The 144179-nt window shown below is 40.7% G+C and overlaps 6 protein-coding genes across 12 annotated transcripts in view; 3 read left to right on the top strand and 3 right to left on the bottom strand.

Moving 5' to 3' along the window:
* Window positions 1-38933: 38933 nt before the first annotated feature.
* LOC139966891 (uncharacterized) lies at window positions 38934-79061 on the top strand. Its single transcript, XM_071970351.1, has 48 exons — window positions 38934-40608; window positions 40977-41099; window positions 41498-41623; window positions 42462-42638; window positions 43369-43539; window positions 44029-44142; window positions 44900-45025; window positions 45588-45742; window positions 46019-46183; window positions 46452-46640; window positions 46960-47452; window positions 47878-48060; window positions 48584-48703; window positions 49177-49379; window positions 50202-50289; window positions 50631-50834; window positions 51126-51239; window positions 51471-51731; window positions 52282-52446; window positions 52720-52901; window positions 53378-53558; window positions 54008-54136; window positions 54338-54472; window positions 54999-55121; window positions 55447-55692; window positions 57352-57480; window positions 57829-57945; window positions 58357-58479; window positions 59088-59219; window positions 59725-59853; window positions 60239-60355; window positions 60551-60712; window positions 61178-61297; window positions 61590-61835; window positions 62895-63029; window positions 63148-63276; window positions 67754-67879; window positions 68370-68482; window positions 69538-69778; window positions 71361-71495; window positions 72152-72274; window positions 72901-73028; window positions 73810-74056; window positions 75601-75682; window positions 76470-76519; window positions 77527-77915; window positions 78541-78693; window positions 78889-79061. The coding sequence occupies exons 1-48, from the start codon at window positions 38949-38951 to the stop codon at window positions 79057-79059; spliced, it is 9330 nt and encodes a 3109-aa protein (XP_071826452.1). The 5' UTR covers window positions 38934-38948; the 3' UTR covers window positions 79060-79061.
* Window positions 79062-79080: 19 nt separating this feature from the next.
* LOC139966893 (D-ribitol-5-phosphate cytidylyltransferase-like) lies at window positions 79081-117429 on the bottom strand. Its single transcript, XM_071970352.1, has 10 exons — window positions 117244-117429; window positions 96974-97143; window positions 95512-95803; window positions 92912-93061; window positions 91467-91571; window positions 90095-90140; window positions 87883-87974; window positions 81998-82081; window positions 80541-80768; window positions 79081-79957 (listed from the first exon to the last, which is right to left on the bottom strand). Exons 2-10 carry the CDS (start codon window positions 97111-97113, stop codon window positions 79856-79858), a joined length of 1239 nt encoding a protein of 412 aa, XP_071826453.1. The 5' UTR covers window positions 97114-97143; window positions 117244-117429; the 3' UTR covers window positions 79081-79855.
* Window positions 103147-107649, top strand: LOC139967115 (uncharacterized). The gene has a single exon (XM_071970834.1). It carries the CDS (start codon window positions 103147-103149, stop codon window positions 107647-107649), a length of 4503 nt encoding a protein of 1500 aa, XP_071826935.1.
* A 4176-nt stretch (window positions 117430-121605) lies between the features above and the next one.
* On the top strand, window positions 121606-128499 carry LOC139966888 (galactosylceramide sulfotransferase-like). Of its 3 annotated transcripts, none has more exons than XM_071970346.1 (2): window positions 121606-121757; window positions 126134-128499. In XM_071970346.1, the coding sequence occupies exons 1-2, from the start codon at window positions 121633-121635 to the stop codon at window positions 127212-127214; spliced, it is 1206 nt and encodes a 401-aa protein (XP_071826447.1). In that variant the 5' UTR covers window positions 121606-121632; the 3' UTR covers window positions 127215-128499. The 3 variants fall into 3 exon arrangements, with proteins under 3 accessions (XP_071826447.1, XP_071826449.1, XP_071826448.1); XM_071970348.1 differs by lacking the exon at window positions 121606-121757 and adding an exon at window positions 122209-122320; XM_071970347.1 differs by lacking the exon at window positions 121606-121757 and adding an exon at window positions 122219-124535.
* Window positions 128500-132434: 3935 nt separating this feature from the next.
* LOC139966887 (monocarboxylate transporter 7-like) lies at window positions 132435-138940 on the bottom strand. Of its 2 annotated transcripts, none has more exons than XM_071970345.1 (5): window positions 137790-138940; window positions 136310-136523; window positions 135810-135956; window positions 134235-135206; window positions 132435-133516 (listed from the first exon to the last, which is right to left on the bottom strand). In XM_071970345.1, exons 2-5 carry the CDS (start codon window positions 136485-136487, stop codon window positions 133368-133370), a joined length of 1446 nt encoding a protein of 481 aa, XP_071826446.1. In that variant the 5' UTR covers window positions 136488-136523; window positions 137790-138940; the 3' UTR covers window positions 132435-133367. The 2 variants fall into 2 exon arrangements, with proteins under 2 accessions (XP_071826446.1, XP_071826445.1); XM_071970344.1 differs by having other exon boundaries at window positions 136310-136507.
* A 735-nt stretch (window positions 138941-139675) lies between these two features.
* LOC139966886 (monocarboxylate transporter 7-like) overlaps window positions 139676-144179 on the bottom strand; it is a 6500-nt gene continuing 1996 nt past the window's right edge. For 2 of the 4 annotated variants that reach the window (XM_071970340.1, XM_071970339.1), the window contains exons 2-5: window positions 142861-143054; window positions 142457-142603; window positions 141120-142091; window positions 139676-140427 (exon numbers count right to left, since the gene is read on the bottom strand). In XM_071970340.1, coding sequence (XP_071826441.1) covers window positions 140285-140427; window positions 141120-142091; window positions 142457-142603; window positions 142861-143038 — 1440 coding nt within the window. In that variant the 5' untranslated portion in view covers window positions 143039-143054 and the 3' untranslated portion in view covers window positions 139676-140284. Of the gene's footprint in view, window positions 140428-141119; window positions 142092-142456; window positions 142604-142860; window positions 143055-143406; window positions 143537-144007 lie in introns of those variants that run through there. The other 2 variants (XM_071970342.1, XM_071970341.1) reach the window with 2 other exon arrangements.

Here is a 144179-nt window from a genome sequence, read left to right as displayed (position 1 = left end):
AAGCCAGCACTACATCTGCTACCTCTGAAAGAGTGACAAGTGAGTCTACATCGACAGAAGGATTGACATCCTCAGCCGAGACGACTAACACAGACTCTTCATCTAGCACTACATCTGCTACCTCTGAAAGAGTGTCAAGTGAGTCCACATCGACAGAAGGATTGACATCCTCTGTTGAGACGACTAACACAGAGTCTTCATCTAGCACTACATCTGCTACCTCTGAAAGAGTGAAAAGTGAGTCTACATCGACAGAAGGATTGACATCCTCAGCCGAGACGACTAACACAGAGTCTACCACCGTATCCACAGAGAGTTCTACTACAGGTTCCGAGACAACAGGACCTTCCTCTAGTACCGTGGAAACAACCTCTTACTCGACAGCTGTGAAGGAGACCAGCTCCGTAGGGGAAACGACCACTCCATATCAGACAACTGTTGAAACAACTGAGCTAACAACATCTCTAGAATCTACTTCTTCTGCCTTGACCACGACAGCTGAAACTAGTTCCGAGACGACAGTTATTTCTTCATCGAAATCGATCAGCACCGAGGAGAGTACCAGCACTACTCCGGAGGCTTCAACCACACTGACAACGGTTTCAGCAAGTAGCAGCCCAGAGGTTACAAGCCAGGCTTCATCTAGTCAAGCCAGCACTACATCTGATACCTCTGAAAGAGTGACAAGTGAGTCTACATCGACAGAAGGATTGACATCCTCAGCCGAGACGACTAACACAGAGTCGACCACCGTATCCACAGAGAGTTCTACTACAGGTTCCGAGACAACAGGACCTTCCTCTAGTACCGTGGAAACAACCTCTTACTCGACAGCTGTGAAGGAGACCAGCTCCGTAGGGGAAACGACCACTCCATATCAGACAACTGTTGAAACAACTGAGCTAACAACATCTCTGGAATCTACTTCTTCTGCCTTGACCACGACAGCTGAAACTAGTTCCGAGACGACAGCTATTTCTTCATCGAAATCGTTCAGCACCGAGGAGAGTACCAGCACTACTCCGGAGGCTTCAACCACACTGACAACGGTTTCAGCAAGTAGCAGCCCAGAGGTTACAAGCCAGGCTTCATCTAGTCAAACCAGCACTACATCTTCTACCTCTGAAAGAGTGACAAGTGAGTCTACATCGACAGAAGGATTGACATCCTCAGCCGAGACGACTAACACAGAGTCTACCACCGTATCCACAGAGAGTTCTACTACAGGTTCCGAGACAACAGGACCTTCCTCTAGTACCGTGGAAACAACCTCTTACTCGACAGCTGTGAAGGAGACCAGCTCCGTAGGGGAAACGACCACTCCATATCAGACAACTGTTGAAACAACTGAGCTAACAACATCTCTGGAATCTACTTCTTCTGCCTTGACAACGACAGCTGAAACTAGTTCCGAGACGACAGCTATTTCATCATCGAAATCGATCAGCACCGAGGAGAGTACCAGCACTACTCCGGAGGCTTCAACCACACTGACAACGGTTTCAGCAAGTAGCAGCCCAGAGGTTACAAGCCAGGCTTCACCTAGTCAAGCCAGCACTGCATCTTCTACCTCTGAAAGAGTGACAAGTGAGTCTACATCGACAGAAGGATTGACATCCTCAGCCGAGACGACTAACACAGAGTCTACCACCGTATCCACAGAGAGTTCTACTACAGGTTCCGAGACAACAACTTCCTCTAGTACCGTGGAAACAACCTCTTCCTCGACAGCTGTGAAGGAGACCAGCTCCGTAGGGAAAACGACCACTCCATATCAGACAACTGTTGAAACAACTGAGCTAACAACATCTCTGGAATCTACTTCTTCCGCCTTGACCACGACAGCTGAAACTAGTTCCGAGACGACAGCTATTTCATCAGCGAAATCGATCAGCACCGAGGAGAGTGCCAGCACTACTCCGGAGGCTTCAACCACACTGACAACGGTTTCAGCAAGTAGCAGCCCAGAGGTTACAAGCCAGGCTTCATCTAGTCAAGCCAGCACTACATCTGCTACCTCTGAAAGAGTGACAAGTGAATCTACATCGACAGAAGGATTGACATCCTCAGCCGAAACGACTAACACAGAGTCTACCACCGTATCCACAGAGAGTTCTACTACAGGTTCCGAGACAACAGGACCTTCCTCTAGTACCGTGGAAACAACCTCTTACTCGACAGCTGTGGAGGAGACCAGCTCCGTAGGGGAAACGACCACTCCATATCAGACAACTGTTGAAACAACTGAGCTAACAACATCTCTGGAATCTACTTCTTCTGCCTTGACCACAACAGCTGAAACTAGTTCCGAGACGACAGCTATTTCTTCATCGAAATCGATCAGCACCGAGAAGAGTACCAGCACTACTCCGGAGGCTTCAACCACACTGACAACGGTTTCAGCAAGTAGCAGCCCAGAGGTTACAAGCCAGGCTTCATCTAGTCAAGCCAGCACTACATCTGCTACCTCTGAAAGAGTGACAAGTGAGTCTACATCGACAGAAGGATTGACATCCTCAGCCGAGACGACTAACACAGATTCTACCACCGTATCCACAGAGAGTTCTTCTACAGGTTCCGAGACAACAGGACCTTCCTCTAGTACCGTGGAAACAACCTCTTACTCGACAGCTGTGAAGGAGACCAGCTCCGTAGGGAAAACGACCACTCCATATCAGACAACTGTTGAAACAACTGAGCTAACAACATCTCTGGAATCTACTTCTTCTGCCTTGACCACGACAGCTGAAACTAGTTCCGAGACGACAGCTATTTCATCAGCGAAATCGATCAGCACCGAGGAGAGTACCAGCACTACTCCGGAGGCTTCCACCACACTGACAACGGTTTCAGCAAGTAGCAGCCCAGAGGTTACAAGCCAGGCTTCATCTAGTCAAGCCAGCATTACATCTTCTACCTCTGAAAGAGTGACAAGTGAGTCTACATCGACAGAAGGATTGACATCCTCAGCCGAGACGACTAACACAGAGTCTACCACCGTATCCACAGAGAGTTCTACTACAGGTTCCGAGACAACAACTTCCTCTAGTACCGTGGAAACAACCTCTTCCTCGACAGCTGTGAAGGAGACCAGCTCCGTAGGGAAAACGACCACTCCATATCAGACAACTGTTGAAACAACTGAGCTAACAACATCTCTGGAATCTACTTCTTCTGCCTTGACCACGACAGCTGAAACTAGTTCCGAGACGACAGCTATTTCTTCATCGAAATCGATCAGCACCGAGGAGAGTGCCAGCACTACTCCGGAGGCTTCAACCACACTGACAACGGTTTCAGCAAGTAGCAGCCCAGAGGTTACAAGCCAGGCTTCATCTAGTCAAGCCAGCACTACATCTGCTACCTCTGAAAGAGTGACAAGTGAGTCTACATCGACAGAAGGATTGACATCCTCAGCCGAAACGACTAACACAGAGTCTACCACCGTATCCACAGAGAGTTCTACTACAGGTTCCGAGACAACAGGACCTTCCTCTAGTACCGTGGAAACAACCTCTTACTCGACAGCTGTGAAGGAGACCAGCTCCGTAGGGGAAACGACCACTCCATATCAGACAACTGTTGAAACAACTGAGCTAACAACATCTCTGGAATCTACTTCTTCTGCCTTGACCACAACAGCTGAAACTAGTTCCGAGACAACAGCTATTTCTTCATCGAAATCGATCAGCACCGAGGAGAGTACCAGCACTACTCCGGAGGCTTCAACCACACTGACAACGGTTTCAGCAAGTAGCAGCCCAGAGGTTACAAGCCAGGCTTCATCTAGTCAAGCCAGCACTACATCTGCTACCTTTGAAAGAGTGACAAGTGAGTCTACATCGACAGAAGGATTGACATCCTCAGCCGAGACGTTTAACACAGAGTCTTCATCTAGCACTACATCTGCTACCTCTGAAAGAGTGTCAAGTGAGTCCACATCGACAGAAGGATTGACATCCTCAGCCGAGACGACTAACACAGAGTCTTCATCAAGCACTACATCTGCTACCTCTGAAAGAGTGACAAGTGAGTCTACATCGACAGAAGGATTGACATCCTCAGCCGAGACGACTAACACAGAGTCTACCACCGTATCCACAGAGAGTTCTACTACAGGTTCTGAGACAACAGGACCTTCCTCTAGTACCGTGGAAACAACCTCTTACTCGACAGCTGTGAAGGAGACCAGCTCCGTAGGGGAAACGACCACTCCATATCAGACAACTGTTGAAACAACTGAGCTAACAACATCTCTGGAATCTACTTCTTCTGCCTTGACAACGACAGCTGAAACTAGTTCCGAGACGACAGCTATTTCATCATCGAAATCGATCAGCACCGAGGAGAGTACCAGCACTACTCCGGAGGCTTCAACCACACTGACAACGGTTTCAGCAAGTAGCAGCCCAGAGGTTACAAGCCAGGCTTCACCTAGTCAAGCCAGCACTACATCTTCTACCTCTGAAAGAGTGACAAGTGAGTCTACATCGACAGAAGGATTGACATCCTCAGCCGAGACGACTAACACAGAGTCTACCACCGTATCCACAGAGAGTTCTACTACAGGTTCCGAGACAACAACTTCCTCTAGTACCGTGGAAACAACCTCTTCCTCGACAGCTGTGAAGGAGACCAGCTCCGTAGGGAAAACGACCACTCCATATCAGACAACTGTTGAAACAACTGAGCTAACAACATCTCTGGAATCTACTTCTTCCGCCTTGACCACGACAGCTGAAACTAGTTCCGAGACGACAGCTATTTCATCAGCGAAATCGATCAGCACCGAGGAGAGTGCCAGCACTACTCCGGAGGCTTCAACCACACTGACAACGGTTTCAGCAAGTAGCAGCCCAGAGGTTACAAGCCAGGCTTCATCTAGTCAAGCCAGCACTACATCTGCTACCTCTGAAAGAGTGACAAGTGAATCTACATCGACAGAAGGATTGACATCCTCAGCCGAAACGACTAACACAGATTCTACCACCGTATCCACAGAGAGTTCTACTACAGGTTCCGAGACAACAGGACCTTCCTCTAGTACCGTGGAAACAACCTCTTACTCGACAGCTGTGAAGGAGACCAGCTCCGTAGGGAAAACGACCACTCCATATCAGACAACTGTTGAAACAACTGAGCTAACAACATCTCTGGAATCTACTTCTTCTGCATTGACCACGACAGCTGAAACTAGTTCCGAGACGACAGCTATTTCATCAGCGAAATCGATCAGCACCGAGGAGAGTACCAGCACTACTCCGGAGGCTTCAACCACACTGACAACGGTTTCAGCAAGTAGCAGCCCAGAGGTTACAAGCCAGGCTTCATCTAGTCAAGCCAGCACTACATCTTCTACCTCTGAAAGAGTGACAAGTGAGTCTACATCGACAGAAGGATTGACATCCTCAGCCGAGACGACTAACACAGAGTCTACCACCGTATCCACAGAGAGTTCTACTACAGGTTCCGAGACAACAACTTCCTCTAGTACCGTGGAAACAACCTCTTCCTCGACAGCTGTGAAGGAGACCAGCTCCGTAGGGAAAACGACCACTCCATATCAGACAACTGTTGAAACAACTGAGCTAACAACATCTCTGGAATCTACTTCTTCTGCCTTGACCACGACAGCTGAAACTAGTTCCGAGACGACAGCTATTTCTTCATCGAAATCGATCAGCACCGAGGAGAGTGCCAGCACTACTCCGGAGGCTTCAACCACACTGACAACGGTTTCAGCAAGTAGCAGCCCAGAGGTTACAAGCCAGGCTTCATCTAGTCAAGCCAGCACTACATCTGCTACCTCTGAAAGAGTGACAAGTGAGTCTACATCGACAGAAGGATTGACATCCTCAGCCGAAACGACTAACACAGAGTCTACCACCGTATCCACAGAGAGTTCTACTACAGGTTCCGAGACAACAGGACCTTCCTCTAGTACCGTGGAAACAACCTCTTACTCGACAGCTGTGAAGGAGACCAGCTCCGTAGGGGAAACGACCACTCCATATCAGACAACTGTTGAAACAACTGAGCTAACAACATCTCTGGAATCTACTTCTTCTGCCTTGACCACAACAGCTGAAACTAGTTCCGAGACGACAGCTATTTCTTCATCGAAATCGATCAGCACCGAGGAGAGTACCAGCACTACTCCGGAGGCTTCAACCACACTGACAACGGTTTCAGCAAGTAGCAGCCCAGAGGTTACAAGCCAGGCTTCATCTAGTCAAGCCAGCACTACATCTGCTACCTCTGAAAGAGTGACAAGTGAGTCTACATCGACAGAAGGATTGACATCTTCAGCCGAGACGACTAACACAGAGTCTTCATCTAGCACTACATCTGCTACCTCTGAAAGAGTGTCAAGTGAGTCCACATCGACAGAAGGATTGACATCCTCTGTTGAGACGACTAACACAGAGTCTTCATCTAGCACTACATCTGCTACCTCTGAAAGAGTGACAAGTGAGTCTACATCGACAGAAGGATTGACATCCTCAGCCGAGACGACTAACACAGAGTCTACCACCGTATCCACAGAGAGTTCTACTACAGGTTCCGAGACAACAGGACCTTCCTCTAGTACCGTGGAAACAACCTCTTACTCGACAGCTGTGAAGGAGACCAGCTCCGTAGGGGAAACGACCACTCCATATCAGGCAACTGTTGAAACAACTGAGCTAACAACATCTCTGGAATCTACTTCTTCTGCCTTGACCACAACAGCTGAAACTAGTTCCGAGACGACAGCTATTTCTTCATCGAAATCGATCAGCACCGAGAAGAGTACCAGCACTACTCCGGAGGCTTCAACCACACTGACAACGGTTTCAGCAAGTAGCAGCCCAGAGGTTACAAGCCAGGCTTCATCTAGTCAAGCCAGCACTACATCTGCTACCTCTGAAAGAGTGACAAGTGAGTCTACATCGACAGAAGGATTGACATCCTCAGCCGAGACGACTAACACAGAGTCTTCATCTAGCACTACATCTGCTACCTCTGAAAGAGTGTCAAGTGAGTCCACATCGACAGAAGGATTGACATCCTCTGTTGAGACGACTAACACAGAGTCTTCATCTAGCACTACATCTGCTACCTCTGAAAGAGTGACAAGTGAGTCTACATCGACAGAAGGATTGACATCCTCAGCCGAGACGACTAACACAGATTCTACCACCGTATCCACAGAGAGTTCTACTACAGGTTCCGAGACAACAGGACCTTCCTCTAGTACCGTGGAAACAACCTCTTACTCGACAGCTGTGAAGGAGACCAGCTCCGTAGGGAAAACGACCACTCCATATCAGACAACTGTTGAAACAACTGAGCTAACAACATCTCTGGAATCTACTTCTTCTGCCTTGACCACGACAGCTGAAACTAGTTCCGAGACGACAGCTATTTCATCAGCGAAATCGATCAGCACCGAGGAGAGTACCAGCACTACTCCGGAGGCTTCAACCACACTGACAACGGTTTCAGCAAGTAGCAGCCCAGAGGTTACAAGCCAGGCTTCATCTAGTCAAGCCAGCACTACATCTTCTACCTCTGAAAGAGTGACAAGTGAGTCTACATCGACAGAAGGATTGACATCCTCAGCCGAGACGACTAACACAGAGTCTACCACCGTATCCACAGAGAGTTCTACTACAGGTTCCGAGACAACAACTTCCTCTAGTACCGTGGAAACAACCTCTTCCTCGACAGCTGTGAAGGAGACCAGCTCCGTAGGGAAAACGACCACTCCATATCAGACAACTGTTGAAACAACTGAGCTAACAACATCTCTGGAATCTACTTCTTCTGCCTTGACCACGACAGCTGAAACTAGTTCCGAGACGACAGCTATTTCTTCATCGAAATCGATCAGCACCGAGGAGAGTGCCAGCACTACTCCGGAGGCTTCAACCACACTGACAACGGTTTCAGCAAGTAGCAGCCCAGAGGTTACAAGCCAGGCTTCATCTAGTCAAGCCAGCACTACATCTGCTACCTCTGAAAGAGTGACAAGTGAGTCTACATCGACAGAAGGATTGACATCCTCAGCCGAAACGACTAACACAGAGTCTACCACCGTATCCACAGAGAGTTCTACTACAGGTTCCGAGACAACAGGACCTTCCTCTAGTACCGTGGAAACAACCTCTTACTCGACAGCTGTGAAGGAGACCAGCTCCGTAGGGGAAACGACCACTCCATATCAGACAACTGTTGAAACAACTGAGCTAACAACATCTCTGGAATCTACTTCTTCTGCCTTGACCACAACAGCTGAAACTAGTTCCGAGACGACAGCTATTTCTTCATCGAAATCGATCAGCACCGAGGAGAGTACCAGCACTACTCCGGAGGCTTCAACCACACTGACAACGGTTTCAGCAAGTAGCAGCCCAGAGGTTACAAGACAGGCTTCATCTAGTCAAGCCAGCACTACATCTTCTACCTCTGAAAGAGTGACAAGTGAGTCTACATCGACAGAAGGATTGACATCCTCAGCCGAGACGACTAACACAGAGTCTACCACCGTATCCACAGAGAGTTCTACTACAGGTTCCGAGACAACAACTTCCTCTAGTACCGTGGAAACAACCTCTTCCTCGACAGCTGTGAAGGAGACCAGCTCCGTAGGGAAAACGACCACTCCATATCAGACAACTGTTGAAACAACTGAGCTAACAACATCTCTGGAATCTACTTCTTCTGCCTTGACCACGACAGCTGAAACTAGTTCCGAGACGACAGCTATTTCTTCATCGAAATCGATCAGCACCGAGGAGAGTGCCAGCACTACTCCGGAGGCTTCAACCACACTGACAACGGTTTCAGCAAGTAGCAGCCCAGAGGTTACAAGCCAGGCTTCATCTAGTCAAGCCAGCACTACATCTGCTACCTCTGAAAGAGTGACAAGTGAGTCTACATCGACAGAAGGATTGACATCCTCAGCCGAAACGACTAACACAGAGTCTACCACCGTATCCACAGAGAGTTCTACTACAGGTTCCGAGACAACAGGACCTTCCTCTAGTACCGTGGAAACAACCTCTTACTCGACAGCTGTGAAGGAGACCAGCTCCGTAGGGGAAACGACCACTCCATATCAGACAACTGTTGAAACAACTGAGCTAACAACATCTCTGGAATCTACTTCTTCTGCCTTGACCACAACAGCTGAAACTAGTTCCGAGACGACAGCTATTTCTTCATCGAAATCGATCAGCACCGAGGAGAGTACCAGCACTACTCCGGAGGCTTCAACCACACTGACAACGGTTTCAGCAAGTAGCAGCCCAGAGGTTACAAGCCAGGCTTCATCTAGTCAAGCCAGCACTACATCTGCTACCTCTGAAAGAGTGACAAGTGAGTCTACATCGACAGAAGGATTGACATCTTCAGCCGAGACGACTAACACAGAGTCTTCATCTAGCACTACATCTGCTACCTCTGAAAGAGTGTCAAGTGAGTCCACATCGACAGAAGGATTGACATCCTCTGTTGAGACGACTAACACAGAGTCTTCATCTAGCACTACATCTGCTACCTCTGAAAGAGTGACAAGTGAGTCTACATCGACAGAAGGATTGACATCCTCAGCCGAGACGACTAACACAGAGTCTACCACCGTATCCACAGAGAGTTCTACTACAGGTTCCGAGACAACAGGACCTTCCTCTAGTACCGTGGAAACAACCTCTTACTCGACAGCTGTGAAGGAGACCAGCTCCGTAGGGGAAACGACCACTCCATATCAGGCAACTGTTGAAACAACTGAGCTAACAACATCTCTGGAATCTACTTCTTCTGCCTTGACCACAACAGCTGAAACTAGTTCCGAGACGACAGCTATTTCTTCATCGAAATCGATCAGCACCGAGAAGAGTACCAGCACTACTCCGGAGGCTTCAACCACACTGACAACGGTTTCAGCAAGTAGCAGCCCAGAGGTTACAAGCCAGGCTTCATCTAGTCAAGCCAGCACTACATCTGCTACCTCTGAAAGAGTGACAAGTGAGTCTACATCGACAGAAGGATTGACATCCTCAGCCGAGACGACTAACACAGAGTCTTCATCTAGCACTACATCTGCTACCTCTGAAAGAGTGTCAAGTGAGTCCACATCGACAGAAGGATTGACATCCTCTGTTGAGACGACTAACACAGAGTCTTCATCTAGCACTACATCTGCTACCTCTGAAAGAGTGACAAGTGAGTCTACATCGACAGAAGGATTGACATCCTCAGCCGAGACGACTAACACAGATTCTACCACCGTATCCACAGAGAGTTCTACTACAGGTTCCGAGACAACAGGACCTTCCTCTAGTACCGTGGAAACAACCTCTTACTCGACAGCTGTGAAGGAGACCAGCTCCGTAGGGAAAACGACCACTCCATATCAGACAACTGTTGAAACAACTGAGCTAACAACATCTCTGGAATCTACTTCTTCTGCCTTGACCACGACAGCTGAAACTAGTTCCGAGACGACAGCTATTTCATCAGCGAAATCGATCAGCACCGAGGAGAGTACCAGCACTACTCCGGAGGCTTCAACCACACTGACAACGGTTTCAGCAAGTAGCAGCCCAGAGGTTACAAGCCAGGCTTCATCTAGTCAAGCCAGCACTACATCTTCTACCTCTGAAAGAGTAACAAGTGAGTCTACATCGACAGAAGGATTGACATCCTCAGCCGAGACGACTAACACAGAGTCTACCACCGTATCCACAGAGAGTTCTACTACAGGTTCCGAGACAACAACTTCCTCTAGTACCGTGGAAACAACCTCTTCCTCGACAGCTGTGAAGGAGACCAGCTCCGTAGGGAAAACGACCACTCCATATCAGACAACTGTTGAAACAACTGAGCTAACAACATCTCTGGAATCTACTTCTTCTGCCTTGACCACGACAGCTGAAACTAGTTCCGAGACGACAGCTATTTCATCGAAATCGATCAGCACCGAGGAGAGTGCCAGCACTACTCCGGAGGCTTCAACCACACTGACAACGGTTTCAGCAAGTAGCAGCCCAGAGGTTACAAGCCAGGCTTCATCTAGTCAAGCCAGCACTACATCTGCTACCTCTGAAAGAGTGACAAGTGAGTCTACATCGACAGAAGGATTGACATCCTCAGCCGAAACGACTAACACAGAGTCTACCACCGTATCCACAGAGAGTTCTACTACAGGTTCCGAGACAACAGGACCTTCCTCTAGTACCGTGGAAACAACCTCTTACTCGACAGCTGTGAAGGAGACCAGCTCCGTAGGGGAAACGACCACTCCGTATCAGACAACTGTTGAAACAACTGAGCTAACAACATCTCTGGAATCTACTTCTTCTGCCTTGACCACAACAGCTGAAACTAGTTCCGAGACGACAGCTATTTCTTCATCGAAATCGATCAGCACCGAGGAGAGTACCAGCACTACTCCGGAGGCTTCAACCACACTGACAACGGTTTCAGCAAGTAGCAGCCCAGAGGTTACAAGCCAGGCTTCATCTAGTCAAGCCAGCACTACATCTGCTACCTCTGAAAGAGTGACAAGTGAGTCTACATCGACAGAAGGATTGACATCCTCAGCCGAGACGACTAACACAGAGTCTTCATCTAGCACTACATCTGCTACCTCTGAAAGAGTGTCAAGTGAGTCCACATCGACAGAAGGATTGACATCCTCTGTTGAGACGACTAACACAGAGTCTTCATCTAGCACTACATCTGCTACCTCTGAAAGAGTGACAAGTGAGTCTACATCGACAGAAGGATTGACATCCTCAGCCGAGACGACTAACACAGAGTCTACCACCGTATCCACAGAGAGTTCTACTACAGGTTCCGAGACAACAGGACCTTCCTCTAGTACCGTGGAAACAACCTCTTACTCGACAGCTGTGAAGGAGACCAGCTCCGTAGGGGAAACGACCACTCCATATCAGGCAACTGTTGAAACAACTGAGCTAACAACATCTCTGGAATCTACTTCTTCTGCCTTGACCACAACAGCTGAAACTAGTTCCGAGACGACAGCTATTTCTTCATCGAAATCGATCAGCACCGAGAAGAGTACCAGCACTACTCCGGAGGCTTCAACCACACTGACAACGGTTTCAGCAAGTAGCAGCCCAGAGGTTACAAGCCAGGCTTCATCTAGTCAAGCCAGCACTACATCTGCTACCTCTGAAAGAGTGACAAGTGAGTCTACATCGACAGAAGGATTGACATCCTCAGCCGAGACGACTAACACAGATTCTACCACCGTATCCACAGAGAGTTCTACTACAGGTTCCGAGACAACAGGACCTTCCTCTAGTACCGTGGAAACAACCTCTTACTCGACAGCTGTGAAGGAGACCAGCTCCGTAGGGAAAACGACCACTCCATATCAGACAACTGTTGAAACAACTGAGCTAACAACATCTCTGGAATCTACTTCTTCTGCCTTGACCACGACAGCTGAAACTAGTTCCGAGACGACAGCTATTTCATCAGCGAAATCGATCAGCACCGAGGAGAGTACCAGCACTACTCCGGAGGCTTCAACCACACTGACAACGGTTTCAGCAAGTAGCAGCCCAGAGGTTACAAGCCAGGCTTCATCTAGTCAAGCCAGCACTACATCTTCTACCTCTGAAAGAGTGACAAGTGAGTCTACATCGACAGAAGGATTGACATCCTCAGCCGAGACGACTAACACAGAGTCTACCACCGTATCCACAGAGAGTTCTACTACAGGTTCCGAGACAACAACTTCCTCTAGTACCGTGGAAACAACCTCTTCCTCGACAGCTGTGAAGGAGACCAGCTCCGTAGGGAAAACGACCACTCCATATCAGACAACTGTTGAAACAACTGAGCTAACAACATCTCTGGAATCTACTTCTTCTGCCTTGACCACGACAGCTGAAACTAATTCCGAGACGACAGCTATTTCTTCATCGAAATCGATCAGCACCGAGGAGAGTGCCAGCACTACTCCGGAGGCTTCAACCACACTGACAACGGTTTCAGCAAGTAGCAGCCCAGAGGTTACAAGCCAGGCTTCATCTAGTCAAGCCAGCACTACATCTGCTACCTCTGAAAGAGTGACAAGTGAGTCTACATCGACAGAAGGATTGACATCCTCAGCCGAAACGACTAACACAGAGTCTACCACCGTATCCACAGAGAGTTCTACTACAGGTTCCGAGACAACAGGACCTTCCTCTAGTACCGTGGAAACAACCTCTTACTCGACAGCTGTGAAGGAGACCAGCTCCGTAGGGAAAACGACCACTCCATATCAGACAACTGTTGAAACAACTGAGCTAACAACATCTCTGGAATCTACTTCTTCTGCCTTGACCACGACAGCTGAAACTAGTTCCGAGACGACAGCTATTTCATCAGCGAAATCGATCAGCACCGAGGAGAGTACCAGCACTACTCCGGAGGCTTCAACCACACTGACAACGGTTTCAGCAAGTAGCAGCCCAGAGGTTACAAGCCAGGCTTCATCTAGTCAAGCCAGCACTACATCTTCTACCTCTGAAAGAGTGACAAGTGAGTCTACATCGACAGAAGGATTGACATCCTCAGCCGAGACGACTAACACAGAGTCTACCACCGTATCCACAGAGAGTTCTACTACAGGTTCCGAGACAACAACTTCCTCTAGTACCGTGGAAACAACCTCTTCCTCGACAGCTGTGAAGGAGACCAGCTCCGTAGGGAAAACGACCACTCCATATCAGACAACTGTTGAAACAACTGAGCTAACAACATCTCTGGAATCTACTTCTTCTGCCTTGACCACGACAGCTGAAACTAGTTCCGAGACGACAGCTATTTCTTCATCGAAATCGATCAGCACCGAGGAGAGTGCCAGCACTACTCCGGAGGCTTCAACCACACTGACAACGGTTTCAGCAAGTAGCAGCCCAGAGGTTACAAGCCAGGCTTCATCTAGTCAAGCCAGCACTACATCTGCTACCTCTGAAAGAGTGACAAGTGAGTCTACATCGACAGAAGGATTGACATCCTCAGCCGAAACGACTAACACAGAGTCTACCACCGTATCCACAGAGAGTTCTACTACAGGTTCCGAGACAACAGGACCTTCCTCTAGTACCGTGGAAACAACCTCTTACTCGACAGCTGTGAAGGAGACCAGCTCCGTATGGGAAACGACCACCCCATATCAGACAACTGTTGAAACAACTGAGCTAACAACATCTCTGGAATCTACTTCTTCTGCCTTGACTACAACAGCTGAAACTAGTTCCGAGACGACAGCTATTTCTTCATCGAAATCGATCAGCACCGAGGAGAGTACCAGCACTACTCCGGAGGCTTCAACCACACTGACAACGGTTTCAGCAAGTAGCAGCCCAGAGGTTACAAGCCAGGCTTCATCTAGTCAAGCCAGCACTACATCTGCTACCTCTGAAAGAGTGACAAGTGAGTCTACATCGACAGAAGGATTGACATCCTCAGCCGAGACGACTAACACAGAGTCTTCATCTAGCACTACATCTGCTACCTCTGAAAGAGTGTCAAGTGAGTCCACATCGACAGAAGGATTGACATCCTCTGTTGAGACGACTAACACAGAGTCTTCATCTAGCACTACATCTGCTACCTCTGAAAGAGTGACAAGTGAGTCTACATCGACAGAAGGATTGACATCCTCAGCCGAGACGACTAACACAGAGTCTACCACCGTATCCACAGAGAGTTCTACTACAGGTTCCGAGACAACAGGACCTTCCTCTAGTACCGTGGAAACAACCTCTTACTCGACAGCTGTGAAGGAGACCAGCTCCGTAGGGGAAACGACCACTCCATATCAGGCAACTGTTGAAACAACTGAGCTAACAACATCTCTGGAATCTACTTCTTCTGCCTTGACCACGACAGCTGAAACTAGTTCCGAGACGACAGCTATTTCTTCATCGAAATCGATCAGCACCGAGGAGAGTACCAGCACTACTCCGGAGGCTTCAACCACTCTGACAACGGTTTCAGCAAGTAGCAGCCCAGAGGTTACAAGCCAGGCTTCATCTAGTCAAACCAGCACTACATCTTCTACCTCTGAAAGAGTGACAAGTGAGTCTACATCGACAGAAGGATTGACATCCTCAGCCGAGACGACTAACACAGAGTCTACCACCGTATCCACAGAGAGTTCTACTACAGGTTCCGAGACAACAGGACCTTCCTCTAGTACCGTGGAAACAACCTCTTACTCGACAGCTGTGAAGAAGACCAGCTCCGTAGGGGAAACGACCACTCCATATCAGACAACTGTTGAAACAACTGAGCTAACAACATCTCTAGAATCTACTTCTTCTGCCTTGACCACGACAGCTGAAACTAGTTCCGAGACGACAGTTATTTCTTCATCGAAATCGTTCAGCACCGAGGAGAGTACCAGCACTACTCCGGAGGCTTCAACCACACTGACAACGGTTTCAGCAAGTAGCAGCCCAGAGGTTACAAGCCAGGCTTCATCTAGTCAAGCCAGCACTACATCTGATACCTCTGAAAGAGTGACAAGTGAGTATACATCGACAGAAGGATTGACATCCTCAGCCGAGACGACTAACACAGAGTCTACCACCGTATCCACAGAGAGTTCTACTACAGGTTCCGAGACAACAGGACCTTCCCCTAGTACCGTGGAAACAACTTCTTACTCGACAGCTGTGAAGGAGACCAGCTCCGTAGGGGAAACGACCACTCCATATCAGACAACTGTTGAAACAACTGAGCTAACAACATCTCTGGAATCTACTTCTTCTGCCTTGACCACGACAGCTGAAACTAGTTCCGAGACGACAGCTATTTCTTCATCGAAATCGTTCAGCACCGAGGAGAGTACCAGCACTACTCCGGAGGCTTCAACCACACTGACAACGGTTTCAGCAAGTAGCAGCCCAGAGGTTAAAAGCCAGGCTTTATCTAGTCAAACCAGCACTACATCTTCTACCTCTGAAAGAGTGACAAGTGAGTCTACATCGACAGAAGGATTGACATCCTCAGCCGAGACGACTAACACAGAGTCTACCACCGTATCCACAGAGAGTTCTACTACAGGTTCCGAGACAACAGGACCTTCCTCTAGTACCGTGGAAACAACCTCTTACTCGACAGCTGTGAAGGAGACCAGCTCCGTAGGGGAAACGACCACTCCATATCAGACAACTGTTAAAACAACTGAGCTAACAACATCTCTGGAATCTACTTCTTCCGCCTTGACCACGACAGCTGAAACTAGTTCCGAGACGACAGCTATTTCATCAGCGAAATCGTTCAGCACCGAGGAGAGTACCAGCACTACTCCGGAGGCTTCAACCACACTGACAACGGTTTCAGCAAGTAGCAGCCCAGAGGTTACAAGCCAGGCTTCATCTAGTCAAGCCAGCACTACATCTGCTACCTCTGAAAGAGTTACAAGTGAGTCTACATCGACAGAAGGATTGACATCCTCAGCCGAAACGACTAACACAGAGTCTACCACCGTATCCACAGAGAATTCTACTACAGGTTCCGAGACAACAGGACCTTCCTCTAGTACCGTGGAAACAACCTCTTACTCGACAGCTGTGAAGGAGACCAGCTCCGTAGGGGAAACGACCACTCCATATCAGACAACTGTTGAAACAACTGAGCTAACAACATCTCTGGAATCTACTTCTTCTGCCTTGACCACAACAGCTGAAACTAGTTCCGAGACGACAGCTATTTCTTCATCGAAATCGATCAGCACCGAGAAGAGTACCAGCACTACTCCGGAGGCTTCAACCATACTGACAACGGTTTCAGCAAGTAGCAGCCCAGAGGTTACAAGCCAGGCTTCATCTAGTCAAGCCAGCACTACATCTGCTACCTCTGAAAAAGTGACAAGTGAGTCTACATCGACAGAAGGATTGACATCCTCAGCCGAGACGACTAAGACAGAGTCTACCACCGTATCCACAGAGAGTTCTACTACAGGTTCCGAGACAACAGGACCTTCCTCTAGTACCGTGGAAACAACCTCTTACTCGACAGCTGTGAAGGAGATTAGCTCCGTAGGGGAAACGACCACTCCATATCAGACAACTGTTGAAACAACTGAGCTAACAACATCTCTGGAATCTACTTCTTCTGCCTTGACCACGACAGCTAAAACTAGTTCCGAGACGACAGCTATTTCTTCATCGAAATCGATCAGCACCGAGGAGAGTACCAGCACTACTCCGGAGGCTTCAACCACACTGACAACGGTTTCAGCAAGTAGCAGCCCAGAGGTTACAAGCCAGGCCTCACCTAGTCAAGCCAGCACTACATCTGCTACCTCTGAAAGAGTGACAAGTGAGTCTACATCGACAGAAGGATTGACATCCTCAGCCGAGACGACTAACACAGAGTCGACCACCGTATCCACAGAGAGTTCTACTACAGGTTCCGAGACAACAGGACCTTCCTCTAGTACCGTGGAAACAACCTCTTACTCGACAGCTGTGAAGGAGACCAGCTCCGTAGGGGAAACGACCACTCCATATCAGACAACTGTTGAAACAACTGAGCTAACAACATCTCTGGAATCTACTTCTTCTGCCTTGACCACGACAGCTGAAACTAGTTCCGAGACGACAGCTATTTCTTCATCGAAATCGTTCAGCACCGAGGAGAGTACCAGCACTACTCCGGAGGCTTCAACCACACTGACAACGGTTTCAGCAAGTAGCAGCCCAGAGGTTACAAGCCAGGCTTCATCTAGTCAAGCCAGCACTACATCTGCTACCTCTGAAAGAGTGACAAGTGAGTCTACATCGACAGAAGGATTGACATCCTCAGCCGAGACGACTAACACAGAGTCTACCACCGTATCCACAGAGAGTTCTACTACAGGTTCCGAGACAACAGGATCTTCCTCTAGTACAGTGGAAACAACCTCTTACTCGACAGCTGTGAAGGAGACCAGCTCCGTAGGGGAAGCGACCACTCCATATCAGACAACTGTTGAAACAACTGAGCTAACAACATCTCTGGAATCTACTTCTTCTGCCTTGACCACGACAGCTGAAACTAGTTCCGAGACGACAGCTATTTCTTCATCGAAATCGTTCAGCACCGAGGAGAGTACCAGCACTACTCCGGAGGCTTCAACCACACTGACAACGGTTTCAGCAAGTAGCAGCCCAGAGGTTACAAGCCAGGCTTCATCTAGTCAAGCCAGCACTACATCTGCTACCTCTGAAAGAGTGACAAGTGAGTCTACATCGACAGAAGGATTGACATCCTCAGCCGAGACGACTAACACAGAGTCTACCACCGTATCCACAGAGAGTTGTACTACAGGTTCCGAGACAACAGGATCTTCCTCTAGTACCGTGGAAACAACCTCTTACTCGACAGCTGTGAAGGAAACCAGCTCCGTAGGAGAAACGACCACTCCGTATCAGACAACTGTTGAAACAACTAAGCTAACAACATCTCTGGAATCTACTTCTTCTGCCTTGACCACGTCAGCTGAAACTAGTTCCGAGACGACAGCTATTTCTTCATCGAAATCGTTCAGTACCGAGGAGAGTACCAGCACTACTCCGGAGGCTTCAACCACACTGACAACGGTTTCAGCAAGTAGCAGCCCAGAGGTTACAAGCCAGGCTTCATCTAGTCAAGCCAGCACTACATCTGCTACCTCTGAAAAAGTGACAAGTGAGTCTACATCGACAGAAGGATTGACATCCTCAGCCGAGACGACTAACACAGAGTCTACCACCGTATCCACAGAGAGTTCTACTACAGGTTCCGAGACAACAGGATCTTCCTCTAGTACCGTGGAAACAACCTCTTACTCGACAGCTGTGAAGGAGACCAGCTCCGTAGGGGAAACGACCACTCCATATCAGACAACTGTTGAAACAACTGAGCTAACAACATCTCTGGAATCTACTTCTTCTGCCTTGACCACGACAGCTGAAACTAGTTCCGAGACGACAGCTATTTCTTCATCGAAATCGTTCAGCACCGAGGAGAGTACCAGCACTACTCCGGAGGCTTCAACCACACTGACAACGGTTTCAGCAAGTAGCAGCCCAGAGGTTACAAGCCAGGCTTCATCTAGTCAAGCCAGCACTACATCTTCTACCTCTGAAAGAGTGACAAGTGAGTCTACATCGACAGAAGGATTGACATCCTCAGCCGAGACGACTAACACAGAGTCTACCACCGTATCCACAGAGAGTTCTACTACAGGTTCCGAGACAACAGGACCTTCCTCTAGTACCGTGGAAACAACCTCTTACTCGACAGCTGTGAAGGAGACCAGCTCCGTAGGGGAAACGACCACTCCATATCAGACAACTGTTGAAACAACTGAGCTAACAACATCTCTGGAATCTACTTCTTCTGCCTTGACCACGACAGCTGAAACTAGTTCCGAGACGACAGCTATTTCTTCATCGAAATCGTTCAGCACCGAGGAGAGTACCAGCACTACTCCGGAGGCTTCAACCACACTGACAACGGTTTCAGCAAGTAGCAGCCCAGAGGTTACAAGCCAGGCCTCATCTAGTCAAGCCAGCACTACATCTGCTACCTCTGAAAAAGTGACAAGTGAGTCTACATCGACAGAAGGATTGACATCCTCAGCCGAGACGACTAACACAGAGTCTACCACCGTATCCACAGAGGGTTCTACTACAGGTTCCGAGACAACAGGATCTTCCTCTAGTACCGTGGAAACAACCTCTTACTCGACAGCTGTGAAGGAAACCAGCTCCGTAGGAGAAACGACCACTCCGTATCAGACAACTGTTGAAACAACTAAGCTAACAACATCTCTGGAATCTACTTCTTCTGCCTTGACCACGTCAGCTGAAACTAGTTCCGAGACGACAGCTATTTCTTCATCGAAATCGTTCAGCACCGAGGAGAGTACCAGCACTACTCCGGAGGCTTCAACCACACTGACAACGGTTTCAGCAAGTAGCAGCCCAGAGGTTACAAGCCAGGCTTCATCTAGTCAAGCCAGCACTACATCTGCTACCTCTGAAAGAGTGACAAGTGAGTCTACATCGACAGAAGGATTGACATCCTCAGCCGAGACGACTAACACAGAGTCTACCACCGTATCCACAGAGGGTTCTACTACAGGTTCCGAAACAACAGGATCTTCCTCTAGTACCGTGGAAACAACCTCTTACTCGACAGCTGTGAAGGAAACCAGCTCCGTAGGAGAAACGACCACTCCGTATCAGACAACTGTTGAAACAACTGAGCTAACAACATCTCTGGAATCTACTTCTTCTGCCTTGACCACGACAGCTGAAACTAGTTCCGAGACGACAGCTATTTCTTCATCGAAATCGATCAGCACCGAGGAGAGTACCAGCACTACTCCGGAGGCTTCAACCACACTGACAACGGTTTCAGCAAGTAGCAGCCCAGATGTTACAAGCCAGGCTTCATCTAGTCAAGCCAGCACTACATCTGCTACCTCTGAAAGAGTGACAAGTGAGTCTACATCGACAGAAGGATTGACATCCTCAGCCGAGACGACTAACACAGAGTCTACCACATTATCCACAGAGAGTTCTACTACAGGTTCCGAGACAACAGGACCTTCCTCTAGTACCGTGGAAACAACCTCTTACTCGACAGCTGTGAAGGAGACCAGCTCCGTAGGGGAAACGACCACTCCATATCAGACAACTGTTGAAACAACTGAGCTAACAACATCTCTGGAATCTACTTCTTCTGCCTTGACCACGTCAGCTGAAACTAGTTCCGAGACGACAGCTATTTCTTCATCGAAATCGTTCAGCACCGAGAAGAGTACCAGCACTACTCCGGAGGCTTCAACCACACTGACAACGGTTTCAGCAAGTAGCAGCCCAGAGGTTACAACCCAGGCCTCATCTAGTCAAGCCAGCACTACATCTGCTACCTCTGAAAGAGTGACAAGTGAGTCTACATCGACAGAAGGATTGACATCCTCAGCCGAGACGACTAACACAGAGTCTACCACCGTATCCACAGAGAGTTCTACTACAGGTTCCGAGACAACAGGACCTTCCTCTAGTACCGTGGAAACAACCTCTTACTCGACAGCTGTGAAGAAGACCAGCTCCGTAGGGGAAACGACCACTCCATATCAGACAACTGTTGAAACAACTGAGCTAACAACATCTCTGGAATCTACTTCTTCTGCCTTGACCACGACAGCTGAAACTAGTTCCGAGACGACAGCTATTTCTTCATCGAAATCGATCAGCACCGAGGAGAGTACCAGCACTACTCCGGAGGCTTCAACCACACTGACAACGGTTTCAGCAAGTAGCAGCCCAGATGTTACAAGCCAGGCTTCATCTAGTCAAGCCAGCACTACATCTGCTACCTCTGAAAGAGTGACAAGTGAGTCTACATCGACAGAAGGATTGACATCCTCAGCCGAGACGACTAACACAGAGTCTACCACCGTATCCACAGAGAGTTCTACTACAGGTTCCGAGACAACAGGACCTTCCTCTAGTACCGTGGAAACAACCTCTTACTCGACAGCTGTGAAGGAGACCAGCTCCGTAGGGGAAACGACCACTCCATATCAGACAACTGTTGAAACAACTGAGCTAACAACATCTCTGGAATCTACTTCTTCTGCCTTGACCACGTCAGCTGAAACTAGTTCCGAGACGACAGCTATTTCTTCATCGAAATCGTTCAGCACCGAGGAGAGTACCAGCACTACTCCGGAGGCTTCAACCACACTGACAACGGTTTCAGCAAGTAGCAGCCCAGAGGTTACAACCCAGGCCTCATCTAGTCAAGCCAGCACTACATCTGCTACCTCTGAAAGAGTGACAAGTGAGTCTACATCGACAGAAGGATTGACATCCTCAGCCGAGACGACTAACACAGAGTCTACCACCGTATCCACAGAGAGTTCTACTACAGGTTCCGAGACAACAGGACCTTCCTCTAGTACCGTGGAAACAACCTCTTACTCGACAGCTGTGAAGAAGACCAGCTCCGTAGGGGAAACGACCACTCCATATCAGACAACTGTTGAAACAACTGAGCTAACAACATCTCTGGAATCTACTTCTTCTGCCTTGACCACGACAGCTGAAACTAGTTCCGAGACGACAGCTATTTCTTCATCGAAATCGATCAGCACCGAGGAGAGTACCAGCACTACTCCGGAGGCTTCAACCACACTGACAACGGTTTCAGCAAGTAGCAGCCCAGAGGTTACAAGCCAGGCTTCATCTAGTCAAGCCAGCACTACATCTGCTACCTCTGAAAGAGTGACAAGTGAGTCTACATCGACAGAAGGATTGACATCCTCAGCCGAGACGACTAACACAGAGTCTACCACCGTATCCACAGAGAGTTCTACTACAGGTTCCGAGACAACAGGACCTTCCTCTAGTACCGTGGAAACAACCTCTTACTCGACAGCTGTGAAGGAGACCAGCTCCGTAGGGGAAACGACCACTCCATATCAGACAACTGTTGAAACAACTGAGCTAACAACATCTCTGGAATCTACTTCTTCTGCCTTGACCACGACAGCTGAAACTAGTTCCGAGACGACAGCTATTTCTTCATCGAAATCGATCAGCACCGAGGAGAGTACCAGCACTACTCCGGAGGCTTCAACCACACTGACAACGGTTTCAGCAAGTAGCAGCCCAGAGGTTACAAGCCAGGCTTCATCTAGTCAAGCCAGCACTACATCTGCTACCTCTGAAAAAGTGACAAGTGAGTCTACATCGACAGAAGGATTGACATCCTCAGCCGAGACGACTAACACAGAGTCTACCACCGTATCCACAGAGGGTTCTACTACAGGTTCCGAGACAACAGGATCTTCCTCTAGTACCGTGGAAACAACCTCTTACTCGACAGCTGTGAAGGAAACCAGCTCCGTAGGAGAAACGACCACTCCGTATCAGACAACTGTTGAAACAACTAAGCTAACAACATCTCTGGAATCTACTTCTTCTGCCTTGACCACGTCAGCTGAAACTAGTTCCGAGACGACAGCTATTTCTTCATCGAAATCGTTCAGCACCGAGGAGAGTACCAGCACTACTCCGGAGGCTTCAACCACACTGACAACGGTTTCAGCAAGTAGCAGCCCAGAGGTTACAAGCCAGGCTTCATCTAGTCAAGCCAGCACTACATCTGCTACCTCTGAAAGAGTGACAAGTGAGTCTACATCGACAGAAGGATTGACATCCTCAGCCGAGACGACTAACACAGAGTCTACCACCGTATCCACAGAGGGTTCTACTACAGGTTCCGAAACAACAGGATCTTCCTCTAGTACCGTGGAAACAACCTCTTACTCGACAGCTGTGAAGGAAACCAGCTCCGTAGGAGAAACGACCACTCCGTATCACACAACTGTTGAAACAACTAAGCTAACAACATCTCTGGAATCTACTTCTTCTGCCTTGACCACGTCAGCTGAAACTAGTTCCGAGACGACAGCTATTTCTTCATCGAAATCGTTCAGCACCGAGGAGAGTACCAGCACTACTCCGGAGGCTCCAGCCACACTGACAACGGTTTCAGCAAGTAGCAGCCCAGAGGTTACAAGCCAGGCTTCATCTAGTCAAGCCAGCACTACATCTGCTACCTCTGAAAGAGTGACAAGTGAGTCTACATCGACAGAAGGATTGACATCCTCAGCCGAGACGACTAACACAGAGTCTACCACCGTATCCACAGAGAGTTCTACTACAGGTTCCGGGACAACAGGACCTTCCTCTATTACCGTGGAAACAACCTCTTACTCGACAGCTGTGAAGGAGACCAGCTCCGTAGGGGAAACGACCACTCCATATCAGACAACTGTTGAAACAACTGAGCTAACAACATCTCTGGAATCTACTTCTTCTGCCTTGACCACGACAGCTGAAACTAGTTCCGAGACGACAGCTATTTCTTCATCGAAATCGATCAGCACCGAGGAGAGTACCAGCACTACTCCGGAGGCTTCAACCACACTGACAACGGTTTCAGCAAGTAGCAGCCCAGATGTTACAAGCCAGGCTTCATCTAGTCAAGCCAGCACTACATCTGCTACCTCTGAAAGAGTGACAAGTGAGTCTACATCGACAGAAGGATTGACATCCTCAGCCGAGACGACTAACACAGAGTCTACCACCGTATCCACAGAGAGTTCTACTACAGGTTCCGAGACAACAGGACCTTCCTCTAGTACCGTGGAAACAACCTCTTACTCGACAGCTGTGAAGGAGACCAGCTCCGTAGGGGAAACGACCACTCCATATCAGACAACTGTTGAAACAACTGAGCTAACAACATCTCTGGAATCTACTTCTTCTGCCTTGACCACGTCAGCTGAAACTAGTTCCGAGACGACAGCTATTTCTTCATCGAAATCGTTCAGCACCGAGAAGAGTACCAGCACTACTCCGGAGGCTTCAACCACACTGACAACGGTTTCAGCAAGTAGCAGCCCAGAGGTTACAACCCAGGCCTCATCTAGTCAAGCCAGCACTACATCTGCTACCTCTGAAAGAGTGACAAGTGAGTCTACATCGACAGAAGGATTGACATCCTCAGCCGAGACGACTAACACAGAGTCTACCACCGTATCCACAGAGAGTTCTACTACAGGTTCCGAGACAACAGGACCTTCCTCTAGTACCGTGGAAACAACCTCTTACTCGACAGCTGTGAAGAAGACCAGCTCCGTAGGGGAAACGACCACTCCATATCAGACAACTGTTGAAACAACTGAGCTAACAACATCTCTGGAATCTACTTCTTCTGCCTTGACCACGACAGCTGAAACTAGTTCCGAGACGACAGCTATTTCTTCATCGAAATCGATCAGCACCGAGGAGAGTACCAGCACTACTCCGGAGGCTTCAACCACACTGACAACGGTTTCAGCAAGTAGCAGCCCAGATGTTACAAGCCAGGCTTCATCTAGTCAAGCCAGCACTACATCTGCTACCTCTGAAAGAGTGACAAGTGAGTCTACATCGACAGAAGGATTGACATCCTCAGCCGAGACGACTAACACAGAGTCTACCACCGTATCCACAGAGAGTTCTACTACAGGTTCCGAGACAACAGGACCTTCCTCTAGTACCGTGGAAACAACCTCTTACTCGACAGCTGTGAAGGAGACAAGCTCCGTAGGGGAAACGACCACTCCATATCAGACAACTGTTGAAACAACTGAGCTAACAACATCTCTGGAATCTACTTCTTCTGCCTTGACCACGACAGCTGAAACTAGTTCCGAGACGACAGCTATTTCTTCATCGAAATCGATCAGCACCGAGGAGAGTACCAGCACTACTCCGGAGGCTTCAACCACACTGACAACGGTTTCAGCAAGTAGCAGCCCAGAGGTTACAAGCCAGGCTTCATCTAGTCAAGCCAGCACTTCATCTGCTACCTCTGAAAGAGTGACAAGTGAGTCTACATCGACAGAAGGATTGACATCCTCAGCCGAGACGACTAACACAGAGTCTACCACCGTATCCACAGAGAGTTCTACTACAGGTTCCGAGACAACAGGACCTTCCTCTAGTACCGTGGAAACAACCTCTTACTCGACAGCTGTGAAGAAGACCAGCTCCGTAGGGGAAACGACCACTCCATATCAGACAACTGTTGAAACAACTGAGCTAACAACATCTCTGGAATCTACTTCTTCTGCCTTGACCACGACAGCTGAAACTAGTTCCGAGACGACAGCTATTTCTTCATCGAAATCGATCAGCACCGAGGAGAGTACCAGCACTACTCCGGAGGCTTCAACCACACTGACAACGGTTTCAGCAAGTAGCAGCCCAGATGTTACAAGCCAGGCTTCATCTAGTCAAGCCAGCACTACATCTGCTACCTCTGAAAGAGTGACAAGTGAGTCTACATCGACAGAAGGATTGACATCCTCAGCCGAGACGACTAACACAGAGTCTACCACCGTATCCACAGAGAGTTCTACTACAGGTTCCGAGACAACAGGACCTTCCTCTAGTACCGTGGAAACAACCTCTTACTCGACAGCTGTGAAGGAGACCAGCTCCGTAGGGGAAACGACCACTCCATATCAGACAACTGTTGAAACAACTGAGCTAACAACATCTCTGGAATCTACTTCTTCTGCCTTGACCACGTCAGCTGAAACTAGTTCCGAGACGACAGCTATTTCTTCATCGAAATCGTTCAGCACCGAGGAGAGTACCAGCACTACTCCGGAGGCTTCAACCACACTGACAACGGTTTCAGCAAGTAGCAGCCCAGAGGTTACAACCCAGGCCTCATCTAGTCAAGCCAGCACTACATCTGCTACCTCTGAAAGAGTGACAAGTGAGTCTACATCGACAGAAGGATTGACATCCTCAGCCGAGACGACTAACACAGAGTCTACCACCGTATCCACAGAGAGTTCTACTACAGGTTCCGAGACAACAGGACCTTCCTCTAGTACCGTGGAAACAACCTCTTACTCGACAGCTGTGAAGAAGACCAGCTCCGTAGGGGAAACGACCACTCCATATCAGACAACTGTTGAAACAACTGAGCTAACAACATCTCTGGAATCTACTTCTTCTGCCTTGACCACGACAGCTGAAACTAGTTCCGAGACGACAGCTATTTCTTCATCGAAATCGATCAGCACCGAGGAGAGTACCAGCACTACTCCGGAGGCTTCAACCACACTGACAACGGTTTCAGCAAGTAGCAGCCCAGAGGTTACAAGCCAGGCTTCATCTAGTCAAGCCAGCACTACATCTGCTACCTCTGAAAGAGTGACAAGTGAGTCTACATCGACAGAAGGATTGACATCCTCAGCCGAGACGACTAACACAGAGTCTACCACCGTATCCACAGAGAGTTCTACTACAGGTTCCGAGACAACAGGACCTTCCTCTAGTACCGTGGAAACAACCTCTTACTCGACAGCTGTGAAGGAGACCAGCTCCGTAGGGGAAACGACCACTCCATATCAGACAACTGTTGAAACAACTGAGCTAACAACATCTCTGGAATCTACTTCTTCTGCCTTGACCACGACAGCTGAAACTAGTTCCGAGACGACAGCTATTTCTTCATCGAAATCGATCAGCACCGAGGAGAGTACCAGCACTACTCCGGAGGCTTCAACCACACTGACAACGGTTTCAGCAAGTAGCAGCCCAGAGGTTACAAGCCAGGCTTCATCTAGTCAAGCCAGCACTACATCTGCTACCTCTGAAAAAGTGACAAGTGAGTCTACATCGACAGAAGGATTGACATCCTCAGCCGAGACGACTAACACAGAGTCTACCACCGTATCCACAGAGGGTTCTACTACAGGTTCCGAGACAACAGGATCTTCCTCTAGTACCGTGGAAACAACCTCTTACTCGACAGCTGTGAAGGAAACCAGCTCCGTAGGAGAAACGACCACTCCGTATCAGACAACTGTTGAAACAACTAAGCTAACAACATCTCTGGAATCTACTTCTTCTGCCTTGACCACGTCAGCTGAAACTAGTTCCGAGACGACAGCTATTTCTTCATCGAAATCGTTCAGCACCGAGGAGAGTACCAGCACTACTCCGGAGGCTTCAACCACACTGACAACGGTTTCAGCAAGTAGCAGCCCAGAGGTTACAAGCCAGGCTTCATCTAGTCAAGCCAGCACTACATCTGCTACCTCTGAAAGAGTGACAAGTGAGTCTACATCGACAGAAGGATTGACATCCTCAGCCGAGACGACTAACACAGAGTCTACCACCGTATCCACAGAGGGTTCTACTACAGGTTCCGAAACAACAGGATCTTCCTCTAGTACCGTGGAAACAACCTCTTACTCGACAGCTGTGAAGGAAACCAGCTCCGTAGGAGAAACGACCACTCCGTATCACACAACTGTTGAAACAACTAAGCTAACAACATCTCTGGAATCTACTTCTTCTGCCTTGACCACGTCAGCTGAAACTAGTTCCGAGACGACAGCTATTTCTTCATCGAAATCGTTCAGCACCGAGGAGAGTACCAGCACTACTCCGGAGGCTCCAGCCACACTGACAACGGTTTCAGCAAGTAGCAGCCCAGAGGTTACAAGCCAGGCTTCATCTAGTCAAGCCAGCACTACATCTGCTACCTCTGAAAGAGTGACAAGTGAGTCTACATCGACAGAAGGATTGACATCCTCAGCCGAGACGACTAACACAGAGTCTACCACCGTATCCACAGAGAGTTCTACTACAGGTTCCGAGACAACAGGACCTTCCTCTAGTACCGTGGAAACAACCTCTTACTCGACAGCTGTGAAGGAGACCAGCTCCGTAGGGGAAACGACCACTCCATATCAGACAACTGTTGAAACAACTGAGCTAACAACATCTCTGGAATCTACTTCTTCTGCCTTGACCACGACAGCTGAAACTAGTTCCGAGACGACAGCTATTTCTTCATCGAAATCGTTCAGCACCGAGGAGAGTACCAGCACTACTCCGGAGGCTTCAACCACACTGACAACGGTTTCAGCAAGTAGCAGCCCAGAGGTTACAAGCCAGGCTTCATCTAGTCAAGCCAGCACTACATCTGCTACCTCTGAAAGAGTGACAAGTGAGTCTACATCGACAGAAGGATTGACATCCTCAGCCGAGACGACTAACACAGAGTCTACCACCGTATCCACAGAGAGTTCTACTACAGGTTCCGAAACAACAGGATCTTCCTCTAGTACCGTGGAAACAACCTCTTACTCGACAGCTGTGAAGGAAACCAGCTCCGTAGGAGAAACGACCACTCCGTATCACACAACTGTTGAAACAACTAAGCTAACAACATCTCTGGAATCTACTTCTTCTGCCTTGACCACGTCAGCTGAAACTAGTTCCGAGACGACAGCTATTTCTTCATCGAAATCGTTCAGCACCGAGGAGAGTACCAGCACTACTCCGGAGGCTCCAGCCACACTGACAACGGTTTCAGCAAGTAGCAGCCCAGAGGTTACAAGCCAGGCTTCATCTAGTCAAGCCAGCACTACATCTGCTACCTCTGAAAGAGTGACAAGTGAGTCTACATCGACAGAAGGATTGACATCCTCAGCCGAGACGACTAACACAGAGTCTACCACCGTATCCACAGAGAGTTCTACTACAGGTTCCGAGACAACAGGACCTTCCTCTAGTACCGTGGAAACAACCTCTTACTCGACAGCTGTGAAGGAGACCAGCTCCGTAGGGGAAACGACCACTCCATATCAGACAACTGTTGAAACAACTGAGCTAACAACATCTCTGGAATCTACTTCTTCTGCCTTGACCACGACAGCTGAAACTAGTTCCGAGACGACAGCTATTTCTTCATCGAAATCGATCAGCACCGAGGAGAGTACCAGCACTACTCCGGAGGCTTCAACCACACTGACAACGATTTCAGCAAGTAGCATCCCAGATGTTACAAGCCAGGCTTCATCTAGTCAAGCCAGCACTACATCTGCTACCTCTGAAAGAGTGACAAGTGAGTCTACATCGACAGAAGGATTGACATCCTCAGCCGAGACGACTAACACAGAGTCTACCACCGTATCCACAGAGAGTTCTACTACAGGTTCCGAGACAACAGGACCTTCCTCTAGTACCGTGGAAACAACCTCTTACTCGACAGCTGTGAAGGAGACCAGCTCCGTAGGGGAAACGACCACTCCATATCAGACAACTGTTGAAACAACTGAGCTAACAACATCTCTGGAATCTACTTCTTCTGCCTTGACCACGTCAGCTGAAACTAGTTCCGAGACGACAGCTATTTCTTCATCGAAATCGTTCAGCACCGAGAAGAGTACCAGCACTACTCCGGAGGCTTCAACCACACTGACAACGGTTTCAGCAAGTAGCAGCCCAGAGGTTACAACCCAGGCCTCATCTAGTCAAGCCAGCACTACATCTGCTACCTCTGAAAGAGTGACAAGTGAGTCTACATCGACAGAAGGATTGACATCCTCAGCCGAGACGACTAACACAGAGTCTACCACCGTATCCACAGAGAGTTCTACTACAGGTTCCGAGACAACAGGACCTTCCTCTAGTACCGTGGAAACAACCTCTTACTCGACAGCTGTGAAGAAGACCAGCTCCGTAGGGGAAACGACCACTCCATATCAGACAACTGTTGAAACAACTGAGCTAACAACATCTCTGGAATCTACTTCTTCTGCCTTGACCACGACAGCTGAAACTAGTTCCGAGACGACAGCTATTTCTTCATCGAAATCGTTCAGCACCGAGGAGAGTACCAGCTCTACTCCGGAGGCTTCAACCACACTGACAACGGTTTCAGCAAGTAGCAGCCCAGAGGTTACAAGCCAGGCCTCATCTAGTCAAGCCAGCACTACATCTGCTACCTCTGAAAGAGGGACAAGTGAGTCTACATCGACAGAAGGATTGACATCCTCAGCCGAGACGACTAACACAGAGTCTACCACCGTATCCACAGAGAGTTCTACTACAGGTTCCGAGACAACAGGACCTTCCTCTAGTACCGTGGAAACAACCTCTTACTCGACAGCTGTGAAGAAGACCAGCTCCGTAGGGGAAACGACCACTCCATATCAGACAACTGTTGAAACAACTGAGCTAACAACATCTCTGGAATCTACTTCTTCTGCCTTGACCACGACAGCTGAAACTAGTTCCGAGACGACAGCTATTTCTTTATCGAAATCGATCAGCACCGAGGAGAGTACCAGCACTACTCCGGAGGCTTCAACCACACTGACAACGGTTTCAGCAAGTAGCAGCCCAGAGGTTACAACCCAGGCCTCATCTAGTCAAGCCAGCACTACATCTGCTACCTCTGAAAGAGTGACAAGTGAGTCTACATCGACAGAAGGATTGACATCCTCAGCCGAGACGACTAACACAGAGTCTACCACCGTATCCACAGAGAGTTCTACTACAGGTTCCGAGACAACAGGACCTTCCTCTAGTACCGTGGAAACAACCTCTTACTCGACAGCTGTGAAGAAGACCAGCTCCGTAGGGGAAACGACCACTCCATATCAGACAACTGTTGAAACAACTCAGCTAACAACATCTCTGGAATCTACTTCTTCTGCCTTGACCACGACAGCTGAAACTAGTTCCGAGACGACAGCTATTTCTTCATCGAAATCGATCAGCACCGAGGAGAGTGTCAGCACTACTCCGGAGGCTTCAACCACACTGACAACGGTTTCAGCAAGTAGCAGCCCAGGGGTCACAAGCCAGGCTTCATCTAGTCAAGCCAGCACTACATCTGCTACCTCTGAAAGAGTGAAAAGTGAGTCTACATCGACAGAAGGATTGACATCCTCAGCCGAGACGACTAACACAGAGTCTACCACCGTATCCACAGAGAGTTCTACTACAGGTTCCGAGACAACAGGACCTTCCTCTAGTACCGTGGAAACAACCTCTTACTCGACAGCTGTGAAGGTGACCAGCTCCGTAGGGGAAACGACCACTCCATATCAGACAACTGTTGAAACAACTGAGCTAACAACATCTCTGGAATCTACTTCTTCTGCCTTGACCACGACAGCTGAAACTAGTTCCGAGACGACAGCTATTTCTTCATCGAAATCGATCAGCACCGAGGAGAGTACCAGCACTACTCCGGAGGCTTCAACCACACTGACAACGGTTTCAGCAAGTAGCAGCCCAGAGGTTACAAGCCAGGCTTCATCTAGTCAAGCCAGCACTACATCTGCTACCTCTGAAAGAGTGACAAGTGAGTCTACATCGACAGAAGGATTGACATCCTCAGCCGAGACGACTAACACAGAGTCTACCACCGTATCCACAGAGAGTTCTACTACAGGTTCCGAGACAACAGGACCTTCCTCTAGTACCGTGGAAACAACCTCTTACTCGACAGCTGTGAAGAAGACCAGCTCCGTAGGGGAAACGACCACTCCATATCAGACAACTGTTGAAACAACTGAGCTAACAACATCTCTGGAATCTACTTCTTCTGCCTTGACCACGACAGCTGAAACTAGTTCCGAGACGACAGCTATTTCTTCATCGAAATCGATCAGCACCGAGGAGAGTACCAGAACTACTCCGGAGGCTTCAACCACACTGACAACGGTTTCAGCAAGTAGCAGCCCAGAGGTTACAAGCCAGGCTTCATCTAGTCAAGCCAGCACTACATCTGCTACCTCTGAAAAAGTGACAAGTGAGTCTACATCGACAGAAGGATTGACATCCTCAGCCGAGACGACTAACACAGAGTCTACCACCGTATCCACAGAGAGTTCTACTACAGGTTCCGAGACAACAGGACCTTCCTCTAGTATCGTGGAAACAACCTCTTACTCGACAGCTGTGAAGGAGACTAGCTCCGGAGGGGAAACGACCACTCCATATCAGACAACTGTTGAAACAACTGAGCTAACAACATCTCTGGAATCTACTTCTTCTGCCTTGACCACGTCAGCTGAAACTAGTTCCGAGACGACAGCTATTTCTTCATCGAAATCGTTCAGCACCGAGGAGAGTACCAGCACTACTCCGGAGGCTTCAACCACACTGACAACGGTTTCAGCAAGTAGCAGCCCAGAGGTTACAAGCCAGGCTTCATCTAGTCAAGCCAGCACTACATCTGCTACCTCTGAAAGAGTGACAAGTGAGTCTACATCGACAGAAGGATTGACATCCTCAGCCGAGACGACTAACACAGAGTCTACCACCGTATCCACAGAGAGTTCTACTACAGGTTCTGAGACAACTGGACCTTCCTCTAGTACCGTGGAAACAGCCTCTTACTCGACAGCTGTGAAGGAGACCAGCTCCGTAGGGGAAACGACCACTCCATATCAGACAACTGTTGAAACAACTGAGCTAACAACATCTCTGGAATCTACTTCTTCTGCCTTGACCACGACAGCTGAAACTAGTTCCGAGACGACAGCTATTTCTTCATCGAAATCGATCAGCACCGAGGAGAGTGTCAGCACTACTCCGGAGGCTTCAACCACACTGACAACGGTTTCAGCAAGTAGCAGCCCAGGGGTCACAAGCCAGGCTTCATCTAGTCAAGCCAGCACTACATCTGCTACCTCTGAAAGAGTGAAAAGTGAGTCTACATCGACAGAAGGATTGACATCCTCAGCCGAGACGACTAACACAGAGTCTAACACCGTATCCACAGAGAGTTCTACTACAGGTTCCGAGACAACAGGACCTTCCTCTAGTACCGTGGAAACAACCTCTTACTCGACAGCTGTGAAGGTGACCAGCTCCGTAGGGGAAACGACCACTCCATATCAGACAACTGTTGAAACAACTGAGCTAACAACATCTCTGGAATCTACTTCTGCCTTGACCACGACAGCTGAAACTAGTTCCGAGACGACAGCTATTTCTTCATCGAAATCGATCAGCACCGAGGAGAGTACCAGCACTACTCCGGAGGCTTCAACCACTCTGACAACGGTTTCAGCAAGTAGCAGCCCAGAGGTTACAAGCCAGGCTTCATCTAGTCAAGCCAGCACTACATCTGCTACCTCTGAAAGAGTGAAAAGTGAGTCTACATCGACAGAAGGATTGACATCCTCAGCCGAGACGACTAACACAGAGTCTACCACCGTATCCACAGAGAGTTCTACTACAGGTTCTGAGACAACTGGACCTTCCTCTAGTACCGTGGAAACAGCCTCTTACTCGACAGCTGTGAAGGAGACCAGCTCCGTAGGGGAAACGACCACTCCATATCAGACAACTGTTGAAACAACTGAGCTAACAACATCTCTGGAATCTACTTCTTCTGCCTTGACCACGACAGCTGAAACTAGTTCCGAGACGACAGCTATTTCTTCATCGAAATCGATCAGCACCGAGGAGAGTGTCAGCACTACTCCGGAGGCTTCAACCACACTGACAACGGTTTCAGCAAGTAGCAGCCCAGGGGTCACAAGCCAGGCTTCATCTAGTCAAGCCAGCACTACATCTGCTACCTCTGAAAGAGTGAAAAGTGAGTCTACATCGACAGAAGGATTGACATCCTCAGCCGAGACGACTAACACAGAGTCTACCACCGTATCCACAGAGAGTTCTACTACAGGTTCCGAGACAACAGGACCTTCCTCTAGTACCGTGGAAACAACCTCTTACTCGACAGCTGTGAAGGTGACCAGCTCCGTAGGGGAAACGACCACTCCATATCAGACAACTGTTGAAACAACTGAGCTAACAACATCTCTGGAATCTACTTCTTCTGCCTTGACCACGACAGCTGAAACTAGTTCCGAGACGACAGCTATTTCTTCATCGAAATCGATCAGCACCGAGGAGAGTACCAGCACTACTCCGGAGGCTTCAACCACACTGACAACGGTTTCAGCAAGTAGCAGCCCAGAGGTTACAAGCCAGGCTTCATCTAGTCAAGCCAGCACTACATCTGCTACCTCTGAAAGAGTGACAAGTGAGTCTACATCGACAGAAGGATTGACATCCTCAGCCGAGACGACTAACACAGAGTCTACCACCGTATCCACAGAGAGTTCTACTACAGGTTCCGAGACAACAGGACCTTCCTCTAGTACCGTGGAAACAACCTCTTACTCGACAGCTGTGAAGGAGACCAGCTCCGTAGGGGAAACGACCACTCCATATCAGACAACTGTTGAAACAACTGAGCTAACAACATCTCTGGAATCTACTTCTTCTGACTTGACCACGACAGCTGAAACTAGTTCCGAGACGACAGCTATTTCTTCATCAATATCGATTAGCACGGAGGAGAGTACCAGCACTACTCCAGAGACATCAACCACCTTGCCAACTGCGCTTGGAAGTAACAGCCCAAAGGCTACAGGAGAGCCTTTGTATAGTCAAACTAGTTCAGATATCCGGGAAGACGACTCGCAAACCACTGATGAAATGGATTTATTTAAATCATTTTCTACAACCGAATTGTCGCTATCCGAAGGTCTCACACCACTGTACAGTACTCATGATATGGCAAATCCTATCACCAATCTTAGTACATTTATTACAGAGCCGTACACAACTACCGAAATGGGAACTTTCGAAGCAACCGTGTCAACTGATGAAAAGACCTCAGATTCTCCTATCAGATCAATTACATCAGTATATCCTCCTACAGTAGAGTCAACAATTGGTACAGACAGTCAGCAAAATGAGCGAACTAGTGGTAAAACTGAATCATTTAGTAGATTTGGAACAACTGAAGTGCATCCATCTGAAGGTCGCACAACACTGTTTAATACCCATGACAAGACAAACGGTTTAACAAATGATCGCACTTTTACGACAGAAGCTGCTTCAACAATGGAAATGGGAACTTTTGAAGCAACCGAGTCAACTCATGACAAGACCTCAGATTCTCCTATCAGATCAATTACATCAGCATATCCTCCTACAGAAGAGTCAACAATTGGTACAGACAGTCAGCAAAATGAGCAAACTAGTGGTAAAACTGAATCATTTAGCAGATTTGGAACAACTGAAGTGCATCCATCTGAAGGTCGCACAATTTACATTACTCATGACAAGACAATCGGTTTAACCAATGATCGTACTTTTACGACAGAAGCTGCTCCAACAAATGAAATGGGAACTTTCGAAGCTACAGAGTCAACTGATGACAAGACCTCAGATTCTCCTATCAGATCAATTACATCAGCATATCCTCCTACAGAAGAGTCAACAATTGGTACAGACAGTCAGCAAAATGAGCGAACTAGTGGTAAAACTGAATCATTTAGCAGATTTGGAACAACTGAAGTGCATCCATCTGAAAGTAACACAACACTGTACATTACTCATGACAAGACAATCGGTTTAACCAATGATCGTACTTTTACGACAGAAGCTGCTCCAACAAATGAAATGGGAACTTTCGAAGCTACAGAGTCAACTGATGACAAGACCTCAGATTCTCCTATCAGATCAATTACATCAGCATATCCTCCTACAGAAGAGTCAACAATTGGTACAGACAGTCAGCAAAATGAGCGAACTAGTGGTAAAACTGAATCATTTAGCAGATTTGGAACAACTGAAGTGCATCCATCTGAAAGTAACACAACACTGTACATTACTCATGACAAGACAATCGGTTTAACCAATGATCACACTTTTACGACAGAAGCTGCTCCAACAATTGAAATGGGAACTTTCGAAGTAACCGTGTCAACTGATGACAAAATCTCAGATTCTCCTATCAGATCAATTACATCAGCATATCCTCCTACAGAAGAGTCAACAATTGGTACAGACAGTCAGCAAAATGAGCGAACTAGTGATAAAACTGAATCATTCAGCAGATTTGGAACAACTGAAGTGCTTCCATCTGAAGGTCGCACAACAACACTGTATATTACCCATGACAAGACAAACGGTTTAACCAATGATCGTACTTTTACGACAGAAGCTTCTCCAACAATTGAAATGGGAACTTTCGAAGTAACCGTGTCAACTGATGACAAAACCTCAGATTCTCCTATCAGATCAATTACATCAGCATATCCTCCTACGGAAGAGTCAACAATTGGTACAGACAGTCAGCAAAATGAGCGAACTAGTGGTAAAACTGAATCATTCAGCAGATTTGGAACAACTGAAGTGCTTCCATCTGAAGGTAGCACAACAACACTGTATATTACCCATGACAAGACAAACGGTTTAACCAATGATCGTACTTTTACGACAGAAGCTTCTCCAACAATTGAAATGGGAACTTTCGAAGTAACCGTGTCACCTGATGACAAAACCTCAGATTCTCCTATCAGATCAATTACATCAGCATATCCTCCTACAGAAGAGTCAACAATTGGTACAGACAGTCAGCAAAATGAGCGAACTAGTGGTAAAACTGAATCATTCAGCAGATTTGGAACAACTGAAGTGCATCCATCTGAAGGTCGCACAACAACACTGTATATTACTCATGACAAGACAAATGGTTTAACCAATGATCACACTTTTACGACAGAAGCTGCTGCAACAATTGAAATGGGAACTTTCGAAGTAACCGTGTCAACTGATGACAAAACCTCAGATTCTCCTATCAGATCAATTACATCAGCATATCCTCCTACAGAAGAGTCAACAATTGGTACAGATAGTCAGCAAAATGAGCGAACTAGTGGTAAAACTGAATCATTTAGTAGATTTGGAACAACTGAAGTGCATCCATCTGAAAGTAACACAACACTGTACATTACTCATGACAAGACAAACGGTTTAACCAATGATCACACTTTTACTACAGAAGCTGCTCCAACAATTGAAATTGGAACTTTCGAAGCAACCAAGTCAACTGATGAAAAGACCTCAGATTCTCCTATCAGATCAATTACATCAGCATATCCTCTTACAGAAGAATCAACAATTGGTACAGACAGTCAGCAAAATGAGCAAACTAGTGGTAAAACTGAATCATTTAGCAGATTTGGAACAACTGAAGTGCATCCATCTGAAGGTCGCACAACACTGTATATTACCCATGAGAAGACAAACGGTTTAACCAATGATCGAACTCTAACGACAGAAGCTGCTCCAACAATTGAAATGGGAACTTTCGAAGCTACAGAGTCAACTAAAGACAAGACCTCAGAAACTCTTATCAGATCAATTACATCAGCATATCCTCCTACAGTAGAGCCAAAAATTGGTACAGACAGTCAGCAAAATGAGCGAACTAGTGGTAAAACTGAATCATTCAGCAGATTTGGAACAACTGAAGTGCATCCATCTGAAGGTCGCACAACACTGTACATAACTCATGACAAGACAATCGGTTTAACCAATGATCACACTTTTACGACAGAAGCTGCTCCAACAATTGAAATGGGAACTTTTGAAGTAACCGTGTCAACTGATGACAAAACCTCAGATTCTCCTATCAGATCAATTACATCAGCATATCCTCCTGCAGAAGAGTCAACAATTGGTACAGACAGTCAGCAAAATGAGCAAACTAGTGGTAAAACTGAATCATTTAGCAGATTTGGAACAACTGAAGTGCATCCATCTGAAGGTCGCACAACACTGTTTATTACCCATGACAAGACAAACGGTTTAACCAATGATCGAACTCTAACGACAGAAGCTGCTCCAACAATTGAAATGGGAACTTTCGGAGTAACCGTGTCACCTGATGACAAAACCTCAGATTCTCCTATCAGATCAATTACATCAGCATATCCTCCTACAGAAGAGTCAACAATTGGTACAGACAGTCAGCAAAATGAGCAAACTAGTGTTAAAACAGAATCATTTAGCAGATTTGGAACAACTGAAGTGCATCCATCTGAAGGTCGCACAACACTGTTTATTACCCATGACAAGACAAACGGTTTAACCAATGATCGAACTCTAACGACAGAAGCTGCTCCAACAATTGAAATTGGAACTTTCGAAGCTACCGAGTCAACTGATGACAAGACCTCAAATTCTCCTATCAGATCAATTACATCAGCATATCCTCCTACAGAAGAGTCAACAATTGGTACAGACAGTCAGCAAAATGAGCAAACTAGTGGTAAAACTGAATCATTTAGCAGATTTGGAACAACTGAAGTGCATCCATCTGAAGGTCGCACAACACTGTTTATTACCCATGACAAGACAAACGGTTTAATCAATGATCGAACTCTAACGACAGAAGCTGCGCCCACAATTGAAATGGGAACTTTCGAAGCTACCGAGTCAACTGATGACAAAACCTCAGATTCTCCTATCAGATCAATTACATCAGCATATCCTCCTACAGAAGAGTCAACAATTGGTACAGACAGTCAGCAAAATGAGCAAACTAGTGGTAAAACTGAATCATTTAGCAGATTTGGAACAACTGAAGTGCATCCATCTGAAGGTCGCACAACACTGTATATTACCCATGAGAAGACAAACGGTTTAACCAATGATCGAACTCTAACGACAGAAGCTGCTCCAACAATTGAAATGGGAACTTTCGAAGCTACAGAGTCAACTAAAGACAAGACCTCAGAAACTCTTATCAGATCAATTACATCAGCATATCCTCCTACAGAAGAGTCAACAATTGGTACAGACAGTCAGCAAAATGAGCAAACTAGTGGTAAAACTGAATCATTCAGCAGATTTGGAACAACTGAAGTGCATCCATCTGAAAGTCGCACAACACTTTACATAACTCATGACAAGACAATCAGTTTAACCTATGATCGTACTTTAACGACAGAAGCTGCTCCAACAATTAAAATGGGAACTTTCAAAGCAACCGAGTCAACTGATGACAAGACCTCAAATTCTCCTATCAGATCAATTACATCAGTATATCCTCCTACAGTAGAGTTAACAATTGGTACAGACAGTCAGCAAAATGAGCAAACTAGTGGTAAAACTGAATCATTTAGCAGATTTGGAACAACTGAAGTGCATCCATCTGAAAGTCGCACAACACTTGACATAACTCATGACAAGACAATCGGTTTAACCTATGATCGAACTTTAACGACAGAAGCTGCTCCAACAATGGAAATGGGAACTTTCGAAGCAACCGAGTCAACTGATGACAAGACCTCAAATTCTCCTATCAGATCAATTACATCAGCATATCCTCCTACAAAAGAGTCAACAATTGGTACAGACAGTCAGCAAAATGAGCAAACTAGTGGTAAAACTGAATCATTCAGCAGATTTGGAACAACTGCAGTGCATCCATCTGAAGGTCGCACAACACTTGACATAACTCATGACAAGACAATCAGTTTAACCAATGATCGTACTTTTACGACAGAAGCTGCTCCAACAATTGAAATGGGAACTTTCGAAGCAACCGTGTCAACTGATGACAAGACCTCAAATTCTCCTATCAGATCAATTACATCAGTATATCCTCCTACATTAGAGTCAACAATTGGTACAGACAGTCAGCAAAATGAGCAAACTAGTGGTAAAACTGAATCATTTAGCAGATTTGGAACAACTGAAGTGCATCCATCTGAAGTTCTCTCGAACCATTTAACTACAGACGGAACCGAAGAATACACGGGCATCTATGGAACATTTGTGTTTACATCAAATGACGAAACAACACTGGAATCAAACACTGAATCTACAACTGTGTCTAATATGAATGATCCACCCTGGGAAGCAACTGGCCGAGGGATGACTGTTCCAGTTACTTCAAGGAATGTTGAGCAGACTTCTGTTAGCCTTAATATCCCCAAAACAACACTCATGTCAGGCAAGAAAACTGTTGAAACCACTGGATTTTATACAAAAAGTACATCTCTGTACCCTGATATTTCAAGTCCATTGGTAGCTACAATAGCTGACGTGTCTCCTAGTCGGCAATATGATATTAGATCTACTCCGCCTGATAATAATTTTGAAACTACGACAAGTAGGGCACACCATACACCTAGTCATACACAGGACAGCAACACTACTGGAGAGAAAAGTACAACTTCGACATACCCGAACAGATCATCGAATAGTCGCGTAACTGAGAACCTCTTTACCACATGGGAGAGAAGTACTCAATTACATTTACAGACTGTATCAGGCACTGTGGTTAACAAGGAATACACCACTCAGGATTATTTCAGTACATCTTATCACAGTACTGCAGAACAAGGTATGGGCACTTGTTGTAGATTCTGTATACTTCAGGATTCCCCCACTCATTCCTTCACATATGGTGTTGAAACCATTATTATATAATTGTATGGAAATCAGAAAGTAACAACCCGCCCACCCAGTAAATTAGAAAATAGCCACTGAGAGGTCAATAAAAAAATTAAAGCTGCCCATAAAATAAATTATTATTTAGGTCACTATTCTAAATTTCTTTATCGGGGTTCTTGAAGCAAGATCTCAAAGTTTTGCTCCAAGATTACTTTTTGGGGCTTGCTGACATCATGGCATAACTTCTTAGCCATAACCTTTAACTTTGTAACGTAAAGTATGTATTCTCGATAAACGTTCTGTTGTCTTTTCGTATAGTGTCTTGTCCAATGGGATTGGGCTCATGTCAAGATGGAAGTTGTATTCCCGAAGAATATTTTTGTGATCTTTGGCCTGGTGATTGTCCTGACTTCTACGATGAAAGCGTTGCTGCAGGATGTCGTGAGTGACTATTTTTATGAAACGGTTCACAATTGTAGCCCCTCCTTCTAAGATTTATGAAGCTAGTAGCCAAACTTCTTATTTTCACGTTCCTAGTTGAATATGCACACAAGGACGAAACATATCGATTTGCGAAGGAGGCTTTGATTTTACAATTATGCTTTCATATGTAGTGGCGTTTAGTGATGGAGGAAATTTCTTTTCAACATTTTTATTTAGTGAATGACTAAGAATTTATAACTATGGTTATCGTTTAACTTTCAAATTGTACTACCCCAATACGCGTCACAGAACGTTTTGCTTTAGCTCACTCACAGGTTGGTCATTCAAAATAATTGATCTGCTCGCATCTGGCGAAGTATTTCAAATTCACATCTTTTCTATCTTTCCTTTAACAGCACCATGTAATGAATCAACAGAATATAGATGTCCCGAGGGTCTATGTATTCCCCAGTCTTACCTCTGCGATGCTTATCCCTATGATTGCGCTAATAACTTTGATGAATCAGATGAAATGTGTGAAGGTATTCTTGCTGGGTTTTTTTAACTACTTGTGATTCACTTATCATTGGATCTTTTGGAGCGATGTGCCAATAACAATATTTTTAGAAGTGCACTTTTTCTCAACATACCCCATCAGTTTGTATGCAGCATCTCACGATAGCAGTCTACTTCAATATTGTAGAGCGAGTTTTGGTTAACGCCCTTGCTTGACAGATCTGGATTTGTACTCGAATTAGAAGGATATCGTAATCATTGGTTTGTATTATTGCCGGCAATTAAAAAACATGTTACACGTTACATGTCATTGGAATTCTTTACTCATGATTCAACATTGCTTTGAGAGAAGAAGTAAACCCACGCAAACTCAACTTTAACTTTAAACCGTGTGTTTTGCTTGATTAGCGAAAATCGATAATTTAAAGGGTTCCTAACGTATACTTTCAAGACCTTACTTTTTTTTTCATTTACTTCACACTAACAGATGGATTGGAAATATTTTACACAACAGTATAGACAAACACATGATAGTCAAAATGTTTTTTGTTCTAAAAATGTAACCATTTGATATGTCTTCGACCAAAGATAATGTTAGATATTGTATTTTCGAGAATATGAATTGACTTTGCTTATTGATTAACTTGTTCTTTTTTATTTGAATGACAAAGTGGGTAGGATGTCAAATATCACTTAATTGTGAAATCTGCCAGAAATCTGCTAGCTAAGCTAACCCATATATGCAAATTAAATGTTCATAAAACTCTGGTTATCTTCATTCACAAAAGTATGTTACAGTATTACCATATCTCTCTACATCCAGAGCTATTGCCATATATTTCTTTTTGTATATTTTTGTTACAGGAACATGCAGAGGTATCGAAGCACCAGTAAATGGTGTGGAAGTTGGTACATTCAAGTATTTTTACAAATCCGGAGAGAATGCAGAGTTTGCATGTTTGTCTGGTTACACTCTTGTTGGAACGGATACTTTATACTGCCAAAATGGCACTTTTAACAGTTCTGTCCCGACATGCCATGGTAAGCAATATTTGTCTGTAATAGTTCCATTATATCAGACGCACTGTTCGAAATCCACGTTTAAACTCTCTCGAATTTGCGCCCAGGAGAACAGGCTGTTGTCGGTTTATTCATAGACATAATCTTGGGATTTCGGGCATTATTTGTATTACAACATTCATATTGACAGACAAGTGAGAAAGTTTGGGATTGAAAAAGATCTGGTTTTATGATAGTTTATGTTAACTATGTAAGTAAATATACAATTAGCAATAACGAGAAATCTTTTAATAGCTATAATTACCTACCAATATGTTCATCAGTGTAATTATTACATTATAAGCTACGTGTACTACTAAATTATATGGAAATACAAAACTGAGCCAAATAAGCCGTTATTTGGCCAACGGTTATCCATTTTTATGCTGTGCGCATTACTTTGATGTTGTCCTGCTGCAGTGCATATAATTTATATTATTTCACGTGCCTTCAATTCATAATAATTATCAGATGAAGCATTTTTTTACTCCTGACCTGATGCAAACACAGGCTGTCTAAAGTCCATTAATGACAGACATTAACTGTTTCTACTTTGCGAGAAACAAACTCGAGCAATATTTTAATGATCGTTAGTCCAACCTGCTATTAAACTTGCTATAAAGTGATTATTCAATGCGTCTGATTTAATCATATCATAGAATGGTACTCACGGACAGTTAAAAGGCAAGTCAGTTTATTATTTCCTCCACAGTCAACTGTCCCCCACCTCAGCCTCCTGTCTACGGCGACTACTCTGGATCCCTTAATCACGGAGAAAGTATCGTATTCACCTGTGACGATGGCTACGTGGTCACTCCATCTTCATCGAAAATCATTTACTGCCAAGATGGATCCCTAAATGATACAATACCAACTTGTGAAGGTATGTGTCAGTTGCATTTAGAAGTCAACTTACAAAAGTTAAATATTTATTAATGAGAAACAGAATAAATAAGTTGAACAAAGGTAACGTCTTTTAATTTCATAGTTCGTGTGGCCTGCTTGGGTCATTCAATGACGTTATAACAATATATATATATATATATATATATATATATATATATATATATATATTTAACTTAACAGATGCCACATCTTTTTAACAAACATGACACTTTTGTAACAAACATAACATAAACATAACATAAACATAGATGTAATGTCATTTAAACAGAAGCAACAACCAAAACCCACATTTTATTATTTTTTTCAATATTAATTAATCATTGATAAAATATAGTAAACAATGGTGATTATTTCTATTCTCGAAAAGTTCTTCATATGTTTAATTAATAGGACAATATTATTTCATATTTTACTTCATGGATTCCTGACTGATATTGTACTTTTTTTTTGCAAACTTAAACAACAGAACTTGATGAGTGCACGTCGTCACCGTGTTTGAATGGAGGAACATGTATTGATTCTATCAATAGCTATCTGTGCGCATGCACGGAACATTGGATGGGTACACTGTGTACACAAGGTAAGTTCTTTCAGTTCGATGCACAACTGTCTAACCTATTTCTGTGTAAAGTGCATTTTATGACACACCCTAGGTACTACTAAATAGCATTACATTGCGTGTTGTTAGATTGCTTGTTGTCCCGTGTTGTTAGATTTACGTGTAGTGATATTTCGAAACGACTAAACCTGTTCAAGTTTTATCGACATGCTGTGACACTTACTCTAACATTCAGCACCATGACCTCCCCATGTGTAGAATAGTAGTGATGGAGTATGAAGCTCTCTGATAATATGATAATAGTTTCCCAGTGCATCCATATTCAGAAGTTTATTATGCTGACAACGTCGGTGAGACTGTTACTCAGTTTAACCCAAAACATAGCTGCAAATCTTGATGACGTTATGATCTTAAATGCAAAGTCACATGATGTGCAGAAAAAAAAACTATTTTGTCACAATTTTAACGTTACTCTGAAGAAGTATGCTCCTCAGTTGTGCATATCTTGTTACATAGTAATTATGCAGTAATTAAGAGTTCCTCGGCATCTAAGAGATTATAATAGATGAAAGATGTATAGAACCTGCGGTAAAAACTTTGGTGCGTAATTGTATAAATATCGTTTTCTTATCCTCCAAAACAAAGCAAATGTGTCAATATATCATCTTGTCACTCCGTTGTCAGTGGTTTAAGCAAGCAATTATTTAACCAAAGTAATAATTCCATATTTTAAGGTTTCATAATGAAAGATTGACAAAATGCCTCTTTTCGTTGCTAGACGTCAATGAATGCTTCAACACATCTCTGAATCTTTGCGATGAGAATGCGGATTGTTACAATACCAATGGATCGTATACTTGCGTATGTAAGGACGGATACAAGGGTTCTGGCTTTGTGTGCAGAGGTAAGTCAACATACAAGATATCAGAGTTACATCAAACCGATTGAAATATGTTACCAATATTACATATTGCAACAAGGAATGGGACTTCCGGGTATTGGCTCGACCAATGAGGGACATGTTGCAGTTAATAACTTGATCTTCCATGAAAGAGATAAAAATGCACGCGAATTATTTCTCATGTATTGTGTAGACAGGACTGACGAGAAGGGGTTACAGCCCAGGTAATGGAGAAATATGGATAAATAATACTTTCATTCTCATAATATACTTTCGACACTCCTGTGTGTACATGTCATTAAAAAGATTAGAATGCTTGAAATTTACAGCCACCCGTCACTGATTTTGATCCAAACCCACTTGTCTTCAACTTTGAAATCCATCTAGTTAATGGATCATGAGATTCTGTACTGAATTCTTACTGTAACTGATAGAACACAACTTGTTAGAAATTGCTAGTCCGGTGTCCATTCTATGACGCAACATTTCAGTACTTTCGTTAACAAAAATCGTGTAACTTTTCAATTTAATATAATTTGGTTAATTTTATTATTTTGTATTTCAGAGGATTTCTTCTTTCCATATGGCGACTCGGTAGGAGATTATCGGTTAAGCCTCAATCACGAGAACAGTGACAACCAATTCATGGAATTCATATCTGAAACTTTTGAACCACCGGCTGGCTTTCCTTTCTGGAATGAGTTCTTTTACAAGCTTTATGTAAATATGAACTTCTTCTTATAATTTCCTTTTCGAAAAGCGACATAGTTTGATTCCATTTTTAGCTGTCATTTTAAGTATGCGTTTTCTATAGACTTTGGTTTGTAAGAGTAGACCTTAATAACAGTAAGGTTTTCCTTATCGCCTCAAGTAGTGTATGTACAGTACAGTGGTTATAAACATAAGTCGAAATATAGATTAGAGAAATATGCATTATATATTACTTTAAAGAAATCAAAATAAATGAATTTATTTTTGTTAATATACATATATTAGTTCACAGAAAATGGTGTAATACTGTTTCTGCGAGAGAACGAAGATAAGTACGGCTTCCCTCACCCCTATGAAGGTGGATTTACGTCTGCTGCCACCGATCGTATCGTTGCTCCTTTCTGGGCAGATGCGGATATGACACAAGGGATCGGGGAAGTGTTTTATCAGGTGTGTATTTCTATAACTCACATATACAATACTTAGAGACCATGTTCATTCTTACATTATCCTTCGACAGCTAATGAAGCACATGCACAGTTCGTGTTTTACCAATTCATATTCATTGTTTATAATATTCATATATATTTTGGCTCGTTTTACGAATCCATTCTGATGCAATAGATATACTGACTGATTTGGGAATTTCACCGTATGAAGAAGATATTGCTTGAAGAAAAATGAGTTTTTATTAAAGTCTATATTCTATCCTTGTCAGGTCTATGACTCGAACTCAACAAACTTCACATCAACTAAAGAAGCAGTGTTAACTGAGGCCAGTACCAGAATCAGAGACTATGATCTAACTCTGCTGAGTGACAGCAACGTGACCTTCGAAGCCAATTGGATGTTATTAGTCACGTGGAGAAATGTATCAGCATACACTTCGGAATACTTAGCAGATTATGTAAGACAAATCAATATTTCCTATTCATGGAGGATTTATCAACGCCATGTTACGTCTTGAATTGATGTATTGATGATTGACTGCAATTAAATGATATATTGGATATTCATGAGTCTGAACAAAATTAAAACATGTTTGTCATAGTCCAGCTTGCCACTGAAAGTCATGATCACCACTAACCTTCAGTTTCGCAATGTGTTCAGATCCTAAAAATGTTCGTACAGTTTGGGTGACAAATGATTATTTCATAGGTATATTCTTTGCTGGAAACTATCGTTAGCAAGCTAATAATTTTGCCTTTAATATTTTCCTTTTACAGCCAAATACTTTCCAGGCAGCTCTGATGACTGATGGCATATTTAGTTTTGTCATCTTCAATTACATGGAAGACGAGATGCTCTGGAATACAGACCTCTTGTATTATAAGGACGCTATAATCGGATATGGTGACGGCAACGGAACCTATGATAATACCCATCTCCAATCACCATTCACCTCAGTAACTTCACGCTATCGCCCAGATCAGCTTATCGGTAACACTAAATTACAAGGACGATGGTACTTCCGTCTTGAAAATAACACAGTGGATACATTAAACCATAAACAGCAATGTCTAGACTGGTATCACAGACAACCAGACCCATCTACTTGGAGTAGGACCCTGGGTACCTGTCCGTGCGGCTTCCAACAAGGTAGAAGCGATAACACTTACTCCAGAAGTAGAAGCGCAGAGCTCAATCAGGTTGATCCGGTGTATACTACAACCAGGCGATTTGATGAAGAACTCCTTGAAGCTATATCTGGAATGGAAGGTTAGTAGATATAACAACAAATATTTAGACTCAAATGTAAAACATAAATTAAACAAATATTGCAAAGAAAATATAGGATTCGAACAGTTCTTGGCATAACCAGATCTACTTTTTTCCTTGTGATATAACAAGACAAGCGACAGAAAATAGAAAGTAGTGTAAGTTACATTTGTTTTTCAAGTAATACAGTTTATATACGTGAAGAAACTAAATTGGAAAACATTTTCAGTAGTAGAACCTGATCGAATTTCTTTTATATCAATAATTGAATATTGCCTTAAAAATGTTTGGAAATGTTCTAATTGTTTGTTACTGCACCATATATATTATTCCGTTCAGCTCATGAGGGAGACCTACTTCACATCGGTTTATTGCTACGTGTTTATGCTAATCAAAAGTCGTTCTAAATTTGTCTGCATTCACAGGTGAACCGTTCTGTATACAGACAACTCTATCTAATGAATTCGGAGCTGGTATGAAGTGCTGTTACCGTGACGACCATTCTCTTATTGAGGGTTATCAGACATTGTGGAGGAGCAGCTTCATTCAAAGACATCAGTTTATTTATGGAACTTATATTGATGAAGTCAAGAGACAAGATTGGATTGGTGAGTGAAGACAAGATTATCTTTAATATGATTCATATGCATTACCTTAAAAAATAGAGTTAATTACAAAATATGAAAGACGCTTGCAACACATTGCAAGATTGTAGTAACATTAATTAACTTTTCCATTCAATCATTTAGTTTTGTATTGATTTACGTGCCATTACTAGTTTTCACCTGGTATTTTGCAGTTGATTCGATTGTAACTCATTTATCAAAGAAACAAAATTTTCTTAAGTTTTGTATGGATTTATGAGGAAATGGTAAAATTAAGAGAGGATTTGCCATATTTCATTATTGCACCAAAACATATCTCATTTCGAAAGAAAACTTGTACAAAATTATAGAACCATGATGAAATTATACATTTCTTGTTGCTAGCTGTTGACCGAAATTTCTCCTTGGAGAGGGGGGGGGGGGTAACATGTGCGTAATGTAAACTTATTTTACAAACAGTGACTCTTAGAATTTGCCTTGTTCAACTTTGGTGGTGCAATTTAGTTTAATGTTTAACTTTATACAGATGAAGACCTGGTTCCTCGATATGATTGTTGTGTAGCATCTCAAGATCCATCATTCTGTGCCTTGTATGAAGAGAAGCGGCCAGCAGGGTCATGTGATGGGTATTTACCCCCTCAAACTGGTGAGATTAATTCATTGTTGTACAATTATTGTATACATGCACCTTTTCCTTTACAAGTTTTGCATCAAGTGATATCCAAATCATTCCATCATGGTCACAAGTTGTGCACAAAACTTCACTTTTGAAATGACCTTAACTTCCTACTCCTTCCAATGGAAGAATATCTATGCAATTACCTAGCCAGAACAAGTGAAAGACATGTGCACAAAAAAACAACACCATTTCATTAAGAAATGACCCTGAATAATGTATCCTCCATTGGTGTAGAATAACCAAAAGATCGAAAGTTACATTTTTGCCATATAGAGGACTGATGTGTTTTTTGTGTGTGTTGAGATATTGCTGGAGAGAAACAATATTATGAGGTAAAATAACACAGCAACCCCTTCATTTATGATGTACAAAACGTTATGAGATTCCATCTGGGAATGGAGGAATATGTTGAAATATCCCATGTGACTTTTTCTTTGTAGGTTGGATGTTTGGTGATCCTCATATGGAAACCCTTGACAAGTACCCTTACACCTTCAATGGACTCGGAGAGTTTACCCTAGTAGATATAAACAACGGCCAGTTTGTACTCCAAGGGAGAATGGAGCGAGCCTTGACTGAGACTGACATTGCAAATGGAACAGTTTTCACTGGATTTGCAGGAAAACTTCAAAACTCAACGCTGGTGAGATGCTGTTTTAAATTTATCATATTACTAGCACGCCCTCATAAGTACGTTTGTTAAGAACCAGACAAATTGTCTGACTGAGAGAGATACGTTGTAGCAAACACAAGATTTACCTCACTCCTCACGTACCTGTCTCCTTTACTTACGCTGGTAACATTCTTGCACTGCGCCCCCCCAATAACCCTATCTAAGGTCACTATCCGCCTCCTTCCGAACCTACCATTCAGAAGTATACACGAGTGTTTCACACAGGATTTTTCAACCTTTGTTTCACGGCCGGGTTTGCATTCTTGGTGCACTATTTGAAGGCAAAGAAGTTTATATACTCTCCCAAACAGTGCATTTGTGTTTGAGGATTGTTGGTACTTCCATGTATTGTAAGCAGCAGCACCTTACCCGAATACAATTATTATGTTGTTTGCGTTAGAGACTATACCTGTTTGAATAAAAAGGAAACATTTCCTGTCTTACAATCAGTAAAATTCATTCGTAACATATATCATAGTTTTCTCTATTCTGTATATTTGATTTAAGAAGCAAATCATATATACATTGAAAAGTATCGTTTCTAGATTTCATTTACGGCTGCACTAGTTGGTAATAGATTAGCGCGCTGTAGATCCATCACTGCATATACATACAGAATTGCACTTGAAGCAAACATTGGGAATAGTTTATTTGGATCATTTTCTATAAATCATAATAATGATATTAATTATAATAACTCATTAATATAATATATTAATATAATATAAAATAATATAATATAATTAATATAATAGCTAATTAATTAATAAGAGTAACTGTTTGCTATTTCAGATCGAGATTTATCTGAATGAAGATCGGACAGATTTTGAAGTTACGGTGAACTCTTCAATTAAGGTCAATAGAACAGATCTAATGAGTGGTATGTGTTAAATTCCTTTCATTTTTGGGGTCTCCCTTTCCCTCCCTTACCGGTCCTCCTTCTCCAAACCCCTACCCTCACCAATGGACGTAGGCGGCGGTTGTTATCCCCGTCCGCAGTTATTTGTTGAGCACCAGCTGTAAAATTCGCCAATGATTTCGGATATACAAAAAGATGCACGGATTTTTGTATCTCTTGGCAAACTCCTCAAGAAAAATCAGTTATCGTTTTCCTTAACCTAATCTTACATTTTTTAATTACAATTCAAACCCTTAATGATACAAAGACATATAATTCCTTCATATTCGCACTACATCTCCTATATCCTTCCCCCTTTACAGTGCCATTCTATTCGGATGCTGATCCTAACTTCTACATGGAAGTGGATCAAGATAACTTTACCAATGCTAATGGATCAGATCGTCTGGTTGTTTACTGGGTCTATGGAGTCTCTATATCGGTTGCCATGTCAACGCCAGGAATGTTAGATGTTTTCTTTGAGGTGCCAAATAAGTTCAAAGGCAATTCTACCAAAGGCCTGTTTGGTGAGTCTTGTCGAACATTCCCTTCGTTATGAAGTTCCTCTAGTCAGTCGGTCTCCGTATAATATAGACTTAATTACAGAAGTATCGTGATTTGTTGCTGACATTGATAAGGTGCAAGAATGAAACTGTTTGCGACTAAAATGAGTCCGTTTTAGGCTTTTTTTGTGTGCATATTCCTATTCCATTATGAAACATATATGAGAACGAGAAGATTGTTAAATGAGGAGTCGTTGACCTATTCATAATCAAACAGGTTGAAATCAAATATTTTTTTGTTGTTTTAAATTTCAGGTGTTTGGAACGATGATATGATGGATGACTTTTTAATGTCCAACGGATCAACTCTCGACACACACGGAAGAAGTAATCTCACTGACAGAGAAGTTTTTACATTTGGCCAGTCATGTGAGTGTGTTTCAGACTATTCATTTTTATTCTGCCCTAGAGAGAGACAGATATATTTTATCTTTGGTGTGATCCATTTTTTTTTTGCTTTACATGTCCATATCATTGCGAATATTACAACTATTACTATTAGAACCAAAAGCAGCGGCGTTTGTTTAATTTCAGAAACGCATGGCACACTTTCATAAATATTAATTATGACGTCATGTCTTCTTTTTTGGGTCTTTATAGGGCGTGTTCCTCCCGAGAAATCTCTATTTTCGTACAAAGATGGCATGACCTGGAATGACTACAATGATGTTGAATTTATTCCGTCATTCTTGGATGAGCTGATTGGAAGTTACGAGAACCAAACTCTCTACAGACTAGCTTCAGAAGTGTGTGGAACTGATATCCAGTGTTTGTTTGATTCGTTGGCTATGAGGGATGTATCTATCGGGTTGAGCACCAAACGAACGGGATTTGTTCTACAAGATGATGCACAGTGGCTCGGTATGTAATTTGACGAACTATGCTTTACTATATGTACTGTATATAACGGTGTCTTGGCACCAGCAAAGATTAGCTCTTTACAAATTAAAAGTAATCAGTTTATTTACATTGCCTCGCAAATAACTGTGGACTCAGACGAATTACCGTTTTCTTCAACCACGTGCACCCACTAAGCGTGTCTGGTATGATGCAATCATTACAACTTAATTACACTGTTTGTGCAGGTTGCAATTCGATACCATTCTCAATTCAGACTGAACAGCCTCCTGAACATTAAAGACTACTTTTGAAACATAAACTCTTTACCGTTTCAACTATTAGCATGTCGTACAAACAATCAATTTCTACCTTAATTTATTCACTTTTTAAACAATTTGTAAACGAGTTAACCAGTCTACCTCAGCCAGAAACGTTTCCTTCCTTTCATATTACAACTAATTTTTCGATAATTTCTAAACATAAAATATCCGTTATAATTTCAAACACACTTTTAACACACTCTTTCCATGAATTACCAGTGTTTTTTTTTTCCTATCTATCTCTCAAACAGCCAACTTTCCTCCAAATATCACTGAAGGAGAGACGTTGCTCTTGGCCGAAGTTGGTGTTGAGAGTCAGATGCGGATAAAGGCGTACGACATTGACGGGGATACTATCTCATTCTCACAACAATATCCTATATCAAACTCTACATTACAACAGATAAGTTCTACTGGTGAGTTTATTCCAAAAAATCCGTATAATTCCTCTCCACAAACATCATTGAAATTCTTATAAAAACATCATCTCCTGTTTCACAGATTTCTTTTTAAGAAGGTTCACTACGATAGCTTTCATATGTATTGAAAACCACTTTATAGACTAACCGTGGAATTTTGTTAAAATATCTGTAATGTAATGTTGTGTAATACTGTTATATGAGATTTTCATCTGGTCACTCTTGATAAAAAAAATTAAACATGTTGTCCCGAATTTTGTTAATTTACAGTCGCCGTATTTACGTGGACGCCAGTTGATAAGGAACCTGTACAAATTGGAATCGTGGCTTCTGATGGGCGAAGTACTTCTCTTCTTGTAACAGATGTCATCATCTGTAGCTGTCTCAATGGTGGAACTTGTGATTATGAAAACTTGGTGGACAGTTCTGCCCTTTTGGAAGATCATTTTGCAGTAAGAGCTCGACTTTTAGCATTCCTAATATTTATATAGGCTGTCGTAACATTTTAAAGTATATGTGATTCAAATTTAAGCAATGACGCCAACAAAAACAAAAAACGTTTGCGAGTAAGTATGTCTTCTAAAGTTTAGGTCAACTTTCTCTATTTACTAACGAAGTTGCAAACTTGTAAGGTTGTATTTTTCCCTCCATCTCTCAAAGGTCAAACTATGCTGGACTTAAATTGACCTTTTTTGGAGGAATTAAACCATTCGAAAAGAATAAAAATAACGATGTTGGAAATGACATTAAATGTTGAGTAAATTGATTTCCTTAAACCTTGATTTCTTGACGATTTTAGAATTCATTTCATACGTATTTAACTTAACGCATTGTAGGTATGTTGGTTTCGTTTCTGCTTCGTTTGTTTCTATGGACTCGCTTTCCACTTTCTTTTCTTTATAATTAACGCTTATATTTGTTCTGTCAGGTTGCCACTTGCTTATGTCCTCCTGCGTGGACCGGTGACGACTGCAGCGAAGACTACGATGCTTGCCTGGATAACCCTTGTTTCCCAGGTGTTACATGTAAAGATGAAATAGCTCCAGAAGCTAACGCAACTTGCGGCCAATGTCCTACCGGACTGGACGGCAATGGATTCAAATGTTATGGTGAGGGGATTCATGCATATTCATTGTTCCTTGTGGTAACCAGATCCGATTTAAGTATAGTGAGTGGAAAGTAACCCGAGTTGTATGGGGCTTGTCTTTATTCAGTGGAGTCAGTATAGGTCACGTGATAGTAACGCCCACATGTAGGGCTAAGAATGGCTTTAACTAGCCTTAACAGATAATGACAATTATCACACCAGTCTCGATTCGTATATGCAAAACATCTTAAGCACATTTGCGCTCAGACAATGTGATAGACCAAGGCTATACGGGAATACTTTGTTCATTTTTACAAAAACAACAGACTTGTTCATTTAATATGAATGCAACAGATGAACCAAACGTATCATGTAGCAAGAGAAATTAAACCATGAACGCAAAAATATCTTTAATATTTCGCAACTTGTTTAGGGTGTTTAATATTTTTTCTCTTACTTCTTTCTTTATAGACACCGATGAATGTCTTGAGGCACAATTCAATACATCATGTGAGCAGCTTTGTGTGAATACAATAGGCAGTTTCAGTTGCGACTGTTACCATGGATACAGGCTACATCCGTCAGGAAGAACATGCATAGGTTTGTTAAATATTAACAACTTTCATTAAGTTTAAAAACAAAAAAGAATTTCACTGTATATATGTTCTAGTGTTAAAAAAAAAAAACTTGAAAATTAATTACACGTGTACGTATTGAACAAGCGTAAAACAGAAGGTTTGGTTTGTTTGCATTTTGTTTATTTTTATGTTTATTTTTGTTTACTGTTCTTGTTTTATGTAGATGAAGATGAGTGTGACAGCGGGGCTAATGACTGTGACCCAGAGTTTGCGATTTGTCTGAACCTACCCGGATCGTATAACTGTACCTGTCTAGACGGATTCGATAACGTGTACAATAACGGTAGTTCATGTGAAGGTTAGTTTTGCCATTTTTCATTAATGATGGTAAAAACAAATGCAAGGATAATGGATGATCTCAAATATATTTAAAATACGGTTTTTAACAATTTATTTACGTATCAAGTAAACCCTCGTTTTGAGGGCTTCATGCATTGATGCATATTTCACTCACCCTTGACAATGAATGATCATAAAGATATAATCTTTTTTGTTTAGTTAAAGAAAGAACGGAGAATAATATGCATATTACATTAGACTAAACATATAATCTGCACAACAGAAACTTATTATGAGAAAGGAAACCGAGATTGTAGTTATAAGTTATAGCATGCAGTTCTCAGAACCGGACGTGTTTGTTGGTCTACATTTCCTAGTTTGTCAATTGCATAAATAAGTATAAGAACAATTGCATATTGCTATCATCTCACGTTATGCCGTACATTTGTCTTATGTAATAACGCTCTCACGACCTTGTTTTAATTTTCTTTGCGGGATCATTATTGTTGCTGTTTTTTCATATGTTTTTTATATATTTTTTTTAGATATTAATGAATGTCGGGAGGATCAAAGTGTTTGTCACCCTCAGTCCATCTGTACAAACATTATTGGATCCTTCAGCTGTCAATGCAGAGATGGATTCGAAGGAAATGGAGTTATCTGTGAAGGTCAGTTCGAGTTACTTCCTCGAATATATTGGAAACAATTCTAAACAATATGACTATGAAATGAACTTTAATGTTTATCTATGTAGTTATTGTGAATGATTGATGATAGCTTTGATTTTTAACTTAAAAATGCTCCCGAAAATGCCGTAATCAGTTGCTTTCAGCTATACATATATTTTACGGCTATATATATTTCTAGAAATTCCACAACCAAATTAGCTATATGACTCTGGAAAGGCCTTTATTAATATTATTACTTGCACATTTTTACATGATGTGTGTCGCGAGAATAATTTCTTAACTTGTTTTCTACTAAACTTTACAGACATCGATGAATGCTCTAGGGGAATTGGCACATGTGATTCCAATGCATACTGTGTTAATACATACGGCTCTTATACGTGCGTATGTAACGATGGGTGGCAGGGTAATGGTACCTTCTGTGAAGACATCAATGAGTGTTTCTATAGGACTATTGGTTGTCATCCTAGAGCAGATTGTACAAACACTCAAGGAAGCTACATATGTAAATGCCCAGAAGGATATGAAGGAAACGGAATCATCTGTCTCGGTAAGAAACCATGCATTAATTAAATATAAGGGATAATGTGTTTAACGCGAGACACTTTTCCTTTAGTAGTACACGGACATTGTAGAATGGCAGCAGCAGTGTGGCTTTCATGTTATATCCATGCACCCGCTATGATAGGCAGTGTCCGATTGGCTTGCTCAGTGTTATTTACGGACCTGACTCGATCAATCAAAACTATAGAAATTAAATTGGTCTGTTTTTTTTCTGTTGCACAATCACATACACATTGCACCAAACGCTGTTTGAAAAGCAAAGGAGGAAATATTATTTGTTATAAATGGAGTAATATAAGGCGGTGGCTAAACTATATGAAGTTAACGCACGATGCACCTTATAATTATAATATTAATAGGGCCTAGTGCAAAACTTGCGAGATGACAGGTAAGCCGCTCACTCGTAAAAGTTTAACTCAGCTACTGTCATAAAGTTTTTTCTATTCTTCCTTTTACCGTCATCATCAATGTAAGGGGGACTGGGGCTTAAAGTGGATCAGTTAAGTTGCTTAGATTTCGTTTCTACGCTCTACATAACTTTGGTGGATTGTCTTAAAATCCTTTTAAGCCATACGTCGGATGAGGCTGGTATCATTGTATGCAATTGTTCGTCATGCAAACCGTCATTGTTCCACTGTAAACCGACAGCGCTTATTATCACTTGAGTTTGGAAGGGGTAATCCTCGAAGCCATCTCAGGAATCCTTATGTAAATTTCCTTTCTTTGTTCTGCTATTATTGTTCAGTAGGACTACAATGAGTGCACAAGTTTGTGCAGTATAACCATTAGGCTATGTGTTGTTGTGCATGTACAGTATGTACGCAGCCAGAAGCTAGGTCTTCTGTGGATATACCGTAATGCAGCACGTTGCATGCAGCAGCCATGTTTTTCAACATCGTGTAACTTGTTCATGATGTAAGTTTGTCATGTTGTAACTTCGTCATGTTGTACTTTCTTATTTTGTTAGTTTGTCACGCTGTACGTTTGCTACTGAGCACATTCTCGTGTGTCATGCAGTAATTCGTCTTTTTGTAACTTCTCTTCATAGTAATTAAGTTCGCCATGTTTTTTAGCCTAATGTTATTACTGTAATGATATGACACACTTACAACTGCGTGTATAGGCCTATGTCATCAGTACTTCGTTTTGACTGTTCCTATAATTGTCCAAATAATTATAATAATAATAATTGACCAAATAGCATTTCAATATGTTTTATGAAATTGTCTAATCCAGGCAGTGATAATTTTGGTTTTCTAATGTCATTCAGTGTACCCTTTCCACACGTTTCCAAAGACAACTTCCCTAGGAATATTCAAGAGGTTCACCAAAGCATAAGTGACGTCAACTTCAGGTCAACTTATGGTGCACAATAGCAACATAATTATTCCTTATACACAGTTTAAAGGCGCCCACATCTTCATAATTTTTATGTGTAGTCTTCGTCATTCGAACTGACTTAAGTGATCATGACCGTTCTAATTTTGAGGCTTGTTCCGTACTCAGTGAACAGAGCCCGAGTTTGCTTACAAAATTCTTCAAGATCTATTAAACAAATATCATCAATGACTTATGTTTTATTAAGCCCATGATTATTCATTTTGCACTTCTTTCATGTCTTTTTATTGATATTTTGATATTTTAGATACTGATGAATGTTCAGATGGGTCTGCAACTTGCTCCGGAGGGTTTTCCTCTGAATGCCTCAATGCCGTCGGCAGTTACACATGCAGGTGCTTAGAAGGCTATGAAGATGTCAACGGGTCCTGTCATGGTAAGCAACACATGGTTCTATTTTACTGAATTAAATTTATTACAAGATTACCTGTGCAGATTTTTAACAGCCAGACTTCAGGGCACTTTACAAGACAAACTTGAAAATAAAATAGGTCATCGAGAGGCAAATATGTTGAAAGTACAGATATGAACAAAATTTTGATTTGGCAGTCATATATATATTTTTAATGTCCCCCACTCTGGGCCACCATGCAAACCAGAGAAAACTTTAATTTTTTTTTTTTTTTTGTATTGCTCAACCCATCTTAATAAAATGTAACTTTGCGCTGATCCTCAATCATGTAAATTTATGTTTTTAATAAAAAGTGTAAATTTTCTGTTTCAGATACAAACGAATGCGAGGATTCACCATGCGCTGAAGAGGCAGTCTGTACCAACTCGAATGGTTCCTTTACTTGTTCTTGTGGTGAAGGATTCATGGGAAACGGATACTCATGTCAAAGTAAGATTTATTTCTTCAAAGTTTAAGACTCTTCTTATATGCATTTTGAAAAACTGTCTCATCTGAGTCATCTCCATCTGTGCACTTTGTTGTGTCATCAATATAGATTTTGTGCTTTTTGTGCTGCAAAATAAGTGATTTTTTTTTAAATAATCCAAATTTGTTCATAACGTCTTTTTGCCTCTGGATGATAGCTCTTTTTTAAGTTCATCTAATTTGCAAATATCTTGATGTCATCAACGATGCCATTCAGGGTATTGTATAGTGCTTTTTGTTATCATTTAATGCCTGTTTTAGTGATTTTTTACTCTTGTATGATATCTAATATAATTGACTGGTCACTTTTGATCGAGGGAGTGCCTCAAAAGCAGACTTGATGATGTAACATTTTCTTTTTTGTTTCGCACACAGATATTGATGAATGCACCCTACAAAGTGACAACTGCACCCAAGTTTGTAAAGATGTATCTCCAGGATTCATTTGCGGTTGCTATGACAACTTTGAGCTCCAACCAGATGGAGTCACCTGTACAGGTACAGAATTAATTATGTTAACATTTGTTCTGCATAATTTCATTTTGATAATAAGACTGGAATTCATAGGTACAGATGTGACTATAAGAATTAAGCTTAGGTGAAAGAAGAATCAGGCAGTTCAAATAAATTGTCCCTAACAAAGACTTTATTGTGAAAACTTTAGATTAAAACAGAAAACTCTGGCAACACCAAATTGCAATTCTTAAAAATACTTTTCTAATGCATCATTAACAGCGTTTGATCCCATGACCTTCTCAGATAAACCGTTCCTGTTCATTCAAAACCCTCTGTGAAAAGCACTTATAGTTTTCAGGGAGAACATCAAAGTACTAGCATAGCAGTCACAACAACTCATTTGGTATCATCTCTTCATTCATACCAAAGAAAATATAAAATATTGAAAAGTATGCCTCATTATATAAATTCAGCTTCATGTGTGAGTATGCATCATCATTTTGTATGCTGCTTAAACTTGATCTCAGAATACAGTAATTGTTCTCTTGAATGCCTAGTATGCCAATTGACAGTGTTATGACATTCTTATTGACATTGTTATAAATAATATTTGATGTTCAATACCTCAATCATATTTACCGATCTCTCAGCTGAGACATCCTGCGCCAATGAGAACCTCTGTGTGAATGGACAGTGTTACTATGACGACAGTACAGAAGAGGACACCTGTGTCTGTTTGGCTGGTTATCAGCTCTCTCCATCTAATGCTACCATTTGCCAAGGTAGGAATAAACAACAATTTACTTTCTTTGGCTTGAGCCTTTGCAAGATATAATAGTTTTGAAAATGGGAAAATAAGTAACAATTATATGAAAGTTTAAGATAAGTAGGTATAATCTAACAGTGAATATTTCATTGAATGTGACAAACTGTTACACACGAGGCATTTTTTACAATCCCTGTTTAATCCATCCATGTGTGCTAGGTATTGTTGGCTTCTCCTAGGTGACAGTATGTTTTAAAGTCTGTTTCCTCATGCAAAATATTCCAAGTCAAAGAATAACTAACAGAAATGCACAAGATCGTCATGGTTTCCATTGAAACAATCCAAGATTTGTTGAAGATTCTACAATGAGAGACAAGAGGGTACAAAATGACGTGATGAATTGATTACGATTACAAAGGGTCATTCAAAATATTACCACGATTAAGAATGCATATTCAGTCTATGGTAATTTATGGTAATTTATTTGTAAGTAATGTATCATTCTAATCCGTATTTCCTAGACATCAATGAATGTGAGCTCGACAACAGCTGTGATGCAGACATTGGTGTCTGCAACAACACCTCACCTGGATATACATGCTCCTGTAAAGCAGGCTACACCCTAGCTGAAGATGAGAGAACGTGTCAAGGTAATTAAATCAATTCTCTTCCCACAAAACCAGTTAACCATCACAATATGAGAGACCCACAAATGGTCAATTTAAAAGGTCTCTTTCCTCCTCCCTGCCTGTGTTTCCACCCTTAGCTTGCCTTCTATTAACTTTGTCATCCACAAGTCTATAACATCTGCCCTTTGAAATCATCTCCCTCCTCAAACCAACCCCCCTCTCCTCTACCTTTACAGAAAGGAAAAGAAACACTGTTGCTATGGGAACAGAATCTAATTCATGTTTAGGTACTTTCCAACAAGGAAAACAAATCTAATACAGTTAATTGCAGTTAATGACAATTTTGAGAAAAATCATCTTTTCCTAGTTTTAATTTGATTTATTTATTTTGATTGTTTTTTCTTAGATATTGATGAATGCGAATCATCTCCCTGCTCTGTGTTTGCCGACTGTACAAACACACCAGGCAGCTATCTCTGTGAATGTCAGCTTGGTTACTATGGCAATGGAAGTAGCTGTGAAGGTAAGAAAAAGTCTATGGCAGGAAAAACTTGATATACAGGCTATTATTCCCCCCGAAATAAAAATCATTTTACCCCTAATGTGTTCACTGTTATTTACCTTAATGATGATTTTGTATTATTGTTACTCTTGGTAATTTTTTAGACTATATACCTATATATATTAAGAACGTCGATTTGAATTTTATTCTTCCCAGATATTAACGAGTGCGAAGTTGGCGAGTCCACATGTTATTCCAATGGAACCTGTGTATTAGAGCCAGTCTCTTGTGATCAAAATGCACATTGTATAAATACTAATGGATCTTTTGAGTGCTCCTGCAATGCCGGGTATCGAGGAACAGGGCTGGAGTGTGTTGGTAAGTTGTCACTCGTTTTACACGTTAATAATTCTAGAAATAGGATTATTTTGCTTTCTTGAAGCCTGATGTTATTGAAATGGCATTTTACATTAACATTCTAGTAGTGAGCCAATTGTGATTTTACAGTCATCTGATGAATAATTTTTAGAGAATGTTAGCAATTGTTAAAGAGGACATGTTTGTACCCCCTTCCCCCCAAGAAGAAAGCAAAGAAAGGAAACCAATAACTACACATTAGTGGCAGTTAATATTATTGTTTAATAACATTTTATAACACATGTAGTCAAAGTGGCTACATATTATGTATCACTAAGGTTTTGTTAATTTTTAAGTAGATGAATAGTTTCATACCAACTTTTCACTACTTTCATCCACCCACTCCCCTCCCCACTGCCTTGAGAGGTGATCCTTGAATCGACCAATTATAACTGATTAAATGAGATTTTATCTTTGAATCCATAGATATCAATGAATGTTTTGAGGAGTATTGTCACAGCAATGCAGACTGTATCAATTTGGAAGGCAGCGTGAACTGCACTTGCTTCGCCGGTTACCATGGAGATGGCATCTCGTCCTGTCTGGGTAGGTCATTAATTATTACAAAAGAATGGAAATTTTTAGATTCAGTCAAAATGTTGAGATTATCATTTAACAATTTGTAGCAACATGATCATTTAATTCAACATTTTGCAACACTGCTGACATCAGAATTGTTTGGCAGCAAGTTGATAAATTGCAGTAAAGTTGCAGAAAAAGCTCTTGCTATTTGGCATTTGACCTTAATGTATTTTTCTGTGCATGGTTTCCCTAAAGATCGTTGCTTTTATAACTTGGCCTATCGATATAACTTAACAAGTACGTCTCTTCGCTGCAGATATCAACGAATGTTTGGACCACACAGTGTGTAATGCTATGGCTGACTGTACCAATACCAATGGATCCTATATATGTATGTGTCCAGACGGGTACCGTGGCAGTGGTGTCAATAACTGCACCAATATTAACGAATGCCAAGAGAACCTAGATGATTGTGATATGAGAGCAAGCTGTGTGGACACGGACGGGAGCTATAACTGTACGTGTGGTGATGGCTACACTGGAAATGGAACCACATGTGAAAGTAAGTTATGTCATTTCACAATTCGTCTTGGTATAATTTCACTTTTGTATGGGAACCCTCATCAACAGGTGTAATCACCAACACAGATGTAGTTGAAATGGCCTGTGGTTTGGGTCAAAGGCCGAATTAACCCATAGTGCAGCATTTGCAGTTATAAGGGTATTCAAGGAGACCTACTGTACCACATCTCTGCCACCCGAACGTCAGATGCAATAGCATAGATCTACACACCCTCTATTAGAATGCTACTGTCCACTACAGTTACTTGTCCCTGTCTCCAACACCCCCTCCCCCCACCACCTCCACACCCATCTCTACTTAAAAGGAATCAATATTAGAGAAGACTTGTACCCAACCATCATCTTTAACGTATATGACAAAAATCTTTGTGAAGAGCAACTCCCTCAAACAGCTCAGAAAAGCCTTGTTCTGTTTGAGAGATAACCTTGTCACGTCTGGAAGCTGTCATTTTGTGAATTTGTGATGTCATAGTGCCACTAGGATCTGAAACTGTTTACATTCTGTTTATTTGTCGTTTCATATTTACAAGGTGAAAATATTACTGTTTTGAAAATGCCCTCATATTAGGTCATATTACCAGCTTCAATACTTCTGATACAGCATCTACAAACCAATCTTCATTATTGAAAGTAAACAGCGTAGTAAATCAATCAAAACATAAACAAAAGCATGTGTCGTATTTAGACTTGATCAAGTCCTCAACCTTGCATGTGAAGAAACATTAAGTACCTCCCAAATGGAACAACAGGTTGTGACAGATGTTCATGGTAGTTTTCACTATTGCACAGATCAACATTTGGGATTGTGTCTCCTTTAAATAAATGTCTGGTGTTTACGGGTTTTGACAAACTAATCGGCTACTGAGGCTGTCACTTGATAATGTACTTTACTTTTTAGTAAGATCGTTTCCAAAACCTACGTAGCTATCACTGTCATTGCAGAAACCTTGCTGTTAAAGTCCTCCAAACTCTTGCCAAATCTTTGACTATGTACATATTGTCTTCTTAACTTATGTTTATCTTTGTAAATTTTTCTTAGATATTGACGAATGTTTGATCGGAACTAACGATTGTGATGAGTTTGCCGAGTGCGAGGATTTGGATGGGTCCTACACTTGTCGGTGCATGGAGGGGTACTTCAGTGACATCATAGCCAGAGAGGGAACATGCTATGGTAAGTAAATTACTGTACAATTTCAGAATAAACTAACCTCACAAATATGGAAGTTAACACTTATGGAAAGTTAATAAATTGATATTATAGCTAATTAATTTTTAATTGATTTTCCTAGATATTGACGAGTGTTCGTACGGTCTGGCAGACTGTGACGATAGTTCAAGAGCCTCGTGCACCAACACCGAAGGATCGTTCATCTGCCAATGTAAAGACGGCTTCATGGGAGATGGCTATAACTGCACAGGTCAGACTTTAACATTTCTCAGAACTTGACTACAGTGGTGTTCCGTCGAGGTTGACATGACCGTCCGGACGCGACGTTTTCAGACGTTTCCAGACACTTTAGGACACTTTAGGACGTTTTCTGACACCTCCGGACGGTCGGACGCTTTTGTACATTTTACTCCAACAATATTCACTTTTAATCCGGACGGAACATGCGGTTTACTGCCTACTTTTTCACACCAGATTAAATCGATCTTCTCAGTTTGTTACAATAGAAGTTACAATGGTGATATGTCCGATTCTGTCCGATAATCCGGACGTTTTTAGCCCGACTCAAAGTAACAAAACAGTAAGGATTACAGAGGAAAGAACCCTTTCATTTCAGAAAAGCGTCATGTGTCCGATATTCCGGACGCTTAAAGCTAAACTATGTTTCTATTCAAAAGCGATTTTAGAGGCAGTTCTATTATCAGCCCGCAAAACGTCTGAAACCGTCCGATAATCTGGACGGAATAAACTTTCAGTACTGGGTAGTATTTCTGCTACAAACAAAGTCAAAGGTGATACAAGTTTGAACACAAAATAACTGTGAAGAAATATATTGAAGTAACGTCATGTTTTGACAAAAGCATGCAATGTACAACAACTATTTACTAACCTTTTGAAACAAAAATTCAAGCAGAATGAGTGGGGAACAGTACCACGAAATAAGATAAATAACGACATATTGATGATAATGGCCATCGGTGTCGGGCGACAACCAACCATTCCCACTATGTCTTATCCTGGTTCTGAGTTGCTTCCGTTCAACAAAAATATCGTTTTACCTAGGCTCAAAACGTCGGCCAAAACATTTTCAAAACAACGGTACACATGAAGTAATCCAATAAATCCCAGACTGAATAGCGAATATAAATACACTACAGCATCGTTACTTTATTGTTTACCTCCTCCTGCCGACACAACCGAAAATGTTTAATGTTTAATATGTAACACGGAGACACGTATTGAACCTTTTTTTAAATAATTTCAATGATGTAACATGTCACCCCCGTAGCTCCTTCAAAGTTGCTTAGCTTTTTATTGATAACGCCGAACGTACCCCCATTACCAGACACACAAGGCGCCACGAAATGTAACACTGTTTAAAAAGTCGGAAACATCTGAAAGTACTAGTAATATGCAAATATTACGAACGTTTTACCCCTATAACGGTGTATTTTTTCTCACCGTTCAATCGTCCGGTTATTTTCCTTTTTTTCTTCAATGGTTATCAAAGTTTGTTGTTTTGACGATTAGGAAATGTTTTTCGCAAAATTTGAACATTTTGAGAAACAAACCCCAGGGCGTAAAATCTCGCGCACATACTATTACTTCCAGGAATCCAGGGTAAAGCACGTTGCAGCAAAGGTTGAGCTCACTCGCGCTAAGCAAGGTACCTGGGAGACTGCTTGGGCCACCCCTCCTCTCTTACGACACGGGTTAATATAGTGTTGCACGTTTTCTTGGCAGTTTGCCAGAGTTTTAACAACTCCTTGTTAGGTCAGAATAGAATGCAAATTAACAGGTGTCAGGCTTGTGAGCAGAAACCAGGACATGACCTAGATTTCCAGGGTAGTCAATACTTTGTGCGCGCACCTGCAGTTGGGATATTTAGTGATCACGTTTTTTGTACGCATGACATGGGAAAAAGAAAACCTCAAATGAAACTAATTGTTGGACTACGTGGATTTTACTCTTCTGTATTCGATTACAACTGGTTCTTACAATGTCAAGTTAAATGGAGCTGGTAAGCATCTTAGCGCCATTTTAAATTGTGCTCGAACACTTTTGTCATGTCAGTCTGTGGATCCTAAATGTTTTTATTTGGCAAACGGACATTCAAGAAAAAAGGTCATGCAATTGGAAACTGTTTTCCTACATTCTAAGAAGTATAAGTTTTTTTACGTAACACCTCTTTTTTTGTTCAAAGTTTTGTTTTAGCAAGGCCTACTCAAATCAACTGAGGGAGAACAGGATGTTCAATGAAGGTTTGAACAGTCGGAAAATGTCAATAAAACATATTTTCATATGAAAGGTTCACCGTTTTGCGCCAAATTCTCTGCCTCTTTCTTACACGCACGGTTATAAAAAATATAAAAAAATAACACGCTATATTAGGGCCTTTGTTTTTTAACATACACTTCCAAAAGAAAAGCATGCACAAACATTGGAAAAGCAACCCACACCTTTCTTCCTTCATACTCGACGTAAGATATTATATTATCACGTTCGCACATGGATTAAACTAGTAATCCGTACACAAAAAGAAATTGGGAGTTCCCCACCATTCCATGATATTGGAATAGAGCAACCCCTTCAAGTTCAAAAGTTCACAATGAAAAGTTTTTAACTATCAACAAGTCACCACGTGTTTGGAACTTCAGGCAATAAGAATGAAACATAGGGGCTACGTAAATACGGGATTATAAACTACATACATAAGAATAGTACAGATTTATTCCTATCGTTAATCGGCTGTTGTTTACTCCAGAAAATAAACTTTCAATACGTACAATATCAATCTTTCGTACAAAAAATCTTAAAAATTAAAAAAGTGGCGAAATATAACTATAAATGACATCGTGGAACCCCCCGCATTAATAAACGAATCCATTTCATTACAGCATCAACTCTCAAGTACCGCAAGCAGTGTGTACCAGTACCCTACCCTAGGCTATTATAATATACAGTCCCGTGCGAAGATGGATTTAAACTGGATATACTCCCTGCGGTTTTGGCTCAAAATTTATTAAATCGTTATAATTATTATAACAGAATGAGGTGAAATGCATAAGGGTAAGATTTTGTACATGGGAACCTTCGCAATCATCGTTTGAAGGAAAAATAAATAACGAAAATTTCAGAATAACTTTGAAGTCCCGTAACATGCTGAGCCCAAGTAACGTTCGATATTTCGTGTAGCCTAGGTCACGTAGTGCACGTAGGCCTATATTGACCCGCAGATATAGTGGCTGGCGGTAAATCGGTAATAATAGAGTTTAATGTGCTAATTTAATGGTTCACATATGATGTTTTATTGTCGGACACGTCATTTCTTTTCATTTTCCCTTTCCATCCTTCATTCTTCCTCCCTCTCCATGTTTGTGCTGTCTGTTGTTTTATTTTATTTTTATCTCTGCTCCAAAATTTCCCGCGAGTGACAAAGATTTTTTTTTATCTCTGCTCCAAAATTTCCAGCGAGTCACTAAAATTTCCCGGGAACGAGGTTCCTGTGTTACCTCTTTTTTCCTGGCCTGACTGTATTTTTCCAAGTAACCTTTAAAATATCAATTTAGGCACAGAGCTTCGTCCGTGTCTCGTGTCAAAATGGACGAGACGGTACTGTACCACCTCGCGGGGGAATCGAACTTTGAACTTAGCACGCTTTTAATAATATTTGTTAACAAAAAGTGCTGTATGTATTTACCGATATTAAATTGTCGTATGACAGGAAAAAATGTTCCTTGGTAGCTGTAAGTCTCAAAATAGTAAATGATAGTGAGTAAATATTTCTGCACAGTGTTTTTTCAGTGAACTTGTAATCCTTACAGGCTATTGTTATCACGCTGAGGAATGGTCGCGGCCGTGTGACCGCAAATGCTCTAGATAAACACTCCACTCTTTTGTTACTATTGGGCTAGTAAACTTTACATTGGACGTTTTCGGACGCTTTTGGCTTTGAATACTGGGTATGACGGTTTTTTTTATAACCGGACGCTTGGACGGAACCAGACACTTTCTGACACTTTCAGACGTTTTCAGACGTTTTCGGACGTTTTCGGACGTTTTGAAATCGGACGACTAGGTCAACCTCGACGGAACACCACTGTAGATAAAAGTACTTTACCTATCGCATTTAAAACAGAATCAGCATTGCAGTTGGGAAATGTAGGAATAGAAAGTTGCTTTATATGTGAGTGTCAGTTAGGATAGCTTGATTGGAGGTGAAACAATATAGAGCAATAAAGGTGCCAGTAGTCAGCTACCACAAACCCACACATTCCAACTGGAATCAGTAAATGGGTCATCTTAACCCTGGGTTATCTTCTTACTACATGCACGTGTACGTAAATGATGAACCAGTTGACAGTCAGAAGATGATCACCATCCCTGCTAGTAAAGTCATGAAATGTGAAATTAAAAATGGCACAATGGATCAACACCTTTCCTCTTTAAAAGGCTCGAATCCAGGATTCTATGTAGGAGGGGGTGTGGCCAAGTGGTTGTTAAAGACTCCTTTTTGATCTGAGGTTGAAAAGTGGGGTGAACACCCACCCAGCCCCCTGCATCCCCACATCAATTACAGCTCTGACTGACATCTATATTACTTTATTCAAATACAAACTGGGCTTGAAACTGCAACAAATAACTACAACTTCTTGCTCTTGCAAACTGTTCTCTTTACGATGATGATGGTGATGCTAATTGGTATCTATATATCTTTTTCATGACAGATATCGATGAGTGTGCCAGCACCATACCATGCCCGACAGAGGAGAACCAGAAATGTAGTAATGTGTATGGATCTTATGACTGTATCTGTATGACCGGTTATTACAAGATTAACAACACGTGCTCTGGTGAGTATCCAATACAGTTCTGTACTTGAATCTGCCGTCTTTGATCCTAGCATAGTTGTGTTAAATGTGCATTGCTTACTGTAGGTTGTTATAATGACATTATATTGATAAAGTATTTTTAGAGTTCTTCAGTTTTAATGCTGAGCATAGATTGTGAAGTACAGCTAATAAACAGTTCACTAATGACAAGCATAATTTTGTGTCTAAAATTTGATTCAGAATTTTTAATGTTTGATCTGGGCCACTGTAAAGAAGCATCTTTAAAATATTTTATTTGTGAATGCCCCAGACCAACATAGCTGGGGGGAGGGGCTCATTGGTACGTAGTTGCCCATAAATTGATACATAGGTAATTGTTAGTAGTAAAACAGTTACGTTTTTTCCAACCAATTAATATGAATATTGAAAACTATTGTTAGCCATTTTAATTTATTTAAGAATTTATTTCAAATTATTATTTTTCTTATCTTTCTTGCTTCCTTTCTTGCAGTTTCCAAGTCGTTCACCATGATGGTCATTTTTACTGATATCAAGGGATGGAATGTCAACTCTCTATTTGACTTGTATAATCTCTCGCAAATCTCCATTGAGCTCGGTCAAGATGTAAGTCACTCTGTTTCTTCAATGTGAGCTTCAATGTACCCCATCCAAGCCAATGTGAGCTTCACTGTACCCCATCCAAGCCAATGTGAGCTTCAATGTACCCCGTCCAAGCCAAATGTGAGCTTCAATGTACCCCATCCATGCCAAATGTGAGATTCAATGTACCCCATCCAAGCCAATATGAGCTTCAATGTAGTCCATCCAAGCCAATGTGAGCTTTAATGTACCCCATCCAAGCCAATGTGAGCTTCATTGTACCCCATCCAAGCCAAATGTGAGGGTGGTGAATCGTTTCTCTTACAAATCTACAAGGCTTAGCATGACTATAATATGCTACTCAGAAAATCAGCAATGACAATTTGTGTAATACAGACAATGTAATACAACAGTTACATTGGTGGTTATGATTTTGTTTCAACATGTATTTTGTGACGTAGTGTTTGTAAAAATACTTGTTTTCATTTCCTAGGTGTACTTGCAACGTTTCACTCATTCGCCCTTATCTTTAAAACACCCAAATTCAGTCAAACTTATGACAAGGCTTCCCATATTAAATACTTGTCCTATTTACAACAATGTCATCAGATATGTATGGTAAATTAAAAATAATTGTTCCACTGCTGACTAGGAAACTATAACCAATCGGGACAATTTTTTATGTACTGTACTTTTATATGTACCAATTCAAATTAATCGTATTGAGCAGTATAGGCAGGTGCAAAACTCCTTTATTTTGCACTGCAGATCGGGGGAGGGGGATGGTAAAATATTAAGTTGTCCAGGGACGGGGTGTAATAGGAGGGATGTTCACTCCCTTTTGAAAAGTTTTAGTAGAATGGAGGCAGCTTAGAAAATTGGTGTATTTTGCAATGTTTGGTGTTGTAACCTACAGTATATTCTGAATCAGTGGTCATGTGACTATCGGGAAGGTCAATAAATCCCAATTTTTCTTTATTTAAATGGGTCGTAATAACTAAGGTCATTAAGAAATGTATGACATCATGAAAAGCGTTGAATGACTGAGCAGTTATTAATATTTTCTGATTTATTTTCAGGTGGATGCTTTGTTCAGGACAACATCTATACTTGGCGATTATCTGGGATGCAGTGTGGAAGGATTTACCAATGTGTCTATGGGGGTCAATGTGGAATTCCGAGTAGACCTGATAGTGAATACGGAGTACGTTCTTGCTGACGTAGAAGAGGCCTTTGATAGAGGTCTCACTGGAAGGAATAAAGACTTTGTTGAGCCAGACAGCAGAGTTCTGAAAGTATCGGTCAACGTTACACTTCCATGTGAGTTCCCTTATCATTTGTCATTATTTGGGGGAGGGGGCACAAAATTTGTTCCAAATTCATATTAAATGTTCTAAATAAAATTAGGCCAAAACTGTGCAAGTTGGACTTCTTTTTATCCTTTATGTTAACAACCTTCATCATTCAGGTGATCAGATCTTTATGATTCTTTATTCTGACAACACTATCCTGTTCTGGGCCTTGGACCCTTTGTCAATTACTGCTACTCCATAACATAACACCATAACATTATCCTACCATACTTATCTTACTGTAATTCTACCTATCCTTCGCGACTGCAAAACTGAGACAGGCAGTGCATTACATTCTTTCTCACATTAATCCTCTTTTCGTCAAACTCAACACCCTCAATGTTTACACATCAACAGTCATAAAACTTCACCTTTAAGTGGAGTGACTGTCTCAAGTCTGCTAGCTTTAAAACTCGTTCCAAAGCTTTTTCGTTATCTAATTATTCCTAACTGTCTTTTATCCAGTTTTTTTTTTCTAATTCAATTTAGCCTGGTTTCGTAGAGATGTTGATACATAGTAGGGTGGACAGGGTGGGGTGTCCTTTGCTTCCTTTGTTTGTGTGACGTGAACAAATTTATATTCCTCACTTGATTCCATTCCAATCAATCAAAGAAAAGAGTTAAAGAGCCTTATGAAAAATTTAAAGTAACTTTGGTTTTGTTTTAAAACAATTACTTAGGTGAATGTTTTTCCTTGCTTTACTAAGGTGAATGTTCGAATGTGAATGTTTTGTGCTTAATAAATAATAAACGTATGAATTGTGTTGATATGGACGGTTCTCTACTTCTGTGTGACCTTCCTTCTGCCCATGGGGTACCGTCGCTTCCGTTCTGCTTCTGAATAAAATGGGTATAGCAAAATCAACAGTGATAACAACTAAACCCAGAGGTACTGGTAGCCTCCTTCACTTGGTCTTTCGACATGGCACAGCTCTCTCGGCCTGAATTATGTTTTAAATTCATACACCAAATAAAGTGTTGCCATTCCAAAATTTGTACTATAGGTACTCCCGGTATTCATTAGGTTTACCCTCTCCAGGAGGAGTGGCCGGGGGAGAGGAGAAGTGGGAGGGGAGAAGTGGGAGGGGAGAGAGGAGAAGTGGGAGGGGAGAGAGGAGAAGTGGGAGGGGAGAAGTGGGAGGGGAGAGAGGGAGGATTGCATGAGGAAGGTGTTTGTATTGGGAAGGGAGAAAGGATGACAAAGGTAGATGGAAAAGGGGAGGATTGCACGAGGAAGGTGTATGTATTGGGAAAGAGAGGGAGAATGAATGACAAAAGGAGAGGGAGGATTGGGGGAATGGGAGGATTACTTGACACTTTCAAGACTACTTAACTACTAATTAATGAACTGCCTTCCCCTGTGGCCTTAGATGAAATGAAGCAACACACCCTGGCTTCTCAAACCTAGTAGTCAATAAAATTCTAACTAAGATAGATTACGGAACTACAGGTGCAAGTACTGCTGATTCTATATTGACCGATAAAACATTGATGTGATAAGTTTGTGTCGATAATCCTAAGTCTTTTTTTTTTTTGTCTTTTTTTTGCAGTAATTGACCCTTGTGCCGAAGGAACTCATCACTGCTTTGAGCGTGGCTTCACTAAGTGCGTTTTCACGAGCAACAACAGCTTTGCTTGTCAGGACTGTAAGAGTGGATACCAGCAATTGAATGGCTCTTGTGAAGGTAGGGGTAGACGTTTTAATTAAACATATCCACCCTCTTTGTCTTAAGTGATTTTTTAGTACCATTCTTTTTCCATTACTTAATATAAACTTGTGGTGAAAAACAAAACCATCATATCTAGTTGTTGAACAATATCCAAATACTGGAATTTGTGATATAAGGTCTCAGATGATTCATTTTGCCTGAAAGTTTTGAAGTGATGTCGTAGTTCTTCCCCCTTAAAAGAATAGTTGAATGCCCCACTGCTCCTCAACTTTGTGCCCCCTCCCCCTGCCCTGATTCAGTCCTCCAGTTTTGTCACCCCTGATAGCAACATTCCCATAATATCACCCCAACCACAACTCAGGTACACTGGTAATCTCTTTCATAGTTTGTAGTTTTTATACATAATGTACCAGAACATGTATTATGTATAGACACGTAATTCTAATTTAATAAGAGAATTCAAATATGTCAGTTAGAAAGACCCCTTCACTCCCCACTAGGAAACACCCTTTCCTCCCCACTAGAAAAGACCCCTTCACTCCCCACTAGGAAAGACCCCTTACCTTGCCTCTACCCTTTCCCCTTCACCATGAGAAAGGTTGTAATTTCATTCATGCAGTATTTACATCATCGTGTCATATATGAAGTTTGTTTCTGTTCTCTTTTGTTAGATATCAATGAATGTCTGCAGAACCCCTGCGATTACTTGGGAGAAGCCATCTGTGTGAATACAGCTGGGTCCTACCGTTGTGAATGCAGTGATGGCTACATGCTTATTGAGGGGATCTGCAGTGGTTAGTATTTCTTTCAGTGTTGTAGTAATCCAAAGTGTATATGTGTACAGTAGGTTGAGATGTAGGCTTACAGTTGGGATATTGTAAAAAAACAGAAATGGTATTCCTATTACCCTCTCTGCCATCTCTCCTGGAGGAAAGAAAACATAGTATATCAATAATCAACAGACAGTCTGTGATTGACAACAACCGAGGTACTTCAAAACAATACTCTGCTTTTTCAAATTTCAAACTTGCTAGAAACATTACTTACCAGCTGCCAACACATCTATTGATAATGTCTGTCAGGGTATATCTTTTCATAATTTATCTGTTGACAATTCAGCACTGACTTGTGTGCAGCAAATTAAACCTTGTGAGAGATATTGGAACTGTTTGTGCCAGATTTTAATATCCTATCAGATATGACAATTATATCATCCCAGTCAGTTTTCTGGTTTTCATTTACTTGTAGAATTATTTTTTTATAGACTGGGTTATGATGCAATCATATAACCTTGTATATAGGTTATACAATATAGATTACTATATTGTATAACCTAGAGTGCAATTCATCTCTACCTAACATGAACTGAATTTGCCTTTGTTATAATTGAAGATTGTTGTCATTTTGTTTTTCTACACAGCTGCCTTAAAGTTCAGAGGTCAACTGTTGATTACAGAGGTCAATGCTACTCAAATATCAGTTCAGACAGTCAATATTGACATAAATGAAGACTCATATGATTCATATGCTACTACTGTTTGTTCTGTGGTAAGTTTGCATTTCTTTCATGCCACCCTCCCCCTCCCCCCCCCCCAACTGTGTAATCTTGTACACAAATATGTTCCCAGCTTCAGGAACCTCTGTTAATTAAATATCTTAATTGCCTCCCTTCTCAACAAGATTCTATCAACTTGGCCGATATACGAGCGAATCTTGTTTGATGAGCGGAAAGGCAGTTGAAGTGCTGCCATGACGAGAATTAGTCCATTAACCATAGGTTGCATTTCTCTCCTGCAAACAGACAGGTTAGTTGAAAAGAGTTGATTTGTTCACACCTTGCCATGTCTGACTTGATCTGATAGTGAATTGGCTACTAGCTGTGTGAAGAGTTGCATAATAGAGGAATAGGCAGCTCAACTAAGGTGCGAAAAGATGGGACTGATCACTCAGCTAACCAACTGGAAAAAACCTGGCATTCAGTACAAACGGCTGGTTTTTGGATGCATCCTATAGCTAGTGGACATTTTTGCCGCATGGCTCAGCATCCTGGAAAGGGGATAGCATGTCTAATTTTCACCAGTCTGCAAAAAATAGCAAGTGGAAATAACTGAACAAATTACAGGTTGAAAGAGGCCCCTCCCCTGATATCCCATGCCCATGGAATATGAAGCTCTCTTGAACAAAAAATAGTGATAACCATTATTGCAATTCAACCAGTTTACCAGAAGCCTCAATAAGGGACAATGTCAAAGGTAGTTGCCTCCTCTTGCCTAAACTTTATTAAGTGCAATCTACATTTCTAAGGGGCGTTTAATTTATTTTTTGTCAGGTCTCATACAATTTACTGACGGCTGCGCACATTGCTCCAAGCTATATGGCATGTGAAGTTCTGGGATTCCGGTCCGTTGATGGCGGTGAAGTTGCCTACTTTTCAATCGGCCTAAATCCAACAACTAACATCACAGAGGATGTCCTGGTTCAGACATTAGCCGATTCGTCAGATGAAGATGGCAGACTTTACTCTGAGCGTGAAGGAGAGAGTATTACCATTAACACCACTTCAATCGTCTTTCAAGGTAAGACATTGTCATTCATATGCGTAACAAATTCTCAAATCTGATTGGCCCGTGGTCAGCTGGCCGTGCATTAACCTATGGATAATACACAATAAACTCACTGGTGGTTGAATATAAATTGAAAACAAGAATAGTATCTCAATTAGCAAGCTTAATATTGATCCCAGCTAGCTGCCTAATGTATACTTCAAAGCAAACGAAGCAGATCAAGTATGGTATGGCAACAAGCCATACACACCACTTGTTCACACCCCTTGTCAAAATGATGACCAAAAAAGCAAACTTTCAGCCTTGAGATTACTAACCATAGTGTAACGGTCGTGGCTAGACGAAAATAAGGACGATTTGTACAGAGGTCGGGTTCACCGCAATTTATACTATTCGCAGACGCATGTAGACTCCATGGCTCCGTAAAACTATCGAAATACAAAAATAGAAAACTTACAGTACTTAGTACAAATTTTATCATTTTACAGTTTGATTTTGGCACATATAAAACTAGTCAAATTTCACTATTGCACAAACGTCAACCAACAAACAAACACAAAGAAAGCATTTAACTTATAATGTATAAGCACCAACATACCTTTTTTAGCCCTTTAACATCAAGAACATCATAAAAACCACTTCAACTGGTCCCTATTCAAAACAGCATTATATTACGAACAGCATTACTTTCTAACCCTTTCGCAAGATACAAGTAATTTCAGATGGCTGAATATCTGGCATATAAAATACTGTATACTAGTAGACCCAACCAACGCCAGTAGTCCTTTTTTTCATGTGTGCCCAATATATGTATATATTCCAAATGGACATTGAAAAGGACTAATTACATAACACAAAATCACAAGGGTTCAACAAGCCAAGTTCAAACGTGGACTGCAAGAATAAGCAGCTGAATCTGAACAGTTTGAAGCATGGTCAAACAAAGTAATACCAAATATTACGTAACAGACAACACTACGGAAACACAACTAGGACCTCATTTAGCTAGGCTGGATGTGAAACCATTTTTGTTATTAGTTTAAAGTGTCCATCGAAACAAAAAAGGCCAAATGTTAGTATCAGAAGTTATTGGAGGCTTCGAATCAAATGTCCTTAGACTAGCGCTCCAAGGAATCGAACCAACGAAAGACAGATGCTTCTTGCTTAACATATTGTTGTTCAATGTACTGCATATATAGACCGTTGATAAACCTCTTATTATAGCCACCATTCCCAATGGATAAGTGAGGCATAATGCCAATTTCACTTTTAATATGAATTAAAGTTATTAACTTTGGTGTAAAACTGGTACTCCATCCTCCATAATAAAAGCATTTTATGCAGCTCTTTGGGAACAAAATGGTCTTTGAAAAAGTCATGGTTATCTAAGCATGCTTTTGTCAGTACCATTCAAAATAAAGTTGCACAAAACAATGTAGGGTAAGGGGGGGGTGGGGGTATATTGTTGCACTGCTACATATAAAACTGCAAAATATTGTACAGGAATTTCTTCAGTAATTAAATTTATTTTCTTTACTCTATTTCAATACACACAGTTCTACCCATCACCTGCCCATCTGATTACTGTACTAATGGAGGTTCATGTCAACTGGATGAGGTCTACAATCTTTATTGTGTGTAAGTGAAATCAATGTTTCCAATCAATTTGGGGTTTTTTTATTTACTGTATTTTAAGGCCAGCCTTATTTTCGATATGAAGTTTTGTAAAAACTTGGACAAATAATGTTTTGGCCCAGGTGACATCGATACACGAATAGAATATTGGAATCCAACATTTCTTCCTGTTAAGTTGGTACCTCTCTTAAAACCTCCTCTACAAGAATATCAATGCTTTAAAGCAGGGGTGCATGAACCCTCAGGGGGTGCGTGAGTCCATCCCAGGGGGTTCGTGAGACGTTTCTGAAAGTCAAAACTAGCGTACTTTTGTTGAGCTAACATCTGATATGTCATATAATTTAGTAATGTACAAAAGTCTTACCTATCAACAAACTCTTTTCGCGTTCCATACGCATATGTTGCCATAGAAGTACCGTACCGTGCATGTGATACTTGATCATGTACAAAGCACTGTTATGCGTATTATAGTATAATAATGACTCAGATCGTGTCTCGAAAATATGGGGGTTCGTGGACAACTCTTACATCCACAGGGGGTTTGTAGGGGATAAAGTAAGGGAAACCCTGCTTTAAAGTTTCTTGTAGTTATATCACTTATGAGTAGGACCTCTTTATCTAGCGCCTCGTACAGATGAACAAATGGTTTACAAAATGGGTAGTCTTTAAATAGAAACTTGTTTTGCCTGTTATTTAGCTAAGTTAAATTCTAATTAGATAAGATCAAAGTGATATATATCTTCTAAACCCTAATCAGTCACTAAAGAAGTTTTGCTTTCTGTTATAACAGATGTCTGGACGGATACCTTGGAGACACATGTGAAACACAACCAACAACAGGTAAATATACCATTTAGTATATGTTCGTATAAAATCACACTCGTCAGGCTTCTGAATGGTACATTTGGAAGAGGGCAGTGACCTTACTGAGGGGCAGCTGCAGGGGGTGGTTGGGTTGTATAGCAAAGCAGTACATATTCTCATTGGTAAATACCAAACCCAGTTAGTTTTGGGGTTGCCATGTTAGTTACGTGTCCTGTGAGAAATAGGCATAGCTGACTGGTTCAAATTAGCATCAGTAAAGGGTATGAGAGCTAATCTAAAATAGTTCATTCAAAAAGGAGTTTCAATGTGATACTTGAAATATAGATGTCCCATGATGAGTAGCTGTGCCCTATTGTTCTTAGTTCTCATCTCATGAATGTTAATGAGTGGGCAGGGCTTAACGTAAAATTTGTTCAAACTGGTATGGTGATATGGACACATTTCCATGACGTCTTCAACTTTATGTCATTAATATTCATCAAATTGCCAGAAATGTCTTTAAAACACAAGTACCAATTGTTCCACGGGTTTTAGCCTTGGCATTTTAGATTTTGTCACACTACATGTGTACAATCAACCTTGTTGTTGTGTGCATATCATGACTATTAATCAGTAAACTTATTAAAAATAGTATGTCTAATTAGCTTTATGCATGTACTTAGATAATACAGTGTAATTATATAGATATATGCTTATGAGATCATAAAATTTGACCTCGTTAATATCCATGCATGTATCTGTTATACTACTATGTCACTAAATAGATATTGTCAACATGATAACTGATTCCTGGTACCTTTAAATGTTGCCACATTAGTCAATAGATAATCCCTCTTCAGTTTGGTGTGCACATGTTCATAAGTATTAACATGTACGGCTTACCACACTATATGTTAAGGTGTCGGACCTCTAAACGTTTTCATTTTCTAGTTTCTTTTGTTTCATGAATTCACTTTCTGTTATATTGTTAATAACTTCTTTGCAAATGATTAACGCCGGTCTCTTTTATTTGGAATTTTCAGAGATGCCGAGTCGAACCACGCCAATTGTTGCGATTATTCTTGGTATACTTGGAGGCATCCTGCTGATATTCCTCATCCTTCTGTGTTGCTTGGTCATCCTCATCTCATACAGCCAGAGGCAGCAACAGATTAAGGAGCTCAAGAACAACTATCTATTTGATAGGATGCCTACTCTGCCCTTCAGTGGCCTGTCCGGTGATAGCTTCACTAGTGAGGATGCCATGAGTGAAACCAGTGATTCAGTTATTAGCGATGAGACAATAAGAACCATCAGCAGCACGCAGAGTAGAGGGAACTCCTGGGAGATTGCCCGGAGAATAGAAGACATCGACGAAGATACAAGGATGCGCTATTTGATGGAAGTTATCAGAAATTCACCCTACATTAATGTAAGTTTAAACTACTGCAGACTTGCGATTGTAGGAAACCTTAGACAGGGTTTGGTGTACTTGATGCGTTTGTTGAACAAATGACCTTTGCTTCATGTATCGCATTTTAGGATTCAATAACCTTGGCTATTGGTTGGGTTTTTTTCACTAAAAGTAATTCACATGGCAAATTTGTCTTCTCTTTAAGTTGGTCTTGAATCGTTCCTCATTCATAGTTCCAAAATTGCAGGTTTTACTCATCTCTTGATTATCAATAGACTCACCGGGTGCTGATTTCTGTTGGAACAGGTACACCTCAGGCACTACATTAAACATTGGGTATGAAATTGTTCTTTCAGAGTTGAAAGGGCGTAGTAATATAACAGTTCTATCCTTGGGTGGTTTCTTTTCAGGCAACTTATTGAATACATGCAGTCCGTTTATGACTATTTCTTAATGTAGAAGCTCGGCCGAGAACGTCTCACCAGCTTGGGAAAACAGTGAAAAAGGGTATTGACACTTTGGTCCACCAGGTGTTTAAGTACCCCTGACTTGCCTCTTGCTGACAGAAATGTAACTATATACCTCTGCAGGATGATTATTTGAAAGGATTTTAATGGTTTTTCCATGATTTTGTTTAATGCAGGAACGTATGAGAGCTCAGGTACCAGCCTCTTTGTCAGAGTACATGCCATCACTTGACTTGGACACAATGTCAGCTGCATCATCAACTTCTTCATTTGTAAGGCCATACATTGCAACTGGTATGGAAGCATCTGAAAGCAGCTCCGAATCGTCTGTAAGTATTCACACTTTCTTAGGGGGGGGGGGGGGCGAAACTGGTCATCTCTTTCTGTTACGTTAACATGGACTAAAAAGGACCAGGAAAGCAACAGTTAATTGGTATCAGACATGTATTAATTGATCACGTACAACATTTTATTAGTAAGCATAACATCTTAAAAACACTCTCACTTTTCATCTTTTCTTGCAGATTAACTATGGAACTAGTAGACGAACCTTTAGGCTTCCAAGACCTAATTTGAGGAGGGTGAACTCTGTTGATCTAGAGCAAGTAACAGAAGAAGACGAAGAAGAAGAAACAGCACAGAGGTTTTCTGGAACTGATAGGAACCAAAACATTCTACCATTTGAATATTTTTGAACACTACTCCAAGGTGTGTGTTGGGGGAGGGGGGGTGATGCCTATGTATGATGTATAAAGTTAATAGTTAATTAAAAAATGTTATTTGTAGTGTAAACTTGTAATGGCAGCAAATAAACGATGTTATTTATAAAAACCAGTAGTGTTATAATTTATGCGTCTGTATCCATACTCAACAATTCGAATCCATACTCAACAATTCGAATCCATACTCAACAATTCGAATCCATACTCAACAATTCGAATCCATACTCAACAATTCGAATCCATACTCAACAATTCGAATCCATACTCAACAATTCGAATCCATACTCAACAATTCGAATCCATACTCAACAATTCGAATCCATACTCAACAATTCGAATCCATACTCAACAATTCGAATCCATACTCAACAATTCGAATCCATACTCAACAATTCGAATCCATACTCAACAATTCGAATCCATACTCAACAATTCGAATCCATACTCAACAATTCGAATCCATACTCAACAATTCGAATCCATACTCAACAATTCGAATCCATACTCCACGCGGAAACCCGTCCGTTTTCTACCCAAGTCCAGTCCGTTCTCTATGCAAGTCCTGTCCGTTCTCTACCAAAGTCCCGTCCGCTCTCTTGCGCAAACAGTAGTAGAAATACACATACTTAATAATAATATGCCTGCAGCCTCCTTAACACTGGCAAGAAATAGGCTGTGTTTATTACTTAAATAGTACTACTTAGAAACACCATGTCGCCTGAAAGATCCAATCTTCTACGTAGCGTATTACACAATCGTCTGGAAGGGCTCATGGTAAGATAAATACTTGTCCATTCATACTGGAATTCTTGTCAAATACTAACTTTGCTGCAAGTCTGCTGACTTTGGAGATACAATTAGTTGCTGATTCCTGTTAATAAATAGAGAATAAATACATGATATTATGTAGAAATATGCAGTGCTTTCTTAGGATACCAATAAACACGTGACACTCTTAAACATGTAACAGGCTATGATGGTGTTGCAACGTTTGGATTTGGGGCTGAAGTAAATCTAGTGAGAAAAAGACGTGTTTTACAATGCATTTTGGAACAAGCCATCATTATCAGCCTAATTATGCATTATGCCTCAGATGAGAAAGCTGTAAAACAGCAAACAGAGAGGTAAATAACAGTACAATGCACTCTTCATACACTGCCAAATGATGAGCATTTGTAAGAATCCTGAAAAATAATCATTTCCATTAAGCCACTAGAAGATAATCAGTCCAAAAGGCAACCTTATTTGCCAGCTTAGCACCTAACGTGATTATGTGTAACCTATACCATATACAATAACCTAGAATGACAAAGTCCACTTCTGCCGTATAAAATGGAAGCATCGGATCACTTTCCTCCCAGAGTTTAGGCATCTAATCATGCTATGTATTAGCCCTGTGTCCTAGTACAATGTACAAACGTGTCCTAGTATAATGTACAAAGTACAAAAATTACCGCCTCGTTTTCTTCCCAGAGGACAAAATGTGTCAATTTTCCCGATTCTTCGTGATCGCTGCTGCGTCTGAGTTTCTTAGCATGATCTCTCAAGTGACGGTAGTCTAAGTCTGTCAGTTCTTGATGACACTGTATGACCACTGTCAATGTTGATTGCACATCTTTAAGAAGACTGAAGGCGGAGTAGACTTCTCGGAAAGACTCGCTGAGAGGAGCTGATACGTTCTCCTGTTTGAGCACAAAGATAGGAAACAATCCAAATAAAAATAATATACTCTCGATTGACATCAAGAAGTACTACTTCTTGAACCAAAATGAACCTTAAAGCATGTCCTTTTGCTGATAAATTGTTAATTTAGTGGTGGTTTCACATGCAGTAAAGGGTTCTTACGTACCACTTATCAAGACAAGTAGGATTTTTATTGAAAACATGTAAAACTTAGAGTACTTTGACCTACAGGGTAGAAATGGGGTCACTTTTACTTATATGGCACATTTCTAAAAGCTAATACGCAATCGATCCCAACAATCTTAATCTTGTTTGGTTCTATTGCATACTTTTTGTCAAAACTTAGACATTTTGCTGGTTTACATGTTTTATGTGATCACTTTGCCTAGCACCATTTTGTCACAGATTTTAGGTCTCTACCCCTCTCTCTCAAATAACATTTCCGTAGCATGGAGAGCCGTTCGAAGGACACAATTAACAAATACCCTTGAGTTCTCAAGAGCAAAAATGGTTCACTGCGTAAAACTACATTGTTTTTCAGTACGGTGTGTTGCAGTTAAGACATTTGCTCGTGCTTGTATCTGCTTTCTATACATGGGACACCGATGCTATCGTTTGAATTTTCATTAGCTCGAGAAATTTTGGAACAATGCTGGAACAGATTGTTTATTAATGCTTAATAGGCCACTGCCCTAATGCACTTTAAGCAATAATCAATTTTAATCTGTATAAAACCGACAGGATATGAATGTTACAGGTAAAATAAAATCAGCATAATGTAAGGCACTATTGTGTCTGAAGCAATATCTAATGGACATAGACAAAATGTTTGCAACAAAAGTACAGGACTCTGTAAATATGGTAAACACCTAACACACAATGTATATTCTTGTAACTATAGCCGAGGCAAAGACTGCACAATATTAAATTAATCCTGATTGAGGTTGGTCATTGGATAAGTTACCTAATTTATATATTGAACTTGCTTCACTTCACCAATCAAAGAGCCTATATCATCTGTTGATCATCTGTATTATCTGATGATGAAACAGCTAATGCTGAGGACATTCACATGTTTGTTATGTGTGTAAAGGTACTACAGCTTGCACAGGCTCTGACTGGTTGGCAACATGTAGAGCAAATTCAAGCTTTGGATAATAGCAGTGTTGCCAAGGCCCCCCTGACTGAATGAAAGTTTACAGTCAAAGAAGATCTACAGTGAACTTACCTCTATTGAATGATTTAAAATAAGGACCACAGAGTTGATTTCCGCATCTATGGAGATGTTGCCAATACTCTCACCTTGTTTTACCTACCGAACAAGAAAATATGAGCTTAAACTTCACAAATGCAAAATTTGAAAAGGAAAGAATCCAAAGTTTATAAATAACTGTTAAGTATTACATCTGAACAGTTCTGTTAACAAAGATGGTGTTGTCACTGTATGGAACGGTATCAGAGCTTAGAAGTTCATCAGCGATCACCAATCTTTAAGTCTTACTCAAAGTATAAACCAGACTGACAAAATCTGCAGTGATCGAGACTGACTGACTGACTGTGACTGACTGTCTGTACCTTGGGCTAGGGTTAGGGTGCAGTGACTGACTGTAACCGCAGAGGTGATGACACTGCTCATTAAAGGAGAAACAAACCCGACTGTTATTGAATTTATGAAAGGTTCTGATGAACAACTAAGACATAACCTAAAGAGCTAAAAAAGAATTACTACCATAAGAGAGATGCCATAGTTTTGACATGATCCTGCCATACAAATTATAGTACAGTCTGGAATTATGAGTGAGTATGCTTCCCTCTGTTCTAGGTCGTGCAGAGCCAATCCTAGCTTGTTAATGAAACGTGTTCCAACAATAGCGTTGAATTGGACTTCCCAAACGACTAACCACACAGCAGAATAACGGGCTATCTTTTCTGTTATGTTGAAAATCCCCTATGTACAATGGCACAGATTCTTAATTGGCCAACTATTGAACTACCAATAAATACCAGTCTGTGATCTATTAAAACACACTACCTGTATCGTCGATGACCACAATCCCGGGAAGAGTTTTTCCCTATCATACGTCAACATTTTGATTCACTGCTCACACAAAAGTCTTGTGGGTACATGCTACAAAGTAACTATTTATCTATTTACATCTCAACCAAATCCCATACAGTGCCTAACACATGGACTAAACCTGTCTAGGTTTATCAAAACTAAGGCAGTAGAAATGTTTAAGGTCTAGATTTTGTCTAGGTCTAGGTATTTTTTAGAAACACAGATTGTAGGTGAGAATTAAATATATGTGTAAGAAAATGTTGAAATCACAAGAACAGAATTATTGCAAATGCTGTTGGGAATTAATAAGGATCTTCTTATGATAACCAAAAGTATGTCTGGTTTTACTCTATTACAATATTGAGATCATTCTGAGACATAGAAATTATTCCATGATATATTAATATGGACTAGAAGGGTTTAAGTATAGGAATTTTATCTGTACAATTTTGTGGAATTGGTACTGTAGTCTAAGTCAGGTAGAGTATGTTGGATCATCTAAAAAATGTAAATTGGAAACCTGCACTGTTGAAAAAAGCCAACAGTATCTCTACTTCCGAGTGGTAAGGCCCCTCTAATTTACTATTACTCTGTGTCATGATTCTTGAACAAAATTCACAAAAGACAGAGTCTGTGCACGAAAACCAAACAACTTGAAACATGACAAAGTGTTCAAAGTCTAAATTGATTCTAGAACTAAAAGATTTGACATTTTGGCATGTTTCTCTACAAGTTCCAGTTACTTTGAAGATACTACATTCGCCATGAATATTAAATAGGAAAAGCTGTCAATGGTGAACTGCGATAAAACTTAGACACCTTGTGCAATAGGAATCACTGGCATGTACATATATACATGACAGGGCCTCCTCCCTGCTGCAAAGTACTGTATTTTATATTATTAGATTTCAGTGTATCAATGACCAACAGAAAAATTCAAACTGAACACAAAAACTGTCAATTCACACCTCCGGCACATGTCTTAAAATTTTATTTGTGCAAGCAATTAATTATCAATTATTGGTTCAACGAAGCCAAATGGAATGAGTCTAAGCCTAAGCGTAAGCGGGGTAGGAGAGGAGGTAAACTAGTTAAACTACGTCGTAGACAATGTAATGCCCCAGTGCCCAGTGTTATTCTGGCTAATGTTCAGAGTCTTTACAACAAAACTGGTGAGTTATTTTCTAGAATTGCAAATTTACGTGACTATAGCGATTGTAATGTGTTTTGCCTAACTGAAACATGGCTGACTTCAGATCATCCTGATTTTTATACTATAACCACTGGGGTTTACGATCTATCGGCATCATCATGATCGTCAGATTACGGGGAAGTCTCAGGGCGGTGGAGTATGTTTCCTTATCAACAAGAAGTGGTGTACCGATGTAAGAGTAATTTCCCAAGCAACCACCCCGGACTTGGAACATATTATGATTAAGTGTAGGCCGTTCTATCTTCCACTGGATTTTTCATCAGTGACTTTGACAGCAGTTTACATACATCCCCGTGCAGACACAAATTTAGCATTGGAAAGCCTACGGAGATTATTTTAAGGCCAAGGATGAAGCGTATCGGACCAAAACCACCGATCCGGATCCTTACCACCGAGCTAAGTCTGAACTCCGGAAAGCCATTAAGAACGCTAAGAGAGCCCAGATGGATCGCACTGAGCAAAAGTTTCAGACCGCTAACTCGAGAGAGGTATGGGCCAACATCGAGGCAATTACTCAATATAAAGGGGTAAAGAGGTCAGTAAACACTGATGATGCAGCATTGCCGTTTCGACAGAGGAAATAGTAACCAGCCGATCCCAGTGAACAACGGACATGCTACTGCACCATTTAATATCGACGTAAATTCGGTAAAATATAAATTTAAGCGGCTAAATGAACGTAAAGCTGCTGGGCCTGATGGTATCACCCCCAAGCTGCTGAAGATATGTGCCGAGCAACTCGCTGAAGTTTATACAGACATCTTTAATTGGTCACTTAGCTCATGTGAGCTTCCTAGGTCATTCAAAGACGCAATAATAGTTCCAGTTCCAAAGAAGGGAAACATATCATGTTTAAATGACTATCGACCAGTTGCACTAACATCTGTACCAATGAAAACGTTCGAAGGCTTTATTTTAGCTTCTCTTAAGACTCTTTTACCTGCTGATTTTGATCCATCCCAATTTGCATATCGCGCAAACAGATCAGTTGAAGATGCTATTTCCGTATGGTTACATGAAACTTTTGCCCATTTGGAAAAGAAATGTTCCTACGCCCGAGTACTTTTTATTGATTACAGTTCTGCCTTTAATACTATTATTCCTTCGCGGTTACATTTTAAATTATTAGAACACCTCAACTTTCCTGTGTCTATTTGTGATTGGATTTTAGATTTCCTTTTATGTCGCAGACAAACTGTTAGAGTAGGCAACATTCATTCAGCATCTATTGTTTTAAACACTGGTACTCCTCAGGGTTGTGTTTTATCACCGCTATTGTACTCTCTGTTAACGTACGATTTCAGAGCCGCCGATCAGAACTCACGAATCATCAAATTTGCAGACGACACTAAAGTGACTGGTTTGATTATCAACGAAGATGAGAGTGGCTACCGTGACGAAGTGGATCTCTTGGCGAAATGGTGCACCGATAACAACCTGATTCTGAATGTGAACAAAACTAAGGAATTAATTGTGGACTTAAGACGAAACAAAAATACAAAGGACCCCATCATTATAAATGGATCTGTTGTGGAACAAGTAAACACATTTAAGTTGCTAGGCACGTTTATTATGGACAACTTATCATGGAACACAAATACTGATGAGATACTGAAAAAGGGACGACAGAGATTATTCTTTTTGCGAGCTCTAAAACCGTATGGTGTCAGTCAGAATATTTTAATTAACTTTTATCGTGCTATTATTGAAAGTATTTTAACTTTAAACATTTTAGTCTGGTTTGGTCGCGCAAGTAAGCATTATCTTAGGAAACTAGAATCTGTCATAAAAAACGCGGAGCGCCTCATTGGCACATGCCTACCGTCCCTTCACTCACTCTACCAGGAGCGAACGTTAAAACGTGTTGAAAATATATTGAAAGATGATTACCACCCAGCAACTGATTATTTCAAGTTCCTGCCTTCAGGCAAAAGAATGCGTACTTTTAGGGGTTCGAAAAGATTTACCGACAGTTTTTATCCTTCTGCTGTAAAGATATTCAATACGCACCAAAACCAAGAAATAATTTTAAACTTTGTAGACTTTATATTGGATTTGAGGGCATTTATATATATTTGTACTCTTTTATAGTTTGTAGGTACATTTTATATTTTGTTCATCTTAATATTTTCTAGGAACGTTTTCATATCTCTGTGCATTATTATACGTCTCATTTGTTGTTTACAATTTTTAATGTTTTGAGCTCTTGTTTTCAACCAATTTCCATTGTATTTTTATATGATTGGCTGAATAAATATCTATCTATATCTATATATCTATCTATCAAAAGTAAAAAACTAAGATGTTTGGGCACGCATGACAGAATGCCTCAGATGTTTTATGGCATTAGGAGTGGGGGACAATGTTGTAGGTGTTCTTTACTATTTTATTCAATAGTTTAGTTTACTTCTGGCCCTATTTATACAGTAGGGCAACTTACTGTATTTCCAGGGTCTGGTTTGATAGCGATGGCTAGAGTTAACTAATAGAGTATGCAAGTTATATGAACTAGTTAATGTACTGTCATTGCCTTCCATAATATGTTGGTGGGGAAGGTACAACTACAGATATAGTGGAGTTGACTAATCATGGCTTGCTTATCATGCCCATACCTGTAAATGGTAAAATGATTATAGCAAAATAATTAACTTTACTGGGATACTAGCTGGAAACCAAATTTTCTAGAACTTAATGGATTTATGCAACTTACTTAGCAATGCCATTACGCTTAACTCTCTTTACTGTTCAACTTGACCACACAGACTAAGCCATTGAGCCTATTTGTTCAGAAACAAAACAACAGGAGATGGAAGCAGACATCACATGGGCACTGCAGAATCACAAAGTGGAAATAACGGATTTTAAAAAGGACTTTTCCTGAAGTTGGCATTGATACGCATAAATAGGTGTTTACAGGACATCAATAATGTTGTTAAGTGTAGTCTCACAGTCTATTTAATATATATACCTTTAAGTTCCTAGCCCTATTTATATGTAGTAAGAAGGAATGCAGTTCGTGGATCAGTTAAGTGTCTTTTGTTACAGCTCTGCTTCAGACTAATTGATAGGTTAATCAGGTTGTATTGTTAGTAATCTTGTTTTCTGTATATATGTACTGTACAGTTTTTCCTCAGTCTCTGTTATACTCTTATAGAGAGAACAAGTTGTGTGCAGCAACAGACTGTAATATACTCAGCTGTCTCATGCATATTCTCTAGCTAACTCTAACAAAGAAGAAAAGGAAAAAACCCCATTTTGAAAGCCTAGGCATACATATAATACAGCCAGGAAGGTAGTTATTTAGCCTAATAGATTGTTACTTACACACTTCAGGTTTAGTTCTTTTTGGGATTTCGGGGAAAACCACGGATTTCCCTTGGCTGAGCAACCCACCTTACAGTTCCAAAGTAACCTAACATTTGAGCTGCATGGAATGCGATAATCTCAGTTATCACACTCCTTTCCTTTTGTCTAGGACTGCAATTATCACAATCATTGCCACTTAATTGCGTTATCGCATTCCAAGCACATTGCAAAGGTGAGCTTTTTCCACCGCGACCATAGCTGGAAATGCCTTTGAGGCTGCATAAGCTTTGAGAGGTATAGGGCTAATCACCTCATTAATGTCTGCAGACACAGTAGTTTGTTGAAATCTTCAGTTAGCATTTGTTTTTATGAAGACCCTCAGGTATACATGGTTTGACACGGTATGATTGTTTTTAATATTCTCCTCATTATTCAAAACTTAAATATGACCATTCAAAACAAAGAAATGCAGCCCTGCGCCAAACTAAAGGTGTCAGAAATGTCACCGACATAGTAGTTCTACAATAAAACATACCTCAACTTTGTGGGACACCAATTGTCGACATATTTCTTCTGATAGTTCTGTTTTTCCCTGTTGACATATGACCATGGTTCTTACATTCTGTTCTGTTTTTGGAGAAAAAAAAATCACAGATCGATCAAGATTCTCAAGTAGTATAATTATGATTGCAATTTTCATATAAATATAAATCTATGATGAATATAGTTTACAGTATAAGGTTATCATACAGGACAACATTTACACACTGGATAACAAGAAGTGACTTCATTAACAAATAGAGTCTATATTCTAGCCCCCAACAACGCTTTACAGTCAAATTTCTTATCCAAAATGTGCAATTGTTGGAAGACTTCAGATCTACAAATGTACAATTGACAGGTATGACTGATAACTTAACTTTGTAGGAAGATGAATTTAAGCACTATCAGAGAACAGGTAAAATCTCTGGGATAAATTATCTGTATCGTATTGGACAACGATATATTAACAGTGCTATATATAACTGCAACAATGTACAGTAGCCGTTCACAAAACCGTCGGGGTCAAAAGCGTCGGAAAGGGTCCGAATATGTCTAAATTGACAGTTTGAAATACAAACGTCGGTTTCTAGATGATTAAAAAGGGCGTCGAGTAAGGAACGTACTGCTGGGATTAAATTCCTGGCAGTCTTTGCGAACTAAAAATTGCGGTCTCCACTGCTCCGAGTTGTGGTTACGTGATAAACTTCTACAAGGCAACAGACATACAGGAAACAACATTCAGAAAGGAGAATCCTGGTAGCACGCAGATGATGCCTTGTAGAAAGTAAGGTATGAGAATTTTGTTCATGTTTCTGTTTTTCTCTTTGTTTTGTTGATACATTTGTAAGTCTGCTTTGCACTTACACTAGGCCTACCAGAAACTGACAGACTATGGTTGACTGTACTGTGGGGACTAATACTACAGAGTTCAACTGCTCGTGCTTTGAAGGTTATTAATGAAGCCATATATGGCCATTACCTTTATGAATAAAAGGAACAAAACTTTATTCAGCAGGATTTGCCAAAATGATTTTGAATACAATCGATCCATCTATAGTAGTTTTGAGGAAATCAGACTGACTTTGCTTGGCTTAAAACTAGGGTACCATTTCCACAAAATTATACCTATAAAATGCAAAGTTGGGTTAATTATCCCCTTAACCGCACCCCCCCCCCATTATCCACCCTATCCCTACCACCTCTGGTTGGCACTGACTACCTCCCCTTAATAATAAGTGAACTTTCTACATGTAGCAAGTTATCTTAGGATGAATTAAAATATGTGAAAGCTGAAAGACCTGACGCATTTAGCTTTGCTGTCTTTTAGATTTGCTGTCTTTTAGATTTGCTTTTAGATTTGCTGTCTTTTTAGATTTAAGATTTGCTGTTTAGATTTGCTGCTTTTAGATTTGCTGTCTTTTTAACTTACTAACTAATGCTTTATTAGTAAATTACAAGTGAGGGATAAGTATACCTTTAACCTATCCAATTGGCCATGTTCCTAGGACCTGGTACATGCACTGATTAATAAACACAAAAAAACTAAAAACTCTAAAACTATGTTTGACCAGGAAGATTATTAGCAATTTTTCCATGCATTGTGATAGCAGCAATATCTTTTCATCGCATGTTAAACGAATCTTAATTTAAGGACAGTTCAAGTGTTATGCTGCTATATAAAGTCTAAGAAAGGCTTGCGAGAAGTTGACAGGTGTGTGTAAAAGTTTGCCATTTCACAGGGCTTATGTTTCACCAGTGTTTTGGCCTATCAAGAACATCGACTTTGTTCCATGCATTTAGGGGAACTAACATCAAATATATCCCTTCATGGAAAGACAGCTAGTAGTTTCTTTAGGGATAATAGGGGATTACTCTGATGCTTTTTCAGAGCTCAAAATGTGAAACGGTCAGAAAAGTCTGTCGAAATGTGTCAGTTTTCGTCGCAAAACATTGCTTCTGTCAGGCGAGGTAACTTTGACTTACTAAATACTGTAAAGCAGGCTTTATACACAGAAAGTCAGAAACTATGTAGTTATTTTATAAGAGTTCACAGCCATCAAAACTTCTACACAAATTTAATCATGAACTTGACCTTGAATCTGATTCTGAAACCTTTACATCATTCTTGCGGCAATTAAGGGCCAAACATTACCCTCCAGTCCATGTCTTCAATAAGGTATGAGAATGATACATCTTCAACTCACCTCTTGCTAGAGCCTCTGCAGCATGAATATCTTTATGATAAGTAACCTGAGAGGAAAAACATTGAAGGATTGACAATATGACTGTCATGAAACACAAGGTCTAAATCGTTTGAATCCTTTCCCTTAAGATGTCTACACAGTTTGCAAAATGTATCCTTTCCTAGGTAGCATATACACAAACAGGGAAACAGTTATCTATTGATTACTGACACTGGCAATACAAATGCAAACCTTCAGCAGTGTTGTGGTATCAGGGCTTCTTTATAATTTCAGATGAGTGATCTACCTCAAAGCCTATAAATAATGAAAGGGTAATCACTCTATGCAGTAACGGAAACCTTGAAAATGGAGTAACGGCAAAAAGACCCTCTCAAGTGTGACTCTAAACTTCCCTGAGCTAGTCTGACAAAGCTTACGGTTTATTTCAGACGACCGAGACTATTAAACCAACCACATGAATGTTTAGCACACAGGAATGTTATATTGCACTATACTGATTGAAGTTGTACAGGGCTAAATACATCACTAACTATACCTATTTATGGAGACTTGTTTCATCAGTAGCCAATAACTATTTTCTGATGATTTGATTGGTTTGCACTCCTAATCAAGCTATCTGCAAATATTTTAGATACTCCACACTGCATTTTATGCAAAGCTGTTAGTAGAGCTTTCAATTAGTGTTAACCTGCCTTTTACTGCATGGAGAGATTGAGATCACCTTATCATATGGTTATGCAAAAATTATCATATTAGGACGTTTGTCACATTTTCACCACCCAGTGGATAATGCGCCAATACACCAGCAGCCGCTGTTATCTTTTCAGTACTAGCTCAAGAAAACCTATTGATCGCATTCATGTGGAGGTTGTCAATTTTTGTAATGCATTAATGACTCTATTCAGGGAACTGTCAAAACATTGTTACAGATTACTTCAAAGCTACTGGTGAGAGCACTGTGCAAAATAAGTTACTTTCGAAAATCCAGGGACAAAATTTAACTACAATTGCTCAAGACTGAAATGTATGATTCTATCAAACACTACTTAATCTAAAACGTAGTAACGATTTTCATTTTGTCATTGGAGGAGTGTCATTGCAACCTCCCACTGGTATGATCAGAGCTACAGTAGAAAATGGCCAACGCAAGGCCACGAAACTTACTACTAGTGTAACTCAATGTTAGTGTAACAACCAATTGGGGCAATTACCTGACATACACGCATACATGCACAGGTACAGGCATACATACATGCATAAAAACATACACGCATACACACACACATACATACATTCTGATACATAAAGATGGAAATATAAGAATACGCTGAGAGTCATGTAATATTGAAATAGGTAGCGAGAAGTTACTGACCTTCCAAACCTCATCAGGAGCAGGAACTAATTTGGCTTTAACTCCACAATGCTTCAAAGCTAAATCCAGGCACTCAGTTCCTTTGGCTAAATCCAGTGCTGAAATCTGCAGGAGGAACATAGAGAGTGAAATTTGGTGAGTACTGGACTCCAATGACTGGAAATCATAAGCTAACGGCATTGTCAGATTGCATCGGGCTGTGTGTTGCAATCCATCTACAGTAATATTGAATTCTATATAAAGATAAACCAACTGGTCTACGAAATGCACTATCTGTCACTGCTTCTTGGTTTGCTGTCAAGTCTGAAGTATTTGAGTGTGAGATAAGACCAAGTCCTTTACAATCTGAGTCCAAGATCTATGACTAAGTCTTTACAGTCAGAGTGCAGGAGAAGTCAAAGTTTCCTACGGAGTATATATATAAAATTAATGGATTGGACAGCAATATATTTAGGAAGACCAGCTTAAACACATGAGCTGTCAACAACATTCAGTCATAAATCCAAGACTAAGACAAGTCCTTTAAGTCCAGACCGAATATCCAAGACCGATAAATGCACAAAGACTGGTCGATACACAGAGGTAGGCTTCACTTAATCAACACTGCTACTTTTAAAGGTACTTGAAATTTTCACAGGTACAAGAAATGGCTTCACTGGTATGTTCTACTAGTGTAATGCGATTTAAAACCAATATTTGGACTTTCCTATCATTTGCAACTCAACACAGAAATGTATGAAGCAGATTACTGAGTACCTACCCCATCATAGGCAGTATGAAACAGATTATTGAGTACTAACCCTATCATAGGCAGTATGAAACAGTTTTTGAATACTAACCCTATCATAGGTAGATGCAGCAGGTTAGTGAGCACTTACTCTATCATAGGCAGTGAACAGGTTATTGAATACTTACTCTCTCATAGGCAGTATGCAGCAGATTATTGAGTACTTACGAGTACTTACCCTATCATAGGTAGTATGCAGCAGATTATTGAGTAATTACTATATCAAAGGCTGTATGAAACAGGTTATTGAGTACTTACCCTATCATAGGCAGTATGAAGCAGGTTAGTGAGAACTTACCCTATCATAGGTAGCATGCAGCAGATTTTGAGTACTTACTCACTCGTAGGCAGTTTGAAGCACGTTATTGAGTACTTACCCTATCATAGGCAGTACCGCAGTAGGAAACAGATTATTGAGTACTTACCCTATCATAGGCAGTGTGAACAGATTATTGAGTACTTACCCTATCAGTGTGCAGCAGATTATTGAGTACTTACCCTGTCAAAGGTAGTATGCAGCAGATTATTGAGTACCTACCCTATCATAGGCAATATGTAACATATTATAGAGTACTTACCCTATCATAGGCAGTATGAAACAGGTTAGTGAGTACTTACCCTATCATAGATAGTGTGCAGCAGATTATTGAGTACTTACCCTATCATAGGCAGTTTTAATGACATCTAGGGTGAAGGCTTGTGGAGTATGACTGGCAGCATGGACTGACCTATTCAGAGCTTGGTCTAAAAATCCATCTTCTGTAACTGAAAGTACTGTAGACACCAAACCACAGACAGCACCACTAGCCTGAAAGTTAACATGAAGGAAAACCATGCAGTATTAGGTCAGGGTCAAGGGAAATGTAACATTTGGGTTGAAATTGGAAATTGTACAGAACATGATCAAATGTGGTATGGCTAGATAGTTAAAAGAGTTATATTTTACCACTGTGCTTGCAGAACAAAAATATAGTAATTTAATAAAAAGTTATAGACACTTATAACACATGGCAATTTGCACTGTTGTTACTCCAAAAATTCTTGAATCCTGGGGATACTTTTTAAACCAAATTTTACCTAGTACAAAGATGACTTACATAACCTAGTAGTTATGGTCAATATTATGCATACCACAGGAATCACTCCCCTTCAATGTCTATAACTTAACAATTAGCAGTAATTGCTAATTACCTGATTTGTCCCTCCGTTACCTGTCCCTCCGTTACCAAACAAATACATTTTTTCTTTTTTTCTTAGTCAATCAATGCTGGAAAATTTCATAATTTGTATATAACACTTGCTTAGGATTAACCACTCAAGAAATATTAAACCATGGTGTTAGCTATTTATTATGCTAAAATAAAAAACAAGTAAACTAGTGTCCCTCGGTTACCAGTAACGGAAGGACAGTTGTTTAACTGCTCTTGTGCACAGATTCCTGGGAGTTTACTTGCTACTTGTTGTGTTCTAAGTATGGAATTCTTGACTTCCAGTTTATGTGAAGAGAACAACAGCTTGACTAGCATTAACATATTCCTCAGGAATGTGAAGTCATAGAAGTCAAGAAAAGCTAATTTTGAGTTAGGAAAAAACCACACCACAAACATCAGCTGGAAGGTACGGAATGGAAGTTTTCATTCATACACCAGATTTCTGTTGATGCCAACCAGTTAAAAACTGTGAGCTATATTTCAGCTGTGAGCATCAAGGACATTTTCTTCCATTTGCAAGAGCCCCCAAAGCCACTTTCCTTCAGCAGATGCAAAATCAAAGCTTGTTGATCAAGATTACAAGAAAATACTAGAAGAGTTTGCAGACATGTTCAAAACATAGTTGTGATTGGAATATTGTTTTTTATATTTATTTTCATGATATTGTTTTGTTTTGATTATATCAATATTGCTGGTAGTTAATTCAACTATAGTTTCTAATCAACAGATTATATCCAGGCATACTGAACCTTTTAGCAGTATAGTAGCTGCTGTAACTGTATCATTTGTCTCATAATTTGTGTATTATTATTGTTGATAGTTGTTAAATTGTTTTAATACCACTGCATTATTACAATATAGTTTTATCATGAAAGTAAGAAGTTACCTCAGCATTTCCCTTTTAAGCCCAGTATCAATTTACTGCACCAATTGGTTTCTGCAAAGTACTATAGTATTTGGAAGACAAAATGTGATTGGCATACTACTGTTATTTTCTGCACAGTACCTGTGCACTGTCTACTGTAAATATGTGATTTACTGACTTGTTTCAAACTGCACTGTGTCCCTCCGTTAACATCGGAATTGTCCCTCCGTTACTGTAGAAGATCAAATGTAGATTTGACAGTTGATGCCTGTTCATTTAATTTTCCCTTGGTGTATGTGAAGCAAAGTACCAGCCAACACATGATATAAGTTACATGGTCAGTGCAACTTAAGAACAGTGCATTTGGCATCTTCAAAAACAGTGTGAAAACACATGTTAATTTGGTGTCCCTCCATTACCGTGATGTTTTTCATGCCATATTTTCCCTACAGTAACAGCCACAAGAATTTAGTTCACGGGTATGAAGCAAGTAACTACCCGTCTACATAACCACACAAGAAATTGCAAAATACTCCCCTCAAACTATAGCAAAAAGAGACAAAATGTGTGTGAAATACAGTCAAATGTCCCTCCGTTACCGCTTGACCCTGCCCATTAACTTCATCCACCAGAAGTGACTGTCGTGGTAAAGATAGGCATTTTCTTATGAATACATTGATGTGATTTTGCTGTGGCTAGTGGAGTTTGTGTGTGGCTTGGTTATTTCCCATAAGGATGTTACTGACATCATTCTCAAGTGGATGTTGTGTGTGGCTAGATGTGTTCCTAAGTACACAATTACACAGTTTGTGACTTCTATCACTACAGAACTTATTTTATCCAGAAGTGGATGTTGTGTGCAGTGAGCCATTTTCCTATGCGGACGATATTGATTTCTTACAGAAGTGGATGTCAAAGGGTGGCTAGATGTTTTCCTACAAGACCAGTACACATTTTGCAGCTGTTATGAATACAGAGCTTACTTTATAAAGAAGTTGACGGTATGTGCAGCAAGGCATTTCCCTATGAGGACAGCACTGATTTCATACAGAAGCGGATGTTGTGTGTGTGGCTAGAGGTTTTCCAATGAGACCAGTACAGATTTTCATCTCACTTCAACAACTCATATATATTACTGTCAGTGGGTGAGAATACCTTGTTCAAACTATTACCTGATTATACCTGATATTTCTCAGCAGCTTTGGCTACATTACAATATGTTTCTTCATCCACGAATGGCCTGACGGCATCATGAACTATTACAATTGGGCTTCCCTTCTTTTGGTCGTCTTCCGAAGCATCTAACTCTGTCTTCGCATGAATCGCAAAAACACATTTCTTGATGGATTCATGGCGAGTATCCCCACCTTGCACCAGTTCCACCTTACTTAACTTATTTTGGCTGATTAAGTTCTCGACAAAGTTGAACCAACTCTCTGAAATTGCAACATAAATCTTCTGGACCCATTTTATTCTAAAGAAAAAAAAGGCAAAATGACATCATTAGAGGAATGTGAAAGCAACATTACATTATTTTGAAGTGAACGTTGATAAATTATGTGGAACAATAATTTATCCAGTCTCGCAAAGCAGAATGTTATGCAAAAGTGAAAATTGCTCTTGAAATGCAAAGTTGTACATAGCAGTTATTTAACACAGGAACCATAATTTATTATGATAGACAAAGGTCAGAGCCCTGCTACATAAACTTTGACTTTGAACTCTAAATTACAGATACTCTCTGAATTATAGTATAATAGTGTTGAATGATCTACAGTACTGTCGTTTGAATCAGTAAATGAAATTGCATTGTGGTTTATTTTATGACCATTCCAAGCAACAAATTTATGCAATATCCCATCTATGCTAGATACAAACTAGACAAAGGGCTATACAGTAGTTTATAAGTGCAGAGATGTTGAGGAGTTTTCGTACACAGTAACCATAGCAATGTCTTTTGTGAGACAGGGACATTCAGAGCCTTCAAAAACTGATACACAAAATCTGAACACTAAATTAATCTGCTTTCTGGCAGAAAATTAATGCTCAATGTAGTTTTATTGGCAGCAGTGGTAACTAAGTATATATGCCAGTCGCTGAGGAAAGGCAGGTTTGAACTACTCATCAGTATGCACTTTGCAAAATTGATTTTACTGTAGCACTGGACTGACTAAAACGTCCTACAATGGCTCTAACCACTTTGCAGATAAGAAACTCTCCACAATGCTCCATGACCTATAGCAGAAGTTGTAAGGAATGGATAACTCACTGAGGAAAAGGTCCTCAAATTGTCAATGACCATCGTTCTCTGGTACTCCATACACAGTGCACAGGATAATTAACTTTTGCAACCGAAATCTAGACAAATCCAACAAACAGTCCCATGATCAACACTATACTGTTAAGGATGAATGCAGATTTTTATGCTCAGTGGCTCAATTGTTTTAAGTTTTCAGTTAAAACAGATTCCACTCTCAAACAAGCCATGTACACCAAATATTCACAAATAACATTGAACAACAGAAAGTTTGATTTATCCCTAACTTTGCTCCAAGTCTCAGGTGTCACAGAATATCATATATATATAATACATAATATACAGAACTTAAAAGTTAAATGAAGTGTGCCGTTATAAATAATGTACCTTTGCAGCGATTTCAGTGTGTACAATATAAGTGGCTGTCCGTTGATGAGAGAGAACTGCTTCGGAGTTGCAGACTTAAACCTCTCGCCTTTCCCAGCCGCTGGGAGCACAGCAACTACAGGTCTTGTAATGCAGGCCATTGGTCGTTCAACTGTAAATTACTAATATTCCTGCAACAAGAAAGAATTTGGAATAACATTTACATACATGTATATGCTTCCTGCTAATGTCATACAGTAACTATATTGGTTTTGCATGTTTATATATGTATATAAACAGTAAGTCATTCGCTTTGCTCAAAGCTACATAGAGAGTAGTTATTACAACTGCTGTGACTGAAAAAAAACAGAAAAGGTGAAAGATGGTCTTATATAAACTTTTTCAACCCACCCCAAAAATTATATTACGGGGGACATTTTACAATTTTCTACTTTTACATTTGACCACCCAAACTCTGCTTGTTCCAAATGCAACTATGGTCTTGACTTGATTCAACTGTACTATACAGTTCTATACTTTCTCTGTAGGCAGGTTGGCAAAAAGTACAGTACATGCATGTCACACTCACTGGAACACAGAACAAGTTTACATGGTGCAGAGATGCACTGAACAGTGTTTTTGTTTACAACAGGCAGGCTGAAAAATTTCACAATTTTAGCGGTTTTCTAAATAATGCAAATGCTTAAAATCTACATGTAATTTCCATTTTCATACAGTATATCCCAGCACACGTCAGTTACTGTACGCTACAGGCTATTGAGAGCAGCCAAATATAGTATTTGCTAGTCAGAAGCATTAATACAGGCTGTGTACAAGGCTTATGAACAGTGACAAAAATAGAGAGATTATATAGACAATAAGAGAGATTATATAGATTATATATAGATTATATAGACTGTTATGGCTATAGACTATATGTAAAGTTTTCTAAATATATACGGGCAGCTTATTGCAAGTGCCTGATGCTGTCACTGTCAAGCTGCAAAATCCACTGGTAGTAAGATAGTACAGCCTGTTACCTGCCTAAATGGAGGACATTAAAATGCACAGTACATGTTGTACTGTGATTGTTACACACTAAGCAAGAGATGAACAGTCAGTGATCAAGGCCATGTACATAGCCCTGTTTGTAGGTTTGAAGTGTAAAAATGATATGGCCTCAGTACATGCAGTAAATTGAGAGCAAATATAAACTGTACAAGTAACACATCAAAACCAGACAAGGTGTGTGCATCTACTGTAGGATAGTCCTTTTAGTCTTTTGTTGTGCACAAGTTTAAAGTACTGTACCTCTTAAGAAAACTTATGAGCATTCATAGGAATTTGACCATTTGTAGTTTGAAATGCATTTTCCTAGAAATTTGTGATCGCTGTTATTAGTCCATGTCTGTATGTCATGAATATTTGATGATTATGACAAAATGCTATCACTATGAGTATTTCTTTAAGTTGTAACAGAGTGGAACACTATCACTGCTAATTATGTATGTACAGTATTCCACTGAGTAAAAGACAATCCGGCCGTTAAAAGATGACCTGCACAAGCTGGAAGAAAATGGATACACCTTGACCTCTTGAGAATGTTAAAATATTCTTTTTGTCCACTTTTTTAGGACTGTAAATTTATGCTGGATCTTTGTGTTATGCATTAGTGGTAGTTTTATTAAGTATGTCAACCTTCAAGAAATTGCAATTTATACTACATATTACTATTCATTATATACACTGTCATGTCTAAGACCTGTCTTAGAGCTGTGCAGTATATGTACTGTAGCCTGCTCCTCAAAGTTTGGGTTAACCAAACAGCATATGCCGAAAGGGTCTTACACAAATTCGGCATGGACAATGCCAAAGTACCAGTTGCCACTCCAGTCAACGCCAGCGCAAAGCTTGTGAAAGCAACAGACGACTGTGATAGTGTAGATCAAGGACTGTAACAGTCTGCAGTGGGCAGTTTGCAAGACCAGATATTACCTATGCAGTGAGCAGTGTGGCAAGGTTCAGTGCCAACCCAATCCAGCAGGACTGGACTGCCATCAAACATATTATCATGCGTTTATCTTAAAAGGTACCCTGAAATTTGGTCTCATGTTAAGCAAAGATGGCTCACAAGACTTCATTGATTCTCTGATGCTGACTGGGCAGGAGATGTTGATGACCGAAAGTCAACCTCGGGCATTTGTTCCAGATGAACGGAACTGCAGTCAGTTGGACTCTCTACTGCGGAAGCCGAAGAGACATGGCATTGGCGAGTGCTGCACAAGATGCGGATAGGTTACTGAGACTAAACACCGATTTAAAAAGTGAACCTTTCACCTCTGCTATCATCATCTTTGAAGATAGCCATCTTCCATTCACATGGCAAAAAATCTGCGGTTCCACGGAAGAGCCAGGCACATAGGTACTAAATACTATTTTTTCAAGTTCAGAGCTGCTCAGTGGAAACCTAAAAGTTACTCTTGAATATTGCAGAACGGAGGAGATAGTGGCAGATATGCTCACGAAAGGATTGCATAAGGGTCAAATTTAAGCAACTGAGAGAGATGACTGGGGTCAAAGAATTGACTGGACATTCTGCCTGCAAGTGAGAAGGAGTGTTACAATATTAATGCCATCCACTTTTGTCGGACTGTATTTATACTGTATCTTTGTGTTATCCATTAGTAGTAGTTTTGTTAAGTATGTGAACCTTCATATCATTACTATTATACACACTGTGATGTCTAAGAGCTGTGCGTTATACACACTGTAGCCTGCTGGGAAAGTTTCATGCCTGTAATTTTACAAGAATAAAGTAAAGAATAAAGAGAAACTCAGTTGACAGAGTCTTCTCTTGCTAATTAACTTTCAGTGCCTCGCCAACAGGGACTAGTTTGCAAAAGTTGTGTAAGTCTTATTACCAACCAGAATACAGCAGTTTTCAAACAAAGTTATTACAGGTACAGTACTTGTTTTTAACAAAACTATACCGTTGCTGGTATGGATGTTCCGGTCCAGGCAAACCCTGAGCACTAGATACCTGGGGATTGTGTTTACTCATGCATGCCAATGAGTGCAAAAGTCTCAAATATCATCAGATTTGTTAGTTATCTTCTCACTTAAATTAGTCAAGCATGCAAAATGCTCACTACTGAGGCAGCCAAGCTAGCCATGCACAGTCTAGCTACCTGCAGGTTGGACTATTGTAACAGCGTAATTGTCAAGCATAAGAAGTATGACTGTGTAAGAGATGCAGGATATGGGGTTCTTGTCAGCAACTAGCTGTACAGCAGGCTTATTGGGAATCCCCCTAGTGGTCACGGTGCATGGAGACAGCTGACCACTGTATTACAAACACAATAGGCTAAAACAAGAATAAGACTGGCTGTTAGGTGTAGTAAGTAGTTATATTTGCTTGGCCTTAACACACATGAAACTATGCAACATGAGGAATCTTGGCATATTACTCTTTAACTTCACTTTAAACAATTACACTTAAAAGGGGGAAAGGGGCTCAAATTTCAATTAATTGTCGGGTAATACGGGTATCAAGTTACAATTAAAACTAGAGATGTTAAATATAATCAACTAGGGGTGTCAAGTGGCCACAAGACTAATACATGTATGTGCACATTAATAAAACAAGAGATAAGCTTATCTGGCGGGCAGGTCTGTATCGTCCAGCAGCACTGTACACTGTACAGCAATGTTGTTGACTGGCTCCCCACACTACAGGGTATCAAGTTCAAAGTACCTGTACTTCTTCTTGTGTACAAAGCTTACCATAAATGAACTAAACTTAAAACTTCAGCTAGAACCATCACGTGTACACTGGCCCCCCACACTACAGGGTATCGAGTTCAGAGTACTTCTTCTTGTGTATAAAATAGTGTTTACACGGGTCCAAAAATCTGCCTAAACATCGGTTTGCAAAAAAAATCACACTTTGCGTGGATTCGGATTATAAATTAGGACCCGTGTAGTATTGCGTAGGGCGGGTACCTTCGTTATTGCTGTTATCTTCAACCACATGGTAGCCCAATACCACACTAAGTCAATGGGAAATGCCTTATCGTCGGTTTGCCCCCCCCCCCAAAAAAATCACACTTTGCGTAGGATTTGGGTAATAAATTAGGAACCGGGTAGTATCGCATAGGGCGGGTACCCCGATACCCTGTGCAAACAATAGTATAAAGCTTACCATAAACAATCGCCACCTTACATCTTGGACTTACTACAGCTACAACCATCACACAGATACTGGCTCCCCACACTACAGGGTATCCAGTTCAAAGTACTTCTTCTTGTGTATAAAGCTTACCATAAACAATCGCCACCTTACATCTTGGACTTACTTCAGCTACAACCATCACGCAGACACTGGCTCCCCACACTACAGGGTATCGAGTTCAAAGTGCTTCTTCTTGTGTATAAAGCTTACCATAAACAATCGCCACCTTACATCTTGGACTTACTTCAGCTACAACCATCACGCATACACTGGCTCCTCATACAACAGCGTATCAAGTTCAAAGTACTTCTTCTTGTGTATAAAGCTTACCATAAACAATCGCCACCTTACATCTTGGACTTACTTCAGCTACAACCATCACGCAGACACTGGCTCCCCACACTACAGGGTATCGAGTTCAAAGTGCTTCTTCTTGTGTATAAAGCTTACCATAAACAATCGCCACCTTACATCTTGGACTTACTTCAGCTACAACCATCACGCATACACTGGCTCCTCATACAACAGCGTATCAAGTTCAAAGTACTTCTTCTTGTGTATAAAGCTTACCATAAACAATCGCCACCTTACATCTTGGACTTACTTCAGCTACAACCATCACGCATACACTGGCTCCTCATACAACAGCGTATCAAGTTCAAAGTACTTCTTCTTGTGTATAAAGCTTACTGTCACGAACGACTTTCTTTATTGTACGTGTATTCAGTATATGCTGGTCAGGGTGATAAGTAGGTCACTCGTCGTGACTGACAACTTGTGCGTTTTTTCTGGAAGCTACGAGAAATGATGGCGCTATTCGGTATTAGCGAGTACAAATTTCCAGAACATACGGGAAGTTATTTTTAGCAGGTGACCGGATATCGTCGATCAATGAACGATGCACTATCAGTCGTATCTTCGAGACATGGATGATTCTCGATGTTTTTCCGTCAGGATTCCTGGAAGAGAACTTTCGGGAGATTAAACCCGGCTATATAAGAAGAGATATTTTCGGTGATGAGGAGTTCAGAGTTTTCCGATCTATTGTAAAAAGAAATTCATCTGAGATAAAAGATTAATCGAGGGGACGGACGGAGGAACCGGTGGACTGTTTGTTTATAAGATTGGTGCGTCGTTTAACCGGGACAGGCGTGACTTCGGCAGAGTTTTCGGAGTTCACCCAGGAGGAAGCCATCCTTGGGATACAAACGTTGAGTCGAATTGGACCAGCGGGGAACGGTTTTGCTCCTGACCAAGTCACGGGATACCAGCCTACGAGGGAGCCTAATCCCGACATCGTTGTTGGTGACGCAAGGAGGTCAGAACAGCTACGAAAGGAACCGAGAGCCGGCACGCGCCGCGTAAGATAAGTTAAGTAATCTTTTAAAAATTTAACGGCCGTATAATATTGTAAAATCTGTCTGTAATATTCCAAATTTCTAGTACCAATAATCCTTGTACAAATCAGTAGAGATCGTATCATTGTAAATATATCGTTTTTGTTAACTTTCAGAAACATCTCAGTATTCTTTTGGTCCTTTGAGTTTACTTCCCTGAATCTATCTAAAATTTTATTTTTATCGGCTTTGAAGGCCAAAGGAAAAACCCGGGGTCGCAACAGAGGGGGCGCTAGAAGGTGCCATTTTGTTTTATCCCACGGAAGTTGTGACAATTAATGGGGGCTTATACGGGAATTGTTTAAAAGATAGAAACAAAACGGGAATTGTTTAAAAGATAGAAACAATCCGGAAATTGTTTAAAAGATAGAAACAAACCGGGGAAGTGTTTAAAAAAATAGAAACAAAACGGGAAAAGTGTAAAACACCAGAAAGGAGTATATCCCGAAGTGACTTACAAACTGAGAAGTTTCTGAAACCATATATATTTGATATATTGTTATTGGTACATGTGTTTGCCTGACTGAATGATGGATATTAGAGAATTAACTGAGTTGGGGGCTAAAATGGGTCTTACGGGTGGCGAACTCTTAAACTTCGTCAAAGAACAGCAGCAGATCGCTCGTGACGAAAGGCAACAAGAAAGGGCTGAGGCGGAAAAAGAAAGGGCTGAGGCGGAAAAGCAAAGGGCTGAGGCGGAAAAGCAAAGGGCTGAGGCGGAAAAACAAAGAATGTTTGAATTGGCTAAGCTTGAAAAGCAAGCTGAGTTGCAGCAAAATAGTAATGGCAATGCCGATTTGAATTCCTCCCGTAGCTCCACTTCAAGCCGCGAGCCAAATAGAATCCCAACGCCAAAAATGCCTCACTTTGATGAGAAGGAAGACCTCGACGCATACTTGCTGCGCTTCGAGCGATTTGCAACAGCGCAAGAGTGGCCAGAGGAACAATGGGCATTAAATTTGAGTCTGTGTCTAAAGGGAGAAAGTCTCCGTGTTTACTCTAGGCTGCCACCCGATGACTCACAAGATTATCAAAAGCTAAAGAAAGCCCTGTTGAAACGATTTCAATTCACAGAGGAAGGCTTCCGTCAGAAATTCAGACGAGAAAGGCCCAAAAAGGGAGAAACATCTATTCAATACATGGCAAGGTTGGAAAATTATATGGCCAGATGGTTGGAAATGGGCGGAATTAACAAAACGTTCGAGGAATTTTCAGATCTCATGTTGCGGGAGCAGTTCCTAAATGTATGCAGTAAGGAATTGGCATTATTCCTGAGAGAACATGACTGCAAGACTTCTAAAGCGCTGTCAGAGCTGGCTGACAAATACTTAGAAGCGCATCACAGGGATCTTGAAAAATGTGTGAAATCCTTCCAAACAAATCAGGGAAATGGGAAAAAACCTGACGGTAACCCCAACAGTCAGGAATACAAAACCAAAATTGTGGACGCTGGTGAAAACAGAAACACGCGTTCAGCCATAAAATGCTTTGTTTGCGGGAAATTGGGGCATAAGGCAAACGATTGCAGGCAGAGGTTTAAAGCGCAATCGGCGGTTGCGACTGAAAATGCCAAACCCGAAAAGCTAGGATCGAGCGATGGGTCGCAAAAAGATCATCGTAGCGGACAAACCGCGAATCTGTGTTTGATGAAACAAATCAAGGAAAGTGACAGCTATTCAATTAATTTAGCGTGTGGTCACAAGATCCCAATAGTCAGTGCGGCGTGTGAGGAGCCTACCGACATTACTGAGAAAATTTTGTCAGATGTTAAGGAGCGCATGCCGGTGGTTGAGGGCCATCTTAAAGGGAGGAAGGTGTCAGTGTTACGCGATAGCGGGTGTTCTGGTGTCATCGTTAGGAGAAATTTGATCTCCAATGATCAGTTGACCGGTGTAGATCAACTGTGTGTACTGATTGACGGTACAGTGAGGAAGATTCCAGAAGCTATCGTGGCGGTGGACACGCCCTTTTTCACAGGATCCCTCAAGGCTCTCTGTATGAAGAGGCCAGTGTATGACTTAATAATTGGGAATGTTCCTGGTGTTCGAGGTCCTGAGAATCCCGACCCAGATTGGAGTGTAAAAGAAGTTCCAAGTGAGCAGTGTGAACCTCACAATGTGGAAGAAACAGCTAGTGTTGAAATAGGAACCAGTGTTGAGTCACGTGATGAACCGGAAGTCGCTGCGGATCAAATGATTCCAAGTTATGACGTAGGCGATGACTCAGATATTGGAGGTGCCGTAGAGACACGTGCACAAAAGCAAAAACGAAATGAAAATCTGAAACCCCTAAAAACGGCTAATGTTCCTATGGATGACGTAACACCTGAGCAATTGAGACAAGCTCAGAAGGAGGATTCAACCCTCAAAAATTGCTTCAAGCATGTTGGGAATCCCAGACCACTGAAAGGTAAAGAGGGGATCTCCGAATTCATTTTAAGGAATGATATTCTATATCGTAAAGTTTCGGGGAATGACAAGCCTAGTGACCAATTGGTTGTACCCGAAAAGTTCAGAAATCAAGTAATGAAACTGGCTCATGACAGTATTATGGCGGGTCACCTAGGGATAGCCAAGACAACTGACAAAGTTCAGTCTCAGTTCTACTGGCCAGGTGTAGGATCCGACGTAGTGCGTTATTGCAAGTCATGCGATATTTGCCAGAGAACATGTGATAAGGGAAGGGTCACCAAGGTCCCATTGGGTCACATGCCCTTGATTGACACACCATTCAAGAGGGTGGCGGTAGACATTGTCGGACCGATCAGTCCTACTTCCAAGCATGGGAATCGGTATATCCTAACACTTGTCGATTATGCAACGAGGTTTCCCGAGGCAGTTCCATTGCGTAACATAGATACTGAGAGAGTGGCAGAAGCTTTGGTGGACATATTTTCAAGAGTGGGAGTCCCATCTGAGATCCTGACTGACAGGGGGTCACAGTTTACCTCAGATGTGATGAAGGAGGTGAGTCGATTGCTGTCACTGCGACAACTCACCACTACCCCCTACCACCCGATCTGCAACGGTCTAGTTGAGAAATTCAATGGTAACTTGAAGAGGATGCTAAAGCGCATGTGTGAGGAGAGACCGTCAGACTGGGACCGCTATATAGGACCACTACTATTTGCGTATAGGGAGGCTCCGCAAGCCAGCACAGGTTTCGCACCGTTCGAGTTACTCTATGGTAGGACAGTGAGAGGTCCTATGGCCATTTTGAAAGAGATGTGGACATCTGAAGTGGACAACCCTGAAACTAGGTCAACATATCAGTATGTCTTAGATTTGAGAGAACGGCTAGAGGAAACTTGCGCTCTGGCTAGATCAGAGTTACAGGAATCGTCGGAGAGGTACAAGAAGTACTATAACCGGAAGGCTAAAAGTCGCAAGTTCAAACCAGGTGATTTGGTGTTGATACTCTTGCCTACTGATCAAAACAAGCTGTTGATGCAGTGGAAGGGGCCATTCACCGTATTGAGTGAAATTGGCGAATCGAGCTATTCAATCGATGTCAATGGGAAGTCGAAAAGTTTTCATGCAAACCTGCTGAAAGAGTACATAAGTAGGGACAAGTCAAATGTGATTGGGACTACAGTCATTTCAATGTCTGAGGATGAGGAGCAGGAAAGTTGTTTCGACCTACCTGCGCTGCAGACTAATCAGAGTGAATCGGCATCTGATGTTGTCGTAAATGACGAATTAGGTGTAGGCCAATCACACGAGGTTAAACGAGTGTTATCCAAGTTCACTGATGTCCTGACTGATGTACCTGGCAAAACTGATGTTCTCAAATGTGATATCAAGTTAACTACTGATAAGCCAATCAAAGCAAAGCCTTACCCAGTACCACTCTCGATGCGAGATTCGTTACAAGAGGAAGTTAGGAAAATGATTGACATGGGAGTGATTGAACCTTCAAACTCACCTTATAGTTCACCTGTGGTGTTGGTACCTAAACCTGATGGTACGAAGAGATTCTGCGTGGATTATAGGAAGCTCAATAAAGTAACCACGTATGAAGCTGAACCTATGCAAACCATGACAGAGATATTCTCGGAATTGTCGAATGACAAGTACTTCAGTCGAATCGATCTAACGAAGGGATATTGGCAGGTTGAAATGACACAGTCAGCGAAAGAGAAGACTGCCTTTGTGACACCAGATGGGTTATGGCAATTTAAAACGATGCCCTTTGGATTGGTTGGGGCACCGGCAGTTTTCACTAGGTTGATGAGAACCATTTTGAGGGATGTGCCAAATGTTGTCAATTATCTGGATGATATTTTGATTCATACCGAGACATGGGATGAGCATGTAGAGTGTTTGGAGTTGTTGTTTCAGACGTTGAGAGAGAGCGGACTGACAGCTCGTCCGAGTAAGTGTGAAATAGGGTTCACTAAATTAGAGTTCTTGGGCCACACAGTTGGAAACGGGAAGTTGGGCCCGAAGCAGAGTACCCTTGATAAAATCAAAAACGCTCCAAAACCCGAGACAAAAACTCAAGTCAGGTCGTTTCTTGGTCTCACGGGGTATTACAGAGACTACATACCAAACTACTCTGCACTAGTTGCCCCACTGTCGGACCTGACGAGGAAGGGTTCACCCAATAGAGTGATTTGGGGAAGCGCCCAGGACAAGGCGTTAATTGATCTGAAGCGAGCGCTTATTAGTCCACCCCTTCTCAGGCTTCCTGATATAAATAAGCAATTTGTTCTGAGGACCGATGCATCCGATGTAGGGATAGGTGCAGTCCTACTACAGGAACATGAAGGAGAATTATTTCCTGTAGCGTATGCTAGTAGAAAGTTATTGGAGAGGGAAAGAAATTATTCAGTGATTGAGAGAGAATGCCTAGGATTAGTTTGGGCAGTACAGAAATTCCATGTATATCTGTACGGAAGTGAGTTCGTCTTACAGACTGATCACAAACCACCCACTTATTTAAATAGAGCGAAGTTGCTGAACTCAAGAATTATGAGATGGGCTTTAGTACTACAAGAGTATAGATTCAGACTAGAATCAATCAAAGGAAAGTACAATGTTGGTGCAGATTATATGAGCCGAATGTAAGCGGGTTATTCATTCATTTAATCAGATGTAGATTTGTTGATTGTAACACTATTGATTGTTGTTATGCTATCATACATTTATGATTGACATTTATAGTTTTGTCGGTTTATAGAATTGTTTATAGTTTATAGAATTTGACATTTATGGAATTGTTAGTTTGAGTATTTTGAGATGGTTATCAATGTTCATTAGTTATGTTTAATTTAAAGTTGCATACACGTCCATTTATAGATGAAATATTTAAAATATTTATCTTAAAGGGGGAGTAATTGTCACGAACGACTTTCTTTATTGTACGTGTATTCAGTATATGCTGGTCAGGGTGATAAGTAGGTCACTCGTCGTGACTGACAACTTGTGCGTTTTTTCTGGAAGCTACGAGAAATGATGGCGCTATTCGGTATTAGCGAGTACAAATTTCCAGAACATACGGGAAGTTATTTTTAGCAGGTGACCGGATATCGTCGATCAATGAACGATGCACTATCAGTCGTATCTTCGAGACATGGATGATTCTCGATGTTTTTCCGTCAGGATTCCTGGAAGAGAACTTTCGGGAGATTAAACCCGGCTATATAAGAAGAGATATTTTCGGTGATGAGGAGTTCAGAGTTTTCCGATCTATTGTAAAAAGAAATTCATCTGAGATAAAAGATTAATCGAGGGGACGGACGGAGGAACCGGTGGACTGTTTGTATATAAGATTGGTGCGTCGTTTAACCGGGACAGGCGTGACTTCGGCAGAGTTTTCGGAGTTCACCCAGGAGGAAGCCATCCTTGGGATACAAACGTTGAGTCGAATTGGACCAGCGGGGAACGGTTTTGCTCCTGACCAAGTCACGGGATACCAGCCTACGAGGGAGCCTAATCCCGACATCGTTGTTGGTGACGCAAGGAGGTCAGAACAGCTACGAAAGGAACCGAGAGCCGGCACGCGCCGCGTAAGATAAGTTAAGTAATCTTTTAAAAATTTAACGGCCGTATAATATTGTAAAATCTGTCTGTAATATTCCAAATTTCTAGTACCAATAATCCTTGTACAAATCAGTAGAGATCGTATCATTGTAAATATATCGTTTTTGTTAACTTTCAGAAACATCTCAGTATTCTTTTGGTCCTTTGAGTTTACTTCCCTGAATCTATCTAAAATTTTATTTTTATCGGCTTTGAAGGCCAAAGGAAAAACCCGGGGTCGCAACAGAGGGGGCGCTAGAAGGTGCCATTTTGTTTTATCCCACGGAAGTTGTGACACTTACCATAAACAATCGCCACCTTACATCTTGGACTTACTTCAGCTACAACCATCACGCAGACACTGGCTCCCCACACTACAGGGTATCGAGTTCAAAGTACTTCTTCTTGTGTATAAAGCTTACCATAAACAATCGCACCTCATACATCTCAGACTTACTTCAGCTACAACCATCACGCAGACACTGGCTCCCCACACTACAAGGTATCGAGTTCAAAGTACTTCTTCTTGTGTACAAAGCTTACCATAAACAATCGCCATCTTACATCTTGGACTTACTTCAGCTACAACCATCACACAGACACTGGCTCCCCACACTACAGGGTATCGAGTTCAAAGTACTTCTTCTTGTGTATAAAGCTTACCATAAACAATCGCCATCTTACATCTTGGACTTACTTCAGCTACAACCATCACGCAGACACTGGCTGCCCACACTACAGGGTATCGAGTTCAAAGTACTTCTTCTTGTGTAGAAAGTTTACCATAAACAATCACCACCTTATACATCTCAGACTTACTTGAACAGCTACAACCATCACACAGACAATGGCTCCCCACACTACAGGGTATCCAGTTCAAAGTACTTCTTCTTGTGTATAAAGCTTACCATAAACAATCGCCACCTTACATCTTGGACCTACTTCAGCTACAACCATCACACAGACACTGGCTCCCCACACTACAGGGTATCGAGTTCAAAGTACTTCTTCTTGTGTATAAAGCTTATCATAAACAATCGCCACCTTATACATCTCAGACTTACTTGAACAGCAACAACCATCACCCAGACACTGGCTCCCCACACTACAGGGTATCCAGTTCAAAGTACTTCTTCTTGTGTATAAAGCTTACCATAAACAATCGCCACCTTACATCTTGGACCTACTTCAGCTACAACCATCACACAGACACTGGCTCCCCACACTACAGGGTATCGAGTTCAAAGTACTTCTTCTTGTGTATAAAGCTTACCATAAACAATCGCCACCTTATACATCTCAGACTTACTTGAACAGCAACAACCATCACGCAGACACTGGCTCCCCACACTACAGGGTATCGAGTTCAAAGTACTTCTTCTTGTGTATAAAGCTTATCATAAACAATCGCCACCTTATACATCTCAGACTTACTTGAACAGCAACAACCATCACCCAGACACTGGCTCCCCACACTACAGGGTATCCAGTTCAAAGTACTTCTTCTTGTGTATAAAGCTTACCATAAACAATCGCCACCTTACATCTTGGACCTACTTCAGCTACAACCATCACACAGACACTGGCTCCCCACACTACAGGGTATCCGGTTCCAAGTACTTCTTCTTGTGTACAAAGCTTACCATAAACAATCGCCACCTTACATCTTGGACTTACTTCAGCTACAACCATCATGCAGACAACTCAGATCATCTTCACCTCATTTTATTGTACTGTTCATACACAAACCTCACAGTATGTCATTTGCTGATTGATCATTCTCATGTTTTGGTCCTAATCAATGGAATGCTCTTCCAAACCTAACAAGAATACACAGACTGTGTAAAGAACTGCTAAAATTGTATCTGTTTGAACAAGTGTACTGTAAATAATTTCTTTTAACTGTCTTTTAGCATCTTTGAACAAATGAATCTTATAATTACAATGGTGCAGTGTATGATTAGTTTGAAGCACTGTTCACATGCTTAAGGAGTGCAAAAAACATTAAATAGCGGTTGCACAACAGTGATGCACAGCAGTAATGCAAAGCCCCATGGTTAATTATAAAGAGGCTAGGAAGGACAATATTCCTTGGTAATACAGGGCAGGTCCAAGCTATTGTATCCCTAGAAGCCAAATTTCAAACTTTACTGAAACACCCTAAATGTGGTGTCATGTTAAAGCTGAATTATTGAAGTTTCAGATTTTCATAATTTTTTTTGAATTTTTTTCCCTATTCAAACAATAACAGCCAGCTAATTTGCATAAATTCAAATTGCAGTGTGACGTACGGGACATTTGGAATCCAATTTCGCTGCCAGCAATATGAACTTATTGAATATAAGTTATGTGGGACATGATACACTGTTCCTTCCAATAATTTTGACATATTATGTTTGGGGGTTCATTAATTAAATATGCTAATTAGCTAGTGTCCAAATACTGATGTCCCGTACGTCACAATTTTCGGCACTTTTTTCAAGTTTTGATATGGAGGAACAATTTTTTTTTTTGTGATATTCTATAAAGTTCTAATTAAGAACATTGCTCAACAATATCCATCCCCAAAAAATTGAAATAATATTCACTGCAAATCTAATTATCAAATTTAAAAATGTGACGTACGGGACAAAATGTGACGTACGGGACATAGTGTGGTGGACACCCTGTATTTATACATAATAAACATGCATGGGCTCCAGTGGGGACCTATACTGAAAACCTTCCAACACTTACAAGTTTATTTTGTTGAAAGCTGGTAGTTGCAACTTATAATCCCTGCATGCCTGAAGAGCACATCATGGCACCAAATAAACTATTGACTGATGACCACCAACAGCCCGGGTGTTGTTTGACTATTGGGAAGTCAATTGTGCGTGTGGGGGATACAGAATCATCTACAATGCTATTCAACATTGACACTGAATGAGGACGACTTCAAGAATGTTGAGTTTGCATTTCAAAATTTGATAGGCCTTATTGTGAAGTGTGATTATGATAATGTGCAACTATGTTCTTGTTTCCAGAACTTAGATAGTAGACATTGAGATTTTTAGTTACAAGTGTAGAGTTTCGCTCGCCCAATTTTGCATAGGATAATCACTCATGAGTTTGTTCAATAACCAGTATTAGGTCTATAGAGTTTTCTTTGTTGTACTATGTAGTTTCATAGATGGACATTACGTGGCATTACTGTGGACATTTTGGTATACAGGTATTTTGATTTTTGAATGGGATGAATCATATTTCAACTTCAGGGTAATTTGTGGGCAATATGATACAGTGTTGTATAGTATATACCAATTTTTAAACAGTTTTGCACCAAAACTTCGCACCTTGAATCATTTGTGGTCTAACAAAGCAAGAATTGATGTTCTGACTATTTGGTCTGGTAACCAGTATTAGATCTATAGAGTTTTCTTTGTTGTACTAGTTTCATATATGGACATTACGTGGCATTACTGTGGACATTTAGGTATATTTTGAATAGGATGGATCATATTTCAACTTCAGGGTCATTAGTGGGAGGTACAGTGTTGTACAGTATACTGTACATACCAAAACAGTTTTGCACCAAAACTTTGCATCTTGAATCATTTGTGGTCTAACAAAGCAAGAATTGATGTTCTAACTATTTGGTCTGGTAACAAGTATTAGGTCTATAGAGTTTTCTTTGTTGTACTGGTTTCATAGATGGACATTACGTGGCATTACTGTGGACATTTTGGTATATTTGAATGGGATGGATCATATTTCAACTTCAGGGTCAATAGTGGAGAGTATGATACAGTGTTGTACAGTATACATACCAAAACAGTTTTGCACCAAAACTTTGCATCTTGAATCATTTGTGGTCTAAAAAAGCTAGAATTGATGTTATGAGTATTGATGTATGTGTAGAGTAGATTTATACTTTATGCATTCTATGTTTTATGTGGAATGATCTCACAATTACAGTCACTGCTCTTTTCCGTATCCCAGAAAGAAGGAAATATGGCATGAAATTACCAATGACATTGTTCCGGAATATCCAAATTAATGTTTTTATGTAGAAATCAGCTTGTTATGGTATATTCAGGAATAAAAATATGAGTTTTCATAGTCAATTTGTATATGGACAAATTGTCCCGTACGTCACATGTCCCGTACGTCACAGGACAATTTTCATTTGTGTAACCACTGTACTGGAATGGCTTCATATTTTTTTCTAATATGTTACAGCTTAGCCCTTGGAAGGCAAGGCTATTCACTAGTTATAACAGCTTGATCACTGCCCTCCTAATTTCAGAGCGGTTTCAGCTTTGCTCTTTAGTAAAAAAAACACAAAATTCTCTGGTCCCGTACGTCACACTGCACATTAATTAAGATGGGACCTAATTAAAGCAAGTGTAGGAAATCTTCATGGGTTTGTTTTAAAGTAGCAGCAATAACAAATATGAAAACCTGAAAAAGTTTCTGGAAAATAGATTTTATATAACTTTTAGACAAATTTAAGTCTCTGAAATGTCCCGTACGTCACAGTTCAAATAGCTTGGACCTGCCCTACAACAGATGATTTGAGGTATTTCTTGGAACAGAAAGTAAATAAATCAAACAGAAACTAATGTCATCCAGAAAGTCAAGATCATCTTAATTCAGAGGAGACAAATACATATCATTGGATCTGTTATGAATTCATCAAAGTAGAATTACTAAAACTCTAAGAATAACATAGAAATACAAGCATATATACTACATGATCCAGTTAATTATCCTTAGGCTGACCTCCCTCCCCTCCTAAGTCCAAATCCTAAAGTATTCTCCTGATCTAAATGAAAACTAAGGAATAATACGCAATGATCAACCTGTTCCCTCACATGTCCCAATGCTTACAGCTACTGTACCCGTTCCCTGTGATTCTCTTGTATTGTCCAATAGTTAACCACCAACCCTAGTACTGTTTTAGAGTAGTGAGCAGACCATGTCTAGGGTTCATACCCCAGTGAAGGCAGTTTTCATTTTTCTATTCTTATATCTTTTTCCTCCAACTATGAACCTTAAATATTAGAAATGAGCATTATTTCTCAACAGTTACAGTGGCACAGTGATTAGTGCTCTGTGCCAGAAAAGCAAGACAAACTCCTTGTCTAGGGTTCAAACCCAGTGAAGGCAGTTTCCCTTTTCTAATCTTATACCTCTTTCTTTCCATCATGAACCTTAATATTAGAAACGAGCAATATTTTTTTTTATAAAAAGCTAAAGTGAACAATAGCCCATGCAGATTGACAGAAGTCAAGACCAAATATAGACAACAGGGTACTTTAAAGGAAATCCACATGGGCCAATCAGTGGTCCACAGCAACTTAGAACATAGAAGGGAGGGGCTTACTACAGCATCAGGCACAGGAAGTAAGATGCTGATGCACCCTGCACTTGAAGGACTGAGCACCGTTGTCAGAAATGTTACCAACTACGCTATCTGGTAGGCTATTCCATACTTGTACCGCAGAGTGAATGAAGGTCCTGCCAGTGGAGACTGTCCTCGAGACTGCTACTGTGAAAGCATGGCCAGGCATCGACAAGCTGGAGCGTGTAGCTCGTCTAGCTACAAAGGGATGTGGTAGCATTGCCTTTAGGTCCGGTGGGCACGAGTTGGTGTGCATCTTATAGAGAACAGTCGCTGCTGCCACCTGACGTCTTGGTGAAGAGATGAGATGTTCAACTCAGTTCGTGCTTTCTCCTCACTTGTGCCAATGATGCGAAGGGACTTCTTCTGGATCAAGTCAGGTAGTCCTAAGGTGGTGGGCGAGGCACTCATCCATGAAAGAGAGGCATACTCCATCACGCTACGGACCTGAGCCTTGTAGACTGTTGCTCGTCCCCTGATGTCTAATTTGTTTGCAACTTTCCTCAGGGCACCCAGCTTCTGTCCAGCTCTGGATGATACCTTGGAGATGTGTTTTGCCCAGGTCAGCTTGCTGTCAATTGTGACTCCCAGAATCTCCAGCTCCTCTTTTTTGGCCAGTTTGGTGTTGCCAAACATAAGATCCAGCTTAGTAGGGTTCCTCTTTCTTGAGATTTTCAGTGCCTTGCATTTCGATGGCTCAAAGGTCACCTTCCATTTGTCTGCCCAGATCCTCATTCGCTCTAGGTCTCTGTTTAAGCTTGCTGTTACCGCCTTGGGATCATCTCTTGATGAGATCTCACAGTACAGAGTAGAGTCATCTGCATAGAGGTAGAGGTTGTTTTCACATTCGTCTCCCAGATCGTTGATGAACACAGAGAACAGAAGAGGTCCCAGTATTGACCCTTGGGGCACTGATGCATTGATGGAGGAAGTACTTGATGACTGTCCAACAATTACAATTAATTATTTCTCAACAATTACAGTGGTGCAGTGCTCTGTACCTGAAGGGCAAGACAAACTCCTTGTCTAGGGTTCAATTCCCACAGGATGCATGTCTATGGTTCACGTCCAGCCAGAGCCTTTAATTTTCTGTACTTTTGAGGACATGGAAGTATAAAGGTAAAAGGAAGTTTATTCCTTGGGAACCAAAATGGTGTAATCAGTAGTTCCATATGCGATTAGACATTTCTGATCGGCTCGGTTCAAGTCCAGAGTGAGTGATCGCTGTAAAAAGGACTTCGCCTGCACCCCTCCCCCCTGACAAGGTTCTCAAGCAGCCAAGGGAATTCGCCGGCACCCCTACCCCCTGACAAGGTTCCTTAGCGACCAAGGGAATTCGCCAGCACCCCTCCCCCTGACTAGCTTCCCTCTCCCTGACAAGGATCAGTGGAGAAAATGTTTTAGAAAAAGAACTGGATCTTTAAATATTTGAAAGCAAGAAAAAGCTTTCTCCCACCTAATGGTCTAGTGGTAGTGAAAACAGTTTGGCAGCAGCAGGTCCCTGGTTCAATCCCAACTACTGAGCCTTTCTTTTTATCAAAATATATCCTACCTTGTTTAGCAGCTTGCAGAAAACTCATCAAACAAAATGTTTTTAGAAAATTCAATACATGTATCCAAAAATACATCCTCTTTATTTATTTAGAACAAACCATTCCATAGCAGGTGAATTAGGTACTTGTAACCATTCCTTAGATGCAGATAATTGTGAGAGAAGGATTACATTTGCTTCTAATATGTATTGAAGGTTAATAAAGTATATTTTGAACATGAACTTGGACCTTTTTCATGCCAAATCTGTTCAGTGATAGGACTTTTCTCTAGTTCAATCACCACCCTTATCCTGTCCAGAAACAAATTAACCATAAAATTTTTTGAGCAAACTAAAGCTTAATAACTTCCAAGTCAATCTTCCCTCCCCCTCCATCTACCACTTCCCAGACCACCTCCTTCAACTCCCCCTCCCCCCAACACACATATATGCATTGCTCCATTATCTTGTTATCTTTCATTACAGCATCAAATCTCAAGTACCGTAGTGCACTGTGTGTACCAGTACCGTACCATAGGCTATAATAATTTACAGTCCCGATAAGATGGAATGAAACTGGATATACTCCCTGCGGTTTTGGCTCAAAATTTATTAAATAGTTATAATTATTACACCAAAATGAGGTTAATAGGGTAAGATTTTGTACATGTATGGGAACCTTCACAATCATCGTTTGAAGGAGGAATAAATAATGAAAAATATCAGAATAACTTTGAGTTTCCATAACATGCTAAGCCCAAGTAACGTTCGATATTTGGTGTAGCCTAGGTCCAAATTACTACGTAAAAAGTTGATTCGTTAATATATAGGTCTAGGCCAGTAAGTAAATTGATCAGATATTATTCAAACTACGAACACAGAAACCAGAAATAAAAGTGTTTTCTTTTCTTTATTTCAAATAGTAACACGTAGATATTTTTATTTTGTCCGGGATTCCTGGGAATGATACCAAAACGAATATAATAACCAGTTGTTTTCTCACTACCGGTAGTAGTTACACATTGTACTGTGATTGGAACTAGTCAATACCGGGGTCGGGATACCGGGATTCACTTGACTACCGGGATCCAGCACAACGCTAATGATTTACTTCAATGCATGGCTATTAATTACTCATATTTGAGTCGTAAATTCAACAAATGTTGCAGTTTCATCATGATGTTTGTCAATATTACATCAATGCAGACATTTGGACTTAAAAGCCACTTCCATGTATGATTAAGCATCACTTTGCTGATCCGAAACAAAAGCAAAGGATGATTGCAGAAAACATATATCACTAGATTATTGTCAAAAATGGATGTATGTCCATCATACAAATGACTTGAAATTTTTGTCCTTCTAGCAACTCCCTCCCTGATAAGTATAGCGCAGTGAAAAAAAAGGGGGGTGGGAGAATCAGGGCTGACTAGCCTACATATCATTTTCAGTACACAGCACAATAGAACTAGAAGACCTTGATAAAATGTGCTAAGTGAATTTCGTGTGTACTGAAGCTAAGTGGTCTTGGTGTTCTAATGATACAAATTTATGTGTGTTGTCAAATTACTGTGCGGATTAACTAGTTAGGCCTGTGTACATTAGATATGAGTATGAGAGAGGCTAGGCCTAGACTCTAAGTCAAATTACTGTAGTCTAGCCTAAGCTACTTAGGCCTAGGGGCTACAATAACATAAAGAAACGAACACCCGCCATATAATACCTCAAAAAACACTTGTTGCGTTGCATATACCGGCGAAACCACAATCAAGAAGTGTGTTTGACTATTTCCTGTATTTCTTGCGCTTGTTTCACGGAGTCGTAAGTTATCTTGAAATTCACGTGTGTTTTGTTTTTAATTTCGTTCTTCATGACGCATTTAATCATTGGTGGATCTGTATGGAACGCGAAATCAAACAGGACTTGTAGACGTTCACATACGTCAGCATACAATATACGTGGTCTCACCTCCTCGCCAGTCACTGATAGTTTTAGTTTGTCCTAAACAATGTACAACAAACTACATCAACAACGTAAAATTTATTGAGAATTTTTAAACATATTTGAAGGAGAAAAGACAATTCTTTGCTTGAACGAAATTCCAATCAACAAGATCCCATGAAAAGGGAAATTCTGGTGTCAAAGTGGCAATTATATGGAACCAGAAAATATTCCACGCCGTTAGTTGAAAAAACCATCTTAATGTCTTGTCTCTAACTCAAGATACGCTTGGTTGATTGAAACCAATTTTGACTGGCTTAACCCTTGATTCTTCTCTGGAGTCGATCACAGTAAGTGTTCTGTGATGCTATAACGGCAAATGGGATTAATTTTCTTATAGAACCTTCTTGTTGATTTATCTTTACAACCTGCACATTCGGATGCCATTCAACGCCATTTGCAGTTGGCAATCTTGTAACACGTTCATGATATTTAATTGATGCCAAAACAGACTTGTGTTCGCATTGAGTTTTGTGTTGCTGTAACATATTGTACTCATTCTACAGTATTGTATTTTACACCACCCTTTAGCAACCACAATATGTCCTGTTGTAACCACCAACCAACCCTAAGAAACATGGGGCTGTGGTCACTCTTAGGAATGTTTGTATATGACGCATGTTAGCAGAAGTAGTAAAGAACAATGAGTGTGTATAATGAGACACTCTGAATACAGAAGTCAAAGCTATAACAACTCCTCTTCGAATCATCTCTTGTATAATTATCATCAAGAATATTACAGTTGCATCTGAGGAACTGACCTTATCGACTGTGTATTGGGCTATTATATCAAGTCACTTTGTTTGACTGATATCCGCTATTTAAAGGGTCATTTCTCAAAACTTAAAACAAAATGTTATAGAAAAAAGGCGCGTATCCAGGGGGCGTTGGGGGCGCGCGCCCCGGGTAAGAAAAAGAGGGGAGAAAAAAGGGAAAAAGAGAGGGAAGAAGAGGAGGAAGGAAAGGAAGAAAGGGAAAAGAAAATGAAGAAAGAGAGAAAAAGGAGAGGAAGGAGGGAGTAGAAAAATCCGGCAACACACCACTTCATCGATAACAAGTGATCGGGTTGCGTATTAGTGACGTCTATAGAGGTCGTGCGCTGACCTACATGGAGTGTGACCACTTCCGACTTTGCAATTTCCCAAGATCAGGCCCCGAAAAGTCCAAGAAATCCCAGGGGCACTCTACTGTATGGATATCTAGCAATATCTAGCGCTATCTAGGGATGAAAATCCCAAGATCTTCCCTAAACTGAAGGCAAACAGAGAATCGAAGCCTTCAATGTGTAATGAACTTGAAACTGTGCGTCTTTCGGGAAATGAGAGAATGTGGGGCAAATTATAGCGTAACTCCTATGGGCTCGGACCGTGCTGAGCCGGTGGCCCCGACCAAAAGGGCCCGCTATACTGATGTACAGAAAAGGGGTACCTCTTTGGATAGGCAGGGCCCGTTTAACTGTGAAAGAAAAACTCATGCAAGACTGAACAAGACAATATACATATTTTCACGTGATACGGAATACGGACATCATGATCATGGGCTCATTGGGTATTAATGTCTGTATCGAGCTAATTGTGTTATTTATTATGATAATGAAAACAAAGTATATCATTTAAAACCCAATTCCAGCCAATGTTGTACTGAGTACAACATCGGGACTTGTGATTTTTTTGAAAAATTGTAAAACAATAACCCCAAACCCAACAGACTTGAAACTGCGTTCATTTGAAAAAGAAGACAGGGCTTTCATATAAATATAATAATAAAAGGTAAGAATAAAGATACCTTCGGTGTTTCTGGTAAGTAAAAAAGCACAGGAAATTAGGCTTAGATGGAAACAAAGTTTCAGCCGAAATTAGGCCTATGCTTAGGTTTGATTACTGTATTTGTACAGAAGTCTCAATTATACTCCATACAGTAGGGGGCGCTTGCCCACCCCAACCCCCCCCCCCCCGTCCTGGAAAATAAAAAAAATAAGAAAAATAGTTAAGCATATGACATTTCAATGATTTCCCCCAACTAACAGTTCTCTAGTTATGTTCATTGCATACGGACATAATACATTACTGAAATTATTGAAAGTCAAAATCCTAAGATATGAGATCTCAAAATAACCGATGTGTAAATGCAACTTGAACGGGAGGTGTCTTTTCCGACGATCTAGGAGTATTTTTTGGTAAAAAAAAATCGTCGTACGCTCCGCGCCAACTGATGGTGGCGCTCCGCTTAGATAGTATCAAGTAGTATGTTACACCTATATGACCTACGGACCCCCCCCCCCCCCCTTGTAAACATTTCTGCGGACGCCCTTGCTTGAACCTCCTGATAGGGGGCCCCTTTGGGCCAGGAGCCCCCCCCCCCCGGCTCATCGTTACGCCACTGGTGGAGCAAGAATGTGGGGCATTACATAATAAACATATAATAGATATTTATTTCAGTTTCATTTCAATTATTCGAATTTTTAAAGCAAACAGCAGATATCACATCATATCAGTGAGCATGAAAATGGCGTCCCGGAAACAACAACCTCCAAACTGTAGATGTGTGTAGTGTTCGGCTGAGGAAATATATGGTATTTTTCATTTCCTCAACGAAGTTTTATAGTAGCCGTTTTAAGAGGTTTTAATATTTGTATACCAATAAATTAACTGTGTCTGAAGTTTCGAAAATTCCCTGACCACCATTCTTTATCATACTTCCCTCTACTCGTGCAATTTTGACCTGACCGGTCTGTTAGGGGTTGAAAGAGGTTCTTTGTGCAACATTATGGGTATGTTTTGAAGTGTATTTATTCACGGGAATTGTGAATTTTCAAATTCTGAACAAATAATAGGATTTAAAACCTTGAAAAGTGGGGCTTACGGGTATTGTGGGCCGCGACGTAAAAACACCTACAAAAAGCAATGATCCACAGGAGATGCGATGAGGTCGAACATGATGTGTGACTGGTGACAATCTTCAAAGAAGTTATGGATGTTAAAAAATGGGGGGAAATTCTTGGTTCTCATGCAAAAGTGTACATCTGGTTGGTCATTTCAAGCCCGAGAAGTGCCATTTCCGGTGATCTGGAGGGTATAAAAACCCAAAATTTTCTTGTACGCTGCGCGCCAACCGATGGTGGCGCTCCGCTTAGATAGTAATTCGCGCCCCCCCCCCCCCCGGGTTAGAAAATCCTGGATACGCCCCTGGAAAACAACCTTCACTGATAGCAGTAGTTTTTGAACGGTCTACTACACATCGCAATTAATTTTGTAACTATATTCGTCCTTTACAAAGCAACGTTGTAACCCCTAAAGAGAAAGACCACCCCCCCCCCTTCCCGCAAATACTTAGATGAACACCCGCAGTTGGTGGCTCTTTCAAGTGTGGATTATTGTTATACAGTGTAGAGTATGTGGTATCCTTCAGATTTATAGTCAAGGAAATTTGCTATGAGAGAAGTATTTGAAGCACTAAAGGAGAATAACACGTTTGAACTAACTGTTTTACCAGAGGGTAGAAAATCAGTGAATGGGGGTGACGGATGGAGGAGGGGGTGTACATACCATTGCCCCAACTGCTTATACCACGTTAGTAATGCAATTGGCAGTACAAAATGACGTCATCGTGCATCAAATGGATGCCCAAAAAACCTTTTTTGCAGGCTTGGATTCTTGGTTTTGTTAATTACATCCATATGATGCTTTCATTACTTCAAAACAGTCTACCATGAATGAACCTCGCGGTTATCATTTAGAAAAGAGGTGCGTTTTATTAATAGTGTCAGTTTTGACAAATACATATAAATTTACTGTGCGCATACGTGAGTTTGCATATAACAGTTCTAACCTTTTTTGCATATACCCATCGACCAGAGGGTTTTGTAGTAAAATCACAAGTGTAACGGAAAACTGTAAGCCTAGGGCTGTAATTTGAGAATTCACTGGGTCAATGTGATTTAATTTTGGTATTGTTGAAAGGTGGCTTTTACAAACACTGCACAGTCAGAAATTACTGGAGCAATTAGTATTCCCTATTTTAGGATCTTAGTATGTGTTGCATATATAGCTACGCTGTACCTGAGTTGTTAATTTCAGTCTAGAAATCGACTTGGTAGATCAGTCATTTGAAAATGGAGAGGAAGCGACACTGTCAGCTTGGATTCTTGATTTTGTCAATTATTACAACAATATATGTTGCCATTACTTCAAAACTTTCTATAAAGAATGAACCTCGAGGTTATCATATGGAAAACAGGTGCGTTTTATTAGAAGTCTCAGTTTTAACAAATATAAATTTACAGTGTGCATACACACTAAGCCACTATCAGTTTCCTTGTTATCCCCTATTGCTTTAACTCATTAAGTTTAAGTACGTTTCCGTCTTGGTTTTAAGTTTCAATTTTATTAATCATGATAAAGGATATTAAATAGACAAGTCTTTCTTTGGTTAAATATGTTTATGACTGACATATCAATTTAGGTATATCAAACAGCCTGAACTGCAAGATTTCTGCGTGAGTGTTCGTCCTGTGCCCCGCCGGGCTTGGCCACCGGACACCAATGGCATTTCCTGCATCAGTTTTACCCATGTTCAGCACAAATATATATATATACATCTACATCTACACACATATATATATATATATATATATATATATATATATATACAAATATATATATACACAAATATATATATATATATATATTGTGCACATCGTTATTTGATCTACTCCGAAACGGTTGTGTTATTTCATTTAAATTACGTATTGGACTTTATATTTCAATGATGTTGGACATAAGTATATTCATATGCCACTTGTGAGTACTCTTTCAATTAATTTTACATTGTTTTCGCCCAATTTACAGCGACTTGAAATCATTTTGCCTCTAGGCTGTCAAGCCTAAGTTGTCTTGGATACTTACATTAGTTCTGCGAAACTTATTTCTGTGTGTGGTGCACATGTTAACTATGTCTACCTCCATTGCCGAATGCACAGTGTGCAACTGCATGCAGGCAAACCTATTATGTTGTTTTCTTTGCCAATCATCAGTGCATGCATTTGATTGTGGAGACAAGAAGAAGCTGTGCACATCATCATTGTATAGTATGCTGGACAATGCATCTAAACTCTCCAATTTTTTTCTACATCTGTAACTCTTGTAAATCAGACGAATTGAAGAGGCTAGTGTCAACTCCCCTGATCAATCGCGAATGTGTGATATAGAAAAGAAAGTCGATCGCCTGGAGCTCAACCTGAATGAAATTAAGAATCTCATTGAATCTAATGGCCAATCTCAGCAATCAGCTGAAAAGCCAAAGTTCCATGAAACCAGGCTGTGCAAGATCTCCGTTGACGAAATAGATAAACATTTTTGCATTAATTGCAAACGTGCCAACTCTGGAACTCGCGCAAATCACATGGCATCATCTATAACCTGTCCTCAGTACGTCGATGCGCAGAACAAAGTAAAACGATTGATTGCTCGTTTAAACTAGACATTAGTTTCCAGGACGGCAATACTAAGACTTGTCGGCAGTCACAAAGGAAATTTATATTGGAGACTGCTAGTGTTTGATCAGCTCGAAATAAAACTTCCTTAATTGTTGATCACATTATTCATTCTGGCACTGACTTATGTTGTTTAACCGAAACTTGGCTTAAGTCAAGTGATACTGTTTCTGAAGCTGCCTTAGCGCCTGAGGGTTATTCTTACCTTGGAGTGCCTCGCCCGCTGGATAGAATTGGTGGTGGGACTGGTTTGATTTTTCGTGACTCAATTAAGATCAACCTATTGCATTGTGATGAAAAGCCGTCTTTTGAATATTCTGAATGGCTGGTCGCTATTGACAATCTCAGAGTTCGATTAATAATTATCTACCGTCCTCCATATTCCGAAGCTCATCTGGTCACCACTTCAACTTTTTTTCCGAGACTTCAGTGATCTCCTTGAAGACTGTGTGCTTTGTCCTGAAAACCTTATTCTTACTGGCGATTTTAATATCCATGTGGATGATCACACTAGTACTCATGCGACTAAATTTACTGATATTATGATTACGTTTAGTCTCCAGCAACATGTCTCCATTCCAACTCATGACTCCGGACACACGCTTGATTTAATCATCACTTGATCTACTAACGATATTGTGTTATCGTCTCCACAAGCTGCTTTAAATGTGTCTGATCATTGGTCAATTAGATGTTATCTTGAACTTCCTATTACCAAACATTCAACCAAAGAAATTAAATACCGGAAATATCGAAGTATTCATATTGATCAATTCTGTACAGATATTTTGCAATCCTCATTATGCACAACTGAATGGCTTGATTTGAAGAGTTTAATTGAATGCTATGATCGTACTTTAACATCTGTCCTTGATATCCACGCACCAGTTCTGACTAGAGTTATTACCGTTAGGCCAACAGGTCAATTGAAAATATTACGCTCCGCTTGTCGAAAGGCTGAGAGAGTCTTTCGTAAATCTGGTCTTGAAACTGACAGACGGGTCCACCGCTCTTTGCGCAATGAGTATTCATTCCATCTGGATTCTGCTAAAATGTCCTAATATACATCAATCATCCGGGACTGTGACGGCTACACCAAGAAACTGTTTACTGTTGTAAAGTCATTGTGTAATAACAAGCAAGTTGTTTCTTATCCGCCACACCAGAATACTATGGAACTTGTTAATGACTTCGGACAATTTTTTATACTGTGTCTAAAATTGATCAAATTAATGCAAACATTGATTCCATTGCTACTGGTCCTTTTGAACCTTATGTTCGACAGCATTTCCAATCGAAGTTGACTGGGTTCAAGCCACTTTCTAATGATGAAGTACACACAATTATCAAATCCTCCAACACGGCTACCTGCAGTCTTGACCCTACACCCACTTGGTTACTTAGAAAGTGTCTTGATCCCCTTTTGCCTGTATTGACTACCATGATAAATCTTTCACTAAAAGATGGTAATGTTCCTGACAAATGGAAGATTGCTACCGTTACTCCATTGGTAAAGAAAGCAGGTTTGGACCCTATCTATTCTAATTATAGACCGATTAGTAATTTGAGCTATGTTTCCAAGTTAGTTGAACGAGCTGTAGTTAATGAGATTGTCTCACTTTGTTCATTACATGCTCCTTTTCCTGATTGTCAATCTGCGTACAGGCAAATTCACTCTACAGAAACTGCTCTTATGAAAATACATAGTGATATATTGATGAATATGGACCAACAACAATGCACTCTTTTAATCCTGTTGGATTTGAGTGCAGCGTTCGATACTGTTAACCATGATATTCTTGTGAACATATTGCGTACCCAATTTGGTATTGTTAATAATGCACAAAAATGGATTGGCAATTATCTGTCTTTCAGAAAACAGCATGTATCTATAGAAAATATCTCATCGAAAGATTTTTCTTTGAATTGTGGTGTACCCCAGGGCAGCTGTCTCGGTCCTATTCTTTTTCTTTGTTATGTTTCTCAGTTGTTTGCCATTGTCTCTAAACACCTTCCTAACGCACATATAGTTATGCTGATGATACACAGTTATATTTATCTTTCAATGCTGGTTCTCTGTTATCTGAGGAACGGGCTGTTCTGGCAATGCAATCACTTATCTTCGAAATAAGACATTGGATGATCAGCAATAGGCTTATGATCAATGATTCCAAGACTGAGTTTCTTTTAATTGGTACTCGCCAACAAGTTGCTAAGACTCGGGTTCAGATGATAAAAGTAGGTAACGTGGATATTAAGCCAAGTAATAGTGCAAAAAGTCTTGGGGTTCATCTTGACAGCAACATGTCAATGGACATTCATATTGGAAAAGTTTGCTCAAGGGCATACCATGGACTCTATAATATTCGTCAGATCAGAAAATTCCTGGATGAGGACTGTACTAAAACTCTTATTAATGCTTTTGTAATTAGTCATGACTATTGTCATGCACTCATGATTGGTTTACCTGATTATAAGCTTCGTAGAGTTCAAATGGTACTTAATGGAGCGGCTCGGTTGATTTACGCTCTTCCTAAATTTTGTCACATTACTTTTACTTTACAATCTCTTCATTGGTTACCTGTACAGCAACGCATTGAATTTACACTAATTTTGCAAGTATTTAAATGTTTAAAAGGTCTTGCACCTAAGTATTTATGTGATATGATCTTGGTGAAGTCTAGTTCTTACTCTTTGCGCTCACATTCTCAAATCACCCTGCATGTTCCTCGTATCAATCATAATACGTTAGGCAATAGGGCTCGGTTGTGGAATTCACTTCCGGTGGAATTGATGTGTATCGACTCCTTGACCCTGGATGCTTTCAAGATAAAGTTAAAAACGTATCTGTTTAAGCTGGCTTATTTTGATTGACCCGACTGGTTGGTTTTTTCCTTGTTAAGCGCTTTTGAATGTTTTGTACAAAATTAGCGCTATATAAATGCATATATTATTATTATTATTATATATATATATATATATATATATATATATATATATATATATATATATATATCGGGTCATATTTTCGGGTCAACCCTGTGAGGCTTACTTTACAAATACATTTTTCCCCCTATATTATTCCAGTTTTTGTGAATTTATTCTTCTTATCCATTTGCAGAGTCGAAGCAATTATTCCAAAGAGCAAGTCTGCGGTCATCTCACAAGAACCGAATATTGTCTATAAAGAGCGACCTCGGTCTGAAAATTGGACACAACCACCGCCTAGGATATCTACTACTGCACAAAAAGTCATCGTGCTTGCTAAGACACATAAAACTGCAAGCTCCACGCTAGCGACAATCATTCAACGGTTTGGAATCACTAACAACCTCAGCTTTGCTGTACCTAAGCTGTTGGTCAGGTTTGGCCATACACCCTTCACACCAGACATGTTAGCAATACAACCAAAACATGGTGGCTTCCACATATTTGTAAATCATGTACCTTTCAACAAAACTAGCATACAACAAGTCATGAAACCAAAAGCCAAATTTGTGACGATAGTTAGGAATCCTGTGACTCACTTTTCTTCGGCTGTTAACTTTTTTAATCTGACGGAACGTCTCAACATGTCTGGCAACATCTATTCTCCAGATTTCGCGTTTTCAACTTTACTAGAAAGAATAGTGCAGAGTAACCATCCCTTTTGCCGTTCGGCCTACAATGGCCAAATGCGTGACCTAGGTCAATTTTACAACGAATCCGATTTATCCCGAGAAGTGATAGCCGAGCGGATCAAACTACTTGACGAACAGTTTGATTTAGTTCTTCTTCAAGATTATTTCGACGAATCCTTGATTTTATTGCGAAGAGAGATGTTCTGGAGTTTCGAAGATATAGTCTACAAGTCAAAGAATGTAAGGAAACGCAAGAGGGAGTTACCAAGGCAACATCATATCGATGTGATTACGAAATGGAACTACGTCGATGTAATGTTATATAAATACTTTAAAGAGGTACTTCAGAAAAAGATCAAAGAGTACGGTCCTTCTTTTGGTGAAGACCTGCGACACTTTAGGAGAGTGAAAACAGAAGTATTAAATTTATGCCAAAAGAAACCTAAGTCAGAGGGGTGTCACGATTTTCAGATGAATGTGCCTTCGTATACAATTTTGTCAATCAAGAAAGAAAACAAAACACTTGCTAGAGAACTCCTACAAAACAAACGGATGATGAGAACGAACTTGACACTATTTTGAAAAATAGGATACATTTTGCTTCTCACGTGCGTGCTTCCTATTCCTGTGAAAAAAGATCCACATACCTAAGTATGAAGTGTATTTGATCATTAAGTTTGGAGTTACTGAGTTTCCAAAGGTTTCCTTCACCATTATCATTGACATCAAATAACCTTTAACCCCCCCCCCCCCCCCCCCTAAACAATTCCCAAGGATATTTTCATCCATTGTGAAGTCAAAACTGATTACTGTTTCAGATACTGTATATGATATGTAATATCATGATATGATATGTCATAAGTTTGCTGTCATATCACAACATAAATCACAGTAGGAGTGATATGGGGAGATGAATACAAACTATTGTTTTGTTCATACAGGTCAAAAATTTGAGTATTGATCGACTCTAAAAAAAAAAAACACGTCAGAAAAATGGTTCTGTACAGTACTCTTAGTGCTGAGAAAGTTATTTCCTGCAGTCATCCAAAAGTAGAGAATACGGGGGACCAGAACAGGTTATAACTGGCCATATGCTGTTAATTAGTTTGTAAAGAGATAAGGCATTCACACTGCATTACAACAACTCTGGCATTTCACTTCCATAATTCTAGTCCAATCATGCTAGTGCATCATGCAATCATGCAAATCAATCTAGCCCATACATGTATCCATTGTATACATCTCCACTGTTCGCAATTGCAGAGAAACACGGAATTAACATACACATGTATGCTGACAACACATAGTTATATATTTCATGTGATCCAAAGGATGCTGATACTGTGCTACGTCTACTGGAGAGTGCAAGGGCGGCGGAAGCACTATTAATCTGGTGGGGGGGGGGCACCGACATCAAAGGGCACGTTGCAGAAATTCGATTAGACTGATGCAGCCTTATATTTAGTACCCTTTATAACTCTTATTGTATTATCTTATTTGCGTATACACATCACTCCATCAACACCCACCCCCCGCCCCCCTCAAGGAAAATATGCATAATAGCACTGCAATATCCAATGTGCAAATTGGGAAACAAGGAACAAGTTTTCTTTTGAGACAAAATGAGGTGAAATCATGCTAGTTGCTAATGTAGGAATCTTCCGAATTAGAGTTATTTCTTGTTAATATCTTAACAATTTATTTCATTCGAAATAGCTTTGAATTTGACCCACAGAGATTCATTAAAAGTCAGGGGCGTAGCCAGGATTTGCAAAGTTGTATGCCGATTATCTGAGCGGAGCGCCACCATTGTTTGGCGCGGAGCGTACAAGAAAATTTTTGGTTTTACAAACCCCTCAGATGGCCGGAAACGGCCCTTCCCGAGTGTTCATTCTGGTTCCCTGGCCTCATGCTAAGTTAAGACACCTCAATTTTTGTGTAGAAAAAGGGCACATTTTTAACCTGAGGAAAAGTGGGGGGCACGTGCCCCCTGTGCCCCCCCCCCGTTCCGCCGCCCTTGGGAGAGTGTGATATCAGAACTACGAGAATGGATGACAGACAACCACCTAAGATTGAATGATACTAAAACCGAATTTCTAATTATCTGTAAAAGAAGTACAAAGAAGTCTCTGTCACACATCACAGAAATTACGATAGGAACTACAAAGATTGCTGCAAGTGTATCAGCCCGTAACAGAGGAGCTGTTTTAGACTCAGAATTAGGCATGATCCCCCATGTTAACAGTGTTGTTAGGACGTGCTACTCGCATCTCCACCAGATATCATATATCCGCCCATTCCTGACTCGTGATGCCACTGCTACATTGGTCAATGCTCTGGATTATGTAAATAGCCTGCTGTTTGGACTCCCCAACTCTACAACTCGCAAGCTGGAAATGGTTCAATAATATGCTGCTCGTATAGTTTGTAAGAAAAGGAAAAGAGACCATGTCACACCACTACTGGAATCATTGCATTGGCTACCAATAGATTTTCGAGTGAAGTTTAAAATTAACCTACTCACATACAAAGCTCTGCACGGTCTCGCCCTCTACTACCTGTCTTGTCTCCTTACACCGTACAAACCTAGCAGAACCCTACGGTCATCATCACAGGAATTGCTCAAGGAGAAGAGAACAAGATGCAAGACCGGCGACAGAGCCTTCTCAGTCAGCGCTCCCAGATTATGGAACGCCTTACCAACTCTGTGCGTGTATGCATGTTCACTTACCACTTTTTAAACTGTTTTGAAAACATATTGTTTTAGACTCGCTTTTACTGTGTAATTGACTGTGTTTTAACTTTTATTATATATAGATACTACGTTTGGAACTACTTACTTAATTCATAACATTTTTTTTTTAATTTATTTTTAATTTATTTACTACCTTTAAGGGTTCTATTTTTTATCGTTTAGTATTGGGTGTTTATTACTATCTGTTTTAGGCTTTTACAATAATTGTCTTGCTGTACTATATTTTTAAAAAAATGTAAAAAAAATAGTCATTTTTTTATATTGTTGCTTTTGGCTTTCACATTTTTTGCCTTATTGGTTCTATATGTTTAATATTTTGGTTTTTGTTACTATTTGTTCTCAGGTGTTACATTTGTAAAGCGCTTTGAGCAGCTTTGCTGATTATGCGCGATATAAATATTACATATTATCACTGATCATCTTTCATACTGAGGTCCACTGCCCCTCCCCCTCATCCAACAATATAGAAGTTCTTCATAGATCATCATCTGCCTATGGAAGTAATACTTGGAGGAAGAAGGCTAACAACAATGTATAAAAAATTAGGACAAATGCAATTGATATAACTGTAAAAAATTTTGTTGTATTTAACAAGCTTCTGGACAAGCTGATAGAATGTGCCAAATTCGAAATAAATGCTGCTTTATCTATATACCAGACTCTGTGGCTGAGGACAATCAACGGGCCTAGGCCTAAGTACTCACCAAAAACATATTCTTTTATTTGACACCTGCTGAACTATTATTATTGGTGGTGAGTAAATCAATACAACTAACAGGCATAAAATAAAAACTGTTCTTTTTTCTGTCAACAACAAATGAATATTAATGTCCTTATATTGATCATCCTTTTTACAAGTTAACCATGAATCAATCCAAATCTATGACGGTCATTCACCCGCCTCTTGACGAGGTGTTCGTGCAATATATTGCCATAAATAAGCAACAGCTCTCAATCGTAAGTGACTGAATCATCATAAACTCAAGCGCTTGTATTGAAAGAAATAACTGGTTGCAACCTAGCTTCTTCTCTTCACAACTGTGATGGTAGATAAAAACAAGTGGTGACATTTACAATTCTATTACATAATGTAGCTGCTACTTCTGCTCCTCCGCCAGTCTTGTAGTGATTCTGCATCATCGATAGATTCAAAACAAAAACTAATGATCCCCCTCCTCTCTTACAATGGCGTCGTGCTTCAACAGCGTTAAAAGTAAAATTGTGATATAAACCATCCTCTTTGATCAATTGTGTTGACGGCGATTTGTACCGCTGGCCTTAATCGGACCTGATCGATACTCGCAATTTCGCCATAAATCGATAAAATTTTGATATCGAGGGGTTCGGCAATGGATGATACAGGCAACATTACAAGACACAATAAAGTGATGTATGTATCGAAACTGAAACGGGCCATTCTGAGTCACTTAGGCTTTCAGACTTACTCTGTTCATAAACAGTTCCTATGATATATAACGCATTACTAATTGCCCATCGTGAAGTATTCGCCAGTTAAAAGGGAATGCGAGTGCAGGAAGGGCTGCTCGCAAATAGCCCCGTGTTTCTCAATTTGGCCTTATTAGTATGATTATTTAAGAAGTTCTAAATGCGTGGTCTATAGAGTTATGCAAAGCTACCCAGCGCATGCTCTGTGATTTCCATGTCATATGAGTGTTTTACACATGCATGGAAGATTATATTATTTGAACGTCATAAATGAAAAGTGCATGACGATCAAGGGAACTTTTAACATGATGCCCACACATGGCATGTAATCAGTTTGGACATCCCTCCCCCACCCCCCCCCCCTTCCTTAAAAATGGAACAGCCGAAAGGCATTGGAGAACCCTGTTTGAATTTGAGATTTCGAGTTGCAAATGGGCAGGGGCGGCGATTTGAACAAATAGTAGGATTTAAAACCTTGAAAAGTGGGGCTTACCGGTATTGTGGGCCGCGACGTAAAAACACCTACAAAAAGCAATGATCCACAGGAGATGCGATGAGGTCGAACATGATGTGTGACTGGTGACAATCTTCAAAGAAGTTATGGATGGAAAAAAAAATGGGGGGAAATTCTTCGTTCTCATGCAAAAGTGTACATCTGGTTGGTCATTTCAAGCCCGAGAAGTGCCATTTCCGGTGATCTGGAGGGTATAAAAACCCAAAATTTTCTTGTACGCTGCGCGCCAACCGATGGTGGCGCTCCGCTTAGATAGTAATTCGCGCCCCCCGGGTTAGAAAATCCTGGATACGCCCCTGGAAAACAACCTTCACTGATAGCAGTATTTTTTGAACGGTCTACTACACATCGCAATTAATTTTGTAACTATATTCGTCCTTTACAAAGCAAAGATTGCGACACGTTACACTTCAATCCAGTATAATGATGTCATTACCCATGAAGTGCCAAACTTCAATAAGTTGAGATTTAATTAACTAATCGATGGTGCAGAACAAATAATAACATATACTGTTTAACATATACTAACATGTACTATAACATATACTATTTATAAATACAAGATATCTGTAAGAATACAAATCTAAATCACTGAGATAAATGGATAGCAGAAAATTATGCAACGAATCTAGTTACCATAATTAAGCTAGACTTAAAAATATGGTTGTGCAGTGTGGGACGGGTGGGATTGGGTGGGGGAGGCTGAGTGTGTAACCAAAAAGGGTGTTACTAAAACGAATGACAATTGCGTTACACATAACGAATGACAATATGTTGTACACACTAAAAAATTGCGTTAACTAAAACGAATGACAGTAATGACAGCACAGACATTTGCTTCAACTGGATATCACAGTTCAGACTTCGTGGGTATCTAGATCTAGTATAGTACGGACAAGATAAAAACGCACCTTATAGCAAGCGAAATTGTAAGTCTGATTTTAAAAAGTAACTTTAACGTCATTTTTTCGATATTAATTGTTAGAAACTAACAATACTATAATCTTGAAACGGAAGTTCAGTTATCTTTCTATATAAATCTACAGAGGTAAAAAGCACAGCACTCAAGCGCATTCTCACACAAATCTTTCCTGTGGTTTCTATCCGTAAATTACACCAAAACCCTACAACCACGTAACATGCGATTTTCCTCAAATCATTTTTGCGCAGAAAACCAATAACCGCATTTACTCCACTCCGTTATTCATTCTATCTCTTCTCACCACCGGCCTTCGTTGTCATTCGTTGTCATTCGCTGTCATTCGCTGTCATTCGCTGTCATTCGCAAATGATAATTTACCCTGTACAAAGTCAATTGTCATTCGGTCATTCGCTGTCATTCGTTTTAGTTTGTCCCCTCATTTCTAATAATTAATAAAACCTTAACAGTGTGAAAGATTCCGGTATTCAGTTTGCCTCTAGCTGAGATAAAGGTTAATACGAAGAAAAAGTGAATGACTCCCGATTGAAAAAAAAGTCTAAGAGAATATGACTTAGTCTTTATTAATTACGTGTTTAAGTGCTATACATTTGGGAAAATCTACATAGAATACCCGCTTGTTTCATTAACTGCAATCTTCTGTCGAGTACTATTTGATAGGGTACTTGACAAGTTAAAGAAAACTATAAAGGTTTTTACATGCATATTCATTCATGCATATTCATATCTTTAAGATGATTGGTGTGTGAATTGTCGAGCAATTAAATTATATCCCATAGTATTAACCACTACCACGGGTCTCCAAGTCTATGTTAGACATGTTTTGAACAGATCTGTAACTCGATATATTATAGCCCACGTCCAATTTTTTCTTCTGTTTCGATGGTTACGATCTCTATTATTTCGGTTCAATCCAACCGTTATGTGTTTTAACACCCCCCCCCCCCCCGTTACCCTTTCAATCAAATGCATGCTCATTACCTACAGTTGCATCAATAATTCATCCAGAGTGCAAAAATAGCAAAACAAATCTCATATCTGTACTATATTTGTAAAACTTTGGGTATAAGATCCTGTAAATTATAAACGTTCGGTTTCTCCTGGCTTCTTCATTCTTAGTCGAAGTGGTGACAGTGTCCATCCAAAAGCAACCACGTAACTCAAAAAGGATAGGACAGTAAGACAGCCAAAGGAAATACGGTAGGATCCAGTCAAATCTACCACAAGGCCTGGACAAGAAGAAAAATATTCATTGATAGTATACTATTTATACCTTTCTTATACTGATGGTTTCGTAACTGCCGTGTAAGGAATTCAGATCTTAACCGTGGTATAGGGGTTATGTGGGGAGGTCGGTCATGTAGTCAACTTAGAGTATGCCAATGTGTATATCTCATAAGGAGGGCGTCGAATGGGATAGTAAAGTTACACCGAGTTAGGTACGTATGGTTCAGATGGGTGTAATTAGGCTTATTCCAAAACATGAGCTGGAATGTCACTTGTTTAGCATTATTTTTTGTCGAAGTGTTGAAAGGTTATCTACCGTACAACATCCCGCATTGTAATATGTGTTATCAAAATATTTGGAAATGAAGAAAAAATATTTGGCACCAAAACTTCCTCCAGATATTCAATCTCGCTTGACTTTCTAGCACGATTGAGCTTGTACTTAGGAAACTATTGCTATCATTGCAAAAGATGAGTAGACCGGTAAAGGTATAAGGATTAGAAAAGTTTGGGTGAGGGGCTTGCTTCTCCCTTCCTTCCCCCTCCGGCACTTAAAATGATTGAAATCTTAGCCTATACGTACTTCATTGCACACTTTATGCAGTACAAGAGTGGTCATACGAAGAGAGACAAGAAAATATATATTTAGGGTAAAGCTTGCCATGTGCAAACGACCCCTGGGCCACACCCCTTCTCAGATTGTCCTTATGTTAATAATACCTGTAGTTATACCGCCGAGCTGGACCATTATTCCCCACAGTGTATAGAGAGTAACCACGGTAACCTTGAAATGATCGTCACAGACACATGACGGTATTAGACCCGAGTTCGCCGATGACATAACTGCGTATGAAAACCCCGTCAGTGCGGCGACGACTGCTAAAACGTGGAACTGGTCGCAGAAGAAACTAATCGTATAACTGACCGTTATTAGTAGAGATGGCAAGGCAAATCCTAAATAGACGTCCATTGCGTACCTGGAGAAGAGGAGGATACAATATAGCCTGCCGATGATGCCAGCTACTCCCCCTATGGTCGATAACAAAACAGCTTTTTCAGATATTATACCCAAATATTCACCGTAAGGGATTAAGAAAACAGACCAGCTTCTATAGCCATGATCCTGTATACTGGAGACAATCATGAACAAGAATAAAGCCGGGTGATGTTGAAAGACGCCGTAGAATCGTATGAATAATATCTTTATGTTTTCAATATTGATTTTAGAACGTTTGACGTCACAATTTGTGTTATCTCCATTTTCTATTCTTTCATAAGGACGTCTTCTCATGTCTGATACTTCAAAATTTGTAAGTTTATCGCTAGTGGTAAGAGTTTCAATTCTTTCCGCTTCGTCCAAATTTGTTTCTTTTTCTGGCTCTTCGTCAATATCATCGAGTGCGTCATCTTCATTTGCAAGGCTATAGTCCTCTTTGACCTTCTCTTCTTTACCATTTTTATTTGAGGGCAGCATTGCACCAGTGACTATCAAAGTCCAAGACAGAGCACCGAATATCAGCATTCCAGTCCTGTCTCCAAATGATCCCATAAGGTACTTCAAAAGAAAAGGCAATACTGCAATTCCAACATTGGCGGCCAATCCAGTCACTGCATAAGCGGTAGCGAAAGATGTACCAAACGACTCTTTGAGAGGGACAACTGTAGAAATATTTATCAGCCCGAATCCAATTCCTGTGGAAAAGGGCATAAATAAAGCAATTTAGAGATACCATACGAATAATACCACTACGCAGAACTATCCCAAAACTGATCGCAATGGCATAACGGTGAGGATTAGTGGCCATCTATCTTCGATCAGGACTGACCAGAGGAGAGGATCGGAGGAGGTTACATCCTCGGGACCCGGGGGCAATCAGGGCGTCCTGGAAAACATTGGATAAATAATAATATAATTCTCATTTTCATAATATCCTAATAGGAATAGGCCTAGTGTAACTGGGGAAGAGGTGACAAACGGTGTACGGTTATATTCCCCGGGATCCGACCAGTCTCTAGAAGCGATCGCGCTGTCCCCTTTTTAAGGTAATCAAAAGAATAGCAGACTGGTAATGGGGAATCCGTTGCACACAGTAGGTGTAAGTATATGTTCCACAGAATTTAACTCACAGGCTCTGACAATATACGTATAACAAATGCAATCGTATATAAAAGCTCAAGTTTACACGGAATGAAGAATGTGAGTTTTAAAATCAAAAGCAAGACTATGACCAACTTTCTCTTGACATACACACGCGCGTACACGCAATAAAACAGTATCTATAACATAAACAGTACCAGAGCAGGAAACCAGTAGAAATAATTGCCATATTTCTGAGATATTCACAAGACCTCTGATGACGTAAGCGGAGCCAGCCAGCAGTCCTCCCAGCATAGCAACAGATCTACAACTCATCTTGGTTAGTAGAATCCCTGCGAGCGGTGCTGTTTGTGAAAAAAGCAAGTTCAAATGTCGAGGAGGAAGTGGAAATTTTAATAAACAACAAAGTAGAAATTTATGAATGATGAGAATGTTGACTTTTGGTAAATCGCAGAAAACAACTAAATAAATAACACGAGAAAAAATAAAGTAATGAAAGGTAAAATTGTATAGTAGTATAGTTGCAACTTTCAAACGAAATAATCAAATGAACACGATAGAATCGTCTTACGTTTGAGAAAGTATTCGAATTTTCGAGTTTTAAATCTGAACGAAAATTAGGTAAATTATGAGATACAGTTGAAATTTCTAATGTCCCAATTGGTTTAGCGTAGCACTTTCAAATTTGCAGACTTACATATCAGGTAGCCTGCTCCACTCTGCAAAGTAAACGCCCAGCCTACAAGATAATGCTTGGAATTTAGTTTTGTTACTGTATCCATCAGGATAACACCGTAAGACTTCAGTGTACCATCCAGGAAAAAGCCGTACGCACATCTTGCGACAAATGATCGCCATTGGTTTAACGTGAACATATCACGATGAGTGATTCCGCCTGCAGATTAATACAACTTTACAAGAAAGATGGATTAAATACAGAGGTTAGATGGTTAAAATATCATGAGAGGTAAGTTGGTTAAAATAAAGAGGTACGCTGGTTAAAATATAGAGTATAGTATGTCGGAACGAAAGCATCAGTTCGAGATTGATCCAGGAAGAGGCTCCAATGCAAAGAAATCACACAGATAGAGTATCAAGGCCAAAAGTCATTTCAATTTGTGAGCGGATGATGGAAAGTAGAGAATAAGATATGCAACGAATGTGGTCCTACAAATTCTCTGCTACACTGGATTGACAAAGTGTTGTGTTAATTATCTTGAGGACGTGTAAAAAGTTCAGCTACATTAGCCGAAAGTATTAAGTTACTTGAGTTAACTGGATTTCATTATTTATTTTCTGGTTTATTGTCTTTTACTTTTTGTTTTTTGTTTATTGATACCTCCATTTCAATTTTGCTGAATCTGTGAACTATTCTGCTATATAAATGTTACAGATTCATATTCCGATGTTACTTAATTCGATTTTTAAAATACTTTTAAAAAAATCAGGTATTCTGTTTGCTTCATAAGTCTTTCAACCAAGCATTTTAATTTCACAAATACAAAGTATGAGTTTGCTCTGCAGAACAACTTTCATATAGCTTTTCCAGTACAAGTTCAATTTCATCATATAAAAAGATCCCAAATTTTAGCACTGTCAAGTAGATTTTCTGATTTTTCTATACCCCCAGATAGTTGAAAAGGGTTAATTTGAACAAAACTTATCTCAATGTGCCTGAGCATTATAGTGGAACCTCCACCACTTGACATTGACCATCAATCCAACTATTTTCTTTCTTCATTCTAGCGTATTGGAAGATATACTGATAGCAGTAAAGCTTATGTCCAAGATTAACAATAGTAAACACATTCAAAACAAAGTATTTTTTAGTAGAAGAAATGAGTTTGATCACTATAAGCATATAAATAGTATTTTGAGTTTTATTTTCATATTTGTATTTACAGTGGCTGTTGTACTTTATTGACAAAAACAGATCGAAACTGATTGACAGCTTTTCTGTTGTGAAAATACAGAGAAATGTTTAGTGTAGATTTTTAAATACCAACGCACACACACACACACACACATTTGCGTTCCTGCGTAGGCAACATAACTAATTAGGATCTATACATCAGTAGACATTCTGAATATTGCTTTCCTTTGAAGTAAATAGAATCCCCAGCCCTTCCATCTACAGAACTCTATGTAATAAAATGAGTAGAAAAGTTTGCACTTACCCCGAGTTCAAATGAAAGGATATTCACTTCGTCAATGTTTATTTGGTACTCGCCGCCGCAACATAATGAGCCGGTTTGAAAAATTCGCTGCAATATATATACGCCGTCCAGTCCTTGTGAGAGACTTGTCATGCATTATACATCAATATATATATAGTTTCAGTTCACTCAAACGTTGCGTGTTTAGTTTACTGATTGAATATATACACAGAAAACACGTACCCTGGGAATATATCGAAATACAAAATGACCTCTTCTTATCATAGCTGCACTTTGGTTTTCTATACGGTGTGCAGTCAAGCCAGGTCAATTATAGTCAATAATAGTTTCAGAGGATACCAGTGACCTTATATATGCCTGTAATTGCAAATTGACTTCCTAAACAAATGCATATACAATTTCGCAAAAGATATAGGTTTTGTCCAGATCTGGGACGTTAGAGCCGGGCGATGCGGGGGATGGGGCCGGGAACGGTTCCATAACATCATTGAACCGCCTTCGGATATGTGAATTCATTTCTTAATGGATAAAGTAACCTAGATAAGTGGTTAATTACGAATTCCTGTTGAGGTTCTTTTCAATGATACAGTACTGACGAAATTTAAAGATAGACTAATGTTATATGGAATAGTTATGTTGAGTTAAGACCTAACTGAATTTCACAACTACGTTATAAGTTAACACTTACGACTGGATCTCTAAATTAAATCCATGTTTTTCAACTTCTTCATTTATTGTCAGCAACCGGCTCTCCTTGCCCTCTTTACCATCTCCCCTTACCCTATCCAACTTCCTCCATGCCATCCAAGAAAAACTTCGTAAAACACGTATACGCTGAATTATGTGTATAACTCATGCAAATCCCTTGTCTATTTTATACATTGTAGACAATCGTGGGTATTATTTTTAAAATAAATAAGACCAATATACCAACCCTTTCAGCAGCAGACTCTCCCTTCCCTCGCTATCCCTATTCGACTTCGCCTATGCCCCTCAAGAAAAACATACTAAAACACGCAGACCTATATCCGCGGATAACCCATGCAAATTCCTTGTAGAAAACCGTAGCCGATCTTTGTAAAATAAATAGGATCAATGTACCATACCTTGTGTATTTTCTGCTATCCTAAGGTCATTCTACATAACCCCCTAACCCCCCCTTCCCCCACCCCCGCCTTTCCCCTTGTGACAATCAACATTCACGATGTACCATATTGCTACATACTAAAACATATATGCTGAACCGAGGTGTAATAGAGGGCGAGCTGCTAGATATTCGATATCGTGATTTGATGTCTGAAAGTGGGGGGCTGTGGGAAGGTCTAAGGGGAGGGGTGTCCCTCTTTGAGAGAATTTTTATTTTTATGATTATTTTTATAGACCCCTGGATGTAATATGGTGCAATATTTATATGTTTTCCCCAGTACCAGTTGTGAATATGAAAATTTTATTATGCTGTCTGCATGAAGGTGTTGCCTGATTTATTCGGCGACATAAAAACAAATCATTTAAAAAAGAACAAATGGTCAATCTTATCGTCAATGAAGGGCTGGCCGGCACCCGTTGATACTTCCATAAGTGAAAATCCGACTAACAACTTTCTCATGTTTATACTATAGTGTTTCTGTCAATGCTCAACCAAGCTGGATAATCTGAAAGGGTATAGGCCTATCACATTGAATACTACTAGTTGTATGCTAGTATACTATATAGTGCGTTACTGATTTAAATAAGAATCATCACAATGGATCGAACTTTCTTACAGACTGTGTAATGACATTATAAATAAGTGTAAATGTATTGCACAGTGGTCTATAATGCTGTGACATAGCCAGCCAAATTACCGACCGAATCGGATAAGAAAAAGCCAACTCAATGTCTGGGAATTATTTGTTTCTTTTTTCTTGTTTTGTGTTTCAATTCTATTGAATTTTATGGGGGAAAATATGAACTATTAATCAAGTGAAACATTTCAATCATATAAATATGACTGTAGTTATTAATTCCGTGTACGGCATTCGTCACTCAGAATATCAAATCCCTCTCTCTGCGTAGCAAAAACACAATGTAAGAATACACAAACATTCAATATCATCGGATCTTAAATCATTAAAATCGTAATCCGAGCATTACGATCTATATACAAACATAAAGGCAATGGTAAGCTTAGTGAATGGTTGCCAAATCAGCGGGGAAAGTCGTTTACGTTATACAAAACAATGATGAAACTTTGCTGTCATCAAGTATATTTTTATTTTCCTCAAAGGGAAAAGTGCTTGTTGTCCACCCCCTCCTCTACCCTACCATTCCTCATAAATCAGAGCATTTAAAACAACTGCAGTATGTTAGTGCCGTCACATGTTCACACCTTAAGTTAAGTTGACGATAAATTATGGACCACCTCTGCCTTGTTCTCAGTGCACCCTCTCCCGAAACAAAAATTGCCGAACAAGTACCAGTTTTAAGCATAATATGGCTTTTGATTTCTGAACAGTTCAAATAGTTTCTCCTGGTTTCTTCATTCTTAGTCTCAGTGGTGATAGCGTCCATCCAAAACCAATCACACAGTTCAAAGTGGATAGGACAGTTAGACAAGCAAAGGAAATACGGTAGGATCCAGTTATATCTACTACAGCACCTGTGTGGTGGAATGAGAGGTACTTAATGAGACAGAAGTGTTTCGTATATTATCGCACTTACTAGCAAAAGTTTACGTACCATGTCATATTAGCTTAACTAAAGTTGCTTTTGCAATTAAGCTATTGCATGTCAATATCCAAATTTGAACGGACAGTGTGGTACACCTCATAGTATACGATGAAATACTTTGCCGTTTAATAAATTGTTTGCAATCAAATAGTTTTCCTTGTTGCACTGGCTCATTATGCTGCGATACATTTGTCAACATGGAGTCAAGCCCTTTGCCAGACTGGGACACAAACTGTTGTGCCCCCCCCCCCCCTCTGTCTGTGCCACATACCAATCTAAAGATGGCCGCAAAGTCAGCCTCGAAGTCAGCGGTACCTTCAGTCGCACATTGGCTGGAATGTGCAGTTTCATATTGCCTGCCACCATTATGTGAAATAAACCTTCGCAAATTATCGGACACGAGTATTGTGCCCTTCCTTAAATTGTTGGTGCCCATTCTTAAATTATTGGTGCCCCTTTCTAAAACTTGTTGGAGCCCCTCCTTAAATTTTTGGTAACTAAATTAGTGCCCGTCTAACAATATATGAGCCTGCATAGAACTCAGGGTCCTACTGTCATGATAACAACACTTATTGCTAGGCTTTCTTTTATTTGTATGGGTAGAAATTATATGCTACTTACCTGTAGTTATACCGCCGAGCTGGATCATTAATCCCCACAGTGTGTAGAGGGTAACCACGGTAACTTTGAAATGATCGTCACAGACACATGAAGGTATTAGGCCCGTGCTCGCCGATGACATAACTGCGTATGAAAAGCCCGACAGTGCGGCGACGACCGCTAAAACGTGGAACTGGTCGCAGAAGAAACTAATCGTATAACTGACCGTTATTAGTAGAGATGGCAAGGCAAATCCTAAATAGACGTCCATTGCGTACCTCGAGAAGAGGAGGATACAATATAGCCTACCGAGGAGGCCAGCTACTCCCCCTATGGTCGATAACAAAACAGCTTTTTCAGATATTATACCCAAATATTCACCGTAAGGGATTAAGAAAATAGACCAGCTTCTGTAGCCATGATCGTTTATACAGGTAACAATCATGTACAAGACTAAAGCAGGGTGATGTTGAAAGACGCCGTAGAATCGTATGAATAATATCTTTATGTTTTCAATATTGATATAAGAACGTTTGACGTCGCAATTTGTGTTATCTCCATTTTCTATTCTTTCATAAGGACGTCTTCTCATGTCCGATACTTCAAAATTTGTAAGTTTATCGCTAGTGGTTAGAGTTTCAATTCTATCCGCTTCGTCCAAATTTGTTTCTTTTTCTGGCTCTTCGTCAATATCATCGAGTGCGTTATCTTCATTTGCAAGGCTATATTCCTCTTTGACCTTCTCTTCTTTACCATTTTTATTTGAGGGCAGCATTGCACCAGTGACTATCAAAGTCCAAGCCAGAGCACCGAATATCAACATCCCAGTACTGTCTCCAAATGATCCCATAAGGTACTTCAAAAGAAAAGGCAATACTGCAATTCCAACATTGGCGGCCAATCCAGTCACTGCATAAGCGGTAGCGTAAGATGTACCAAACGACTCTTTGAGAGGGACAACTGTAGAAATATTTATCAGTCCGAATCCAATGCCTATAAAAATGTCCAAAGTTAACCGAGATAGTAATGAAGCAGAATATATGTGATAAAACAAAGTCTATGTTGTAACGAGTTTAGCTGCAACGTTGTTACCCAGCGTTAATGTAATGGCAGTCACGGTCAAATGATATATCATATAACGAGTTTCTACACCACACCTCTTAACTGTTGATGTTGTACAAAATCGTGTTATTCTTTCAGGCCAATCTAGGTTACGAACACCTTTGTTTTCGGTTTACTTAAACACATTATTTTTGTGCAGGTGATAGGTAGTCGGTTTTTCATAGGATAAACAGCCAGTATACTTGACTGCATACATTGCATAAAGGAACATTAACTGTTAGTTAATCAAGTCTTACCTGAGCATGAAACTAGCAGAAATAATTGCCATATTTCTGAGATATTCACAAGACCTCTGATGACGTAAGCGGAGCCAGCCAGCAGTCCTCCCAGCATAGCAACAAATCTACAACTCATCTTGGTTAGTAGAATCCCTGCAAGCGGTGCTGCGAGTAAGCATATAACATGGTAAGAATTCAAGCAGTCTTGAAACTTCTATACACAAAACGTAAAATTTAGTGAAAAAAAGTACTCTGCTCTAACGCCTATAGCAACAGTGATGACATGCAATGAGACTTATATAGCGATGTTTATTACACCGTGAAATCAGAGGGCGAAGTTACCCCCACTGAACCCTCTCCCTCCTGCCCACTTCACCCATATACTTACATACGCACACACATACACTTCGTTGTATACTTACATATCAGATAGCCAGCCCCAGTCTGTAAGGTGAAAGCCCAGCCGACAAGGTAATGCTTAGAATCGAGTTTTTTGACAATATCCATCAGTATAACGCCGTAAGACTTCAGTGTCCCATTCAGGAAAAACACGTAAACACTTCTTGCGAGAAATGATCGCCATTGGTTTAACGTTAACATATTCAGACGATTGATTCTGTGTGCAGATTATAATAATATGAATAATAATAATATATTAAATATTCCATATACTCGCCTCGTATATGATAGGCGTCGTGCCGTTCATAGCTCGATCGTGGTGATGACTCCTTACAATTTCTTATAATTCACGTCTACAAAGTGCACGTTCCAACGAGGCAGATGAAATGCATAGTAGAATATGTAGCCTCCATATACCATAAACGCACACACCTTTAGCACGGTTTAAAACGTTTGTAAAAGAAATTTGTTATTTATTAAGTTCTATGATGCAAATTTTGTAAAGGTTTTATCATGTTTCAAGTCTTAAATTTTATGATATTTAGTTTCTTATTATTAAAGTGTCTTACTATTGTGCTTCTACCATGAGCTGAAGCAGTCTAAGCGCCGGCGAACCGTACTATACTCATGGATAACATAATGCAACAGGACTTCGAAACAATGCATGGATAACTCGTATATAGACTATTACAAACACTGCAAAGTTCATATAGTACATTGAGTATCAGACAGCAACAAACGGTTCACTATCTTTCCAAAGTAATCGTTTTAAGTCAACACGTGTGCCACGAAAACCATGTCACTGCTTGGACAACGTTAATAAAGTAACATAAACATGTGGAACGAAGATAAAAAGGCTGCCAACTTATGACGATGTATAGCTTTACTTAACCTGACCATGCACTGTGTCCTCAATCAATATAATATATGAGTTATTTCAAGTATATGTAAATCTTAACAAAGGAACTGGTATTTATTAAGTTCAAATTATTATTATTATTAATAGTTAGGTTCCTTCTCCTCAGAATGGAGGAAGATGAGTTAGACCATGACGTATATAAGCTAGTTTATACTTTGACCTCCTTCTACAAACATTATTGGAAAGATTTTAATCGAATTCGCATGCCTAAGTTGAATGCGAATTTATGCTGTATTTTAAGAAAGGTATACCTATCAAAGAAATATCCTGGGCACAAAAACCAGACAACTTGATCCACTTTCAAGCCGAGAATCCTTACATCGAGACTGGTAACGTATCATAACGATATTAAGTCAAGTTAGTTTCTCGAGCCAGTGTGAAAAAAAAACGATTTGGTTACTGAAAGGTTAAAGGTGAGCGATC

This window comes from Apostichopus japonicus, chromosome 4 (genome assembly GCF_037975245.1).
Source record: "Apostichopus japonicus isolate 1M-3 chromosome 4, ASM3797524v1, whole genome shotgun sequence".
NCBI classification, from domain to species: Eukaryota; Metazoa; Echinodermata; class Holothuroidea; order Aspidochirotida; family Stichopodidae; genus Apostichopus; species Apostichopus japonicus.
Note: the sequence above shows the minus strand (reverse complement) of the source record. Positions and strands in the feature narration are given on the sequence as shown.

Bases quoted from the DNA above. Each gene is read 5' to 3' on its own strand.
- LOC139966893 (XM_071970352.1), bottom strand. From the start codon at position 97,113: ATGGCCTGCATTACAAGACCTGTAGTTGCTGTGCTCCCAGCGGCTGGG. The intron at 93,062-95,511 runs GTATAATCAGGT...GTTAACTTTCAG, and splicing joins AAGCTGCTGAGAAATATCAG to GCTAGTGGTGCTGTCTGTGG. The intron at 90,141-91,466 runs GTCAGTAACTTC...TTTTCCTCTCAG, and splicing joins CTCCTGATGAGGTTTGGAAG to GTTACTTATCATAAAGATAT.
- LOC139966891 (XM_071970351.1), top strand. From the start codon at position 38,949: ATGGGAACTTTCGAAGCTACAGAGTCAACTAAAGACAAGACCTCAGAA. The intron at 57,946-58,356 runs GTAAGATTTATT...TTTCGCACACAG, and splicing joins AAACGGATACTCATGTCAAA to ATATTGATGAATGCACCCTA. The intron at 59,854-60,238 runs GTAATTAAATCA...GTTTTTTCTTAG, and splicing joins AGATGAGAGAACGTGTCAAG to ATATTGATGAATGCGAATCA.
- LOC139966888 (XM_071970346.1), top strand. From the start codon at position 121,633: ATGGAGAGGAAGCGACACTGTCAGCTTGGATTCTTGATTTTGTCAATT. The intron at 121,758-126,133 runs GTGCGTTTTATT...ATCCATTTGCAG, and splicing joins GGTTATCATATGGAAAACAG to AGTCGAAGCAATTATTCCAA.
- LOC139967115 (XM_071970834.1), top strand. From the start codon at position 103,147: ATGGGTCTTACGGGTGGCGAACTCTTAAACTTCGTCAAAGAACAGCAG.
- LOC139966887 (XM_071970345.1), bottom strand. From the start codon at position 136,487: ATGTTCACGTTAAACCAATGGCGATCATTTGTCGCAAGATGTGCGTAC. The intron at 135,207-135,809 runs GTACTGTTTATG...CCTTTTCCACAG, and splicing joins TCTACTGGTTTCCTGCTCTG to GAATTGGATTCGGGCTGATA. The intron at 133,517-134,234 runs GTATTATTAACA...CTTCTTGTCCAG, and splicing joins GCTCGGCGGTATAACTACAG to GCCTTGTGGTAGATTTGACT.